Source organism: Patagioenas fasciata, chromosome Z, assembly GCF_037038585.1.
Source record: "Patagioenas fasciata isolate bPatFas1 chromosome Z, bPatFas1.hap1, whole genome shotgun sequence".
NCBI classification, from domain to species: Eukaryota; Metazoa; Chordata; class Aves; order Columbiformes; family Columbidae; genus Patagioenas; species Patagioenas fasciata.
In genome coordinates, this window is record NC_092560.1 from 82,697,714 (window position 1) to 82,841,048 (window position 143,335).

General features: G+C 42.5%; 5 protein-coding genes and 1 pseudogene across 18 annotated transcripts in view; 2 read left to right on the forward strand and 4 right to left on the reverse strand.

Moving 5' to 3' along the window:
- Positions 1 to 1,039: 1,039 nt before the first annotated feature.
- LOC136115438 (elongation factor 2-like) lies at positions 1,040 to 14,118 on the forward strand (annotated as a pseudogene).
- A 1,610-nt stretch (positions 14,119 to 15,728) lies between these two features.
- PIAS2 (protein inhibitor of activated STAT 2) lies at positions 15,729 to 46,350 on the reverse strand. 7 transcript variants are annotated; one of them, XR_011736364.1, is made up of 16 exons: positions 46,231 to 46,293; positions 38,820 to 38,889; positions 37,529 to 38,003; positions 35,180 to 35,264; positions 34,498 to 34,548; positions 34,281 to 34,371; positions 29,784 to 29,918; positions 26,297 to 26,402; positions 25,795 to 25,868; positions 24,946 to 25,106; positions 24,228 to 24,361; positions 23,651 to 23,822; positions 21,355 to 21,494; positions 20,822 to 20,881; positions 19,476 to 19,513; positions 17,671 to 17,752 (listed from the first exon to the last, which is right to left on the reverse strand). XR_011736364.1 is itself a non-coding variant. In XM_071801845.1 (15 exons), exons 2-15 carry the CDS (start codon positions 38,859 to 38,861, stop codon positions 17,573 to 17,575), a joined length of 1,887 nt encoding a protein of 628 aa, XP_071657946.1. In that variant the 5' UTR covers positions 38,862 to 38,889; positions 46,231 to 46,294; the 3' UTR covers positions 15,729 to 17,572. The 7 variants fall into 7 exon arrangements, 5 of the variants coding, with proteins under 5 accessions (XP_071657946.1, XP_065716301.1, XP_071657947.1 ...); XR_011736363.1 differs by lacking the exon at positions 20,822 to 20,881 and adding an exon at positions 19,832 to 19,993 and having other exon boundaries at positions 17,700 to 17,752; XM_071801845.1 differs by lacking the exon at positions 20,822 to 20,881 and having other exon boundaries at positions 15,729 to 17,755; positions 46,231 to 46,294.
- A 4,402-nt stretch (positions 46,351 to 50,752) lies between these two features.
- Positions 50,753 to 82,920, forward strand: KATNAL2 (katanin catalytic subunit A1 like 2). 2 transcript variants are annotated; one of them, XM_065860423.2, is made up of 16 exons: positions 50,753 to 50,911; positions 59,486 to 59,556; positions 59,972 to 60,138; positions 63,035 to 63,077; positions 63,477 to 63,600; positions 64,385 to 64,480; positions 64,714 to 64,812; positions 65,453 to 65,530; positions 67,623 to 67,721; positions 68,251 to 68,314; positions 69,264 to 69,382; positions 71,469 to 71,560; positions 73,376 to 73,486; positions 80,529 to 80,691; positions 82,083 to 82,185; positions 82,503 to 82,920. In XM_065860423.2, the coding sequence occupies exons 1-16, from the start codon at positions 50,861 to 50,863 to the stop codon at positions 82,640 to 82,642; spliced, it is 1,620 nt and encodes a 539-aa protein (XP_065716495.1). In that variant the 5' UTR covers positions 50,753 to 50,860; the 3' UTR covers positions 82,643 to 82,920. The 2 variants fall into 2 exon arrangements, with proteins under 2 accessions (XP_065716495.1, XP_071658846.1); XM_071802745.1 differs by lacking the exon at positions 67,623 to 67,721.
- A 788-nt stretch (positions 82,921 to 83,708) lies between these two features.
- Positions 83,709 to 98,946, reverse strand: HDHD2 (haloacid dehalogenase like hydrolase domain containing 2). Of its 7 annotated transcripts, none has more exons than XM_065860424.2 (7): positions 98,805 to 98,946; positions 95,497 to 95,598; positions 93,440 to 93,648; positions 90,003 to 90,087; positions 86,045 to 86,261; positions 85,847 to 85,910; positions 83,709 to 84,620 (listed from the first exon to the last, which is right to left on the reverse strand). In XM_065860424.2, the coding sequence occupies exons 1-7, from the start codon at positions 98,876 to 98,878 to the stop codon at positions 84,517 to 84,519; spliced, it is 855 nt and encodes a 284-aa protein (XP_065716496.1). In that variant the 5' UTR covers positions 98,879 to 98,946; the 3' UTR covers positions 83,709 to 84,516. The 7 variants fall into 7 exon arrangements, with proteins under 7 accessions (XP_065716496.1, XP_065716498.1, XP_065716504.1 ...); XM_065860426.2 differs by having other exon boundaries at positions 95,497 to 95,602; positions 98,805 to 98,889; XM_065860432.2 differs by lacking the exon at positions 98,805 to 98,946 and adding an exon at positions 98,583 to 98,791.
- Positions 98,947 to 101,412: 2,466 nt separating this feature from the next.
- On the reverse strand, positions 101,413 to 105,974 carry IER3IP1 (immediate early response 3 interacting protein 1). The gene is made up of 3 exons (XM_065860433.2): positions 105,819 to 105,974; positions 104,228 to 104,329; positions 101,413 to 103,458 (listed from the first exon to the last, which is right to left on the reverse strand). Exons 1-3 carry the CDS (start codon positions 105,907 to 105,909, stop codon positions 103,403 to 103,405), a joined length of 249 nt encoding a protein of 82 aa, XP_065716505.1. The 5' UTR covers positions 105,910 to 105,974; the 3' UTR covers positions 101,413 to 103,402.
- A 17,765-nt stretch (positions 105,975 to 123,739) lies between these two features.
- Positions 123,740 to 143,335, reverse strand: part of SKOR2 (SKI family transcriptional corepressor 2) — a 26,818-nt gene continuing 7,222 nt past the window's right edge. The window contains exons 4-8 of the mRNA XM_065861381.2: positions 139,748 to 139,813; positions 139,265 to 139,363; positions 134,411 to 134,478; positions 125,759 to 125,823; positions 123,740 to 123,822 (exon numbers count right to left, since the gene is read on the reverse strand). Of these exons, the coding sequence (XP_065717453.1) occupies positions 125,761 to 125,823; positions 134,411 to 134,478; positions 139,265 to 139,363; positions 139,748 to 139,813 (296 nt within the window). The 3' untranslated portion in view covers positions 123,740 to 123,822; positions 125,759 to 125,760. The remainder of the gene's footprint in view (positions 123,823 to 125,758; positions 125,824 to 134,410; positions 134,479 to 139,264; positions 139,364 to 139,747; positions 139,814 to 143,335) is intronic.

Below are 143,335 nucleotides of genomic sequence, written 5' to 3' on the forward strand. Positions count from 1 at the left end.
CCTAAAATGTTACTTTTTGGTAGTTAAGTATTTAAGGGGGGTTTTAGCTGAGCTGGACCACCGGTTTCTAGAGCTGGTATATTGGCTACAAAAGGAGAAGACCCAGCCTCTTCTCAAAACCATGAAGGGTGGCTCACCTGAAAGTGGAGAGCAGGTGTGGGACGAAGACCTGGAGAGGAGAAGGATGTGTGTGGAAGTTCTGATGGGAGCTGCAGTTTGAAGCTATGTGTGTGAACCCCCCTGGAACATTTGGCAGGGATGAGCTGTTCTGTCTCCGCAGGTGGGTTCTTTTTTGGGGCAGTTGACATTTTGTGAGACAAAATCTGAGCCATATTTTAAGTTATGCCTCCACTCTTCGCTCTTATGAAAACCTGCCAAAAATGTGAACAACTATTTGTAATACTAAGCTACAAGGTCTGATCAACTTGTTTTCTTCTTTAGATTGTGGATTTAATCTCAAATTGGATGGTAAGAAGACACTTCTTCCCGGAAAGGGCTGTTGGGCATTGGAACAGGCTGCCCAGGGCAGTGATGGAGTCACCATCCCTGGAGGGGTGAAACAGACACAGAGATGAGATTCTTAGGGACATGGGTTAGTGGTAGACTTGACAGTGTTAGGTTAATGCTTGGACTCAATGATTTTAAAGGTCTTTTCCATGATTCTGAATAGTAAAAGTTTAAAAATTCTTATAGACTTTGGTATACTTTCAAAGGAAACAATAGCTCTCCTCTCCTCTCCTCTCCTCTCCTCTCCTCTCCTCTCCTCTCCTCTCCTCTCCTCTCCTCTCCTCTCCTCTCCTCTCCTCTCCTCTCCTCTCCTCTCCTCTCCTCTCCTCTCCTCTCCTCTCCGCTCCCCTCTCCCCTCCCCTCCCCTCCCCTCCCCTCCCCTCCCCTCCCCTCCCCTCCCCTCCCCTCCCCTCCCCTCCCCTCCTCTCCCCTCCCCTTCATCTCTTTCCTTCTCCCTCTTCCTCCCCCTCTCCTTCTCCCTCCTTTCCTCTTCTCATCAACTCCCCTCCCCTCCTCCCTTTTTTCCTCCCCCATCCAGGTGAATTTCACCGTAGACCAGATCCAAGCAATCATGAACAAGAAGCCAAATATTAGGAATATGTCTGAGATTGCCCATATCCATCACGGCAAATCAATCATGACAGACTCCTTGGTGAGTAAAGTGGGTATCATTGCTTCAGCCAGAGCAGGAGAAGCATGATTCACAGACACACAGAAAGATGAGCAAGAAAGATGTATCACAATCAAGCCTACATAAGAATTTGTTTGTATTACAGAATCATAGAATGTCCCAAGTTGGAAGGGACCCACAAGGATCACCAAGTCCAACTCCTGTCCCTGCACAGGACATCCCACAGCTCACACTGTGTGTCTGAGGATGTTGTCCAGTTTCTTCTTGAACACTGTCAGGCTTGAGGCCACAACACCTCCCTGGGGAGCCTGTTCCAGTGTCCAGCACCCTCTGGGTGAAGAACCTTCCCCTAGTGTCCAACCTGACACTCCCCTGGCACATCTTCCTGCCATTCCCTCAGGTTCTGCCATTGGTCACTAAAGAGAAGAGTTCAGCCCTACCCCTCCTCCTCCCCTTGTGATGATGCTGTAACCATGATGAGGTCTTCTCTCAGTCTCCTCTTCTCCAGGCTGAACAAACCCAGTTACTTTAGCTGTTCCTCGTATGACTTCCCCTCAAAACCCTTCACTAACTTTGTAACCCTCTCTTGTATCTTTCTTTTTCTTTCTTTTCAGTCTGAGGACAGAAAACTGGTCTGCTCAAAGCCTGGCATCTTGTCAGATCTTTTTTAAGTTGACATGTGAATCAAGCTGTGCATTGCAGAACAGAAGTTCACAGTCTTCAGAGTGCAATCTGGGAAATATTGGAGTAGACATTTTAAGTGATCTCAAGCAACCATTCTTACCTGCTTCTTATATGGAGAAAGGTGCTTTCAGAAAGATTCTTAGTAGTAACATTTTTTTTCTATTGAATTGTTTACAGACTAATACCCTGTTCCTGCAAGCCATTGTGATAAGCTGTGTCTTGTTATTATTTCCTCTGCCCTTGATGTGTGCAACTGTATGGTAAAAAGTTGTGATTCAGAGCATGACTCTACACGTGTCTGATGGTGGTATTACGCTGTGACCACTATCTTCAGATGCTTATTTTTGAATGAGAATAAAAATTAATTATACTCAAAGCAGCATTTTAGATCCTAAGAATTTCAGAAATTGAAATATTGAAGTCTTCTTGTGTTTTTTCCTGTAAGTACACTGAGAAATATTTGCACTTTAACACAGCAGGGGTAGGTTCCTGACCAATGCAAGTTTTAAAATCAGTGAATTATAAAACATTATTAAATTAATGTAAATAATTGCTTTCTCTTACAGGGCAACTTCTATGTATTATGAACTCTCCAACAACAACTTGAACGTCATCAAATAGTGTAGGGTTGGTTCAGGTTTTCTTATTAACTTAATTGACTTCCCTGGACGTGTTGAATTCTCCTCTGAAGTTACAGGAGCTCTTTGTGCCCTTGTCATGGTTGACAGTGTTTCAGGTAAGCACACTCTTCTAATTATTATAGAAAGACCTCAGTGTATTTTATTTTCTTCCTCTTAAGAAAAAAAATAAAAATAAAAATCATGAATGACAGAAGAAGCTTCTTTCTCTGAAATTTTAACTTCTAATGGTATGAATTGTGATTTGCAATCTTAGCCTATTGCCTTTGCTGTATCTTAGAGGATTAGATCTGCTTTGTATCCAGCTTGTGTGTTAAAGGGAGAGTAACTGAGGAAATAAAATACATCTTTCAGTAAAATCCCAGAGAGTGGAGCCGCCTGTCATTTTTCTCCTTCAGTTAGAAAATGGAGCTATACGTATAACTGAGTAATAATGACAGTTTCAGGGAGAACCACCAAATTCACAGTTTTAATTTCCCAGTCACCACCGTACAAAGTAGATTAGAGATCTTGCCCATGTATAAAATGCATGTTTTAATTATGCCTATATTTCTAGGGACTTTGTGTACAGACAGGGATTGTTCTGCAGCTATCTGTTGCCAAAGGTGTCAAACCATTCCTGACAAAATGGATCGTGCTTTGCTGGAATTGCAACAACAGCCTGAGAAACTTTACAGATGTTTCAGCATATTGTGGAAAATGTCAATGTCATGGTTTCCACTTATGGAGAGAGTGAAACTGGACCAATGGGTAATATTACCATAAGGGACATTTTAAAACTTTGCTGTGGCTGAAATCCTGTTTTGGAGAATACCAGCCTTGATATGAAACAATTGCTTGCATTTATTACAGAATCATAGAATTGATTAGGGGTTGAATGGGACCTCTGGAGATCATCCAGTCCAACCCACCTGCTCAAGCAGGGTCACCAGAGCAGATCACACAGGATCGTGTCCAGGGGGGTTTGAATGTCTCCAGAGAAGGAGACTCCACAACCTCTCTGGGCAGCCTGGGCCAGGCTCTGCCACCTCAAAGGAAAGAAGTTTCTCCTCATATTCAGATGGAACCTCCTGTGTTTCAGTCTGTGCCTGTTGCCCCTCATCCTGCCATTGGGCACCACTGAACAGAGTCTGGTCCATGCTCTTGACATCTACCCTGGAGATATTTATCAACACTGATAAGATCCCTCTCAGCTTCTGTTCTGCAGCTGAACAGCCCCAGCTCTCTCAATCTCTCCTCATTAGAAAGATGCTCCTCCACTGGACTCTTTCCAGTAATTTCTTGTCTTTCTCAAACTGAGGACCCCAGAACTGGACACAGAACTGCAGATGTGGCCTCACCAGGGCAGAGCAGAGGGGCAGGAACAACCTCCCTCCACCTGCTGGTCACACTTTTCCTAATGCACCCCAGGGACCATTGGCCTCCTTGGCCACAAAGGCACATTCATGGCTCATGGTCACCCTGTTGTCCACAGAACTCGCAGGTCCTTCTCTGCAGAGCCGCTTTCCAGCAGGTTGATCCATCACCTATACTGGTACCTGGGGTTGTTCCTCCCCAGCTGCAGGGCCCTCCACTTGCCCTTGTTGAACTTCATCAGGCTCTTCTCTGCCCAGCCCTCCAGCCTGTCCATGTCTCTGGATGGCAGCACAGCCTCTGGTGTGTCAGCCCGTCTTCCCAGATCTCTGGGCAACCTGGAGGAGCTGTTTTTCATTCCCATTCCACCCGCACTTTTTCATAATTTTGGGGATTTTATTTCACATCAACCAACTGGGGAGTGAAAGCAACTAGGAGAGGGGAGAAAATTCACAAAGGAGATCACCCTGTAAGTGATACTTTCTTACTAACAAAACGTGTAACCTCAAGCCAGTTGCTCAGTGTCATTCAAACATCAAATGTCAGACGTTTGCCTAGGCCAAACTGCTGAAGGGAATCTATGGTTTAAAATTTAAGGCAAAGGACCAGAAGATTAGCTTTCTGTGCCTGGCTTTGTTGATTTGGTTTAGTTTGCTCTTGTCTGATCTGAAGGTGTAGGTCTCTGTTATTCTAGCAGTAATTATATCATAATATGCTGGATATCTCTGGAAGGATGGTTTGAAACTAGCAAGACAAATAGTATTTCCTATATTGCAGCTGAGAAGTATAAAATTTAAAAAAAAAAAATCAACTGAGCATCTTTTCTGGTGGTCCCGCTGTTAGAGTAAAGAATCACCAGAACTCAACTGCTTCAGATATTCTTTTTTCCCCCAAATATCTGCAAGATGGACCTTCTCACCAAAGTTTTCAAACCTGGTTCCTTTTTTTTTCAAATGTGATTGTAATAGATCAGCTTGTTCTATGGCTAAGATTGCAGCATAATCTAGTTTCTGGAACAAAGGACTCTTGCCTAGGAGTGGGTTCTAATTCTTCAGTTCAACAAATCTCAGCAATTCTTAAGCCAGACCAGGTTTTTCATATGCAGGGATGGGAGCTGGACTCTATGGTCCTTGTGGGTTCCTTCCAACTCAAGACATTCTGTGATTCTATCAGTGTGGCAGGAATGAGCTGCCTGTATTTTAATTTCCAGAGAAAGTTCCCTGACAATTCAGTTAATATTCTTTACAAAGTCATAATCCGCCAAATCCTACTAAGCACTTTACAAATAATTTTCTGAAGTTTTTATTTTAGCCTTTGTTTTAAATAGTTTCACCATGTGTGACAAAGAAAGGCCCTCACTTCCAAGTAGTATTCAATAGACCCATTTTAGGCGTCTATTATAGGGGTTCATTTTAGGGGTTTGTTATATGTTCCAGAAAATATTTGGCATCTTCACTATTGCTACCTATTGATACATTTCAAATCAGCGTTTTGTGAAATGCATTAACTTTTCTTTCCTCTCTTAACTTTTCGTCATACAGGTATGCTTCATGTGCCTTCTACGGTGAATTCTGATAACCTGCTACATAAGAGCAGTGAGAGAAGATTCATTGTCAGAATTTCAGAACGTAAATGTTTTTATCAAACTGCATAAGTAAATTTAATACACGATACAAGATGATGGACTCAATCCAGACTTTTGATACCAGTGAGTATTTCAGTGAATGTAATGAACATTAAATTCTTTCTCATAAATGATGGAGTTAGTTTCATATTAGATATATACACAACTTGCTGTTAACTGAATGCTTTATACATGAGTGAAAGCTTAATATATAATTTTTCTGACACCTTATAATAAATTAACCTGCCTTGACTGATTTAGCTCATAGGGTACTCAAAGATTTATCTTGTATGTTATTTAAACTATTTTAGCAAGGCCCCCGGAAAAGCCTAAAAATGCACGTTGAAGTTAGTGTATTTAAGTGTAGTAAAAAACCTGAAAACCCTAAACAAACAAAAAACCATCCTTTGCCTCCCCAAACATGTAACAGTTATTGCTACATTCAAATAAGGATTGGCCACTCTTCTGCTATTTCAATCTCTGCTTAAATGTGACAGTTTACAAAGTTTTCTTTTAAAAATAAGTAAGTGGAAATTTGCAGGAAAATTGAAGACTCCTCAAGTTCCAACTGGATGAGTAAGAATAAATATCTCCTTCAGATATTTTGACACAGCAACTGGAAAATTCAGCAAATCAGCCACTAGCCCAGATGGAAAGAAGTTGCCAAGGACATTTTGCCATGTAGTTCTGGATCCTATCTTTAAGATAAAGCAATATTTTGTTTTGATTTGGTTGCAGGGGCATAAGGAGAGACTTCTAGTTTAGCAGTTAGCCCTTAGGAAAGCCATCCCTCTCATAAAGTAGGTCCATATTTTCTGCAGAGACTAGAAAAATTCTGCAGCGTAAGAACAATGTGGAAAAGGCGAGACAGAAGTAAAACAGTGAACAGTCTGTTCACTGAAATAACATATTCTGTTAATCGTTAGCTTAAAGATTTGTGTGAAACCTCTTCTGACAGGAGTTTGAAATTTCCTTTGGAGTAAGAAACATTTGACAGAACTTATGAATCTTGATTTATGTGATCCTTGTGAATAGTTTCTCAAACAACAGCCTACAACAGAGAAACCAGGGGGTTTTCAGACATTCGACGTGTTTAAGACAAACGGTAAGCAGAACTTGTCTATTACATACTTGTTTCAGATCTTTAATGCCTTTATGAATTTGAAGAAGGAAGAGGTAGCCAAACTCATAGAGAAACTCCATACCAAACTAGACATTGAAGATGGAGATAAAGACGGCAAAACCCCTTCTTAAGGTAACTTGGCCTTTCTCCTTCATTACAATTTCTTGCCCTTGAGCTGTGTAACGAGAACAGTCTTTAAGGTCTTTCTAAAATCTGCAGAAACTCACCTTAACTGTCTTTTCATAAGGTGGTCAGTTAATTTGTGTGTCGGGAGTGTCACGATTTGAAATAAAGTGCTTGGTGATGTATTGCACTGAATTTGCTAGAGAGATAACAGGACTTAAGTGTGTTGCACATACAGAAGACATACTTGTTTGATTTAACAAAAGGCAAAAAAATTTTATTTCATACATTATAAAAACCACCAATACCCTCTTCTTGAGATGTAAAAGCAATGTGAATACAAAATGTGTGGTGTATACTGTGGCTGTGTAATCAGGAACACAGTTTCTGATTGGCTGTCACAAATTCCTATATATACCAGAACACTGCTAGATTCCAGTGAACATTTTGAAACATGATGTCTGAAAGCACACGATCATTTTCTGTGTAGCTCTGAATGTCCAGAACAAAGGCTTTCAAGACACTGCCCATTTCCTGTAGTAACTCATGTTCTCCTCAGGTACATTAAAACCCACATAAAAAGGAGGCCCAGGATTACAAGTAGGAGCACCCTGCTTTATGAGGAGAAGCCACAGTTCATTGGATGGCATTTGACTGACATGTGGAAATGATCAGCTTTGTACTTTGGAATTATTTTGTCTTTGATCTACTTGACAGAAATCAGACCCAGTTGCCATGAGACAGTTGGTAAAGAATCAAGCCAAGTGTGATTATCCAAATCTCGCAACAGACACAACAAGCTTTATATGAAGGCGCAACCCTTTCCTGATGGCCTGGCAGAGAATGTAGACAAAGGGGAGGTCAGTGTGTTATCTGGCAGAGAAATACGAGTGGGATGTGTCTGAGGTTCACAAGATTTGGTGCTTTGGATCTGGTGGTCCAAATATCAGTTGACATCACAAAAGGTGTCCACTATCTTAATGAAACTACAGTTGGTGTTGTTTCTGGTTTCCAGTGGGCTACAAAAGAGGTAGGTGTAGCTCTGTATGTTGTATCTTGCTTTACTGAAATGTGTCTGAGCTCTGTAGTTCTTATTCATGTGAAATCTTCAAAAACTGTTGATAACTGATAAGAACAGGATAGTGGGCTAGTTGGAAGTTGTCCCCACTGAAGAATATATGTCACTCAACCTATGTAATGAATATATGGTTGCCTGTGGGCATTTTAATATTCCTTCTCAAATCATAGAATTACACATTGGTTTGGAAGGGAAGAGACCTTCCAGCTCCCCCAGTGCCACCCCTGCCATGAGCAGGGACATCTTCACCAGCTCAGGTTGCTCAGAGCCCCGTCCAGCCTGGCCTGGGATGTCTCCAGGGATGGTTCAGCCACCACCTCTCTGGCCAACCTGGGCCAGGCTCTCACCACCCTCAGTGTAAATAAAAAATTTCTTCCTTGTGTCCAGCCTGAATCTCCCCTCCATTAGTTTACAATGCTTCTGGAAGTCTTTTCTATGTGTATAGTGTGCACTGCCTTGGTCTGAATATAACTGTTCAGCATCACCGACTTAAATTAGGCCAGAATCCTGCTAAGTGAAGGTTCATATCACAGAATGCCAGAATGTCAGGGGTTGGAAGGGACGTGGAAAGCTCATCCAGTGCAATCCCCCCATGGAGCAGGAACACCCAGCTGAGGTTCCACAGGAAGGTGTCCAGGCGGGTTTGAATGTCTGCAGAGAAGGAGACTCCACAACCTCCCTGGGCAGCCTGGGCCAGGCTCTGACACCCTCACTGGGAAGAAGTTTCTTCTCAAATATAAGTGGAGTCTCCTGTGTTCCAGTTTGTACCCATTGCCCCTTGTCCTATCATTGTTTGTCACCGAGAAGAGCCTGGCTCCATCCTCCTGACACTCACCCTTTAGATATCTGTAAACATGAATGAGATCACCCCTCAGTCTCCTCTCCTCCAAGCTCCAGAGCCCCAGCTCCCTCAGCCTTTCCTCACACAGGAAATGCTCCACTCCCTTCAGCATCTTGGTGGCTGCGCTGGACTCTCTCCAGCACTTCCCTGTCCTTCTGGAACTGAGGGGCCACAACTGGACACAAGATTCCAGCTGTGGTCTCCCCAGGGCAGAGCAGAGGGGCAGGAGAACCTCTCTGACCTACTGACCACCCCCTTCTAACCCACCCCAGGTACCATTGGCTTCCTGGCCACAAGGGCCCAGTGCTGGCTCATGCTCACCCTGCTGTCCCCAGGACCCCCAGGTCCCTTTCCTCTGCACTGCTCTCCAACAGCTCGTACCCCAACTTACACTGGAACCTGGGGTTGTTCCTGCCCACATTCAAGACTCTACACTTGCCCTTGTTCTATTTCATTAAATTTTCTCCGCCCAACTCTCCAGCCTTTTCAGGTCTCTGGATGGCAGCACAGCCTCCGGTGTGTCAGCCACCCTTCCCAGTATTATCTCCAAAACTTCTGGGTAGTATCACAATTTTGGTTTTCCGCTTTTAACACTACGGGGCATCTTGTGTGAGACCATGAGAAGTGTTTGTTTTGATATCCGTGATGTCACGCTACAGGCTGACAGTGTTCACTGGGGTAGTGAGCAAGTCATTACTACTGCGAGGAGAGTTCTGGATGCCTCTGTTTCTTACGGCACAACCCAGGTTTATGGAGCTGTCTATCTGGTAGAAATACAGGTATGCAACAGGGTATTATATTTGAGATCACAGAATCATTTAGGTTGGAAAAGATCTTTAAGATCATCAGATCCAACCAGAAACCTGGCATGGCCAACAACAGAGTCGCAACCAGTCTTTTAATCATGTTTCCACATTCTCTTCCGAGAAACCATCATAGTTCTGTTCTATATCCTTTACATCAGGGATGCGAAGACTTTGTGTGAGGACAGCTTTTCATGCCAAAGATAGAAAAAGGTTAAATGGAAACAGCAAAATGGTGGTGGGGAGGTGAATTGCCAGTACTCTGGGGAAAGTTTTGAAAAGTTTTCTTTTTCCTCTCTTTCTGTCACTGTAAACATTCAGGAGAAGCAGAAATGCATATCCTAAATAACCAGAAAGACTAGCAAGGAAATTTCAGGGGTTTTAATAAGCAATTTTTGGGCTATTTAAACATTAACTTCTGTCCTTTGAATAACTGATTTTTCTTGGTAAAAGAAATTATTCCGTGAAAGAACCTGGAAAATATATTCCATGCTAGAAGAATTTATTGGTCACTAAGTACAGCCATTCAGATATCCATTTGTCTTAACTGTCTTAAAAGCAATTGGAAGATTTAAAACCTGCTTTAAAAATAATTCCAGACTTCTACAGTGCGGGGTGGTGGGCAGGGAATCTGCCAGGTCAGTTGCTTAAAAAGGCTTTAGCCCTGAGGGCTGAGGAAGATAAATGCAAGTAAGGATGAAACAGGAAGGTGGAGAATTTTTTCACCTCAGTGAGCTGGTGAGATGTATTGTGACAAAGCAGGAGGGATCTGCAGCCTTAAGTAGTGTGTTTCTAAGCAAATGTGGTTTTTTAAGTACAGTTTTTATCTGAGTGCTTCTCAGCCATGTTGTAAGTTCTAAGATGGCGAGACCCTGTTTGTATAAAATTTTCATCCTGTAGTGAATGCATTTCGTAGAGTCACAGGATCATGTTGTTTAGAAGAGACCTCAATATCTTAGATTCCAACCATTAACCCATCCCTGGCACTAAAGCATGTTCCTGAGAACCTCATCTCTATTTCAACCCCTCCAGGGATGGTGACTCCAGCACTGCCCTGGGCAGCCTGTTCCAATGCCCCACAGCCCTTTGGGGAAGAAATTGTTCCCCACATCCAACCTCAACCTCCCCTGGCGCAACTTGAGGCCGTTTCTTTGTGTCCCTGTGTCCCCTCAGCTCCCGTTCTCCATCTGAACCCCCCAGGTCCCTCAGCCGCTCCCATCACACTTGTGCTCCAGTCCCTTCCCCAGCTCCGTTCCCTTCTCTCCACTCGCTCCAGCACCTCAAGGCCTTTCTTGGCGTGAGGGGCCCAGAACTGCGCCCAAGATTGGCGGTTTGGCCTCCCCAGGTCCCAGCACAGGTTCGGTCACTGCCCTGGGCCTGCTGGCCACACCAGTGCTGGTCCCAGCCAGGATGCTGGTGGCCTCTGGGCCACCTGGGCACACTCTGGCTCATGTTCGGCCACTGTCACCAACACCCCCAGGTCCTTTTCCACCAGGCACTTTCCAGCCGCTCTTCACTGACACTGCAGCGTTCATGGGGTTGTTTGTGATCCATGTACAGGACCTGGCACTTGGCCTTGTGGAACCTCATCTTTATTCTGAAGCACTAGAGGACTCTGCTTTCTTGTGCCCAAAGGCTGCTGAAGGTAATTCACTGAGCATATGCCCTTTCGCCTGACCTGTGTATGTAAACTGGAATCCAGTCCAGTCAGAAAATACAGTAATTGGAGAGGTCACCGTCGTGTGAGGTACACAGGGCAGGCAGAGCTTCTGAAAGATGTCTTGCACGTGAAAGTGAAGCCACTTGTCACACATGAGGAGCCATCATGGGAAAAACATCAAGAGACCTGTATAGAGGGATAGTCTAACCCTGCTGGTGGTGTTTTCATCACTGGTGATCTCCTTCTTTTTTTGTAACTCGATTTTTTTTTTATACTTGTGTCCAGAACAAGTGGTTGGTGGGTTCTGTGATGTGCTGAAGATGAAAAGGCGATGCATTTTTGAAGAATCCCAGTCGGCCAGAACTCTAGTGTTTGTGGTCAAGGCATAGCTACCCTGTAAATGAGCCGTTTGGTAAGACAACTGGTTTTTTTTTGTTTGTTTTCAACATGCAATTAAAAAAAGACCACTGCAGGATGAAAAGATTTGGGAATTCCCATTTTATTTGGTCCAAGTTTCTTCCTGTTGCCTCTTCGCTTCTTCAGTTCAGAACAAATAGCTTACTCCTCCTTTTTCTGGCAGCTTACTCCATTGTGCTCCGATGCCAGCAGAGGGTGCCAAAAATATGTGTTGCATCTTCTGCACATTAAGACTTTTCCGTGTACACCAGATTCAGTTTCCATCATTTTAAATCAAGGTCTTCCTTTGAAACAAGCTTAGATGAAAGAATTGGTCTTCAGCAGCAGCAAGCTGGAAAATTTGACACCGATTTGGATCTTTAAGAGGAGGAAGAGTGCGAATCTGAGGAGGTTAAATGGCATTAAACCCTCTTGCCAATCTTAAAACTACGTTTAAAATAATATGCTCCCCCTGAAACTTCATCTTTTCAGTGGGGTACAGAGCCCTTTCTCAGGTACTATGGTTTGTTTGCGTGTCCCATTTCCCTCCTCTCAGTTTGAAAATGCACTTCAAGGGTTTTCTGTGACATTGTGACAGAAAGTTTACCGGTTTCATGGGATGTGCTTGAAACTCCTCACATGGTAAAACTGTAAGAAATGTAATGTTTTATTTTGGAAGGGGCTTCTTTGCCAAAGTGGATTAATTTGGTAACTGCTATAATAATCAGTGATGAAATAAGAGATACTTAACTTTCGAAGTCTAAACTGGCAACTTCTTAAAAGAACAATTTACACATGTGTTTGCGTGGATGGGTTTTGAGTATTTTGGGTTTTTTTTTCCCTTTTTCCAAGTTTCCACAGGGCTTGAAACAATTTTATAAAGAGACACATTTTCCAAACATGGAAAAACAAAAAGTGTAAGCTTAGACTTGGTAGCATGTGTAATACACTGGGATGTCAGCATCAACTTAAACAGCAGTTTAACATCTATATTCTGCAGAACTCTCCCTGTGGTTCCTTAACAAAACTGCTGTTGAATCTTCCTAAAACAGTGATCAAAAGCTACAGGGAAACATCTCTGTTCCTATAAACTAGAGGTTAGAAGCAGTTCTATGGTGGCAGAGTCTCAGTTCACAGGCAGCAGCTCTTCAGGGGACTGAATACTTAGGAGGGGATGGCACTGCTATGAAGATGAGCAAATGGTGAAGGAAAGACCTATATATATCCAGTTGAATGTAAAGCTTCTGTATCATCAGACGAAATATCAACAACCTGAACAATGGAATCCGAGTGCACCCTCAGTAAGTTTGCAGATGACACCAAGTTGGGGGGGAGTGTTGATCTGCTGGAAGGTGGGAAGGCCATACAGAGGGATCTGGACTGGCTGGATCGATGGGCTGAGGCCAGTTGTCTGAGGTTCAACAAGGCCAAGTGCCAGGTCCTGCACTTGGGTCACAAACAACCCCATGAATGCTACAGGCTCGGGCAAGAGCGGGCATTGGAACAGGCTGCCCAGGGCAGTGCTGGAGTCACCATCCCTGGAGGGGTTGGACAGACACACAGATGAGGTTCTTGGGGACATGGGGCAGTGGTGGACCTGGCAGTGGTAGAAAGCGGTTGAACTCGATGATCTTAAAGGTCTTTTCCAACCTAAACGATTCTATGATTCTAAATGTCACATTAGCCCAGAATATTGTTTTTGACAGCAGCTGAAAGTGAGTGCTTAAGGAAGAGAAAGAACAGAGCAAGCTGGTGTAATCTTTTTTTTTTTTTTTACAACCACTTTCAGGGGCTTCCTGGGCAGAAGTGGTTTCTAGATTAATTTAGTCTCACTGGATTTCTTTATGGCATTTCTCAGTCTCCCTCTCAAACATCAGCATCCAGAGAACTGGCCAGGACTTCCACAGATCAAAATGTGGGAAGAACGGCCTCTCTTTGTGTCTCCTGTCTGCCTCCTGATAGCTCCAAATGGTTCTTCCTTCTATCAGAAATGAGCACAGGCACATTTTGATCTTAATCCACTGTGTCACTTTAATTTTTCGCCCTCCCCACTACACAGCTGCTCTTTCCTGAAGAATCCCGGCTTGCCAAGCAAGTTTCTTTGCATGGAAGCCAGTTCAGAGTTCTGGTCATCTGTGTCCCCCTTCTCTGAACCTTTTCTCCTTTTATAATAAAACAACCACAACTGCACACGGTATCCAAAATGCAAGATTTCACTGGACATAATGTTTGGTTTTTCTGTTCCTAACAGGTACTGAAACTTGACTTCTCTTTTTGACTGCTGCTGAACACTGAACACTTTTGTAACTTATTTAAAACAACTCTAAGATCTCAAACTGAGTTGTAACGAGCAGTTTAGGTCCTGTTACATATGAAACATAATTTTCCCCTTATCCTTTTCTAAGTTAAATTTTGTTTGGCATTTTATTGCCAGTTTACTTGGTCACACCAGATCTTTCTGCAGTTCTTTGGAGACTTGAGGTCCAGCACTGGCGGCCAGACTTTTCCACAGTGTGTCTTTGACCACCAGCAGACTTTTGCCCAGGGATCCTCACAACACAAATTCTCATCCTTGGCAAGTTGTGGCCAAAACGCATAAGCGTAAAGACTTGAAGGAGCGAATTCCACCCCTGGATAACTTCCTAGATAAGTTATAATCACTTCTGTTTCATGCTGTGGGATACACTGCCCAGTTTTGTCCTCATACGCATTCCTCAAAAAACGAGGAAGGAAATGAAAAGCTTTTAGAGTGCTACATTGAATACACACACAGTGTTAACATGTTGCGATGGCCGTGTGATCACCTACTAAAAAAGAAAAATAACACTAATTTGACTTATGGGATCGTTCTTGCCTGTATCTTGTCTGTGGTCACTGATGTCTGTGCCAAAAATATACATTAAAAAAATTGGTTATTTAGGACTCTAATGATGGTTTTTAGCTTGCCTAATTCACAACTTTCTTTTAACCTAGGAAGCAGCTCTCTTTGTTGTTGCAGAAATTCTTGTTGAACCGGTCAGGTTTTGTCTTCTCAGGTAGAAGACGCATTCTTTCATTTCCAAACTCGAATCCTCCACGCTCTTGAAGACCGAAGGCTTGCAGTTACAGGTAAGCTTTCTACCTTAAGGCAGATATAGGAAATCACAACTAATTTTGGAAATGCTGCTGGACAGGTGCAGAACCTCACAGGGCTTCTATTATATTGTTGTCTACATGGATTGTTTCAGACAGCTTTAGATGAGCTGGAAGTATGAAAATTAGAAAACATGCTTTAGGTGTAGCCTTTTTGTAATTAATATTGTATATTAGCAGCTAGGTCTCTTCAGGAAGGTCGCTTATCTTCTACAAAATATGAAAAACAATGTAGCTAACAACTGGTTGGACAAAAAGGGCTGGTTCTCTGTGCCATAGAGGGACTGTGGATTAATCTAATGAGCTTCACTTTCCTTCTGCAGTTGGTTTGAAGGTACCTTTGATAGAGTCCACTCAGAGTAGTAACCAGATACCTCCATAGCGGGAACAAAGAGGTAAGAAGTCATCTAACCCTTCAAGATTTTTCTCATGTTAGAAGTTCTTAAATAGATATTCTGATGCTTTTTAGAACTTGAAGAAAAAATAAACCAAAACCTCATCTGGATACAATGCTGGAGTGGTATAGGCCTCGATTAAGTTACAACCCCAGCCCCTCCACCCATCACTGATTAAGTAAACTCATTGCTGTCTTGTGGAATAAGGCGGATGGAATGGGTGACGTGACTATACACATCTTCCACAAACTCAAATACCAAGAGAGCGAATTAAAGGATTTATGTATTACAAAAGCTTAGTAATTACCTATTGTGTGCACATCAGCATCGCAGGACAATGGCATTGTGCACCTAAGCAGTTCCCTCACACCCCAGCCTGACAATCTGGCTCTCTCCTAGATGGATTAAGGCTCAAACACCTTCAGTTTGCATTTGACATTGGTGTCACGGGTCTTGAAGAGTTAAAGCTAAATACAGATGCAAAACTCCTGCCTAAAACATCTGGAGAACTTTTCAGGGCTGAGGTAGGGTTGTAACTACTAACAGGGCACAGTAGTTAACAAAATTATAGCCATATTTTATCATACGATGAACGGTTTAGATCTATGACATGTCCTAAAAATGACTCTCACCCTTTTCTGACGTATGTGAGATATTTAATCCCTTCAGCCAGTTCAGCAACAGCCCAAGTCACAGTTCAGGTAGGCGTTAAGAATATAAACAGCATCTTCAGCAACATATACCAGTTTTCCACACTTTATTCTGAATTACTCTGGAACAACTTCTCCACACTCTTATCATTCAAGTCACTGTGCAACCGTGATGCAGAAACCACTGATACACCACAGGCCATTAGGAAGAAAAAGCTTCAGGAGTAGCATGGCTTTATTGGAAATAAATCATGCTAAAAACTGATCCTTAACAGGTACAAAAAAATTCAACAGATAAGGAAAACAGAAGAAAGATGGGATGCAATATTAAGACCAACATGTGAACTGAAGACCGGCGTGAAAGATTATACAAAAAAGGCAATGAGGAATAATAACGCAGCATTAAAGGTGGGACTACAGCGCAGACAAGTTACAATACATCCTGCTTCAGTATTTCTTGTCCAGGTACTTGGTTCAAATACCATAACAGTAATGGAAGGCAAAAAGCACCAGACATGACTAAAGAAGTAAGAAAAAAGCAACACAAAATCAGGAAAAAGTGAAAGCTGTTCATTAGGGAAGGAATAATCTCAAATACAGTTACTCAACAGAAACACAACACTTGGGAAAACTGCTATGTCAAGATATGTAGACAATACCGTTATTCCAGCCCTATGGAAATCACAGAATGGTAGGTTCCATGGTCTGTAACCTCTTCCACACCCAGTACTGCTGAGGTTTTCCTTGGAGGCGCGTGGGGAGACACTGCACACACGTAGCAAAGCAGCAGGTTCCTCAGAGGAGTAAACCTGGAGGGATTTACTCCCATCGGATTACAAAATCCATAATTAATAGGCCACATAATGTGGGACAAAGCATCTTTAAGCCCTAAACACAATTCCAGTCAGGTGGGACCTCTGCAGCTACAGCTTTTGTCTTCCAAAAAGCTGAGCATCCCCTGCGGTATTCCTGAGCGGAACACAGCAGTTATCAAAGTGACAGAAAATAAACCTGCACTGGACAAAGTAATTCCTTCTTTGTGTCCTTACAGCTGCCACAGAAATCCAGCTCTTCACCTGCTCATCTGGTGGAGGCACCAAGAACATCATAACCTAAATTTGAGTTTAAAGGCTTTTTTTCCCCCCTTATCACCTCAAAGTTACCAAAGCCAGAAACTCAACTGTGCATAGTTTGGATTTTTCGGGAGATGTCCTAATTCTGACACAACAGCACAGCGATGGTGTGATGCAGAGGTTGCATAGATAATTTGTCCCTTCCCCAGCCTGAAGAACATTAAGAAGAAGAAGTCACAGCTTAGGATGTTGTTGCATTTATGAAAAAATATTAAATCAGGATTTTAAAAAAAAATATCCCCATTTAGAGAGCGCTCTCCTACATCCCCTAGTAAAGGAGAAATGGAGAACAAGAGACATCCAACAAAAGTCATGGCCATTTCACAAAGTTCCATTGTCTTAAGTGACGTTTATTACAAGCCTCAGTGAAAATAGTAAAAATTCACTGATGCATACACTTTGCACTTTTGCCCAGGTTGTTGGTGTTCTAGAGTGGTTAAGTGCCTCTTTTTATTTTAGAAAAGGTTTTTTTTTTTACATTATTGCTGTGTTTTACAACAAAATTTAAAACACATTTGTGGAATCCATCCAGCAATAAAAAGGTCAGTTTCCCCAGAACAAGCCAAAAGCATAAAAGCACGTTCTGAATGGGACTTTTCTATACCAGCTATTTAATGAGGAAAGTAATAATAGAACAATCTATAACTTCTGTTCCTAACGCAGATGAATTTAATCCGTTTTCCAGAAGGCAAATCCTCTCAATAAATACCAAAACAACTTCCAGGATGCCCAAGTTCCAGAGAGGGGAGGCGGCAGCTCTGCACAATTTCTCCTGGAGTCCCCAAAAAACTGCCCCGTGTTTCAGTCCAGTGAGATGATGTCGGGAGCGCTGCCGCCGCTGGTGATCACCCCGGGCTCGCTCCTGCCCGAGGAGCTAACGTGCGTGCTGCTCTCGTGGTGACTGGTCGAGGTGATGATGCTGCCAGGCGTGCTGCTTGTTAAGGTTGAGGTGAGACTATCCAAAAACATAGGAGGACAGTACTGCTTGAAACAAACAATGAAGAATGAAGAGACTAACTGCACAAGGGAAATGTATGCTCTGAAGATACATCTTCCCTACGACAAGCGCGGAACACGTTAACTAGCAGAACCTCGTTAAGGCATGCACGGCAAGAACCAGAGTTCTGCAAGCCAGCAAGAGACAAGCAGAGGTGGTAGCCACAAGCCCTTCTCCCACATCCTCCCACCTTTTCTTATTTTTTCTTACTAAATGGTTAGCTTGAGCATTTACTAACACATTAAGAAACACTCTAATGACCACAAAAAAAAAATCACCAAACACCCATAGTGTTTGGAAAACGTTCACTACCCACAGGCACAACTGCATATTCCAGGCTCCTTTCACCATCAAAATGCAGCAAAAAAGCATTCTGCTACCTCGACAGAGGTTAAAATCACTTCATCCCCTCAAATGGCAGCTCTGTACTAATCAACATTTTCATAGTATACACCCGCAATTATACGTGCAGGTCTCTAAACATTTTAGCAATGATAAACGAGCCCTGATCAAGTCTGATTAAGGAAAATGACTCAGTTGATTTCAATTTCCTGAAGTGGAAGACAAGCCTTCTCAAAGCAAAGCTCAACATTTTACACATTTAGAAACAGAACAAGGTTGCCAGGTGTCGAAGAGGATGATCTAAGACACCCCCATGCACACACACACGTGTTCAACACACTTGACTTTCTCTTACCCTGTGGATTCCAAGCTTGGGCTTATGTTTGGAACTGAGCCTGAACTGTTTGAACTGTCCAAAGTGGACATTTCGCAGCAGCACACCTGCTTCCAGCCTCCCACATCAACAAACTTCTGTTATTCCCACTTTGGCAGTTCAGATCTCAAGGTCAGGCACAGAGTATTGCAAGATGCAGTAAGTGGAAAGAAAAGGAGGAAGTTCATCCTTTGCTTTTAAGGCACCAGAAAGTCGACTCCTATTACTGTTGTCTTCTAGTGACAGAGAGATGAAACAGAGGGTCTGCTTCAGATCCTCTTGTCTTAATTAGGGAGCCAATATTCCCCCACACTTCAAGGTTGTAGTCTTGTCTGTGTAAGAATCTAGTTATTGTAAGAATTTTCTCCCTAGTTCTGTAAAGTTTAAGCTTCCAGAGAAGGCAAAAACACCACCTAGTTACTTCTGACCTACAGAATTTCATGTTACTGTGCGACCTCACCTAGGGGGATTGGACTAGATGATCTTTTGAGGTCCCTTCCAATCCCAAACATACTGTGATAATCCAAAGCCGATGTGGTCTAGGTGTTACATGGGATTTATTACGGAAGTGTTCAGCCATGTGCCAATCAAATTAATGGAGATTTATTTTTTTAGAATAATCTCCTGCTAATATGAAAACCAACAGCAATCAGTGAGTAATACAGAGCTTACCCTGGCCTACAGATACACAGTACAAAACCAAGACTGAAGTTCACAAAGGGTGTATTCAACTTAGTGCTGTGCAAGTATCCACTTTGGAAAGGCAAAAACTATCAATAAAGAGTGAGTTTCCATGCCTGGATTTATCGTAATGAGGCTAAACTGAATCCTCCCTTAATGCATCTTCATCACCACCTCTTGTTGGGAAATGGATTTTGCCAGTCTGTGGCTGGGTCTAACTGCAAACATGATACAGATGACGACAGCACTCGAGCAGTATGTCACAAAAACCAGACTTGGAAATTAAACCCCAGAGAAGTTCAGACACATACCTGTGAATCGACTGGGATTAGCGAAAGAAAATCCAGACCTAGAAAGGAAAGAAGGATAATAAATTCATGAGTCTTCATCACAATGTAAGGAACTTTTCTTTGGTGGTTGTAGAACAGATTTTGCAATTGTTACACAAGTTTCTAAATGGAATATACCACGGTGACACCACTCTCAACGACTACTTCAGGCAGCAGCAACACGAGTTATCTAGTACAAGTGGCTCTTTTTAAGAATGAGAATGACATAATGATGTATTATTCACTGGATATTGCAGGGTGGTTCAATGTGGTTGCTTAGATGAAGGTTGCTGTTTAGAGCTGTTGGTTCATAATGCGAGTTTCACTGTGTATTGTACCTGACTTGGCCAAACTGGGACATGAAGAGTGTCATCACATTAAAGATGCTGGAATGAAGTAAAGTCACAACATGCACAAGTCCAAAAACAAGCAGCAGGTCTCTTCCTCCACCCACGGGCAGCCAATAAGGAAACATTTCTAATATCATCCCCGTTTTGTGTCTAGACAAATAAAAGGAATGAAGAAGAGGAAACTACAAGTAGTTGAATGTGTATCCTCTAAGAGCAGCAACAACTAGTGTCTGTCTTATACACCATTAGTGTGTAAGCATTTAGGGCAAGACGTTTAAAATTCAGAAACCAATGAGAAATCACAGCCTTTTTTGTTTTGTTTCTAAATATTGGCCTTGTGTTTGCTATGTCAACAGAAAGAAATGATAAATTTACTCCCTCCCTTCTCCCCTCACCTCCAAATTTGTTCTGGCCAGTGGCATCTCTCCTCCTTTTCTCCATTTACAGAAAAATTTTGAAGGAGATTTAAGAATTGTAGAATACCAGGTTGGAAGGGACCACAAGGATCATCTGGTCCAACCTTTACTTGGCAAAAGCAAGCTCAACTGCTTTTACAGAACTGACAGCTTCTTTTGTTCTTGCACATTTATAGGACTTCATGGACGAAACAGTTCTAGTCATCCATTCTTTCAGGTTACTCTCCAATTTGGGAAGACAATCGATTTTTTGAATGAGAAATGGAGGGAGGGAGCAGTAAGAGAACCAAAATGGACAGAGAAATAAAGGGAATGATATCCAGCCCATTGCCAAACTGGTGCTGAAAGAAGAGGAAAAAACCCAGAGATGTTGCAGGGGAGAAATGAAGACAGGCAATGGAGCGGGGGAGAGGGAAGTACAGGAGGCCAGCGTGACACCTGTCACCACAAGTCACCATCTCCTGGGCTCTGGGTTCGTTACAGCCGGCAAAGAGAACCCCAGAGTCCCTATATACAGCGTTCTTTTCAAGGAGCCAGGGTAGAAAACAATCAGTATCCCCACCTTTTTGTCTGATATTTAGCAGCAGTGTTGAAGAATACATCATAGGCATTTAGGGTATGTCTAGGTAAAGAAAGTCAATAGAGGTCAGCTTACATATTGTAGCTCACCTTAACCTTTTTCATAAATTCTAGACAGAGCACCACTAGAATCAGGCAGCAGAACATCTCTACATCTAGGGCTGGGATGAGTCAGCGCCATCGCGTTTGCAGAACTTAAATAAAGCAGCTGCTCTCCCTCGTGTCTACAACACGTAACAACCGGACGTTCACACAAAGTCTAACTCATTATAGCGAGAAGTGTTTCTGGCTGCTGTTCCAAAAATGCCAATTTGTACCCCAGAAGCAATGTTTTTCACATCACCATCTGAAACAGGAAGGACAGCCTGTGCTGGACTTGTCTAGACATCACATCAGTACAATACTGCACATAGTCTTGTTCTATTAAATAAAAAGTTGATCAATTCTCCAATTTTTACCCACCCCACCAAATTAATACGGCTGTTAGAATACAGACAGAAAATAGCCACTACCTACCTGGCAAGTCCGATGAAATACTGGATATTGGTGGGTGATGGAATGGTACTGGGTAGTCCGTTAATGAAGGAGGAATAGCAGCAGCATCGACCGTTGTCACGCTGGGCACTCTGACGGTGGATGGCTGATACATGAGAACCCTGTTTCAAACAGCACGGGAAGTTACTAACAACCTGGCCGTTAGTTACCGACAAGAAATCACACACCGCTGTGTGCTCCAAGTCGCAAGGTCTCTACGTTACAACACAACTATGGCATGGCTACTCACTGCTCACTCTTTCTTAACAGTCTTCTTAATACATGACCATACCTTGGCACTCAGTAGTCACTGTGACGTAAGAGCAAGTTGACATTAAAACAAAGTACAGTGCTGGAGTCATTTATACCAGTCTGCCATCCAGAGACAGAAATGGATCTGTGGAGCGCCCCTAGAGGGATGTGCAGAGAGCCAGAGCCAGGAGGAGAGCGTTTGTTTCATTTTCTCTGTGTTTCCTCGGTGTTAACCTGTGACACCAAGGGCATGACTGTTATTCAGCCCCAGGAGCGCAGATTACACACGTGGGAGTTGAATATCAAAGCCTTTACTCACAGCCTGAGCTTGAGCTACGTTCAGCTCTCTAGGACCACACAACCAGTTAAAACCCTCCTGCATCCCCACTTTCTGCCTGATGACTTCACAGCACTGTTAAATACGACACTGCAAGCGTTCGGGCACCAGCCACGTGCATAAAAACACTTTCTAAAACTCCAAAGCAGGTGGAAATAACCAGAGTCCTGCATCCCACCATCCAGCCGTGTTACCCACTCACATGTTCCCACACTGCTGCACTGGTGCATTTATGCTACTTCTGATTTTTAGAAGCTGGGATTTCAGACCTTCCCTTCTCAAGCACCTCTTACATTTCAACCTACGTTGCTTCTGCCTATGAGAAGACATGGGTTTGCCAAAACTAGCATTCAGGCAAGATTGTTTACAGGAGATAAGCTATTCCTCCAAAAGCCTGGCCTTGACTTGGATTTAAAGAATGAAAACATGCCATTTCCATATCCAAACAGTAAGGAAAACTCATTGGTCGCAGATACACAAGAAAACTCACTTCTTCTATGATTATGGTTGCAGATAGCCACTCGGACAAAACAGAAGCATGGCAGGAAGGCTTGGTGCCTTCTGAAACTTTATTAAGAGATGTACTATTTTTTCCCTTATAAAAATAAGAAACAAAGTCTCCTGCAGAAGGACTCCTCCACAGCCCTCACAACAAACAACAGCATTTCAGTATCACCACTGTAAGTTGTTGAAGACAACCAACTATTTGCTCCCCAAATGCCACACTTTCCTGTGGACTAGAGACACTACACCTGCTCATTACTTTAAGAGCTGATGAAACAGAAGGAGGTTGTTTTAATTCTTATTGTTTTAGCACAAGACATAAGGCACTACACTGAGAGACACAGACACAGGCCTCATGCATGCAGCAACATTAACGAAAAGCTGACACTTGGAATCTCCTCGTGGAGCAGTGACTGCTGGTGAGGTTCACCAGTGTCCCTTCCCTGCAGGTCTCCTGCGCCCTCCAGACCGAAAGCAAGAGCTTTCTGGAAGCCACAAAGAGTAACTGCAGCTGAGTTGCATGGATTGGGACAGACAGAAGGCAGCACAACAGCAGAGCAGCTGGTCAAACCCGCCACTGAAGTCAGACAAGACTACAAAGATGGAGCAGTTGACAGCGGATTTAGGAAATTGTTGGTTGTGCTAATTAAGGTGCAGAACTGACCAGTAACCACAGTGTCCAAGACATTCCAGAGTTTAACATAAAGATGGAAGAAAAGTTCATCTTGATTCAAAACAGCATAGCATCTCCCTTCAAGGACTGACAGGATGGATGAAACACACAACGCAGCCTAATTTCCTGGGCATCAGAGCAGATTAGATAAAGGCTGTAATAGTGAAAGGAAGCCTTTCAGGTGACGCTAACTTATCAAGAATGCATAAAGCTCGTCCACTTGGCATCATCTAGAAGAATCCCATCCATTATCAGCTTCATCTTCTATGGAAAAATATCCCTGCAAAAACAGCAACTGCGAGCACAAGTCTTTTGTGAGATGTAAAACTATTTAATATTGTTTTGCCTGTAGAAAGGTACTGGATCAATACATCCTTCTGCAAGGAGAGGCCTAGAAATTCTCCTCTGGAAGTGGGGAGTTGGATCCCAAAGAGAGATGACAAGTCCCTTCATCTACACATGAGTTAATCTGCGACATTACAGAATAAAAACCAACTTTAAAATTGACAAACCCTTTGGTTGGGCTTCCTTGTGTTTCGGACATAAATATGCACTTCCTTTTGGTAGGAGGATCTTCCTCTTCATCAGAAGAGCTTTCTATAGTCAAGTCAATAACGTCAACTTTCTTCTTGTTTATCTCACTGGCCACCGTCACAGAACAGGGTTTGCTAACAACACTGGAACCTAAGCAAGAAAATAAAATATCAGTTTTTCTAATGCCAGCAGCCTTTAAAAGTTTCTATTTGCAACAGAACCAATATCTCAAATCCTGGTTTAAGCTCATCTTCCCGGCCACTGCAGAGAATGTTATGGCCCAGGAACAGTTCTATTAGTATTCTGTCTCATGTTGAGATTATTAAAGCATAAGCTTTAATCTTCGTTTATCTGTTTAAGGACCTAAAACAAGACCAGCCGTTCATTTAGTTATCTGTATTAAAATAAGCAAATACAAAATCCACAAAGTCACACTTTTAGTTGAGAAATATCAACCCCACTGAACAAACATCAGTATCTACACACATCATCCCAGCGATAACTAAGTCTCCAAGACTTGTTGTTGGTTTGCAATCACCACCCAGACGTACATACTTTCTATTTTGGTGCACTGTGGACTTGAGACTTTCACAGCTTCTTTCTTTGGCCTCATGGGGCACCAGGAACCATCTTCTTGGAATTTGATCTCATCGACATCTGAACATTCATTAAGGATTTCCATAAAGAGCCTGAAAAATAAAAGCAGTTTCCAATTTTGATTCCAGGCTTTTGCCAAGTGAAAAGGAGACACAGCTGAAAAGCTGATTATGGTCACCTTCGACCCATAGCCTGTACTGTCACCCTAATTAGTCTCACCTAAACGTCTGCAGTTACAGCCTTTGCGGACACCCAGACATCAAAACCCAGGAGAGTATCCCAACCTACCTATGCAATTCATAATTTCCATACAGACATAGAAATCATTGTCTTTGGAATCAAGTTTCACCCTGTTTCTAAGTTTAAGTTTAAATGTTAAAGTTAATTGCTTCAGAGACAGGGTCATGTAAAAGGGAGCCCTACCCCTAGATGCCACGTTTGGGCTCCTCCAGAGGAAATACGCTGAGGCTCAAGAGCTTGATGATGCAATTAGAAGATAAACTTATGTACTTCATTACATGGGATCAGAAACTAGCAGAGCCAAATACTTGCAGTCTAAAATATTTTGACAAAGAAAATAGCACGAAATGGCTAAACCTCAAGTCACAAAAGCAGCTATCGAGTACATCATGAGAAGTTTTCATTAATTCTGTACTCTGCAAACCCAGTCTCTTACCCATCTAATATTAGGCTCTCATAAGCTGCCTTTTTGTCACAGACAGGGCAGATCCACGTAGGCTTCTTTTCATTCATTTGAAGATAAAGAGCAGCATCAAAACACTGCAGGTGTGTGCAAGTCACAGCCCGGCATGGGATTGTCAGTCTCATTTTCCCCAGCTGCAGGAGATGAATTTAAAGAGTGTGAGAACAGAGGAGAACAAAGCAGGCCTGGATGGCTAACAATTAAATCATAGGTAAAGTAACTGTCTCTTCTCACAGCAGAAGTGCCCAGTGCTAAGGTCACTGGAGGCAAATCCACCCAATCCAAGCACATATGGTGCACTCAAAGGAACAACAAAACCATCCCCAAAGTCTGCACCGAGTTGAAAACAGTCAGAAACATTTCTAATGGATGTGCAGCAATGTTATTTCTAAGATTTTGCAGCCGCTTTATCATTCTCTTTCAGCCAAATATTTCAAGGGATTTTGCAAGTTCCAACTACATTAGACTCAAAATGGCATTAGACCCATTTTAACATCCAACTTAAACCAGTCGCAAACACAAGGCCAGTTTCTACCCGGGAAGAGAAACCCCAAGGCAGCATTACCTTGTTACAAGGCAATCCTTTTTTTTTTCTTTTCTTTTTTTTTGTTGTTGTTGTTATAGCAATAGATGAGGAGATTGAGTTTTATTTATCACCATGCCCTTTAATTATTTTGTCACCCTGCCCAATTATTTTATATTAATGAATTGGTATAAACCAGAAACCAGTGAAGCTCATAAAGCAGCACCTTTGAAAAGCAGCCCAACTGCATCACAGATGAATACACAAATCTGTACATTATTATTTCCTGCCATACTTACAGGACACATCAGAGAAACCCGCAGACTGGTTGTGGCAATCTCACTATCAGGATCTGCAGTTAGTTTTTCTTTAACTATTAAAATAAATTAAGAAGTTAGACACTATTATTTAAAATGCTAATCTTGACTTGACTGTTTCCAGTCACCTAAAAAAAAGCCAATTAAGCATCTAGTAAACTAGTTCATAGCAATATAAAACAATAGTTTTGTTTTTCTATAAGTGACTGGCAAGCACTGTTCATCACAAGGTTGTTTGATATGCAGCAGATGCACCAACAGCCACAGCGGTTAGTGGAGCAAACTCAACCCAACATGTGAAGAGATAAATAAAACAATCATCAGAGAGTGAGGCATGATGGCTCAGCAACAGCAAAGAGAACCTTGGATACTCATGGCCTTTCTCTTCAAAATGCTGCAAATTCCCTAAATATTACCAGTTCTAGTTTTAAAGAGCCACCAACCACCCTGAACAAGTACAGAGATGCAAATTAACTTGACTTACTTAGTGCTCTGGAATGGTCGGGGTTTCTGATACCTTTCATTTTTAACCTCTGCAAAAGCATAGCTGAAGTGAGCTGACGAACAAGATACACAGACATAGAGTAATTCTACAAAAAAAAAGGATTAAAGATTAAATATTAGTTTCGTACTGTACTTCAACTATGATAACATATGACTATTTACACTTTATAGCATACAGTAAAAACAAAAATGTTGATTTTTTTACTTAAGAGTTATGAAAATAATTGGCAGATGACTTCATCACTGTGAAATATCTCAATATTCTGCCAGAATTCTTAAGTACAGTTGTTCTACTGCAATTGTGATTTAACTACGAAGAAAAACTCCACAACCAAGAAACAGTCTGGGTTCTTTTCTTGGAAAGATGATTTAGAGTGATGACACACCTCCTCATACATGAAGTCTTTAAGAACTTATCACATTTGTCTCCTAAATCCTTCCCTGTTTTTTCAGGGTCAATCTGTTAGCCTTTAAGCCAAGCCTTGTTACACCATATCTACTCCTCCAAAGGGGCCCACATTTCCCAGCATTTACTATTCTTCCCTAATTCACACCACTTGTTAGCTGCTTTTCCTCAGCCTTCACCCTCTTTTCAAGGTCACTAATGAAGAAAAAATTCTGGAAGTCACAGAATCCCAGGCTGGTTGGGCTTGGAAGGGGCCTCTGGAGATCATCCAGTCCAACCCACCTGCTCAAGCAGGGTCACCAGAGCAGATCACACAGGATCCTGTCCAGGTGGGTTTGAATGTCTCAGAGAAGGAGACTCCACAACCTCTCTGGGCAGCCTGGGCCAGGCTCTGGCACCTCAAAGGAAAGAAGTTTCTCCTCATATTCAGATGGAACCTCCTGTGTTCCAATCTGTGCCCGTTGCCCCTCATCCTGTCGTTGGGCACCAATGAACAGAGTCTGGTCCATGCTCCTGACACCCACCCTGCAGATATTTATCAGCATTGATAAGATCCCCCTCAGCTTCTCTTCTCCAGCTGAACAGCCCCAGCTCTCTCAGTCTCTTCTCATCAGAAAGATGCTCCAGACTCCTCAGCATCTTTGTATCTCCACACTGGACTCTTTCCAGTAATTCCTTGTCCTTCTTAAACTGGGGAGCCCAGAACTGGACACAGAACTGAAGATGTGGCCTCACCAAGGCAGAGCAGAGGGGGAGAAACCTCCCTCCACCTGCTGGTCACACTTCTCCTAATGCACCCAGGTAAAATTGACCTCCTTGTCCACAAGGGCACATTGGTGGCTCATGGTCACCTTGCTGTCCACCAGAACTCCCAGGTCCTTCTCTGCAGAGCTGCTTTCCAGCAGGTCAACCCCAACCTGTACTGGTGCCTGGGGTTGTTCCTCCCCAGCTGCAGCACCCTACACTTGCCCTTGTTGAACTTCATCAGGTTCTTCTCTGCCCAGCCCTCCAGCTTGTGCAGGTCTTGCTGGATGGCGGCACAGCCTCTGGTGTGCCAGCCCGTCCTCCCAGTTTGGTATCATCAGCAAAACTGCTGAGGGTGCACTCGGTCTCTTCATCCAGGTCATTGATGAACAGGTTGAACAGGACTGGACCAAATATTGACCCCTGGGGAACCCCACTAACTACAGGCCTCCAAACAGACTCTGCACCACTGACCACAACCCTCTGAGCTCTGCCATCCAGCCAGTTCTCAATCCATCTCACCATGCCACTACTGCAGAATAATAATGATTTCATCTGTACAACAAATACAACCTGTAGTCTCTTTATTCCCACTCCCTGCCTGTCACCTTCATATGGTTTCTATACTGTCTGGGTATTACACAAGAATTTTGAACATCTACTGCCCTGCTCCTCCTTTAAGACCAACAGGAGATCAGAGAACTTTACCTCTTGTGGAAAAGTGGGACAACCTCCAATTTATCAGCTTCCATGAGACTATGTTTGGCAGATACAAGGTGGGGGGGAAAAAAGCCAAGGTCAAGCAGGAGAGGCTGAGACCACACACAGCCCTGCAGCTATTTCAAGATTCTTGTGCTTTATGGTCGGGAAGCAACTGCTTAGATCTTGCCCTCCACCTCTGCTTTAGAAAAAACTCCTGTCAGCACTACCCTTTATTTTCTGAAGAGGAGCTTTTTCCCCAATACCTTTTCTAAAAATTTTAGCATATAAAAGCTTATACTGGAGTCTCACTTGGAAACATGCGGTGTCTCTGATCCAGAGATTTTGATTTTGAAGAAAAATATACGAGGTAAGCTACTTTGATAATTGAATTCAGAAAGATTTGCACAACTAGTGATAGAAAAACAACTAGTTCTTGACTTCCCAACAGCTGAAAAGGCTGCTGCAATAGCTTTTTAGACCTAGGAAGAATTCAGAAGTTCTTCAGTAAATCCATAGGGGGATTTCTAAACAGCCACACATTTTAAAGGCTAATTCCATTTAAACTGTGACTAAACTTGGCACCAGAAAGCAACAGGTACCACATTTCAGTCACCACCCCCTTTATCTCCTGCCACGTGAAGCCTAGCATGCAGCTTTCCACGAAGTGGAAGCTCTCCATCCTTCCCCACATCAAGTCAGTTCTCCCTCAAGTCACCCAAGTTTCCAGGAATACTCTTTCATTTGTAAGAAAAAAACCACACTGCTCAGATATCCTACAATACAAACAAATGCACCACACAAGTCTGGTCCAGCCAAGAGTGGCTCAGTTTGACCAAGCCCAGGAAGAGCTGACACCAGCAGCGTGACACCTCCCCAGTAAAGCCTTCCCAGCAACTTGCCATCTAAGAGCTTTCCAAGCTGGAAATTCCACCTCCATTTTGATTTATTTACAAGTGAAGTTTTAAAACAATTCAGGGAGGCCATTTTCATGTAAAAAAGGAATATCAAAGGAATAAAGATGGAAATATCCATTAACCAGTTCTTCCTCTGAAATAAAAATTCCTTCTGTAAAATGGTTTGTTATTAGTTAGAAAAGACAAAAATCTCAAAACAAATGCCTGTCTACACCCCCATGGCCTTGGCACATCTGGTCAACTTAAAGAGCCTTTTCCAAAGGACAGTTACAATAGATACTGAGAAATGCACCTTCAAAGATATGGTGCCATAATTTCATATTACCACAGCATCAGGCTTCAAGCAAGAACTGAGGTTTTCCTTTTGTTGTTTTGTCACATTTGGGCTGCTTTGTACTATTTACACCACAAAGATTTTTGTTATTTCTGGCATACTTGAGCCAACCCCTAACAGCAGGCTTTCTAATGTGAATTCTCCAAGGAAGTCTTTGCCATCTGTGTACAAATCTTCTATATATTACTGTAAACTATCTCAACTCCAGAGCAAACTTTGTTTTCTGGCACTGATAATAAGCTCAACCACCTCATACTGAACACTTGCTGGAACATGCCTCACCAGCAGCATCAGGCAGCAGGGGAGAAGGAATGCTAGATTATGTTATTTGAATGACTTTCTGCATCCTACAGAAATTACACTTTACCTTTCCAATTTCAGAAGCCCAGGAAATGGAAATCTGGTTTGGCACTGCTGACGACAACCTAACTAGAGACGTTATATTCAAGGGGCGCCCAGGTCGCTTCTGTTCAATTCCATTTTTTGGCGGTGGAGCGTATCCCTATGGGAAGAAAGAACAAGGAAAGTGTTAACAACTCTCTCTGCTGTATTCTGAAATCTGCTGAACAGACTTGTTAGTTTTAAACAGACCTGTAGGACGCAGGTAAACCCAGAGGCTCTCTAGGCTAGAGACTAAATTCAACACTTACTCTGAGAAATATCAGTCTTTGACAGTTTAATACCACAGGTCAACCACAAATTTAAAGCATTTTTTGTTTTAAAATGGTTTTACCCAAGTTCTGAAAATGTAAAGGAGACAACAGTTTCGGTCCAGATAAGTTCACTGGAAGAATAAAAAGCCAACATTAATACTTTTCCTCCCTGATCCCACTGAAAGAGTGGAACACTGCAAGAACACAGTAAGTAATGAAAAGTTAATTCTGTATTTCACACCCAGAAAATACTTTGTTGATGCTATTTAAGAAACATTAAAGTCTTTGAACAAGAGCTCCACATCTCCTTGGTGTCTGCTTTGCCTCACACCAACTACACCAGCCCCATCAGCATCAGGTTCTCCTCTGTGCTTTGCTAGAGCCCCTGAAGAGCAGCTGTACATGAAGTATCAGCTGTGTTTAAGAGCTAACAGGCTTTGCTGTTGTCTGCAGAAACAAAATAAACTAGATATTGCTTCTCAGCTTTGATGAAGACCTTCATAACCTGGACTGCTTCTCTGTAGTTTCATTTTCTCTATGATGTTTGTAAACTGAATCAGGAGGCATCCCATCCCCTTTTTCCTTCTAGGCAAGCACATACTCTCCAACACATCGTGAGCAGAAAGTATGTGCACTATGAGAGGGAGCACATGAACTAATTGCAGCTTATTCCTCTTGCCCTGCATCTGCCACAAGGAAAGCAAGCCAGTCTAACAGAAACTCTGAAAAGCCTCATTTTTCAGCTCACACAAACAACCTGCAGTCCACTCACCTCAAAAACTCACCCTGCACCAGAAGGATGACACTAAGAGATCACAGCCCTATGTCTTGCACAGAACCAAGTGGCAGATCTAATTTAGTTCAAGACAGTGTTGTTCCATACAAGAAGCTCTCCCAGAAAGGATATGCTGAAAACCCACACACACATATTGTTTTACACACACATTCACAGCCTAGTGCTTGGAAAAAAAAAAAAGTTACTTTGAAAGATGCTGAGTCTGAAAATAAAAAACATCAATAAAGAGCCTCTTCCACTCACCAATCAAGTATACCAGAGGATAATAACGGCCTTTAAGCCAAGGAGGACTCGATAGTTGTCACGTCACTCCCTAGGTTTCCAAAGCAGCTCTGTGCCCCGTCCACACATTTCACCTGACAACCAAGCCCTGGCTGTGCCTTGCCAACGCCCTTCGTTAATTTCAGACTCGCAGTGACAGAAAAGGGACTCAGAGTTTCTACCAGCAGGTCTGCTGGGCCAGAGCATCAAGCAATTGCTGAAGAATTGTTTCTAAAATGGTTCTAACCCCAGATGATGAGTGACACCAGGCACCTTACCACATGTGCTCTGCCACAGACCATACAAGGCAGCAGGCACAGAATTTTAACAGAATTAACATTCTGCCATTTGTTTAATCAGACATAATAGCTGCAGCCATTTTTAGAGCATATTTCCCAATTACTCTGCTGCATTAGGCTTTTCTCCACTATGGTGAATTTACAATGAGCTTATGTCAACAAACTCACATTCCCTGCAATATTGAGGAGTATTTCCACACCTACCATACCAGCCACAATAACCCTGCTGGTCTCCAACCTAAAATGAAGCCACCTTGCTTTCAAGAGAGCAAGGATTCTAGTTCTCTTACATTTCCTAACTTTTACTTCTGTTTTTACAGACTGCAGTGCACATGCTTCATTTCAGTCAAGTTTTTGATGTTTTCTTCCATGGAGCAATAATCTTGCTATCAGATTCAATCTTGTACTCCTAGAACACTTTAGAATCTTCCTTTCCTAGCCTTCCAGGAGTTAAGTAAAGAGCATTGTGCTTGCCTATCACAACAGCACTGTTTAGTTAGGCTGCCAATTCTAGTGGTTATTTGGGTCTCCAAGTCTTCCATGCTTCTTGCAAGAAGCATGTCAGTAAAAAACAGGTGGAATCTGCTCGAGCAAGAAGAAAACTACCAACAGAAAGAGCGATTGCTCTTTTACGTGGCTATTTCCAGCCTGCTCTGACATATTTGGTTTTGCCCTCGGACACAGACCCACAGTGGTCTGCAGAGATCCCCCAGGAAGAAAAACAAATTACCTTTTTGGACTTTTTCATTTTGTCTTTCCTACAAGAGAAGTCAAGAGAAGAAACACCTGCTGTAGTGCATTACATATAAAATCCTTGTTACTAGACCAGACACCAACATGCGGGTATCTACATTTATTCCTTTTTAAGTCAGAAGCCACACTAGAAGAGGAGGACGCAGTTGCAGAAATAAAACAAAACACCACGTTAGCATGAGTTGCCACAACCTGAAGCAGTACTGGCACGCTGGCGGCACTTCCCTTAAGTTTTTGGTAAGGATTGCAGTCAAGGAGATGACCAAGAATAATTTACAGACCTCTGCAGAGGCATGAACTGCTATACCAATGAAATACAAGACAGTACTCACTCAAGAGTTATACAAATTGGCAATAAAGGCTGGCATCACGGATTAATTACCTAACACTATCAAGCTGGGCAACAGTGGTCTTTGAGGAAAATAAGTTATCTTATGTTTCCTGCAAGAGAAAGGAACCACGAGAGGGATACGGACAGTGACCAAATCAACAACAAAAATATTTGCAGGAGACCTCAGACTGAACTATATTTGTCATTCAGCTCATACTGAAGTAGGAGAGGAACAGAAGTTGCCAAGGCAATAATCATTTATTCATTTTCTCACCTAAAGTTTCTGTTGAACAGATTAAAGAGTCATGATGTGCAGGAAGAACCTACAGGGTTTAGACCTAAAACAAAGCAAGAATCCAAGACTACAAAACACTTTTGCTACAGCTGTGACACATTACACACAAAATGGAGAGCATACCACAGCGTAGCAGGGCATAAATTATATTACCCCGTTTTCCCAAAAATAAGCCCTAGCATGACTTTTCAAGATTTTGAGGATGCTATAAATATAAGCCCTACTCTGAAAATGAGCCCTAGCCACAGTTCATTAAAAAAGTCAACTTAAATAGTGTCCAGGAAGCTATACATGTAAAAAGTAACAATTTTTGCTCCAAAAGATGCTATAAGACCCTGTCTCATTTTCGGGGAAACAGGGTAGCAAGACTGTGAACCAGCAGACATTGATGTCCACAGGTAGCACCAGACCCAGTTCTTTTTGGTGGGTTGCTTAAAGGAAAAACTGCAGAAGAAAGGAGAGAATCCTGCAGGTTTATCACGGAGAATATAACTGGCATTTGCAGAAACCACTGACCAGAAAACACATGAAAAAAATCCTCTTACACACTGAAGACAGAGAGAACAGTGATGCAATGGTTAAAGAAGTAGGGGGAAGAGAAGCTAGAGAGTCTCATTTGAGCTGAGCAGAGGTAAACAAAAAGCAGTGATTGTCACATATGGCAAGAGGAGGGGTACAGGACAACACATCTGACACTCCAAGAATGTGACAAACATTCTTAAAGAGAGATTTCACACCTCATCTCCCCACACAGTGTTTTTCTAAATCCACTGCTGAAAAAACCCTCTGTACTACTACATTTTTCATCTTCTATACATTTCAGAACGGGTTGCATAAGCGTTTCTCTCTGTTCTGTTGTACAAAGATGCCCATGTCAGAGGTTTTTCAAGGATGAGTGGTTTTGTATTCTGTACATATTCAAACCTAGAGGTGACCCTGCCTACATACTGATTTTTACACCAGACACCAGTAGCTGTACAGCTCCCAACAGTATTCTGTTCCTGTATCAGCAAATGCTGGGAACCCCAGAATGCCTGTTCCTCTACAAACTTGCACACAAGAAGGTGACGCCATCCCCTCCTAACAGGAAGGAACTCAAGCCAACACACAAATATAAATAGCCCAAACAACGAGGGCTACTACCAATCCAGTCAAATAAATGCAGTTTGAAAACCCATGAGGAGGATTCCTCATGCAGACACTGGTTTGGTTTTGACATATTTTGTTAACTACAACAGATGAGGTTTCCTACAGCTGGTTAAAACACATTTAATCCATGCAGTTGCTGTAACATAATTAATAGCAGTAATAGTTATATCACACAGCAAATGTACAAACCATACGCTTAAGATTAATAACTGGAGAAACTTGAGTAATAATAAGCAACTTGATTATTCTAGAAAGTTAACATTACAAAAAAAAAAAAAACACAGCACAAGTCAGGAGGAAACCACAAATATGTTTAAACAAGCTTACCGGCAATGGAAACAGCTTCCCATTTACTTTAATACACAAACTATTAGGGTAATTGTCTTCTTGAGGGCAGCTTGTCTCCGCTAGGCACAACCTATATTCCCAAAAAGAGAAAGCATAATTTTTGAAGTGTCATTGCATTCATACGTTTCCACAAACATCTAGGTTTTGTTACATTAGCCAATTAAGAAGTTATAAGAGAACACCGTGAAAAAAGTACCTTAGCTGAACCTGGACTGTGTAATCTCTCCTGCCTCCGGGCAAGAAGTCCCTGTGACAAAGGGGAAAAAAAAAAAGAAAAAAAGATAAAAACTCACTTAGCAGATTTCATATTCCAGTCATAATCAGAAAGAACTCGCGTATATGCCCCAACATCACTAAACTTTGCTCTTGTTTTTCTTTTATTGAGCTATGAACAAGTCTTATGAGCAACACTTCTGTTTAGCTACTTAAGCAGGACTAAGATCATCATACTCAAGAGTTTATAGTATCAACAAGGTATGATGTTGCCAGAGAGGAAAATCCCGACGAATTCTCTTGGCTTACGCTATAGGTCTTGCAACAACATGAACACTGAGACAAAAAAAAAAATAAAAGCAGCCTTCCATTCCTGCAGCCAGGAAACACACAGGGGAAAGAAAAAGCTTACTACCTCTCTGAACAGCCACAATTATTTGGAACTAAGCAATTGTTAACTCTTTAGTGGTGCAGGATTTACCCTAACTGCACGTAATTTCTGTGCACAGTCGTTCCTGAAGAAAAAGAGAAATTCAGCATAATTTTGGTGAGGATTATCACCCCACATCTGTTAGTTTATGGAAAGCATAAAGTGAACCAAAAAGTCCACACTTTATCCTGCAATTTTGCAAAAGTTTACCTACATTATGCCACACTCTCCTTACCTGGAAATACAGATTTCTCTGACCTGCTGAGGTGTTAAAGCAAAGATAAAAAACTTCTCTTGGAACCTCTGAATACTGCTCTGTACTAAAAAAAGAAGAGACATGAAAGAGGATTAACCATGGTGATTAAAGTCATCAATCAAAACAAGATCTGCAATTGAATTTTGTCTGGAACAAGGTATAAGTCACTGAATTTACTCAAATTGTGCTTGAACTGCATGTAACTGTCAACAGGAAAGCAGTGGAACAAATAATTCATGCAACTATATTCAAATGGCTTAGTATCACATTACACTTCAGTACTAAAGAAGCTTGGCAAGCCATGTTATAATCAAAAACACACACAACAAAATACAACACTCGATATCTGGGGAAAAGGGTACCACAGTGAAGACGTTTAGAACTATTTTAAGGTACAACAAGAAGAGAACGTGCACCAGAACTTATTTATGGAAAGCTGGAAAATTACTCAACTCAGAAACAGGTAAAGGTAACTAAGCATTTGGGGAGGAAAGGAAGAACCACAAGCCCTAATGCCAGAGAAGCCATCTAGACTTCACATCTGTGAATTAACCTGTGCCAGCATTTGGAAAAAAAAAAAAGAATTCAAAAGAATACAACTTTCATATCAGAATCCTATTTGTTTGTCAGTGATAGGAAGAAGTAATCGTTTAGTATTAAGGGTTCATAGTATGTACATGTTACTTTTCAACTTTCTTCTAACTTGAGAAGTTAGAAATCTTGACCTGAAATAAAGGTAGATTGGCCTTGTCCAATAGTTTAAAGTAACCAGCAAGGACAAATGCAAACACGGCACTAAAACTAAATATAATCTAAGCCAGGCAAATTTGGAAGACCTAGACTGTCCTGCACATTGTGACATTCAGAGATTACGATCTCTATGCCCAGAAGACACAAAAGGAGTCACAAACACGAAACAGAATCCAGGTGGAGCAGACAGACTCGCCAAGTTCCTCAAACAGTTCAAAACAACTACATTGTGCATATACGTGTGCACACACAGAGCATGGACAGCATTTTATATATATTTTATACTAGCCTACAGACTTCAATGGAGAGAGGAATTTAAACACAGCTCTAACTATAACATGGTGACACCCCTAAGGAAGCATTTTCCTTTCAGGAAAAAGAAAAGGATCATTTCCAAAACTGAGGAAAACAGCTGCTAGGGAAATTGCAAACATATGAGCACCACCTCTACATATCATTGACCAGGAACAAACGGTGTCACAACACAAACAGAAGGGACAACAGGCACTGTAAATAATGCTTGTTAGTAAAGTTTGCTGCTTTAGGCAGTCAAGGATGACCAACCATCAGTATACACCTTACTGAGGTACAATTCACAGCCTAAAACACTATTATCAGTTAAGAAACTAAAATGTTTAAGAGGATGCAAAGAGCTTGCAAAATGCTGTGGTACTTCTAAACAGTATTACTAAATAGTTCAGAAACATTTCCTATCATGCAGAGTAAGACAGGTTTAATTTCAAGACAGAAAACAACGTATTTCCAAATAATTAAATGTGTTAAGAGTGAGGAATTTGAGTACACTAAACTGGGATTTCAGATTATTTGGAAAACAAAGACCCACTCTATATTTTAAAAAACAGTATGGCAATAATCAGTAGGCTGAGAAATCTTCGCTAAACTAAGACCAACACCGAACTTGGTTTCACAAAGTATCTACTTCAGTGCCAGACAACAGAACCTGCAGAACTGTTGCAGTGAGAGAAGTGTAAACTAACAAGCCAGTGAACTTGTTCTCTTCACATTGTTGCACCTTGTTCATTGTTCACCCTGAAATCCTTTACCTGTGTCCCCCCTCATTTGAGACTTCAGGTCCAAATCTTTCAGCCAAAAATAACTTCAAGGGAGGTTCAAACTCTATATTAGAAGACATTTCTTTACCAAGAGGATGGCCAAACACTGGAACAGTTTTCCTAGGGAGGTGGTCGATGTCCTGAGCCTTGTCAGTGCTTAAGATGCATTTGGATAATGCACTTAACTATTATTCTTTAAATTTTGGTCAGCCCTGAGGTGGTCAGGCCAATCAATCATTGTATTTACCTTCAAACTGAACGACTCTATTATTCAATATTCAAAAGACAAAGATCTTTAATCACTTAATATTTGCAGCAGAGAACAGTATTTTCTGAAATGTGGCTTGGCACTTCTGGGGACAAGCAGCAGAGAGGGCAAAGGTAGCAATGAGAAGGGAAGGGAGCTTCCACTTTTCCTCAGCTGCAAAAATTTAATTAAGTCTAGAAATCACAAGCAACACCTATTTCATGAATTACACAACCCACAAGGCTATTAAACACTTACCTAGACTTGTAGGTTTTATGAGCACGTCAAGCACATCGTAAAAAGGGAGGCTCTTCAGCTGAACATCGGGATGAACGGGTGGAATCGGAGGAGATGGCTGCTGCATCTCAAAGTGGGGCTTAGTGTCTTGGAGGAGCACAGAACTGACAGGCGAGGAAGGAGATTGAGGGGTGACCGAAGTGGAAGGGAGTGGGTGAATGCCAGCAACAGCCAGGTCAGGCTCAACAGGAGAGGAGCTACTGTCCAAATTGAAAACCGGGGATTTTATAGCCGACAAGTCCGAGAGTCCTTCAATCGTCCTTGGGTACCGACGCCTATAGAGTTCTCGGATTTTTATCTGAACTGCTGGGCTGCAGCCGCTCTTCAGTAAGTGCAGTGCCCTCATCAGGAGGTCATGTTTCCGCCCGCTTTTATTACGGCCAGCAAACCCCAACAACACTTGTAGTTCAGAAACACGAAAACTTGATACCATATTCTAGAGAGAAAAAGAGAGATAAGCACAGGTGAACTAACAGCATCTCTTTCTGCAGGGAATGGAGAAGCACCTGAGCTTTCATCACTCCATGAAGTGTCTCAAAAAGATGGACCCAATCTGGAATCACTAATATTTGAAATTTGGTCCATGTTTTTGAAACACCCTGTAGTTTCACACCTGTCATCCTGGATACTCACATACGGAACAGGCTGCCCAGGGCAGTGGTGGAGTCACCATCCCTGGAGGAGTTTAAAAGGCATTTAGATGAGGCTCTTAGGGATATGGTTTAGTGTCAGAATTAGGTTACCATTGGACTCGATCATCCTGAGCATCTCTTCCAACTGAAATGATTCTATGATTCATATTCTTACCCAACACAACAGTATAGTTAGTTTAAAGAGAATAAACAAAGTGTCCAGGATGAAGGTTGAGTTTGGTGGTGTTATTGATTTCAAAGACTTCTGATTGTTTTCCCCACTTAAAAAAAACCAATGCAACCCATGCAGTGCCATCTTAAATTCACAGCCAGAAGCATAAGCTTTATCACAAAATCTGTCTCATTTCATTAAACAAAAAGTCAGATGAATCAGTCTTACCACCTTCCTTTCAACACATTTTAAGAAATAAAATAAGCAACTGTTAAAGTTCTATGTAGTTTATTCTGAAACAGCCTTTAGTTTATGCAGCGTGTTAAATGCACATGTGAACAAAGACAGGCACATCATGTTTCACTCCTGAAAGGACAGCACAGCAAGACAGACACTTTTTAAAAACGCTACGTTATATCGTTCCAACAAACTGTTTAACCAACTTAACTGATTCTGCCAGAATGTCACTGTTGTGTTCTTTCTGTATCATGTTCTGGTACTGTGTGACACAGAGATCTCTTTAAAGGAAATAATAGTATTTACTTAGTTATCACGGTTGTGGATGACTGAGGATTGAACTTTGAAGTTCATAAACAGAAAAATTCTCATTAAAAAAAATAAATTAAACAATAAACGCTATGCAAGAGCAAGCGATCTTCGCCCCATATTATGACAAACAAGTAACTTAACACAGGTGCATCATTTCATATTTTTGTAAGAAAGCTCTCTTTTCAGATATAAAATTGTCCAGAATTCTTCTAGGCAATTTCCTTCCTATTTCTGTGAGACTATTTCACTGTAACCAGGAGGTTAAGTTGCAAAGATGAAAGAACATCTGACTTTAATCTGTACTACTGTACCGTACCCACTTCAGACTCAAGGACCAGCATATGGAGGACCTGACAGAAGGTATGAAGTAGTAGACATCTGGGATCATAAAAAATATTTTAAGAACAAAAGCGTATTGTTGCCTTTTAAATAGTAGCCCAAAACACAGCATTGATTTCAGAAGAGATACAACTCAAAATGCCATGTTTTGGGTTTACCTTACCTAATCCTTACTATGCAGTTGAAGAGTGTAGATCCATGTATTCCAACATAGATCTGAGCTCAGCTGAAGTTTTAACACAACTATGCTACAACCACATACTCAGCCACCAAAAAAACCCAAAAAGGTCTGAATGACTCCTGTGTCGCCAGCTGCTTGCTCCCCAGTCTCTCCTTAGTGTTGAGAAAATTGTTTTTACAGTGAGACAGATCAGGGAATTGAGCCAGATGAAAACTGAACTCCTGCAAGCAGCCAGGACCCGCCTTTTTGAAGGCCACACTATTTGCACATCTCAAAACAACCAACAAAGATACCACGGTTGTACTCTCATCACACCCCCCTCCTTCCTCATTGTGTAGGGGATGAGGGTATCCCATTGCAGACACTGAAATACAATATTTTCAGACAGCCAGTTTGAGTACAGCAAGGTAGCTATCAGGAAGCTACATCAGCACACTTCCAACTGGGATTCCCCCAAAACCCCGTTGATAAATGCACCACAGACGTAATTGCCAGTGAAAGGAGAGACCAACAGCAGATGTCACTCTAATTTTATCCTGGAAACTTCTCTGAACAGCAAAATAATATAAGAAAAGAGGAGATGAAGACAGAAGTACACCCAGTTTGCAAGCTGCTGAAGGTTTGTTTCCACCTGTCCTTCCCCTGCTACATTTCCTTACTCGCACAGTCAAAACAGGTGAAGAAAAAGTGTTTCAGTATTCATAAAAAGTAGCTTGAAGTACTGTAACAGCTTTATAGTCATGGCACATAAAAGAGAAATTGTGTTAGCTGTAAAAGATAATACTGATATTCAAGGATTTACTGAGAACTTCATGTTACGTGCTTCCATAGATAGTTGCATAAGCTTGATAGCAACGTCAGCATGATTATGGATTCCATAATCAGAACGCAAATGAATAAAATAATCCTTTACATTGAGATTAACAAAACAGCATGTATTGCAAAATACTGTCTATTATCCTGCCTGCTGCCTTCTGTGCATTCCTGCAAGTTAATCAAGGTGAAATGTGCAGTCAATCGCCTCAAAACAGCTCACATTTTATGTGGAAATTCCACAAACTAGCATTTTGTTGCAAGATGGATTTTGTTTTATTAGAAGACACAGGCTGGCTTCAATACCATGGTCAGCAAGATCTGAAATTGTCACCTTCATTAAAAATGCTTGGGAGTATAAAAAAACCAAACACATAGTTTCGTCCATCAACACAAAAATCTTACTTTTGCAAGACTTCTTTCAAAGGCATATGTAAGTTTTACTGGTAGTAATTAAACAATGGCTTTTGCAACATTTTTTCCCCTAAAGCAAATTCTACATTCTCTTTAAGGCAACAACCACCACATGCATGCAAATGCATTGAGTCTGATCTACACATTTTTGCTTATTGCTCCATTTACAGATATATCAAAGTGGACACTTGTAATTAACAAGGTTTTATGAAGCATGAGATATGCTTAAGAGCATTTATAATTACGGTGGAAGACATATTACTTTTAACAGACTGTACCAAGTTGGGCGTTGGACTAGATGAGCTTTGAAGGTCCCTTCCAACCCAATCTATTCCAGGATTCTAAGTTATTTTCTTTCAGGGTTCCAGAAAAACTGTAGAAGACTGTAGCCTAGCTATTAACATGCTTTTCACATCACTGCATTAAGACATTCAAGTTGTGTCATGTAAATACCATCACTTTCCTCTTCAGAGAAGTTCTTTAGAGCAGCACAACCTAATATAAAGTTTTTTTAACACAGAAGACCAAAGCCATCTTATTTTTACTGTTTGTCCAGGAATACAGGGACTAGTTGGACAGACCTTTAAGGAAGGAAATCAGACTGGATAATGCAAGTACTTCTATATTTCAGAAGCTTTTTTCCCTCTGAAATTCATACTTGAAGGTCATAAGAAGTTTCACAGGGTTTTCTTGTTTCTTACTGTTAAACTATAGCAACCGTGATTCATAAGCAGAAGTATTGTTCTAAAGCATTAAGCTGTAGGTGTATCTGGAATGGCATTCATTTCACAGGGATCATGATGTTAAGGAGTCCAGGAAATGCTGACACGCTGCTAAAATTAAGGGCAAAGTAAGCGATCAAACACTTCTCTCAAACAAAAGCTACGTGCATAATCTCCCTGCCAAAGCTACCTGCAATTTTAAAAGTCATTGTACTTTATACATGTAAATATGAAGACAGCAAGAATGCATGTTAAATTCTTGACGTATGTCTACAATAATTACCAATAACTGTAGCTTCTAGGGCAACTACAACTTTCACAATAAATTTGCATGCCTACTGATTTGTAACTGGCTAGAAATGTGTAATATTGGTAAGAGAGAGCAACTTGTGCCTTGGGATAGTTGAAGACCTCTATGCTGACTCTAAATACAAAAGTATTCTGGAAATTGACAGAAGCAGATAAAAAACCACAAGTCCTGGGAAAGAATGAAGAGGTCACAAGTTAAACCTGTGTAAGTCGTCCAAAACAGTAAGAGCAACTCTGAAGAACACAATGGTTGGTGCAAACAGCATGACGATCAGGTCCTCACTATTATGGGTATTTTTCTTAGGACTAACTCTAGTCTGGCTCCTAACTTGTGCACTAGTCTTTGAAGCTGCATGCACTTAATATAACAGCGAAAATCCTAAATCAAGTACTTACATTCTTTTCACTTAAGATGCTCAAAACAAAGCTTGACTCCTTTCATTGCTGCCTCACTTCAGTACCATAAACTACATTATCTCCTTCCTCTCTCCTGTCACTGTACCTCAGCGTAATCATTGTTAATTATTCTAGAAGTGTGTAAAAAAGTCACTATGTGCCTACTGAAAACAGGGGAATTACATACAGATACAAGATAACCTTTGATAAAATACTGTTAATGACCTATAATAATATACTGTTATCTTATTTAATACACTCAACGTTAACTGCAACCTAAAGATCACTACATCACCAACAGGAATGTTTCAATATCTATTCTGACCATCTTTTAAAGTTTATCCCAGATTAACACGTAGAATTTGATTTCTACATCAAACCCCCAAAGTGTCTGGTATATACAATACAATGTTATTAACACAGCTAAAATAAAACAGAGTACAACAGAGTGCTTGGCAATGAGCTAGAAGAGGACACAGGTCGATAGCTCTGTGTTTTCTTCTTAGCTAACAATTCAGCAGCAAGCACCACTTCACCTGGTAAAATGGCAAACACTGTACATTCAAACTGGAAAAATAAAGCAAGAGGAGTGAAAAGACACTGAATCTACTACGAACAAGAGATCAAATACATATAAGAACAAGATTTCAATTTCTACATTTGAATATGGTATCCAAACCATGTTGCTCTTCACATTTAAATGTGTGAAGTGAGTTCAGAATTTGTTGGGAGCCGGAATCATTTTCTCACAGACAGCTCTCAGAAGGAGCTGTAGTTCCCCACTCCTGGGCCAATTCTGTTCAAACTGGTGTTCAAATTCCATCTCTGGCCTCCACACCAGATTGCTGACTCCTGTTCCATGTCCATCTACATCTGTGAGACCCCTCTGACATTCACTGGGCTGCTCAGGAGTGAGGATTATGGACAAAGGTGTGAGCGTGCTTAAAAACACATCTATAAACAGTGGGTCTGGAAACTGTGACTCAAAATATGCAAGAAACATACAGTTGTGCTCACCACATCTTCTTGGCAACTCCCTAGTACTTCAGAAACTGGTACCCTACAGAATTCAAACAACACTGTTAATTAATTAAGGGTTAATCTGAAGGTCTGGAATAGTAAACCTTATACTTGAAATTTTGATCAATATCTTGAAATGTACTGACTATGGCTACAGTTGCTTCCAAATCCCTTAATAAAAGTGAATATTTCCAGAAGGAATGGCCTAACAGCCTGTTCCTTTGAGTTTGTTTTCTTTCACTACAGTCTCTGTTATAATCCTTCGGTCACAGCTCCCCAGAATTTTCAGTCTGAAGATGCAGAGAGGATGGCAGGGATGGTACTAACAAATACTAAAACGACCATTTGTCCTGAGAGTATAAAAATGCTGGCCCTCCATGTTTCCTTCAACAACAGGATTTAAGAGAGAATTCTGGCCTCCTGCCTTCAGTCAGTCCTTAAGAATTTACTGAAATACATCCAACTCTCCAAATCACCCTGTTGGCCTTTTGTAAGGCAGGTAGAGATCACATACTACAGGAAACGGCAACCAACAAGACAGCAGCAAACAATACTGCCACAAAAATGTCCCATACATTAATCTATGAAACAGCAACTTAAGATCACTCCTAAAGATGAATTAATGAAATCTGTTGCTGGAAGGAGGTGTCTCTTCTTTGGCCAAAAGCAGGAAGAATTGGTTGTCCGAAGAAAAAACTAAACCTGCAAGCCAAGTGCCTGGTATTCAAGCAGACACATTCAAATGCACCCTCTTAAAAAAAACCCAAACGGCAGTAAAGGCCTTGAAGACACAAGGCAGTCTGCTATATTAAAAAGAAAAAAATAATCTAGAGCTTTCCCAAAATGGATCAATAATTACTATCATCTGGAAATTGAACACTTAGAGAAGCTCCAGGCTAAGAGATTCATTTCACAGGCACTCTAGTTTACAAATAAGATCAATGGGAACATCACTTCTCAGACTAGTATTTTTTTTAACTACTGATATCTATTATTTTGAGTGACAAAAGGGCACAGTAGTAGTTGGCCTGAAACCCAGTTCCCTTTTCCCTCCATATTTCTGTGTTACTTTTGGCAAGAAACTCAGATGTGTATATAATTTCAAAGGTATTTAGGTACCCAACTCCCAGACAGAGTCTCCCAATACTTATGCATATCTAGGCAAGTGATTGTGGTGCTTTGGAAAATGCAGATCACAGCTCCAGTTCAAGCCTGGAGGAGCTACACAAAGAAGAGTTATCTCTGCTACAAACTTTACACTGAGGGTTTAGCCACCTACATTGCTACACCCTTCAAAAGACAAAGAGGGATGAAAATCAGTCAGGACACTAAACAAAAAAACACGTAAACACAAATTTAACTTAGGAAAAACTAACCCAACCCTTCTTAAAGCTAAGACTGAGATAGAGCACTGTTGTCCTCAAGTGAAACAATTATTTCTGTGAGGTTTTTATAACCGAGCTCCTCAGCTACACTCCATCTCCTTCAACCCAAGCCCTGTTAAGTGCTAAAAGAAGCTTCAGCATAGGAAATTCTCTGGAGATTGCAGCATATTACCCACTGCTGGTGTATGGGGATACAGCAGAAGATTTGGTGAGGAGGTTGGTTAAAAGTAAATACGCTCAAGTGACTTGCACCTGTCTGTAGAAAAAGCACATACATCACACTAATTGTTTTACTGACCTTGTGTGCTTGATGAGTAGAACCTCTGCGTTAAGACAACACAGCCCTATGAGAAACTCTAGGCACCTTATCACCATGTCTCAGATTCCTGCTTTGTTGTGAGAAAGAGTGAGAGGCTGCGCCTGCCTGAAGCCTTGAAATACAGGCAAGCTCAGCAGGCCCAGTGATTTTCCAGCAGGGCTGAACTTGACCAGAGCCTGTGTCCCCACTTGTGTCACCTCTGCCTGGGAGCTTAGGTGTGGCTTTGGAGATCCCCCAGTAGAGAGGTAACTAAAATAAAACTCGCTCTTTGCAATGCATCCGTGGCCTCTGGCTCTTCTTGCGATGTGCCTGCCTATGTGTACACAGTTGGTAAGACTACAGCCAGTTCAATCACCAGACCTCTCTCTGCACTAAAGGCTAACTCACACTGGTTCCTATTTAACCGGCTTTTATTCCCTCTGTAGGAAAGTCTAGGTCAGAAGGGGGAAGTCAGTGTTTGCAGTGTTCCCTCGGCGGCACTTCTGCAGGTGAGGATATTGCAGAAAAGGCAACATTAGAATCAAAGAATCATTTTGGTTGGAAGAGACCCTCAGGATCATTGAGTCCAAACATAACCCAACACTATCACTAAGCCACGTCCCTGAGAACCTCATTTTAACGCCTTTTAAACACCTCCAGGAATGGTGACTCCTTCTGAGCAAACATACTCACAGATTGATCAAGAAACATAAGGAAAAACCAGAAACAATGTAGTCAGCTCTTTGTGTACACACCTTCAAATATGAAAGGCCACCCCCACACACACACAAAAAAAAAGCTATTGCAGAAAAGTCCACAAGAGCAATATAAAAGACATTCAAACGATGACAAAAAAGCTCTGTAAAGAAATACTGGATTTCACGCTTCGCGGGCACAGTTTTCCCGGTTAATGAATTTTCAAAGAGTCAATAAGCATTAGTATTTAAAAAAAAAAAAAAAATCGGTTAATTATTCAGCATTCTCCCTTCAGTTTGCAGTCAGGGCACGGCGGCTCTGGGCCCTGCCGAGGCGCCATGCGAGGCGCCCAACCCCCGAAAAGGCTTTTAAAATGTCGGGGTTGGGAGGGAAGAGGATCCCCCCGACAGCACAACGCGGGCCCCACCCGCCCAGGTGACAGGGCCGGTTCCCCTCAGCCACATCCCGCCGCCCACGCTTCCTCCGAAAGAGGCCTCGGTGCTTTCTGGCCGTTACGAGCGAAAGAAGCTGCCGGTTGACACTCGCCCGCACACACACAAACACCGAGGGGTGCGGCGGCGGCTCCTGTGAGGAAAGGCCGGGGGAAGAGCGGGGCGGGGGGCATCGCTTTTCCACACACACCACCCCCTACCCCCCGCACCGTGAGAACGGCCGGCCAACATCTTGCCCCGCATCTCCCCCCGCTCCGCCGCCTCCCTCTCTTCTCCCCTCCTCACCCGCAGCTCCTCGAAATCCGCCATTTTCTACCCGCTACCGCCGCCGTCACCGGGCGCCGCCGCCACCATCGTGCACCCTGCGCGCGCCCCCGCCACGTGACGAGGGAGGGCGGGGCCTCCGCGTCCCGCCGGGGAACCGTGAGGTAAAAAAGGGGGAATCGTGAGGTAAAAGGGGAAAAGCGGGGGGGGAAATCGTGAGGTAAAAGGGGGAAAAGCGGAGGGGGGGAGAAAGCGTGAGGTAGAAGGGGGAAAAGCGGGGGGGCGGGGGTTGGAATCGTGAGGTAAAAGGGGAAAAGCGCGGTGGGGGAAAAGCTTGAGGTAAAAAGAAGTTGTGAGGGGAATTGTAGGATGCCCCTGCATCTTTCCCTGCATCTGTTTATAGCGATTTTTTAAAGCAGTGTTTTTGCTGTGAAGAAAACGGTATAAGACCAAAAAAAAGTATAAGACAAAATCATAAGGTAAAAGAAGGAGTAATCATGAGGTAAAACCATTTTTTTTTCAGTACACACACACAAAAAGAACAGTAAATAACGCAGTCTTGCCATCAGTAGTGTATTCACTCAAAAAGTTGGGCTTGCGCTGTGATTTTTATAACCTGGTTTCATCCATCTCATCAAAAACATCCCTGTAATTTGTGTTATAATGATGATGTGACATGTTTTATTAATAAAAAATGAAGCGAAAAATGTCACTAAGCTTCAAAACACAATAATGCGTTTCCCGCTCTATGGGAAACGTTGAGGCATTTACAGAAAAATAAACATCGTGGTGCAGCTGAGAATATTATTTTCAAAAGCAGCCAGAGATCATTATCTAGTCACAATAATTACTTAGTCACAATATTCCTTTTTATTGGCAACTGGGCTGTTAAACCAAACAACCAATTTATTGCAATAAAAAAAAATGCAAAGACTAAGCCAGCAAACAGGCCAGCAGCCAAATTGACTCAAACAAGAAGTTGGAGAGGGACACTGGAACAAAAAAGAAAAATGCCTGAAATGCAAAACATATTTGGCCATATTCACCAAAATCAGTTTTTTGTATGATTGACCGATTCAGAGTGGTAACTACAAGTATTTCAGAACAAACTCTGAGCTCCTTAATGGGCCAAGATATGGCCCACATTGGCAGCAAGCTCTGCCAGAAGGGAATCCAACACAATTTTGGGAACAAATAGTTGAACTTTGAGAGAGGATACTGACACCCACAAACACACTGGCTGCGGTCTCGCAATATCACGACAGGATCTGGACACAGAGGAACTCAACAATTAGGATTATTAGCAGTATTTTCGCAACAGCCTTTTGAGGCAGGCTTTCCTTTTTATTTACTATCAGCTAGTCCAAGATAGACTCAGTTCTGCTGAAGTTTTCAACTATAACCACATATAGCTGGTATTTCTCTGCATAAACTGGTTCTGTGCTTGCCCTTACAGTAGCAATTTCCTTGAAGATTTAAACGTAAGGACTTTATTACATTTCAAACCCCTTTTATTAGTCAAAACCAGGGATTCACAGCTGAATAAATCACGCTGTCTGCCGCACCACTGCACAAGTTCAGCTCTCAAGCCCATCAAACATTTCTTTTTCTTTGCAGTTCAACACCAGACTAAAGGGACGAGCTGCGGGTTGGGATCTCTTCGATCATAAAAGCCCACACCAGATCAAAGCCTTCTCTCTTCTTTCAGCACACCCTTACATGTTTCTTCTTTCAAATACACCAGGAAACTCGTCAATGTTCCAACTCACATCAGCACTGAGCTTTTCTTTCTCTTTATTCTCATGTGTACTCACCTCTCACTCCATAACCACATCTTTCAACCTTCCCATTCATCTCATCCCCAGTATCCACTGGGATAAGAGCAAACAGATTATAGTTTGTGTTTTAACACCTCACATGCATAAGATAATGAGAGTTAACGTAGTAGCTTATTCCTAACTTTTGGCTTGAAGAAAAGAGTTCCTCAGAGCTCTTTTCTTCATTGTATTTTGTTTTCCCCCAGCTTTCCTTCACAGGTTTTCTCCTACTCATTGCTGATGCCATAATCTTGGAAAAAAAAAAACAAGTACTCCACAATTGTGGCCCTCCTTAAGCTTTTTTTCTAGGTCCCTACTCCACAAAAACTTAGGACACAGGCCTAATTTCTCCCCCTCTGTTATCTCCACACCAAGGTTTTTCTCACATCTCTCTTCTGGCTTTTCCAGTAACTAGAACCAGTCTCCTCACATATGCATCAGCTCCGGACTTGCACTCCCCAGATACCCAGCTTACCAAAGCTCCAATCTTTCCAATGTTTCCCTTTCCACCAAACTTTTCAGAAACCTACCTCAAGTGTCAGACATTCTTCCAGCTTCTGAGACTCCTGCTGCTTCTTCTTGTTCCTCCATTTCCAATATTTCTTCCTTCCCCTCCTCTTTTTCCTCTTACAACCCCCTGCTGCAGCTCCTAAATTATTTCCCACACTGTCACCTTGAGTCCTTTCTGATTTTGCAATACAAGCTTTAAAATTCTGTGCAGCACCAGCCATCAGAGACACAACTTACCCATCTCCAAGACAGTCACTTCATACTCTGATCTTATAAGATATCACTGCAGCAGCTGCTGGTTTGTCGGTTTGTTTTTCCCAATAGGCTCTAATTAAGGTAAGAAGGGAGCCTGCAGGTGCTAAGCATCCTGCCCCTAAATGGAGTTAGGCTTGTTAGGAAAAAAAATACACCTGGGCTTCATCCTTCTCTAGTAATCTTCCTAGGACTATGTACAGTATGTCCATACAAGCCCTGACTCTTTCCACACTGTTACCTACTGAAATAGGGACATTTGATCATCGAAATAAACTCTCCCTGCTTCCCATGTACACACTGAAGAGAGTTTAAAAAAAACCAAAAACCAAAAACCCAGAGCATCCTACAGCTGTTCCCAGCACTGCAGCAATTACACTCCTCAGCATTATACCTCAACAAACTCCTCCTGTGCTGCTTAACCAGCTGAATATGAATCACAAGCACTGACAAGACTGAGACGATGGGATTGACAGTAGATTTTGTATGTATATGTGCAGTGTTTAAAGGAAATAAATTTATGAGGCTTCTCAATAATCTTTCCTATCCCTTAGCCATTTATTTTTTAATGTAACACTAGAGAAAGTGAATGGCAAAAATGTAAAGGGGTGGTGCTCAATGTACGGAGGCTCGCAGGCCCCCTTAGTTGCTCTGCTGCCTGTAAAAATGTGGGCTTTGACTAGTAGATACTCTCAGATGAATACTTCATCTATTTATTGGAAAGAAATCAGTTGTGTAGGTGTTTTGTATCTGCACTTTCTATGCAGCTAATTGACAAAATAGTGCTTAGATGGGAAATAATCTGTTATGTCAAGATATACAGTGAAGTTATATTAACTAAAGTAATATAGACAAAAGGTAGATTAGAAATCTGATTTGTTCTTTATTTTTCTAAACAGTTTTTATGATTAAATACATGTTAATTAGTTCGACTTGCCTATCGTAGCATACGATGTTCCTCCCCCTCTGCTCTGCCCTGGTGAGGCCACATCTGCAGTTCTGTGTCCAGTTCTGGGCTCCCCAGTTTAAGAAGGACAAAGAATTACTGGAGAGAGTCCAGCAGAAGGACACAAAGATGCTGAGGGGTCTGGAGCTGCTTTCTGATGAGGAGACACTGACAGAGCTTGGGCTGTTCAGCTGCAGAACAGAAGCTGAGAAGGATCTTATCAATGTGATAAATATCTCCAGGGTTGGTGTCAAGAGGATGGACCAGACTCTGTTCAGTGGTGCCCAATGGCAGGATGAGGGGCAACGGGCACAGACTGAAACACAGGAGGTTCCATCTGAACATGAGGAGAAACTTCTTTCCTTTGAGGTGCCAGAGCCTGGCCCAGGCTGCCCAGAGGGGTTGTGGAGTCTCCTTCTCTGAGACATTGAAACCCGCCTGGACAGGATCCTGTGTGATCTGCTCTGGTGACCCTGCTTGAGCAGGTGGGTTGGACTGGATGATACAGAGACCCCTTCAACCCCAACCAGCCTGTGATTCTGTGACTTTAACGAGGGCTTTCAGGTGCTCTGAAGAGGGCCCTTCTCACAGCCCTGCAGTCCCTCAGCACCAGTACACTGACAACCTCCATCTTAAGGCCCACCGCCATCCTTGATGCAACAAACAGATCCCACTCTGCTTCTCCCCGGGCACACTTCGCCTGTGAGGTGAACTGGACATGTTTTACAGTGGGCTGCGCTGAGCTCGGCTGGTTTGGTCCGCCTAGACCGCTCCCTCGGCTCGGCACACCGTCACTCGCCTCACAGTCCGCCAAACCGCTGTGCCCCAATGCTTAGGAGAGCCTAGAGGCGATTGGCCGGCCGTACTGCCAGCCCCGCCTCCTTCCCCACCGTTATTGGCCGGTCTTTTAACGACCACCTCCTAGTTCACTTATGATTGGGCAGTTCTTTGAGCAATCCTTCACCCTCCGGCGTCTCGATTGGCTGCGTGAGGAAGGTGGGGCGGGGCTATCCCTCACGGCACCCGCTGGCTTCCGCGGGCTGCGGGGCCAAGCGCTGCCGGGAGCTCGCTGTGACCTTTCCCCGCGGGTTGTGCCCGCCGGCGGCCGGGCCCGCTGCCCGCCCCGATGGAGCTGTCCTGCGAAACGCTGAGGACCGCCCACCAGGCGAGGGAGGCGGTAAGAAAGCGGCAGGCCGCGCGTCCCCGTTGCTATGGAAATTGCGGAGGGGGCGGGCAGTTTTGCGCATGCGCGGGAGAGCAGCACGCAGGCGCCGTGGGTGTTGCCATGGCGACCAAGATGGGTGTGTGGGGAAAGGGGAGCGCTGGGCCTGGAGGCGCCGGGGCTCATCGTCGGGACGGCGGTCCGAGTTCTGCTTAAGGATGGGGGCTTCGCACAGCCCCTCCTTCTCGCTTCCCTTCCCTTGGCAGGAGGGAATGGCTCCTTGTCCTGCCCACTCCTCAGCGAACGGACCCCGCCGACTCCGGCTCTCCTCAGCCCTAGTCCGTTGCGTGGTCATGGGCAGGAGCCAATACAGCAAAAAAACAGAGAAAGTCCGTATTCATTCCTCCCGTAGCTCCCTTTTCCGTCAGCCAGGGCCTCCATCCCACGGACCAGTCGATCTCCAGGAAACTCAGAACTTTGCTAAATTTCTTAACCTGTTCTTTTGCTTCCACCTGCTGGTCAGATTCAAGTGGAATAAAATAGGCGGCAGGACTGCTGAAATCCCTCCCCAGAAATGTGTTAGATGCTCCTTATGCATCCAAAACTGACTATCCTCGCTGTACATGACAGGATTGCTCACAGAACGGCAGTTTTAGGAGGGGTTCTGAGACTGAGCTTTAGGTCATGTCAGCCTCTTAGATCACAGAATCACAGCATGTCAGGGATCAGAAGGGCCCTGGAAAGCTCATCTGGTGCAATCCCCCCATGGAGCAGGAACACCCAGCTGAGGTTCCACAGGAAGGTGTCCAGGCGGGTTTGAATGTCTGCAGAGAAGGAGACTCCACAACCTCCCTGGGCAGCCTGGGCCAGGCTCTGACACCCTCACCATGAACAAGTTTCTTCTCAAATTTAAGTGGAACCTTTTGTGTTCCAGTTTGTACCCATTACCCCTTGTCCTACCATTGGTTGTCACTGAGAAGAGCCTGGCTCCATCCTCCTGACACTCACCCTTTATCTATCTGTAAACATGAATGAGTCACCCCTCAGTCTCCTCTTGTCCAGCTCCAGAGCCCCAGCTCCCTCAGCCTTTCCTCACACGGGAGATGCTCCACTCCCTTCAGCATCTTGGTGGCTGCGCTGGACTCTCTGCAGCAGTTCCCTGTCCTTCTGGAACTGAGGGGCCACAACTGGACACAATATTCCAGGTGTGGTCTCCCCAGGGCAGAGCAGAGGGGCAGGAGAACATCTCTGACCCACTGACCACCCCCTTCTAACCCACCCCAGGTACCATTGGCCTTCCTGGCCACAAGGGCCCAGTGCTGGCTCATGGTCACCCTGCTGTCCCCAGGACTCCCAGGTCCCTTTCCCCTACACTGGTCTCTAATAGGTCATTCCCCAACTTATACTGGAACCTGGGGTTGTTCCTGACCAGATTCAAGACTCTGCGCTTGCCCTTGTTATATTTCATTACATTTTTCCCCGCTCAGCTCTCCAGCCTGTCCAGGTCTCTGATGGCAGCACAACTTCCAGTATCACCACTCCTCCCAGCTTGGTGTCATCAGCAAACTTGCTGACACTCACTCTATTCCCTCATCCAAGTCATTGATGAATATATTGAATAGCACTGATCCCAGTACTGACCCTTGATGGACTCCACTAGGTGCAGGCCTCCAACTGGACTCTGCCCCATTGACCACGACTCTCTGGCTTCTTCCCTCCAGCCAGTTTACACTCCATCTCACTAGATGAGTAGGTTTTATATTTACCCAAGGATAGGAGCCCCCAGCACAGTCTCCAAGCTCTGAAGCAGATTCAGCTCCCAGCCACTGAGAACGGTGTGTTACTGAAACAGTGTTAATGTGCAGAAGGGAGATGGGAGAAAAAGGGATGGAATGTATAACCTCACCAATAGGGATTTTGGTGGCCCTGATCTCAGGGATGGTTTTGACTACTAAAAGCAGAAACATTTGTGGGAATAGCACCTGAAGCTCAAGAACTCTTTCTCCTGAGCTGTGTCGGTTTGCTTTGTAATCTGATTTCTCCACAGCCTTTTGGCAGGATGGACATGAAGATCAGATTTTATATTTGGGGTACAAAGTAGAAGGACATGTTCGTATTCCCCACAGGGGCAGAAGTTTGGAACCTGCTTTGTTTAAGCCAGCCAGTGATTAAGGAACAACCTGAAGCTGCCAAGAGGATTTTTTTTAATTCTTGCTCTAAACTTCTTGGGTTCAGTGAAGTGAGCCCAGAAGTTTAATTTCCGTTTTCTGAATTCCAGTATTCCGATGCAGTATTGAAAAGTTACACTGCTACATCTCCACTATGTAGCACTAAATAATTACTGTAATTCCTGGTTGCCCAGCTTTGTCCTTGTCTTTATCGCATTTTTCCATTAATCTGTTCTGTAGAGTGGAGGTTATTATTTTCTACCAGTTTTGGGAAAAATAAATTCCTGTATGCATTACAATACTGTGGCTGTTTGCAACTACAAGTGCAGTCTTACAATAAAATAAATTTGTTTTGTGAGGCATTTCACTGTTTTTAATTGTTAAATATTTTCTTTGTTCTTTAAATCACTCTTGAAAAGCAATATTATTGTAATCTGCAGTTGAACTTTGCAAATCCATGTGAATGAGAAAGGGAATTAATTACTCTTAATTAATTTGTAAATTTAGCATCCTTAAATTTTGTTGTTTAATAATTCACCATACTTTGTGTCGATTCATTTTTATGTACTCGTATCACGTATAACTTCAAATCAGTGAAGCGTTGGCAGTGTAAACCCCGGTTTCAGCAATTTTCCTGTTAAAAGAGGGAGAAAATAGTGGTCTGTGAGTGGCTTTTAGCATTGGAGAATTAATTAATGAAAGATAACATGTAACTATTGCAGTCTGGAGATAAATCAAGTCTCACTTTTCGGTACACCACACCCGAATTGTAAAATGCCTTTGGGTTTTAAATGTAACACTTCTCGAATACTTCCTAGTGTTACTACTAGGACAGCCATTAATTTCTGCGGTGAACTTGCTGTATGTCTGTAATTATGAAAACTATTTGTGTTCCTTCTTGAGAAACTTCGCCAACTCTTTTGTTCGCAGCAGGCTTGTATAATTTGGAAGAGAGAAGAGAGTAAAGCAGCGCCTTTTCTTTGTGCTGGGAAATTCTATTCAATGGCAGCCAAGTTATACATTGTTTAAAAGTCACCATTTCCATTCTCTGCTTGTGTTTCTCAAAAAAAAAAATAATACTGTCGGCAAGCCAGTAATTGAACAGCAGCCTTATAAAAAGCCTGGCAAGGCTGCAAGTATTCTATGCAAGAGGGAAAACTGTGGGGATGTTGACTGGAAGAAAACAGGGAAAGTCCATCACGTCTCAGCTACTCTTTCTGTCCTTTGACATGATCTTGGGGAACCTCAGAGAAGGAAGGTGTCCTGGAATCCCAAGGCAAAATAGAGGGAAGGGACACTGCCTGTGTATTACGATAAGATCTTTCCTTGTGTGATTCCAGAGCTACCCGCTTGCCTCCTCCCTGAATTCCTGTTCTCAGGTCCCTCTGACCTCATTTTATCGAGCGCCTCAGTTGGACGCACAAGGGCACAGTGTTATGACAACATAGTTAATATTTCCAAGCTTCCCACACCATGACTTTGTCACTTTTTTCTTATTGAATATATCCATGTGGAAATATAGGGTCAAATAATCATGAAACATTATGGGGTTAAATTCAAGGCCGGGCTGGACGGGGCTCTGAGCAACCTGATATGGGTGAAGATGATCCTGCTCATGGCAGGGGTGGCACGGGGTGGGCTTTGGATGTCCCTTCAACCCAAACTATTGTTTGATTCTATGATTCTAAATTACTCTTTCAGTAGGTCCATTAATTTGATGGAATTACACAAGAGACTAGGTTGATTTATAATGTAAATGCATTTTAGTAAAAGGTACGGAAATGACTGAACGAACAATTGCATTTAAAGATGCATGACTCTAATAGAGTTTAATTTTAAATGGCTGCAAAGAAAGGAATACTTACCACTCTTCCGTGAAGCTAGAAACAAATAAAATACACTGTAAGTGTTGGAGCTAATTAGTTAAGTGCTCAACTATTTAGTTTTTAAAACAAGATCACGCTTAAGTGCCTTAAGCTTTTATTAATTGTATGCACCCCAAAATCCCCTATAGTAATTGCAAATTTAATTACATACGTTTTTTGTTCTTTTAAGAATGGAAGCTTATTAAACTTTAAGCACTTAAACATCTATTGAAATACCAGTGGCTATAAACAACATGCAATTCTAAATACTAATTAAACGGGAAGGCTAAATCACTATAAAGCTAAACTGAATTTTAAGTAACTTTGCACTCCTAAGTACTCCTTTTTTTTCACGCTGTATAAGATTTACCATTTCCTCTCTAAGCACAGCAGAAGTCCTGGGCAGTGTTAGTGTCTGTCTGCATGATGCCAGGTGTGTCTGGACATATTTGCAGTGAGGGTTGGTCCCTAGGGAATAAACCTGAGTTCAGCAAACGAGACCAGAGTGGGCAGAGAGCGGTTTAAGTGGACGGTTAAAGCTGCTGGTGGCACCAACACGTGCAGCGGTTCATCTATAATACCTCTTGGAAAGGGTATGTGGTAGAGACAGTCTGGTGAAAGGCAGGGAGATGTGGTTTTGTGGAGTTCATTAAGAAAGCAATGATCCGTGCTTCCCCAGTTCACAAGATTTATGATTTGGTAAGTTACATCTTGAAATGTCCTTAATTTTTCTTTCTTTCATGCAAACGTCACAGAACTGGGACTAGAGCTGTTGATATCTCTGTTTAGTTTTTCACATCCAATGTAATGCAGGTCTTTGTTAGCCAATCAACTGAGTTAATTTTCTTTGGACAGATGTCTGACTTCTCAAAATTGAATGTTGCTGTTTGCATTCTTATTAACAGAAGATAAAGGCAGAATGAACCTCTCAGTCTAAACCATCTTCAATGATCCTCGTGGTCCCTTCTAACCTGATATTCTATGATACTGTGATTCTAAGTGGGGCTCTTTTTTAGTGTGAAGATTCACTTTTTCTTCTTCTTGGTCAACACAAGAAAAACATTACTATGTTAAGGTTGAAGTGTGTTGCTCTTGTAATACTGAGACTTAGACTGTGCTGCCCAAAGCAAGTCTCTACCTAAAAGAGTGTTTGAGATGTTGCCCATCACTATGTCACTGTTTATACTAGAATTTAAAATGCCTCTAGGAATAGCAGAAGGATTAGCAGCAGCAGAAGGCACACAGGAACACAAATTATTTTCAAGGAAAGCTCCAGGCATGGATGTAAGCCCTGCCAGTCCATCAGGCAGATGCAATTCCTCTCATCAGAGTATTACTGTAAATGCTCAAACATGAAACACTTGATGTGTTTGACTTCTGTGGCATCCATTGTGTTTTTATCCTGTGTTTAAATATTCAGAGGTAGATGTGTTTTTGCCTTTTGATATGTGGGCAAAATCAATAGTTCATTATTCTCAGCATTAAACAGCAGGAGCGGTTGTGTTTAGAAGAATGTACAGGTGGGACTGTCAGCAAGTGATGACTTCACCTTCTTTATTGCACCTCCAACCCTGTTTTGGAAGATTCCAGTCATCTGGAGAAATGGCAAAAGGCCCATTATTCAAAATCTGTTTTCCAAAAACCAGCACCTCAAAATAATAAGAAGGAAAAGATCCTTTCATCCCAGGGTGTCAGTGATTTCTCTTTGCTCATAACCATTCTCAGAATTGGTTCATATCTTGTTGCAGCAGCTCTAAGGAGCTGATCTACTTATTTCAAGAGTTACTGATCCACCAAGCATTTACACAGCACTCTTGCTCCCTAAAATGGTTTCAAAAAATAATCTTTGGCCACCAATCTTCAGCAAATAGTATTGCAGCTTCCTTATGGACTTGGAAACTGCATAATTTTATCTTGGCTGCGTAATTTTATCAGAGAATCATTTTGAATTGGAAAAGACCTTTAAGATCACAGAGTCCACTGTTAATCTAACTCTATAAAGTCCACCACTACCCCATGTCCCTGAGAACCTCATCTCTGTGTCTGTTCAACCCCTCCAGGGATGGTGACTCCAGCACTGCCCTGGGCAGCCTGTTCCAATGCCCCACAGCCCTTTGGGGAAGAAATTGTGCCCCACATCCAACCTCAACCTCCCCTGGCGCAACTTGAGGCCGTTTCTTTGTGTCCCTGTGTCCCCTCAGCTCCTGTTCTCCAGCTGAACCCCCCAGGTCCCTCAGCCGCTCCCATCACACTTGTGCTCCAGCCCCTTCCCCAGCTCTGTTCCCTTCTCTCCACTTGCTCCAGCACCTCAAGGCCTTTCTTGTCATGACATTGGGTGACTTCTAAAAAGTAGTAAAGGCTCCTAGTGGCATATGGGTTCTTCCCTTTTCCAGAGATGCTTTGATTCCCTTTCTATGGAAAACCAGAATGAAGATTCTTTTTGCTAACATGTGAAATAAAAGTATACTTCCACCACGCAGGACAGGTTGTTATAAATAAAAGCAACCCCCAGCCTTTTCCTAGTTGTGTCACTAGATGGCCCCACATCTGAAGCAAACATCCCAGAAAATATCTGCTGCACTGGAGATCTTCTGCCTGCCCTACCTGCTACTTTTTAGAGACTGGCAAACACCTGGGAGGTGTTAGTTTGAAAATAGCACAGTCAGATATTGTTTTATCTTAAGTATCAGTGCTGTATGATACGTACTGCTATGTACAGAGCAGAGGGAGCAGATCAGCCTAATTTAGTAAATGAAAAGAACGCTTAAGAGGTACATTGGTTTTACAGTGCATTGCTCCACCCCAAAACACATTTGCTTGTAGGAATTAGTGGTTCTCCACTATCCGCAGTTTGCTATAGTGATACTTTGTGTTGGATATTAGGAACAATTTCTTCCCCAAAGGGCTGTGGGGCATTGGAACAGGCTGCCCAGGGCAGTGCTGGAGTCACCATCCCTGGAGGGGTTGGACAGACACAGAGATGAGGTTCTTAGTGACATGGGGCAGTGCCAGGGGTGGATTAACAGTTGTACTCAATGATCTTGAGGGTCTTTTCCAACCAGAATGATTCTATGATTCCTTCCAAGAAAGGATAGGGTAATTCTCTTTCTATATGGATCTTCCTTATATGCATCTTGTGGGATTTAAAAACTTATGCCTTGGTCAGTAGTAAGTTTTTAGCTTCTTTGTGTGCCGGGCACTGGCAAAGAGCAACAGAAGTCATTGCTACAGATGCTGGGGCTCCGTTTCCGGTGTGATGGGGCCAAAAATTTGTGTGTTTGTCTCCTGCAGGTCCCTAACACTTGGGCTGGGCTTTGTCTTGGGGACAGATGCAGGCAGTGGTTGATCAGCATACCACAGAGGAAAACTGGGGGTAAAAGTGGGAGTCTGTAAATGCATCACTGTGCAACCTAATCAGGAATATATGCAAGCTATGCAACAGAAGCAACAGAAGCTGCTGCTTTTTCCCCATCCTCTGAATAAGTACTGGTCTTTTGTGCTCACGCTGGATCCTCATAAATAATGCCAAATGTCAGCATTCTGAAAGAGAAAGCACCTAATTTATTTGCCTAAATGTGCCTTTGGCCATACCTGCTTTTCCTGTGATTCCAGCTTCACATCCCAATGAGGCAGACCAGAGTCAACATGCTGATTTGTAGAGCTTTCCTGGTAACTACTTCTGTTACAATCCTAAAATCTCAGGGTTTTCCTGCAAGCACTCAGTATTTATGGCACATTTTATCAAACTAGGACTTTGTTCCAGTATCTTACGAAATTTCTGTTTCCACTGTCCTTTTTGCTATACTTGATGTTGCACTTTATGTTCCCCCCCGCGGTGTAGCTTTGCTGAAGGGTGGCAAAGATATTTTATGCTGCCTTGTGAATGACTTTGGGTTCTCCAACGTGTGTGAAGAAATCCATGGGGCTGAGTCTATACTGAAATTTCTGCATGTCAGGACCTGACTTTGGTCACTTCTGTGTTAAAATTGGGCAAGTCTAGTGTTGTCCCAAAAGACTAATTCTTCAAGTACTCTGTATTTCACTTGTGTTTATATATCTCAGTCCATGAACTGGGAGGTGCCAACACTGTACAGCTGGGCTTTGTAGTGTAGTTATGCAGATCTCAGACCTTTTTTCCATCCCCTCTTCTCCAAGCGCTCTGAAAACGGGTTTCTAGGTTCTGGAGCACAAGATTTTCTGGTGCAGCTCCTGGAGATGCTGGACATGAGGTTTGCAAGAGTCCTACCCTGATATTTTCATCATCCTGAGTATGTTGGAGATCTGTAACCATAGTAAGGGAAAGTAAGTTATTTTTTCAACCTCAAAGTAATCTGTTCTTCTCTAGGAAAAGGTTTCTACCCATCCAGTAGCCCTGATAATGTGTAAGAAAAATTACATTGAAAACCACTTTACTTCTGTTTATTAACAGTGAGTTGTTTTACAGTTCTTACATGCTGTTGTCTTAATTTGTTTGTTTCCACAGGCTACATTTAGATGCTGTTTACAGCAATAAAGAGAATATTACATTTGATCTAGAGTTCTGTCTTAATTCACAGGATGAGATGCGAACAGAAGCTCGTCGAAAAAATCTCCTCATTCTAATTTTGCACTATTTGATGGATGAAGGGTATGTTTTTTAAATAATAGTGCTCTACATTTGTGGGTTTGTGTGTGTCTGACCTCCCATAATGTGTCCTTCTGTCCTCTGCTGGGTGGATGGACAGCATGGCCCTTTGGTTTGATGTCAGAAAGAGGTAAATTACTGTTATATATCCTATAATATTATATTTTATGTATATTTACTGTGCTAAATTGTTTCAATTCCTGATCAAAAAATGTCCTGTTGAATTTAAAAATACTTTAGAACCATCAGTAAAGGGCTTTTAGATAGAGTTTATGCTTTTATAATAGTGATAAATGGACTTGTGGACAGGTTAAAAATACTTTTTACTTACTAATGCTGGTGTTTACTTTTTCTCTCAAAAATTAGTATGAGATAATGACACTATGTTTTTTGATCTTTGTTTTTTTGAAATTACTAGGTATGTGGATGCTGCAAATGCCTTGGAACAAGAGACGAAATTAAGTTTACGTGGCTTTGAAGTTTGTGACAACATTGATCTTGAGACAATTTTGATGGAATATGAAAGCTATTACTTTGTAAAATTTCAAAAGTATCCTAAAATTACCAAGAAGGTCCTGGACACTGGTATGTGGCTTTTGTTTCTCAAAGCTTGTAATGTATATTTGCCTGATATATTCACTGCACTTCTTGTGTTTGTCAGCGTTTGATGTTTGAACTCTTACAGTTACAGAGCTATAGTTCTAGCATACAGGACGTAAAAACTGATATATGGGGCTTTGAGCCTTTCTGCTCTTCCTTCTCTCTTTATGTAGATGTAGAAGAAGATGATATTTTTCTGTCTTTGAAAAACTACTTTGATATTGGAAAATGCCATATAAGCCCAAAGTATTATAATACATATAAGATATTAACAAATAATATGTTTATTTGCTCCAAAGAACTAAAAGTCTGATGTATGAAGAAATGATACAAAATAAGAAAAATCAGAATATGTGCATTCTGTTTTGGCCATGAGGTCCTGAATGATTTTATACTTGAGTACAAAATGTAACTTATAGAAGCCATAAGAACAACTGTATAAGAATCAGTTGTGAAGAGCTTGAAGGGTATAGAAAACACCAACCTCTCTATCTGTCTCGTAAGAAAAATATGTTAATCAAAGAAGGGAATGATTAGCCAGGGAACATCTCTGGGCAGTTGTCATTGTTTCGTATGGCTGCCAGCAACTTTGAAATCACAGGTAAATTAAACATTATATCAATATAATAAAATTACCTGTGTAGATGAAATGATTTTGAAAGGTATTAAAGCTACTAGTAGAAGGACAGTACTAGCTGCATTATCTGCATGGCAGAGAGATTTATGGCTAGAACCATAACCTTGCAGGACAAAACCCAAGGGATTTGTTATGAGTCAAGAAGGAAAAAGTATTACTATTAAAAGTTTACTATTAAAAAAAAAATCCCAAAAATCTACTCATAGACACAAGTTCTCAGTACCATTTTTTGGTCAGTCAAGCTACTCAGACATGGGGTATTGTGTCATACCCAAGCCCAGAATTGTCTCCATCCTGTCAGGAAGGTATTGTGCTTTTTCCTTCAAGCCTGACCACCCTCCTTCCTGCACGTATCTCCGGTGCAGAAGTCCAGTTTGGGGTTGACCGGCTGGAAAGCGGCTCTACAGAGAAGGACCTGGGAGTTCTGGTGAACAACAGGGTGACCATGAGCCACCAATGTGCCCTTGTGGCCAAGAAGGCCAGTGGTCCCTGGGGTGCATTAGGAGAAGTGTGACCAGCAGGTGGAGGGAGGTTGTTCCTCCCCCTCTGCTCTGCCCTGGTGAGGCCACATCTGCAGTTCTGTGTCCAGTTCTGGGATCCCCAGTTCAAGAAGGACAAGGAATTACTGGAGGGAGTCCAGTGTGGAGATACAAAGATGCTGAGGGGTCTGGAGCATCTTTCCAATGAGGAGAGACTGAGAGAGCTGGGGCTGTTCAGCTGGAGAAGAGAAGCTGAGAAGGGATCTTATCAACGTGATAAATATCTGCAGGGTGGGTGTCAAGAGGATGGACCAGACTCTGTTCAGTGGTGCCCAATGACAGGATGAGGGGCCATGGGCACAGACTGAAACACAGGAGGTTCCATCTGAATATGAGGAGAAACTTCTTTCCTTTGAGGTGCCAGAGCCTGGCCCAGGCTGCCCAGAAAGGTGGTGGAGTCTCCTTCTCTGAGACATTCAAACCCCCCTGGACACGATCCTGTGTGATCTGCTCTGGTGACCCTGCTTGAGCAGGTGGGTTGGACTGGATGATCTCCAGAGGCCCCTTCCAACCCCAACCAGTCTGTGATCCTCTGATTCTGTCATTAAATCGTGTCTGTGCTCAGGTCATGGTATATGCAGGCCAAAGAAAACCGTTACTGTGGTGCTCGTTCCTACAAACTTATTTGTAATACTCTCATCAAGTCCTACAGAACCCACTCATTTCCATGCCGAGTTGCAGTTTTCAGGGTTTTAGATGTCCCTGTGGGATTACAAGTTCACTCATGGGCTCTGCTGCCTCCAAGTACACAGTGTTCCCCCGCTTTCTCAGTGAAACAGCTTTTTGGGAAGGAATATTTTATGTAAATGTATGAGAATCTGCGTGTAAGAGCATTTCCCAAAGAACACTGATGTATTTTGGAACAACTACCCTGCTTCCCCGAAAATAAGACTGGGTCTTATATTAATTTTTGCTCCAAAACTTATTACTTTTTTACATGTATAGCTGCCTGGAAACTATTTAAATTGACTTTTACTGAACTATAACTAGGGCTTATTTTTGGATTAGGGCTTATATTTCGAGCATTCACAAGAAACGTGAAAAATCATGGTAAGGCTTGTTTTTGTGGTAGGTCGTGTTTTCAGAGAAACGTGCTACTGTGGTACAAACCCTGAGCTTTATGAGTTCACATCTGGGCTTTGTGAGTTCGGCATTTTGTGAAAAAAGTGCTTTTCTTTGACAGAAATTGTTTCAAATTATGTAAGTGCAAAAAATAACATAGTTTGGTAACCACAATTGTGGTGTGACATTTTGTCTGTCTTGGTATGTTGAACATGATAAAACTATTATTAATAAGAGTGAAGTGAATTCTTATTTCCCAGTTCAGCAATGAAAAGATTATTGGCATTAAATAAGCATCCTGTGCAATTTATTAAATTAGTTTATTGTGCTTGATCTAATTTCTGGTAGTGTCCATTTTACTGTGAGAACGATACTGGTTTTAAAATGTAAGCCAAGAAACCAAAGACTGAATGAGCCTTAAATTTAACAAGCACGAAGCCAAACTACTCTCTCCAATATCCATTTGTTTTCAGAAGGTTTTTGCAAGCTTGCATGTCTTCTAATCATTTTGTTCCTGCTTATACATTGTTATTTCGAAGGTCATTAATGTGTGCTCAAATGTATGTTTGAAGGGGAAGAAAAATCAAGTTGCTATTTTAAAAATTTTTAATTAATTTCCATTTTAATATTAATTTTGCCACAGTGGAAAACAAACGACAGCTGAGAACTGGAGGAAGACCAAGAAGGTAAGAGAAATGTGCAGGTTTTCTTTTTTTATGGGCAGAAAAATTTCCTCTAAAAGCAATATACCATGTGTTTAAAATAATATTTGGATACCATAGAAATACTAAAGCCTAGAGTCATGCTGCTGACTGTGTGGTGTGTTTTTCTGTATCTTTTAGAGGAAAGTAAAGACTTATTTCCCAAAGGGAGATGCAAACAATTTACAAAGTTTATAAGGCGGTGTGTTTGAAAGCAGTAAGCACTGAATCCTGCTGTGATTGAAACTGGTACTTTAACTCCAGTGGCAACAAAGTTACCTCAAAAGTGCTTTATTTGAAAACTCTGCCTTTTAATCTTTTGGTATTTTGAAGGCAAAAAGTTGTGGAAGCCTTTCAGTACATCTATTTTTTTATTAATTCCAGGGCAGCAAGCTCTTCTCAGAATCTCCCAAGGCTCAAACATCAGACAGTGCAACGACCATCGTCCAAAACTTCACCTGGGACTACAACAGAATTTAAATCATCCACCAAGGAGAGCCCCAAACAGGTTTAAACATGTTTTACCTTGGCAGCGTTACAGTTGAAATTATTGTGTTTTTTTATTTTGAGAGGCTATAGGCAGCAACAAAATGCAACTCGCACAATTAGTAATTGTGTAACTATTAGTTAGTAACTATTACAAAATTAGTAATTGTGTAACTAATGGGTTCTACTAATTTTGTAGTTTGAGGGTGCGAAACTTCAGGAGAATATACTTCATGGCTGTGAGTTGGGGAGCAAGTCACAGGCAAAAATTAGAGGAAAAGGTGTCATATAATCCAGCGTATACAGAAAGCAACCAGTTTTCCCATTAACACTGGTAGATTTATCCTTTAGTGCCAGAAAGTCAGACAAACAAACCGAGTAGAAAGTCTGGTGTCAGTTGTAAGCATATTCACAGTGCATAAGGTGTTTGAGATTGGGAGAGTCATTTGGCACTGTATTTTTCAGTTTTGCGAGTCTCATTTTGGTAAGATGGCTGTGAAAACGGCTTTATTACCACCCCTTACAGAGGTGGGAGCAGGAACAGCAGGTTGGTGAGCAAGCACTGTGTTATAGCTTTTGAGGAACTGTGTGAAGGAAAGTCTCTCTTCTTTTTTAAGTCCTTGTCCATATTCCTGCCTAGGGTGGATCTCATTTCTGACCAGTTCTCTCACTCTTTAAAAATAATTAGCTTTTCCTTGAAATGATACAGTTCATCTGGGTGTGTATGAAGAGGTGGGATGATATGGAATTATATCCGCAACTCATTTACTTGGCAATACATGTGTTTTAATCTTTTTTTTCTTTAGAATAATGACAGTGTGGTTACTCTGGAGCAATCTGACTTCGGCTTAAGCATCTCGGCAATCAACAAATCTGGAGGAGACAGCGCTCACCCAAGAAAGGTTGGTAAAAACTTGGTATCTGATTTATGATATGAATGTATATGTAGAAAAAAATACATGGAATTTTTTCACAAATACCAAATGCGAGCTTTTTGTGTCTATTTTTGTATAAAATGTTCCTGTGTAATCAGCTGAAGGGTCAATTTTATGACTTGGGCAGTAATTCTTTGCATAGGAAGCTCTGCTTGCATTACATAGCATTTCAAACTAAAGGTTATTATTTTCTCTTTTAGGGCCAAGTAATCGACTACCATGGGATAATTCAGGATGCTCTCAAAGTATCATCTAATGGAATAGCCTTGAACAGCCTTAATTATGATCCAGATCCATCGGTAAGTGCTTCTGTTCTTATTTCCATCCAGTGAAAAGGAACATTGGTTTTACATAACCAGGAACAAAATAAAATACCGCAAGAATCTTGCCTTTGTTCCCAACTTAGATTTCTGAGTGACATATTTCCTTCTTCAATAGACAGTCGTACTCTATATTGGTCTAATTTGTTTACAGGTGTTTTTGAACAGGAAAGCAGGCAACAAATACAAATTATACCTTATGATTCACATAAAAAAAATAAATTGCAGAAACCCACAGAACTTCTGAGGGTAAATTCTGCTTCCTTTGAATTCCATATACTATTTAGCCTTCACCTCAGCTGAGACAAGAACAGAGTTGTGACATTTGAAGAGACTTTCAAACCAGAAAATATGACAACACGGTGACCGACAGTTATATTTTTCACTCCTCTTAATCTATGTTTAGGACTACTTATGCAAAGAGAGACCTGCTCATTTCAATATTAGTTCAGGATTGGATTCTGTTAGATGAAGAGTTATCGCAAAAACTTATTTAGTATTTTTATAGCTCTATAAGTTTATATTATTATGGTGTACCAGCTTTTTTTGGAACTATTTCATAGTTCATCTGTTTAAAAATCATCGAAGCCTGACAAGAATTTATGTTTGTCTTTTTTAGGAACGATTATTGAAACCCCTTAGTGCTTTTGTTGGCATGACTGGTGAGATGAGAGAACTTGCAACTGTTGTAAGCAAAGTAAGATTGGATCTCTGTTTCAGTTGTATGGAGATCTTGGTTCTCTTTGTCATCTGAGAATGCTGTTTGTTTCTTTTTACTATCGCTGATGCGGCTTATTCTTGAATGTACAAGCTATTTTTCCTATCATGCAACTCCCAGCCAGTCATTTCTTTACATGTAATGATGTTTCTTTCCACTACACAATGGGAGGAAGTAATTAAGACCATTCCTTTCTAAGAGGGAATATGTAATCTAATCATCCTGTACCCACGAGACTGACATAGCTTTTCCTTTTGTTCTTTTTGCTACAGAAAATGTACAGTGATTCACTGAAAAGAGAAATTTAAATATATTAGTCAACACCAACTGTTATCTAACTGTGATAAAATAGTGGGGAAAACTTCAATTCAACTTTGTGGGTGCAGTTCCATTCAAGGCATGTAAGCAGGTAAATGCTTCACATGCATCATCTTCCAAACGTACTTATCCAAAAAGCTTCATAGTATCACAATATTTGATCCTGTTTTGACTCTTTCTAGATATATATTCTAGTACCAGAAATGGTATCAACCGTTGCTTTCACATACTCAAAATCAACTTGTTTAAAAAGCCTGGAAGGCTTGCTGATTGCTTTTTCTAGCTATATATGTCCCAAATTCTTGATCAGCAAATTTGCATTTGCGGTTTAGAACTGAAGTCTTAAGAAATTTTCAACCTTAAAGTAAGAAAATTCTCATTCATTTCAATTCCTGCCTGGTTTTTAATATCTGATAAACCTTTAAAATAGTATTGTTCTTGCTGCTACTTTAGCAAAAAGCAATAAGGTTGCTTTAGCCTTCTTTGTGGTATGTTTTTTTTTTTTAAATGTGCTAGTATTTTCCTAGTTGCTATGGTAATCAACACTGTGTAAATCAATACAAATAAATAGCATGTGGTATCTATTTCACAACACAATCTAATTTAATTTGGAAACAGTTATGGAAGTCTCTACTTAGTATCATAAAACTGATTCATCTTAATTTGCTGTTAATAGAAAGGGAAAGTGGAACCTACTCTATATAAATAATTTTTCTAATTGTAAGAAATCAGATTTTCCCGTCAGATATAAGCACATAATTTTTCTTCAGTCTCTGGGGACTGCCTGTTTTCAATGGAGAGCAGGATTTATCCCAAGTATTTCTACTGAGGATATGATATTTTCTGCAGAACAATTAGTCACTGGAACACAAAGCCACAAAATATTACTAAGGCAAATGGAAAGTTTCACGGAAGATTTGCGAAGTCTGATGGATTAAATGAAATTAATTCAGTGAGTGCTTCAGGGCATAGACTAATTACCGACTATCTTTTGATAGATGCTTAAGGGAAAATTTTCCTCCTGTTACGGAGCTTCTCACACCTTTTCTCGCAGCACGTAAAATCTTGCATATTGTGGGGTAAATAGCAATTTCTTACAGTTACCTATAACAGAAGTAATAACATAAGTAATAGCTGCAGCCATAAAGTTACTGACTACCAAGCTTAAAACAAACAAAAGTATTTTCGCAGTGCACATGATTGAACTGTGGAACTCATTACTACAGATTAAGCATGCTCAAAAACAGGTAAAAGAATGAATGTCAAAGGGTGTTTGAACTCAAAGATACAGTTTTAATTTTCAGAATTTTTTAGTTGCAGATTTTCAGAACGTGGATGTAAATATGAACTAACATGTCACTCCTATTGCTTATGTATTTTTTAAACATCCAATACTTCCCAGCATCAGAGATAAAATATTAAGCTGGGTGAAGCTTCATATCATGATAGCTCTTCACATGTTAATTAGTTACTAAAACCAACTAACTGAAAACTGATCTGAAAAACAGATTTACTCAGCATATACGTTTGGCAGCATATATGCTCATAGGGAAACTAAGGAGCAATCCTGTAGAAATGATTGCTGTACATGCTTTCCTCTTGTGAGCTGCCTAGTATGTAGGGTTAAATAATACAGTTTTTATCCTTTAATGCCACTATTCCTTTTTCACTGAGTTGATTTACTTTGCCAGAGGTGGTAACCTTCGTATGGAAGAACTTAAGATCTGCTAACAGGCTGCAATTTATGTTGCAGGACATTTATCTCCATAATCCAAACGTGAAGTGGGATGATATTATTGGGCTGGATGCAGCTAAAAGGCTGGTCAAGGAAGCAGTTGTTTACCCCATAAGGGTAAGGCACTAGAAAGTTTTGAGAAAAACACTGTTGGGCTCATTAGTATTTTCCTTGTGATTACAGAGGTGTTTTAAGTTCTCGCTATTTCTTTGCTTTTGTAGGCAGTTCATGTTAGAACTATTCCAGTTCCTGTTTCATCTGACAATTCCATACACATTCTCCTATAGGAAAATGGCCTTTCAGTATTAAAATTATAGGTTTGGGGTCCTATTTTTTGGCACCTTTGGCAATGTAAGAGGTGCTGGATTTGGCCTATTTTAATTCAATGGAAAATGACTTACAGGAGAGAATATCAAACCAGTTGCATTTGAAGAATGCACTTGATTTCAAATACTGTATTGACAGTATTCCTCTCGGTAATCAGATCATATCTATTATATAGTTTTGGAGGGTTTTTCCCTCCTCTCTTCAAATCTCTTAGGTTTCCTGAATGCGTTGAGAGCAGTGAGGCTAGGGGTTAGAATTTCTTGTATTTTGTTATACGTGATACATTTTTAATACCTGAATTACTTTTCGTCTTCCGTAGTACCCCCAGCTGTTTACAGGAATTCTGTCTCCTTGGAAAGGATTATTACTCTATGGACCACCAGGTATGAAGAGCTTTATACCATGTCCATTTGTTCATCACTACTTTTTTGTCCCGCGGATGAATTATTAATGCTAATTAGATCAAATGTGTTAATACAGAACATGTTCTGTAAAGTTAAATAAAAGGAGGCAATGGTGGATGATTAAATCTGTCTCTTACACTCAAACCTGTCCATTTGACTTTTTCACAACCCTTTACTATTTCTACACCTGAATCTTCCAAAAAAACAATGTACTTATACTAACCATTCAGAGGAGTGAGAACTCACACTGCTGTTTTCACTCATCTTGGGCCAGATAAATCAAATGTGACTTGACCTGATCTTACAAAATGTGAATAAGTGTGTCATGGACTCCATTTTTTCCTGCGATTGTTTAAACTTACTTGCCACAGAAGGCATCTGACCATTTCAGCATGTAGCACTTTGGAATCTGGGGAGTGCCTTTGGAGTTCTGCATTACCTGAGTTTCTCCAGACAATCCTGGAAGTGCCATAAAATGATCCGAGGCTGGAACAGCTCTGCTGGGAGGAGAGGCTGAGAGAGCTGGGGTGTTCAGCTGGAGAAGAGAAGCTCCGGGGAGACCTTATTGCACCTTTCCGGACTTAAAAGGGGCCTGTGAGAAAGATGGGGACAGATTTTTGAGCAGGGCCTGTTGTGATAGGACAAGGGGTGATGGTTTTAAACTGAAGGAGAGGCCCAGACTGTTCTATGATGCTATGATTTTTTCTATTTTAGTGTTTTTATCTGACCGATAATAGGATGAAGGGTATTATTCCATAGATGAGGTTCTTAGGGACATAGTTTAGAGGTGGACTTGGCAGTGTTGGGTTAACAGTTGGACCTGATGATTTTGAAGACCTCTTCCAACCAAAACGATTCTATGATTCTATTCGAACATTTGCATTGTGTTTCTCTAGAGGCTGAATTTCTTCAGTGCTTTTGTTTGTAGGTACTGGAAAAACTTTGCTGGCTAAGGCTGTTGCCACAGAGTGCAATACAACGTTTTTCAACATATCAGCATCCACCATAGTCAGCAAATGGAGAGGTGATTCAGAAAAACTTGTCCGGGTAAGAATTACTTTCTAATTCATTATACTTTAGCAAACGTCGGCTTCCCACTTCAAGAAATGCAGTTTACCACAGAACTGGAAAGTGAATATTCCTCTGATGCTCATAATCTTTCCCATCTTGGACAAAACACGTGACACTGTTCATATCTAGTTCTTAAAATGGGAATAACATCACTTCTGCAGAATACTCGCAGTGGATTCTCATTGTGGAATTCTAGTTCTGTAATGTAAGAAGAAATAGCTATCCTGAAGGCAGCAAAGATTTTTGAGTTGCTGAATAAGAGACAGGCAAGCAGCGTTCGCAACTATAATACAACAGTGTTTGCTTAGTGACCCCTTCAAAGCGCTTCACGTCTCTTCCTCAAGGGTTGGGTTCCAGGCTCCCTAGAAAATGTTGTTTAGATTTCTAAATTCACTACTATTCTTAGTCTTCAGGGCACAGCATTGAAAAAAAATTCCATTGACACACACACGTAATGTTGTTTTAAGGAAAGTAGTTTAATGGCAAATGGGTAAATGTATTTTTGCATATAGACCAGTAACTAGCATGTGTGGTTCAGCTGTGGTACAAAAAAAATCGGGGATTCAGGTGTAGTGTCCTTGCCCCAAGATGCCTACCATAATCTCTCTGTAAAGTCCCCTATTTCAGTGTAAGAAATTCACAAGCTCTTAATTTTCCTTTACATTCATCTCTTAGGCTACACTTCAATAGATACAGAGCTCTTGAAAATGAATAATCGTAACAGATTGCACTCGGCAAATGGCATTACAGGCGTTGTTAATCTCTCTTGAAATTTAGGCAATATCTGCAATGTAATTATTCTTCCCGTGTCCTTTGTCCTTTAAAATGGCACATTTTTCTTCTGACATTCACCTCCTGTGTTATTGATCCTCTTGACGTCTGTTTCAGTAGCTTCCTAGAAGTTTCCCTTCTGGCAGGTGTAGGGATGGGACACTCTGGTTTTTGACACCAAAAGGTTTTTTGTGAACATGCTGCAACATTTGCAATGATATTGAATTTGTGGCAATTCCGCCCCCAGTTGAGTTTTTGGCAGGATCCAGAAATGAACTAGAAGATTGTGGATTGGGACAGCTCTAAGCGTTGTGTGAATTTATATCTTAAAATGATGTGAGGTTGATGCCGTTTTCTGAAGTTGTGTGAAGTGTATGTGGATTTTGTGGTCATTTGGAGACAGGTCCACTCATCCTGTTTTCCTCAGTTCTCAGCTGTATTAGTGTGATTTTATATTTTAAATTTGTAGTAAAATTGTAGACTGGTCATGGACTACTTGTGACTCTGGGCAAATAATTTAAACCACCTGCTCCATATCCAAAGTGTGGAAAATAATATATATATTTTAATTTTTTTTAAGACTTCAGATTTAGTAGTCCTGGATTAATATAAATTGTTAGTGATATTTATTTATAAACTCAGAGGACACTTCACTGAAGGAGAACTGACAATATCTTTTTACTGCTAATATAAGTCTCTCCTTGTTTACAGAAAAACAAATTAAACGTCTTTTGTGTCAGCTTAATATTCCATTTTTTTAATCTTGATTGTTCAGGCAGTTTGTTTTCACCACAAAAAAAACCCAAAACAAAACAACAAAATAACTGCTTTATTTTTATCAAGAGAATCAGTCCATTTTCTTTCAACTGTAGTTCAGACGACTTTTGATTTTTATTTTCTCAAATCCTTATTTAAAAAAGCTACAAATGGAGCAACAACAAAAGGCGGATGTTTAATCCCCAGGTTCCCAGAATCCTCTGATGGATCATTGTCTTCTATCCCATTATTCGCAGGGTATTCTGATAGGATTTAGCCAGGAAGATTTACATACAAAGACAGGATTACAAGCCTGTGTTCTTTATATCTCCTTTGCAAACCTTTCAGAATTTGAGAGGATTCAGGGACCCTCAGCCTACCCAGAGCTTTTTCCCAGCAAATATCCCTTGTTTCATCCTAAAAGTTTAGAACCTGGCTACAGTTATTTATCTTCTGTGCCAGTGGCCCTTAGTGCCTTTTTGCGTTAATTTTCTTGTTAATCTTTTCTGTCATGTTTACTGTTCTCTCTAAACAGGTGTTATTTGAGCTTGCCCGGTACCATGCTCCTTCCACAGTTTTCTTGGACGAGCTGGAGTCAGTAATGAGTCAAAGAGGCACTATTTCTGGGTAAATTATGGCTTTAGGAGAATATTTATCCCCCTTTTACAGCATCTTTTCGATAGTATGTGTGTGTTTAGGTGCTGACCAATGTTTAATCCTACATTGTACCTGTTAGAAACTAACCTTAGCTAAACTAAAGCCTGAGGCTACACATAAACTTCAATAGGAGCCTGATTGCACCCCTGAAGGACTCATCTTACAGATTTTTATTGACATTATAATTACTTTGAGTGATAACGGCAATTTTCGTGACTGTTTATTAAGCCGTTTTTATTTTGTTCTGTTGTCAGCTTTAGGAGCCTCACAGTGTGTTATTGTCAGAATGCTTATCAGCTCTGAAAAAGTTTATTTTTGGGAGTGTTGTATACGCTGTGGGGATTTAAAAAGAGAGATGTGGTGTTTTTTTCATTCATAGATGAAATTAATAGAGAAGGAAGTGTGAAAGTCAGGTTTTGTGAAGATTAGCAAGGCTGTGAGAAGGAGACAGGTGCAAGAGTGTATAACCAGTAGTGCTGTACTTTGAAATAAGTGGAAATAAAGGCAGTGAGGAGGAGACAACAGATTGTAAGAGGTGAGAATCAGCTGATTTTGGGACACTTAGGACAGACGTAGGCATAGCAAGGTAAGATTGAGTGTACACCGTGGTGTGATATTTCCATTAATGGGACAAATTTTGGTGGCATTGTCCAGACTTACAGATACAGGAATGAGAGGGTGTTATTATTGCCATCCATGGTGTAGATGGTTTATAGTTAAAAACAGATTTAAAAGGTTAGGGAGGAGGAAGAAGCAGGACAAATATAAAAATATTATTATAACCATTAGGAGCCCATCTCAGTGGATTTTGTGTACGGTAAATTATATGTTCACAAAGGCATATAAATACAATATGCCATATAGTAAAGATACAACTTGTAATACTTGTCAGTTACTTGCTAGAAATTACAGGCCAAATTTTGCCTTCAGATGTATTTTTAAAAGCTCTCGTTAACGTCACTGTATTATATATTTTAATAAGGTTTTCTCTCCAAGATTATGTAGTTATTTTTACACTTCCTTATTAAATATTGACATAGCACCAATCTGGGGATGCCTTCGCAAAAATAAGCCATTAAACTCTTACCATTGAAGGCCCTGATGTTTTCTCTGGGTTCGATCCAGAAGTTTCCAAGAACTCCACATCTGGAACCACGAATTCAAAGTGGTTTCCTACAAAATTGGTTAGCTGGAGCAGGGCCAGAATTCTCAGCGCTTTGCTTAAATTCCCCTCCTCTTTTTGAGGAAGGATCCTTTTCTAGGTGGTCTCTGCCCCATTTTTAAATTTGTTTCAACACAGCAGATTTTTCTGTTTGCTTTTGTTAAGACATTTTTCAAAATATTGAATTCAGTAGTAGGTTTATCTTCATGTGCCCTTAACATTCACTCACAGAAAAATGCCATTAGTTGCCCTGAATAAGTAAGTGAGTTAGTTATTTAATGGCAGCTATCACATTATAAAATTTCTCTTATATAGATACATCAATCAAAGCCTTATCTGTTTTCCAGTAAACATCAATGTTGCGTGGAGAAAAAAATAAATCTAAATATTTTCTTTGGATTCAGTAATAGTGAATTCTCCTCACTTTAATGCACTGAAGAGTCCATTTAAGTAATCATTAGAAAGCTTGATTTTAATGCTTAGATGTTAGCTAATGGAGCTTAATCATGCTTTGAACTGGGGCAAAACTGTGACAAGGGCTCAGTTGCTGTGAATGACACTGTATAAATAAAGATGATTACTTTAATGCACTGAGCAAATAATATTTCTCTGAATCTTGGTAGTGGTGAACACGAAGGAAGTCGGCGGATGAAAACAGAATTACTGGTGCAGATGGATGGCTTGGCCCGATCTGATGATCTTGTATTTGTTTTAGCAGCTTCCAATCTGCCATGGTAAGAGATCCAGAGAGTACATTTTGAATACATTTGCATGAGCTTCTAAGCACGGATAAAGATTTTATTTAGACTTTTGCAGGAAAAAAAAAAAAAAAAAAAACCTTGATATTTGGTTAAAGCATTTAAAGATTAATTTGGAGCTTTTACTTTGAAACTCTACAATTCTTGCTATTTGTGCCACATGAGAATAATCCATAATCAAGTCAACATATGCTGGTGCTACCAGCTGCTAATATTTAAAATGGAGTATTTGACTTTATAGGCAAGTTATTTACTATGTTTAAGCTAAGAAGGGTTTCAGCCTGGAACTGTAAGGTGCTTAAAACATCTAGTGCTTAGAAGGATACTCCATAAATAGGAATGTTGGATTTTATTGGTATCAAATGTGACTTTTAAAAGTTGACAGACAAAATTCTTCAGTTTCTTTAACATAATTTAGAATAGAAGACTAAACAGTTTAAGACCAAAAGCAGGGCATTTTATCGTGTTGGTTCTCAAACCGGGAAGGATGTGTTTTGAGAACAAGACAGACGGGAGAGGATCAGGTAGGGAGGTAACGTGTAGTGTAACAACACAACTATTATTTTTAGTATTTTTAACAGTCTGATTTGTAGCTCACTAAACATTTTCAAGAGCAGGAGCCAACACCTGTATGAGAAACTGAAGCACATTGGTGATAGGCTTGTTTTTGAAGTCCGTTTTCATAGATCTGAAATTAGTCTGTGGATTTCTGCCTGTCCTGAGATTCCCTCTGTCCCTGGGCTACCAATCCATGAAATCTCCAGTGGAAGAACATCCAGAGGGACCTCGACAGCCTGAAGGAATGATCCCACAGGAATCTCCATGAAAGCTTGAGTGTGGGTGATCAAACACTGGTTGCTCTCCATCCCAGGAGATGCTCAAAACCTTGCTGGATGTGGCCTTGAGCAACCCACTCTGGCTGACCCTGAGTTGAGCAGGGGGTTGGACTAAATGATCTCCAAGAGATGCTTTCCAACCTCAGCCATTCTGAGATGATGTAAATCAAGGCACAAGTGATGTAAATCTAGGTATCGTGAAAGCGATTGGAAGTATTTCTCTCTTCTGAATGCAAGAAAGCCCAAGGGGTCTTCCAAGTCAGGCATAGGGACACAGTTGCTTCATAAAAACAGGCAGTGTGTTACCCTTCAGTATCCCTCATTAAAATTAGATAAATTAAAACAAATACCTGAGAAGCCACTTGAGAATTACTCAGTCCTTCTCTGATGTAAAAGCTGGAGTTTCTGCCCATCGCAGGAAGAGATCCAGTCCTCCTCCTACAAACCCGTCTTTCCCTCTACATTTTCTTTCCTAATGCAAAACCTTATGTTTCCCATACAGTCGAGGAAGGATCCTTCTGGAAGCCACCAGGCAGACACCTTACCTGCTGAAATTCAAGTGCCAAAGAGGCAACGTACTCAGAGGCTTCCATCTGCCTCTCTCAGTGGCCTGCCCAGGGCTTTCAGGCTCTTTAGCGAGGAGAATGGCTGCATGGGCACCTAAAATTTATGTAGAAATTAGATGTACAAGTTAGACTGGTTCCTACCCTGGTCCAACAGTGGGAGCACAATACGTCGCTGGCTTTTATAGACGTAATAGCAGAACCTGTGTGTAGATTTGGGGGATTTATGCCTTGGACAAACTCATGAATTTAAATCAGGACAAAATCCACCCCATTTTCTCTTAGTGTGTCTACATGAAAGGAACTGAACAGAATTTGATTTAATTATGTTGCAGCGGAGTGAGAAAATGCTGAAAAATAAATAGCTACTGTGTGTGTGAATAGTTAAGTTTGAAAGAGAATTAATACATTAATAATACATTTGTCTCTTCATGGTCCGTTAGTAATACACTATAAATGTTTATGTTTATTGTAGCATCGTTGCTCTTTTAGAAAGAGAAATTCTGAGCGGTGCATTGCACCTTTTCATGGTATCTTAAATTCTCCTCTGAGTAGCTAAGCTTCACATGCAATGCTGCAGCATGGCAGCAGTAAAAAGGATCAGATGTCTTTAGAGGATCCGTGTCTTCCTACACTGGTTTAAAAGGTAAAACTGGGTATGTGAAACCCACCGAGGAAGAGCTGGCAACTGGTCTGAAGGTCACTGCGAGGCTGGTGATCTTGGAGAAGTGTTAAGGTAAGCAAGAGGCTGATCTTGCTTCTGGGGAAAGAGATTCCTGCACCTTCTGTGTTAACGTGTGTCTGCCCAATGCAATCAATAAACTGGAAAGTCACACAAAAATTACAGAATACAGTTTTGAGCATCTTACACATTTGATTTTTGGATCATTTTGCAATGATGGAGTGCTAATTTCTGCAAAATCACTTCTTGGAAACATCAAAAGTGACACAGCTTTTGTAAGGTAGATCCAGAATGACAAGATTTCTGTTCTGGGGGAACTGCTCCCACAGAAAGCTAGCGATCTGTGTCGGTACGAGGGTGTCAGCTGAGCCATTGTGAGACGCCACCTCCCGCTTTTGAAAGTTTTATACCCAAAAGCTTAAAATTTCCTTTCGGACGTTCTCAGCATTGCTCAAAGGCAGGTTGTTTTTTGTCCTCTCTTAAGCAAATCCAACCTATGACTGTAATGACTAGGTTGTCTGGTAGAAATGTGCCTACCACAGAGAATGTGGTTATAAATGTGGCTCAGTGGGTGCTTGGAAAGGTCTTTGAGGGGGATGAGAAGCTCCTGAAAGCTTATGAGCATATTACCATGAGCATATTACCATGAGCATATTACCAAGCTGAGTAGTACAGGTGACAGACCTGAGGGACGGGATGCCATCCAGAGGGACCTGGACAAGCTCGAGAAGTGGGACCATGTGAACCTCATGAGGTTCAACAAGGCCAAGTGCAAGGTCCTGCACCTGAGTCTGTTTGACCCCTGCTATCAGCAGAGGCTGGGGGTGAAGGGATGGAGAGCAGCCCCCAGGAGAAGGACTTGGGGTTGCTGGGGGATGAGAGATGGGACATGAGCCGGCAGTGTGTGCCTGCAGCCCAGAAACCAATTGTGTCTTGGGCTGCGTCACCAGGAGCGTGGGCAGCAGGTCAGGAGGTGACTCTGCCCCTCTGCCCCACTCTGGTGAGACCCCCCTGCAGTGCTGGTCCAGCTCTGGGTCCTCAGCACAGGACACACATGGACCTGCTGGAGAGGGGCCAGAGGAGCCACAGGAATGATCCGAGGCTGGAACAGCTCTGCTGGGAGGACAGGCTGAGAGAGCTGGGGTGTTCAGCTGGAGAAGAGAAGCTCCAGGGAGACCTTATTGCTCCTTTCCGGACTTCAAAGGGGCCTGTGAGAAAGATGGGGACAGACTTTTGAGCAGGGCCTGTTGTGCTAGGACAAGGGGTGATGGTTTTAAACTAAAGGAGGGAGATTCAGGCTGGACATGAGGAAGAAATTGTTGTCCCTGAGGGTGGTGAGAGCCTGGCCCAGGTTGGGCAGAGAGGTGGTGGATGAACCATCCCTGGAGACATCCCAGGCCAGGCTGGACGGGGCTCTGAGCAACCTGAGCTGGTGAAGATGTCCCTGTCATGGCAGGGGGGGCACTGGGGGAGCTGGGAAGGTCCCTTCCAACCCAAATCATCCTGCGATTCTATGAAAAAGCCAAGTACTACCATCTGAGTTTGTGGATTCAGAGCACAGGCCCTTTGTTCTTGCAAACATTTGGTATTAAGCTGGATTTCAAGAGATTTGTTGAACTTGGGTATTTATTGATCATGAAAAAAAATTAGTACCAAGCTGCTTTTAGATGAATGAAAAGAAGCCTAAACAAAGCTCTTTACGCTGTCCTAAGCTGTGCTGCAGCTATTGATCTTCTTCAGCCAGTGCTTGCTGCCCAGCTTCACTTCTCACTTTTTATCAGCAAGGTGCTTTCTATTGACAAATTACTCGTTGAAATGATTCAATGTAATTAAATAAAATCAAGGCCTCATTAGTGAAGAAATAAAGTGATCCTTAAACACATAGTGAATGTTTCGGAACAGCTGAGGGACCTGGGGGGTTCAGCTGGAGAACAGGAGCTGAGGGGAGACAGGGACACAAAGAAACGGCCTCAAGTTGCACCAGGGGAGGTTGAGGTTGGATGTGGGGAACAATTTCTTCCCCAAAGGGCTGTGGGGCATTGGAACAGGCTGCCCAGGGCAGTGCTGGAGTCACCATCCCTGGAGGGGTTGAACAGACACAGAGATGAGGTCCTCAGGGACATGGGGCAGTGACATGTTATGTTAATGGCTGGAATTGATGATCTTGATGGTCTTTTCCAAACAAAATGATCTATGATTCTATTAGTACATTTAATTCACTTCCATTGCAGTGCTGCATTCTTCTCCCTCCCCAGCCTCCGGGTGGGTGAAGCTTTGGTGCAGGCTGAAATACTATTCCCTTCTGGCCAAACCGAGTCCTGTTAGAACCTTGAACACATGGAGAAGATGAGTTCAAGAGGTGGGTTGTTAAATCCAAATCAGGCCTGGGATTACCCTGTAGCGAGCCTTTCCTTCTCCCTCAGCAGTGCATGGTGTGTACGGTGGAGGAGACCGACCCAGGACAACAGAGGAAGCCCAAACAGGACCAGGAGAAGATGTAGAGTTAGAACAAGTCCTCAGGTTGTGGGTTCTGCCCAGAGGGATGGAAGGTGGGAAGGATGAGAAGCTCGCTTGTTCTTGGTGCCCTTTCCTCCAGAGCACTGCGGTGACAATCGCATTAGGCCAGGATTAATTACAGACCAGTCAGCCCTTGTTACTGTTTCTGGGTTCACCTCTGCTGATGTCTCTTAGTTTCTGCCTAAAACACATTTTTTACCCTTCTTCCTTCTGGAAATGAAAATCGGTGTCTTGTTTCGGTTCGTGAAATTTGGGAGTGATAACATGGTGTGATGCCTTGAGATGTCAACCTGGAGGAGCTCCAAAAAGTCACTCTTTTATATAGCTCCTGTACAGCTTTGGGTATCTTTTAATGAACATTTCATAATACTTTTATTGGCTATTATTTCAGAGGATATTTTCATTGGTTCAGTGCTTATTATTCCGTTCTGTTTAATGTCACTTAACCTCGCATTTGGTCACTAACAAAACAATTTAGCAAGCAACCTAAACACTTAAGATAACAAAAATATCATGTCTTTATTTTCCTCTTTAGCCAACAAGCAGGGTCACTATAACCTTTCTGGATAAACAGAGCAACTTCTGTTTATCAGTGGAATTATTTACAGAACACGGAGCTCTTGAACCTGTAATCTTGGGGGACACACCAACTATTTCCAGCCAAACCAAACCATTTCGAGGACAAGCTGAGCTGAAAAATACATTTGGGTGGAAAGCAGGGACTTGAGTTGTTCTTTGTCTGGTCTGGTTGGGATTCTGTGTGAGAGGCATTGTGCTGAATGCTGTATGGCATCTTAAACAGCCTAAAAATATCAATAATATCAATATACCAACAGCCACCGATTAGCAAACTCTGGTGTTTTCTTCTGAGGCCTTGATTGGAAGTATTGGGATGGATCCGAGTGAATTCCTGTTGTCCTCTGAGTTCCTATCAATCTGGTTTTCTCCTCTTTGCTTTCATTTGCTCAGCACACGTGGAACAAGCTCTTGCAAACCAAGAGGTTCCTTTCTGGGGAGAGGGGACAATTCTGCTCCTGCTGAGCTCTGTGGAAAACCTAGGCAGGCACCTTGATGGGGATTTGAGAGCCCATTTTTGGGTTTCTTTATCATGTGCTATACCGGTAGAAAACATTTGCTGTTAGAAAACAAGGACAAGTCACCAAAGGTGACAGAAATAAGCTGTATTGGTGCTACAATGCATTTCGAGCTCCCTGTAAATTAAAGAGGAACTTCATGCAAGAAGCGTTGCTTGAATGTTGACTTTGCTGGCGAGAAGGTTTCACCCAGTGAATTGGGAAAGGTAGAGGCAGGTTTATTAATGCTTAAATTATGATCTGGCTCAGCCAACAAAGGTGGAGATGATGCTTAGGGCTTGAGTTGACATGAGTTTCCCCTTGATAAGAGTTTCTCAGCATGTTTGAGGACAGAATGATATTTTAAACTGAAACAAGAAGCCTGTGACTGAATGGACCCAGTAGAGAAAGACTGATAAAGCACTGAGAAGGATAATAGCACAGAGCAGCTCCTGGAAGGCACCGGAGACTTATGAGCGAGTAAATACTTAGTAGTAGATGTTTATTATTGAAAATTGTAATAATCACTGGGGTAGCTGTAGACTGTTCCCATTACACAAGTGACAAGGGATGAACTGGAGTAGGAATTGGCATTTAGTCATTTGGTTGTGTTAGCGTTGATGAAAACAACCGAAAAGCACTTGGCAAAAGATTAAAATGACCTGTTCAGAGTCTGAGAGGAGCTGGTGTGCCCAGTCTTTTATATTTTACTCTCTTCTCTTCTTTTTTGCTTATTTTCTCTTCTAGCAGACACCTTTCTCAGTGTTGATGTTGCCAGCATCACGTTATTTGGTTCATTGACACATTTATCCAACCCGCCCATCCTTCACATGATCCTTTTTATAAGGATATTTTCCTTTGTGGCTGTATTATTTATAATCTGTATTGCAGGAGCAGCCTCAGATCGACGTCTTGTTCTGCCATAAACATGACCCTCACAAGACCTTCAGTCTGTATTTCATATCTAATAATCATCCCTTACAAAGTAGCAATTAATTAGTGCTCACACTGCCCCAGACAGACAATTTGTAGTATCTCCTTCATTGCGAAGGGAGAAAAGGAGAGGTTATTGCTGATGAGACATGCTGGAGATGGGTACCAGAGCCAAGGAAGATAACTACAACTTCTGATTGTTGTCGTGAAGCCTCATTGTCACAAGCCAATATATCACAAACATGCTGAACAGGAATACACTGGATAATTAATCCATTTTTCTTTTTTCAAAACTAGGTTGAGACAATTACACGTGGGATTGAAAAATATCAGTCCCCGCATCAAGGCGTTTGCTGTCAACACCGTGTCTCAAAGAGACACGCTGAGATGATTCCTCTCCTCCTTCACTTGCAGGGAGTTGGATTCTGCCATGCTGCGGAGGCTGGAGAAGAGGATTTTGGTTGATCTCCCAAGTAAAGAGGCACGACGGGTGATGATCCAGCACTGGCTGCCCCCTGTGAGCAACAGCGGAGGAGTGGAGCTGAAAACGGACCTGGACTACAGCTTGCTGGGCCAGGTGGGACAGCACGGCAGCGGGGACGATGCCCACTCACTGCTCGAGGTGTTTCTGGGTGGGAACGGTACGGAAGAGTGACAGCCAGGTGGCCAAAAAGGCCACCTGCATACTGGCTGGTGGCAGCACTGGTGTGGCCAGCAGGCCCAGGGCAGTGACCGAACCTGTGCTGGGACCTGGGGAGGCCAAACCGCCAATCCTGGGGGCAGTTTTGGGCCCCTCACACCAAGAAAGGCCTTGAGGTGCTGGAGCGAGTGGAGAGAAGGGAACGGAGCTGGGGAAGGGGCTGGAGCACAAGTGTGATGGGAGCGGCTGAGGGAGCTGGGGGGTTCAGCTGGAGAACAGGAGCTAAGGGGAGACAGGGACACAAAGAAACGGCCTCAAGTTGCACCAGGGGAGGTTGAGGTTGGATGTGGGGAACAATTTCTTCCCCAAAGGGCTGTGGGGCATTGGAACAGGCTGCCCAGGGCAGTGCTGGAGTCACCATCCCTGGAGGGGTTGGAAATACACACAGATGAGGTTCTCAGGGACATGGGGCAGTGCCAGGGGTGGGCAAATGGTTGGACTTGATGATCTTGAGGATCTCTTCCAACCAAAATGATTCTACATCACCAATAGCAGCTGGGGGAAGGACCTCGGCTCAGCTGGAACCTCCAGCCAAAGGGAGACACGGAGCCGAGTGTTTCCCAGGCACGTACCTGTCCATGGAAATCACACGGTTCTGCTTAAAAATGGAGTCTCCTGCTCCTCTCTGCTGGGCCAACTTTTCAGCCTTAAATACAGGGAGACTTCCAGCAACATTCTATTTCATCCCTCTTCTCACCAAGCTGGGAGCACTTCCAATTCATCAGGGTAATGAACAGTTAATTGTGTAGGGAAGGTTTGTCACAGCTCCACTGCTGCAGGAGAAAGGAGCATTTAGACAGCGAACAGATGCATTAGATATCAGGTTTTCTTCCTTTAGCCCTTTGTCACATCCTAAATTCTTCAAAAATCTCTTACAGCTTAGCTTACCCAGTTGACCCTTTTTACGTCTGTCCACAGAGACAATTCTGCTCAGTTTTCATTTCATAAACGTTAATAAGAAAACATAGTTATTTTATTCACAGAAAAGCTGGGAACAGTGGTAAAAAGGCAGGTTTTACTTGACCTACAGAAAATTGCCCTATAGAAAGAAAACACCCAGTATTTCCCTTGCTGCTACAAAGTCCTGTGCGCATTTACAAGAACAGGCAACATAATGTTGAGTGGAGGGTGCACATAAAATTATATATGTGTTTATGCATACACATTTATTTCAGGCAGGAATAGACTTTACAATTATTATATATAAATATATTTGCTTCTAAACGCCCCATTTGTAAGCCTGTGGTCTCATTCTGATCCGGTTGCAGGAAACAGACGGGTACTCCGGCTCCGATATAAAACTCGTGTGCAAGGAAGCGGCCATGAGACCAGTGAGGAAAGTTTTCGATGCTCTTGAAAATCACCGGCCAGGTACCGAGTAGAAAATCCCATCTGGGAAATGCCGATGTGCTGCTGTAACTCCAGAAATCCTAACGTTAACCCCAGCAGGTGGAGCTCTGTTCTCTGCTTAGAAAAGTTTGAAGCCGCATTTCTACAACATTTGCTTAAGTGGATGTTTCTGACAATAGGGTTTTTTTTAAAAGCTGTCAGTATCTGTGCTCAAATAGAACGTTTTCTCGATCTCACGAGGTTTATTCCGTTGTTTTCATATGTGAAGTGCTGCATTAGGCAGGGACATCAATGCGTTTTGGAAATAATAACTATTTGATAAATTATCTTCTCTTTAGGTAACAGTAACTTACCCGTGATCCAATTAGACACGATCACAACAGCGGATTTCCTGGATGTGATTGCCCACACCAAGCCGTCTGCAAAGAACCTCAGCCAGAAGTACGCGGCTTGGCAGAGAGAATTTGAGTCAGTTTGAAATGAAGGGGGAAAAAGATCAAAAACTTCCAATACTTTCGCTGCCCAAAATGGCATCACCTCATCTCCAAAGCATCCAACGGTGATGGGGAAGGAAGCGCCGTTGTTTCCAGGCAAGAAAACGTCAAGGGGAAATCTTTCAGAAGGCAGATGGGGAGTGGTGCCTTATTTTTTATTTGCCATTTTAAAAATACATTCTTCGTAGAAATAATGTAACGGCAGTTGCCAGGTAATGAAAACTCTAGCCTTAATTTTATGTATAAAGACTTTAAAGATCAATTGCTTGTCAGTTGTTTTTTTATGACGGTTGTTTACAGATCTGGCGTAGAACTGGAGCAGAAAACTTAAGAACGGTTAGATAATTAGTGTCATTCTGCCTTTCTTTAATGAAATCTGGCTGCTTTCAGTGAAATTCAGGAGCTTAGCAGTGCTCTGTAAACTCAGTTAAGTTTGTCATCATTTTCAGCTGCGATCCAAGCCTTGATGTACCAAATGTTTTGCTTTCCAGGCAGTTTGGGGTATTTCCGAAGTGGAAAAGGCAAAGAATTAGAGGGACTTTGTGATTTTGTAGAAAATCAGCTTATATTACAGATCTCTCGCCTCCCGAAGCTGACTCTGACTATGGGCCAAAGCAGAAGCCAACGCAGGTTCAGAATTGTTGACATCAACACCGCATGCGTGAATTTATTCAAAACCGTAGGTTACAATTTGCAAGGGCACACAAATAGTATCTAAAACCAGCTTTTTGTTCCTGGGAGGGTTATAGTTTCTTGTGTTTCTATTGCTGAGTCTACTCTGTCCACACTTTCTGTCTCGGAGGGAGATTAAATCTGGTTTTAGGTGACCACCCACCACGTGAGGCTGCAGACAGATCCTCCCATTCCTCCACCACGATGATTTTTCTTAACAAGAACGAGCACGGTTCATTAACACAAAACTATATTTTCAATAAGGTTAATACTCCAGTAATGTATAATTACAAACTAATAATTTAACACTCAGGAGCACTGTAAAACAACTGTAAAGGACTTTGATTATTACACTTTGCAAATGGACCAGAAAAGCTATTTACCATCATTATGAATTTGGTTTATTTTGGGCGGATTTAGTGCACAGGAAAAGCGCGGCGTACTACAGAATTAAATTTCATTTTACAGCTCTATTAACCAACTGTGTAAAAAACTGAATCTGTCCCCATGGCTTGTCAAGGATTTTTCCCTTAACATTAAAAAGAAACAAAACAACCCAACAATAGTGAAATTGCACAACTGTAGCATTAATAGGACTCTGCTGAGGTCTAATTTCAAAAATTCACAGTCTCTAAAGCATTTAATACCAGATTTTCGTTTCTGTACCATTCTTTTTAATAACAGCGTCTAATTAAAACATCTGTATAATGCTGACAGTTTTAATTTTATGTGAAATTTGAAAAACAAAACCCAGGATCTGTTCTAATGAGAGGAAAGACATCAACAGTAGTTATTATTAAACAGCGGTGATATTTTAATTTAAAAGTCACTTCTAAATGTGCGTAATCTCTAAATTAGAGCAGACGCATGCTTGGTGAAATCACTACAGGCTGACTATGGCTCTGTTACTCTTTGAGGTTTATTTATTTGAGTATTTCCAGTGTGATCTTTTTTCAGTTTAGCTTATTCAGTAGCAGAAGTTGACACTTTCCAGACAGAGCTTTTCATCAGTTATTTCTTGAAAATAAACGGAATTCTCCTCTGTCCTGTCACGGCTTGAGCGGAAGGAGCCCACGTCCAGGTTTCCAACGTAAGACATGCATTCATACTGTGATGTTAATTTTTGAAGCAACAGTAATGGAAATTAAGCAAAATGGATGTTTGTTCAAACTGACTATTCCCTTTCTCAAAGCAGATGCTCTAGGATATGTTCCACTGCCTCTGGGAAGTTCTCACAGGTTAAGTAAGGAGCTGGATTGATTTTGCCTTCATCTGCCGGTCGATATTTACCTGTAAGAGATTAACAAAAACGTAGAGTTATTCAGCTCCACTGAGTATCCTTCTTTTTCCACAAAAATTGTAGCCTCCTGAGATCGGTAACAACCAGACACAGGAGGAACATCCATCTGAGGTTCTCCAGCAACAAACATCTCAAAATTCTTCCCTAAACAAACACTGAGCCTTACAGAAGATTCCTCAGGGGCAGCTCCGGGTCAAAATTAAGTGTTATTTATACACTGGTTTCTCTGTACTCTACTGGCACTACTCTTTCAGTGACTATTCAGATTTTTGCATTGTAGGTTTTTGAAAAAATAACATTATCGTCTTCCCTTCTGGCTTTTATGAGGAAGAGCACGATGACTTGCTTTCAACATAACAGACTGTGGCACGAGCAGTCCCTGGCACCATCAATAATGTTGGTAACACTTGTCAGTCCTTTATGGTTCCACTTCTGTCTGAAGCAAAATGACTTTTATAATTACCAGTGTAATTAGTAGGGAATGTCAGCAGAGTTCCTGAATGATCAGAGGTTACATCGCGATGACTGATTTTGGCAATCTAAGATGTCACAATAACAGTTCTCTCTGTTCTTTGATTGGTGCTCGGGATCTTCGAGTCATTCAAGCAAAAAAATCACACCTACAAGATCATCTATTACTTTATTATGTTATTTACATCCTACTCTCAGTTTGGGGTGTGTGCTCTAGTCCCATTGTTGAAACTTTAAATATAACAACCTATCCTACTTCAATTAAGCTTGCCAGCCTGCCAAGCTGCAGCTGAGGAACTATATCTACTGAATTCACCCCAAAATAAACAGGGTGATGGACGTGGGGTGTCGAGCAACCCCATGGTGTAACAGACAACAGGAATGTCAAACCTCTACAAGGCACCAGGGCTTGGAATGCACCTTTGCCTTGGGCAAGGTAGAATCATAGAATCACTGAATTGTTTTGATTGGAAATGACCCTCAAGATCATTGAGTCCAACCATTAACCCAACACTATCACTACCCCACGTCCCTGAGCAGCTCATGTCTATGTATTTCCAACCCCTCCAGGGATGGTGACTCCAGCACTGCCCTGGGCAGCCTGTTCCAATGCCCCACAGCCCTTTGGGGAAGAAATTGTTCCCCAGATCCAACCTCAACCTCCCCTGGCGCAACTTGGGGCCCTTTCCTCTTGCCACTGACTGTGCCACTGTCTCCTGGAACAACCGATCCATCGAGCACTCACCAGTCCTGACCAAGATCCCACGCATCCCCGCGTTCTGCGCGCCGCCAACATCATCCCTGCAGTCCTGGGACAGAACAGATTAGCTCGTTAGTGCTCACAGACATTATTTGTTAACAAGTTGGGGTTTTTTGTGACATTCTCTGCTTCGCACATCACTAACCAGCCACATAAAAGCAGCTACAAGGAGCCCCCACGTACATCACCGATCATGACGGCCTCCTCTGGAGCACAGCCAGTCCCCCGCAAAGCTTCCAGGAAAAAGGTTTTCTCCGGCTTCCCCACCACCATCGCTTTGGTGTCCGTCGCATATTCCAGCCCGGTGACAAAAGGTCCAGGTCCCAGAGCCAAGCCATCTTTTTTCTTGAAATATCTGGCTTTATGTATAGCTATAAGAGGAGCCCCATCCAAAATTAATCTAAAGAAGAAAGCACAAAAATTGTATTAAACAAATGCTATTCACAGCTGAAGGCATCAACCTGCTTTCATTTAAGGTGATGACAAAACTCCCACTGACTTTTATGAAGCTCTAAATCACAATGCAAGCTAGCATTTGGTGACTTAAATAAAGCTCCTTCCTTTTCCCCAGAAACAGCTAATAAAACAAATCCTCCAAATAAAGAATTTATTATCTTCAGGATTTTAACAGGTAACTATTTTTAAATCCTGTCCATACCTCTCATGCAATTCCATCTCACCAAGTAGCCTCAGTTTTCACCCATTTGATTTCCCCACACAAATATTCTAAAATTAATTAAATGAACCACAGTCAGTGGCCGTAGGTTTGATGGCCTGGCCTGGCCTGGACTGAAAACACAGCAGCTTCTGTCAGGAAATCTGCAGTTTTTGGGGCTGTTGGTACCAACAACTGCATGTTTCCAGCACAGATGGGTGTTCACATGAATCCCAGGGAGAAGGTGAATCATTTTACCTTAAATTTATATTTTAACATTGGAGAAATTACAGTAAGCTACACAAAAAAACATAAAGATATTAGGTACGTTCCCACCAAATTCTTCAGCTGACAGCGCTAAGCCTCGTGGAAACAAAGCTGGATTTGGGCTCCTTGCTGCTGGGAACCAGACATCCCAAGTGGAAGAGGGTTCAAAGCAACAAGTCAGCAGATTATTTTCCTCTTAACCACACCTGATTTATGAATTCTTTAAGAAAAAAAAAAAAAACAACCTTTCAGGAAATAAAATAAAATTTACTAAAAACTAAAAGAAACTACAAAAAAAACCAATCTTGTTTTGACTCTTCAGTGATTTTCTGCTGCGGCTCCGTTCAAAGAGACTGCCTGAGGAGAATTTTGTGTTCCTTGGAGGATGTCTGCTCCTTTTCACATGCCTGTGGAGCAGCCTGGGCACTCTGAGCAATACAGAAATGATAATATTTCACTTAATTATCAAAAAACACTTCTGTTGAATCAATGCATTCCAAAGCAAGCTCAAGAAGAGAGCTGGCATGTGTGTCTGTGAGCAGCCAGATATGTTCACGATGGGAGGATGCCTCCAGGATACAGAAAAACTTAATTTGACAGCGGCGCCACAACCGCTCGCGTGCAGCAGTTTGCAGGAAACATCTCGCTTGAGAGAACTATTTTAAACGTGGCATCAAAATCCCATGTATAAAGAAAAGAGATTTAGTCTCAGTCATTGCAAAGGGTGCCTAGAGAACAGCCTTACCATGCGTATGTCATTTGGGGACTAACATTGAGCTGGATTTACCTAACCTCATGCTGGATATCAACCAAATAGTTGCCTACCAGGTAATTAGTCTTCACAGTCAATGGAGAGGAAAAAGCTCTTCTAGAGCACAGTTCAGCTGCCTTACTTTAAGCACCACTGGGGAATCACAGGCTGGTTGGGGTTGAAGGGACCTCTGGAGATCATCCAGTCCAACCCACCTGCTCAAGCAGGGTCACCAGAGCAGATCACACAGGATCCTGTCCAGGCAGGTTTGAATGTCTCAGAGAAGGAGACTCCACAACCTCTCTGGGCAGCCTGGGCCAGGCTCTGGCACCTCAAAGGAAAGAAGTTTCTCCTCATATTCAGATGGAACCTCCTGTGTTTCAGTCTGTGCCCATCACCCCTCACCCTGTCGTTGGGCACCACTGAACAGAGTCTGAAAAAATGAATGATGCCTTACAAACACCTCTTCTCTCCCTCAGGAGACCAGGTCACTGGCTCAGATACAGACATTGGCACTGTAGATACCTGCATTTAATCAGATTTGCCTTAGAAGTTTTGCTATGAGCAACGTAAATCACCAGTGACTTACAGGACAGGGGATGAGGACATGGCATAAGGCTCGAGAAGAGTATGTGGCCAGTAGTCAATATTTCCATTAGACCAAATAAAAATGACACCAGCTGAACAGTTTACCCTCAATAAAGGACTGGGGGAGAAACCCAGAACAAGTCAGTGGGACATTAAAGATCAGACAGAGCCCACTCAGTGATGTAAGCACTGGAATACATGATGAAATTAGAATACATGTGAAATTAGAATCCACTCATGACTGCGCTGTAAAACTCGCTGTAAAAATCAATGCCACTGGCAGCATACACTAATGAGGCTGCCAGAGAATGAGTTTGGGTCAATACATGTTCTTATGATGAGGAACTGGCATGTAGATAAGGACAGCATTGGCTTCCTGCGCCAAGGAGCCTCCATAAGATGCTGGCGAGCAGTAACTGATACTCCCTCTATGGATTTAGTGGTTGTAAAGACAGATTGAGGTGCTTGAGATGAGGTTTTTTCAAACTTCAAGGTGAAAAATGGTGTGGCGGGCATCATCCCAGGGGAAGGAGTAGAAAAGACTCATTGCATGTATTGTAGCACAGCCCGGAGTTAACCAGTGTTACCTGATGTCCTCTCACGTTTAAATCATTGAAGCTAAAGGGTTTTTTGAGCTAAAATTGAGAGTACTCTGTTGAGCAGATCTGAGAACTAGAAAAAAAGGATGCATGGTAACGCACCTCATAGAATCATGGAATAGTTTGTGTTGAAGGGAGCTTCAGAGTTCCCCCAGTGCCCCCCCTGCCATGAGCAGGGACATCTTCACCAGCTCAGGTTGCTCAGAGCCCCGTCCAGCCTGGCCTGGGATGTCTCCAGGGATGCTTCAGCCACCACCTCTCTGGCCAACCGGGGCCAGGCTCTCACCACCCTCAGGGACAACAATTCCTTCCTCATGTCCAGCCTGAATCTCCCTCCTTTAGTTTAAAACCATCACCCCTTGTCCTATCACAACAGGCCCTGCTCAAAAGTCTGTCCCCATCTTTCTCACAGGCCCCTTTTAAGTCCAGAAAGGTGCAATAAGGTCTCCCCAGAGCTTCTCTTCTCCAGCTGAACACCCCAACTCTCTCATCCTGTCCTCCCAGCAGAGTTGTTCCAGCCTCGGATCATTCCTGTGGCTCCTCTGGCCCCTCTCCAGCAGGTCCATGTTTGTCCTGTGCTGAGGACCCAGAGCTGGACCAGCACTGCAGGGGGGTCTCACCAGAGCAGGGCAGACGGGCAGAGTCACCTCCTGACCTGCTGCCCACGCTCCCGGTGATGCAGCCCAAGACACAATTGGTTTCTGGGTGCAACTGCACATTGCTGGCTCATGTCCCATCTCCCATTCTCCAGCACGCACAAGTCCCTCTCCACAGGGCTGTTCTCACACACTATTGCAGCCTGGCTCGTGAACAGTCACAGATAAATTTTATGATTTACCCTTTAATCAACACAAAAAACAAAGAGCTTTACAAATAAGACGGACCAGATTTGATCCACAAGTTCACCAAGCCCAGCATATTGTGCTGGTCACTCCCAAACACAAGATGCTTCAGAAGATAATGCCAGACATCCTGCCTGAGGTGGATAAGGAACAATCTGTCCTAAATACTGGATTTCCTTCCCTACAATACTTTATATCTGATAGCTAGGGTATGAATATAGAAGCTGTCTCTTGAAAACATCCAAACATCCTTGGTTTTGTGTATTTCTTGAAGCACTGCTAACTTTTTCAGGGCAATGACACCCACAACTCCACTTCTACAGTTTATTTATAGATGCAAGCTATGAAAACCAGGGCCAGACTGCTTGAAGTTCAGGGTTGAAGCCCAAAACCCACGAAGCCAGCAGAAAACAGACCCAGCCACGAGGATCTGACTTACTGAAACGCTTTGTTCATCATCTCGTAGTGGAAGTGCTCAGGAGCCAGCCCTACCACCACTGCGTTGGGGTCATCAGTGGCTATCCCTGGAAAACCAAAACATGACTCTCAACAAAGAGAATTTTATTCATACTTAGCAACAGACACTCAACTAGTGCAATGAATGACTTTAAAACAAAAAAATAGCATTTTGCAACACAGATACATCACATAGTTTGACATCTTTAGACCTAAGGTCTTAAAAGGTCTTTAGGTCTGTGGAAAAGGTGTTGATCTATCCAGACTCTGCCGTCCTTTGTGACGAACACAACTCTGCAGTTGGATTGTCTTAACAGCGACTGTTCAACAGTGATTCTCTCCTTGCTTCCACAGAAATGCGGCAGACCATATAAAACATTTTTTAAATTTTTTGTTATCTGAGAATTTCTTTCTCCATACATTCATCTGTTTTGTAAGACGGTAGAGCAGGAAGGTTAGTGAATTCCATCCAGTTTTTCTATTCCCTCTAGTCACAGCAAACTCCACTTAGGGTATAAACCCTGACTTGTTCTACATATCAGTCTAGTTATGATGTACTGCAGCATGACCTACAAGTTGTTACACTAAATAAGTTTTGTCTCTTCTGGAAGGTCTTTCTTTTAATGTGGATTAGTCCCCTTGAGAAGAGCTTGAGCCTCTCTTGTCCTGGACTTCTCTGGAGGAGCACAACTGATTTTACATGGTGGTGCCACCTCTAATCAGAACCAGCAATGGAAGCAGAGAAGCATCTACAGGGGAAACAGGAATAGTGGGAAGTTTTATTTAGGACAGGTCAAGCATCAGCTGCACGTGCACTTGCTGGGGTTCTTGTTCCACATTCACACAGCACATACTCTGCACCTTTACTGGGATAACTAGAGCTGGCTTTCCAGAGAGTGTCTGATGTCTCTTGCTGTATGTCCTTCAGACAGCAAAACGTACACTCAAGTGACACCAATGTGGATTTGTGACACCACCTAAAAGCATCTGGGTCCTTTGACAAAAAATAGATTACGTTCATCCATCTGTGACCAACTTTATAGAGAGATTAGCCAAGAATAGCTCAATAGCAGCCACTAACAGGAATTTAAAACATTATCCATCGTACTTCAATGTTTTGAGAGCAGCAAACAGCTTGCAGCAAAACGAAACAAAACAATCCATCCCAGATCCAAGCAACATGGATAGTGACGCTAACGTGCTCTGCCAACAGCTCTGTCTTTGACATCTTTTACAAAATTAGCAATAACTACTGTAAAACCAATAGAAATATCCCAAATACACAGAGGTTAAACTGATTTAACCACCTTCGGTGACATAGCTGCTGCCTCCGCTGTTTCCGACCCAAGAAAGGCTGTCTGACAGCACAAATACAGAGTATTGCTGGGGGCATACTTCTCTGGGTACGATGTCAGGTGGAACAGATTATCAGGTTTTGTTGCTCTCAGAGCCCACAGAGGCTTTTCTCCTGAACACTTATCTTTCTGAAGATTACTGACTAGATTACGGCACTAAAATTTAACAGGAAATGTCTAGAACGTCTTAGAACCTACGTAAATTACACAGCCATAAGGATTTTAGTTCATAGGCAAGCGTCAGGGAACGCTTTTTAAGCCATACACAGTTTTGCTGCCTTAATTTTTCTTTAAAGCCTGACAATACACAATTTTAAACTCTGAGTATGTTAAAAATGTGGGTATCTTCACTACTCTTAAAACAATGATGTGGTTAAGTCAAGACTAACTGTCTCAGCTTCAGGCATCTGCCAGAAGTGTACAAGTTAGAATATAACATTTTCTACTCCCTTTATTGTTGAGGGAGAGAAATGGGAACATCCGACAGTAAAGCAAGTTTTAAACAGGTCTTTAGAGATGAAAATCTAGAGAAGTTTGGGCGATTAACCTTCTGTCACCAATAAAGGTATCAAAGTGTTAATCATGTAATTATTAACACGTGGAGTGAGACCTAAATGCTCAATATAACATAAGCAACAATAACGACCTGGAGATTTTACATTTGATAATAAACTATTAAGAGAGAAATAACTTCCTGTGTGTACCTCCACACTGGCTTTTCAGCTCCATATGAGCAAAACCTCTGTACAATAGCTGAGGGAAACTGGATTTATAGCTATAAAACAAATCAGCACTGGTAGGTGCGATAAATCTCCAGTGATCTAGTGATAAGCATCTCTTTTTTTTACACTAGAAATTAATAAAAAGTATTGAGTTTTACCCAAATTCCTGACTATTTGAAGGCTTTGGCTGCTGTTTCCACTAATCCTCAAGAAGTGATGACTTCAGACTGTTTAATGTTCATTTATAGCTCCGTGTAGTATCAATTAAAAGATACAGGGGGCAGAGTAATATGAAGATATCATTGCCGGGCCATCTTAACAAGGCGCAGGTACAAGAACCAGACTGTAGAGGTGCTGCCAGTTTTGAAGAGAATGTATAGCTGCTGTCAATTAAAAAGGATAAACGTTAATTTCTGTCCAAAATGCTAGTTACTGAGCCAGGAATTTGTAAGACAGATGAACTTTGCTCATTATAATCTCATTATAATGGCAAAACACACCTCAATCTCAAAGGATACCCACCTCCAGCCTACCTTCATGCATGCATAGTGAGGTTTTTACCTTAAAAACTGAAAAAAGAACTTCTAAACCAGTCCATAACAAAGGTTTGTATGACTAGAGCCACTCAAGCTCCACCTAAACGTAGAAAATAGTATAAAATACCCTAACAATTGAGAAAGAGTGGGGGGAAGACACCATCACTGAGAAGCCAAGGGAACAGTATAATGGGACTTTCAGGACCAGTCAGTAGGCTGAGCCTGTTTTCTTGGGTAAGATTTGTACACCTGGTTAGACCAAGTTTAGACTTCAAGCTTGTATTTGTAATCACATTAATAGCGCTACATAGTCATCTTAGAATTTATATATATCTGATACTAATATTTATTTCTTCCAACTAACATCTTATTTCAACTAAAGTGTATTTTTGCAACTAAAGTGTTTTTTTGCAGGCAGTGAATTTATCAACGGCATCTAAAAGAAGTTGCACTGGTTGCTTTAATAAACCTCCTTATTTGTGGATCTAGCTGTGAGAATGCCTCATTGAATGCGCCCAGACCTATAGTACATATCACACTATTTGTGAGTCTGTGCAGAGCGTAGATTCAATGAACACAACTGGCCTGCAATATTTGTGAATCTAATTGTGCAAATTCAACATTAGTGTGCTCACACCTATAGTATACATAATACTACTAGGGAATCTGTGCAACAAGCCGGCCGTTGAGCACGATTAGACTTACAGTGCCTACATGAGGTTATTTGCGTCACGAGTTCAACCCAGCTGCCTTGCACGGGGTTTAACTTCTGTTAAATTAATCATCTTAACGCAACAACCGCCTCACCTGTGAAATCAGGCAGGGCTTTATCGTCCACCAAGAGGAGAGGCCGCACCTGCTTTTGCTCCAGCAGATTTCTGGCCGCCGTCAGAGAGGTGAAAATCTCATTTTCCGTGATGTCAAACCCCAGTTTCCTCAGCCGTTCCAGCAGGTCTCTCTTGCACTCCTTCGTTGTGTTCGTCACAAACCGAATGGTGACCGGAGCGCTGCGCAGCCTGATGGACGAAGAGCAAAAGGAAATTGGCCACAGAATCCTGTATGTCCTTTTGGGACTGAAAAAGGACAAGACCAAGCTTCCCCTGCTTTGCTTTGACCAGGAAAAGCCTGGAGATTCCAATTTCTACCATCACAGTAGCAACAACTAGCTGGAAAAGCCTTTTAATTCAAACTGGATAATAAAGAAACCAGCCCCGTGTCCTGGATCAAAGCAGCCTGAAAAAAAATAAAAAAATAAAAGAACCCTGTTGTTAAATTAATATATTGAACTCCACATTCTGGGTGAATTTCACAGCAGCTGTGGCTCACCTGGAGATGCAGGATTCTCCAGAAGCCCACATTACCTGCGTGGTGATTTCTTTTGTCAGTTTCTGCAGCCATTTCTCCCTTTACTGAGGAACACCAACATCACGCAAAAACACATTATTGCCCTACACTGACAGTACAAGCTACCAAACAATCAAATAATTTTAAGCAACAATTTCAACGGCGCTCCCTTTAATTATTCCCCCACCATCACTTCGGTTTTGTTGCTATAGTGACAAACACCAGCTTCACTGCTGCATGGAGAACGTCAGGATAAAGTTGGTCAACACTGGAGACGTGCTTGCACCTGCCACTTCTTTCTCCTGTTTGTCACACACATTGACCCTTCACAAGGATAAGCTATTAAAAAGTCTCTGGTTTGCTAATAAATTAATTTTGTTTCCTATGGACCTCGCTATTGAGAAATAACCCTAAAAACAGAATCTATCAGTTTGTTCCCTAAGGTGCAGCCAATCAGTTCAGCATCTCTTTAGGAAGGACAATGACATGGACCAGCAGAAAAGAGCATTGAGAAAATACTTTTTTCTTCAAACATCTAAGCAAAAACATGGATTTTTAAGAACGCTGACTCTCAACTGGCACGAGTTCTCCCTGCAGCATCAAACCCCCTTGCAATTGTACATCTTTAAGAGATTATTATTTCCATGGAATTAGTTGTGAAAACAAATGCAGAGTTTCCTAATCCTGCTGTGAATTTTCCTCTGAGCTACAGGCCAGCTTTATAAAAATCTGAGCAATACAACTCCAGTAAAAGCATCTCATCCTTAATTCAGCCTCACCCTTGATTAATTCTTACTGGCCCAGCATCTCAAGGTGTCCTCTCTCCCTCATCATGATAGCAGATATCATTTTGCAGTTTTCCTCATCCATTGCAACATGTCTTCTCCACAAAAACAGTGTCAAGACCACAGTACAAAGACCCCTGGGGTTGCATATCCTATTTTGCCACTGACTCGGACAGACTAAGTCATTTTACTGCATCTCAGTTTATTTAGGCACCTTTTCATGAGAACAGAATGAGGTACCTAACTGTCCTCTTTATTAATGTGTTGAAATTCCCACAAAAGATGGGCTGTATTATTAAATGTTTCTCAAAATTAAAAAACGACCAAGACCACTTACCTAGCAGAAAGAATATTTAAAAATAATAAAGCAAAGCCTTGGCTGAAAAAACAAATGAAATGAGAACTCTGCAGAGGACACCTTGCTCACCGGCCCAGGCTGTTCTCTCTGAAACACTCTGAATATTATCTTTTTCTGCCTAGAAAAGGCTTAGAAAAGACCCAGAGAGCAACTCCGTAAAGCTGCGGGGGTTCAGGTGATACGTGGCAACTTTTTGCTATCTTTGCTGATTTCTTTTGGTAATAAGAGGTGTAAATAAAAGCAGAATTTGGCTGCGTATTTGCTTACCCACGATGGCATAAAAAGGCAGAAGCTTCAGGCCCGTTTACTTAAACAAGTATCTTTGTGCAAATGGCGCTGACATAACATATCGGAGGGAATAGAAGAAAGTCACTTGCCTTTTGAGAGCTTCCTGCGCGCCTGGCACAGCCGAGTCTTCAACGTGGAGCGTGCCGCTGAGATCCACCAGCACGGCTTTCAGCGCGCGCCGAGCTGCCATCCTTCCTTCCCCGGGGAAAAGGCAAATAAATGAAACAACGACAAACCGGTTAGCAGACAATGGATAATAAAAATAAGGAACTCAGTTAAGCGCCTCATTTGTGCCAAGCCCGGTATTACTCAGAACATTACTCGCAGTATTAAATGGGCCCCTTTAGACGGAGAAATAAAAGGCGGCGTTTAAAAAAAATACATAATTGATGGGGTGGTATTTTCCCAAAGACTCTATATATGGAAATCAGGTGCTATTTGTTTTTTAAGTGCCTTTATTTGTGCACGTCAAAAAAAAGTCTCTAAACAAGCAAGGCTGTTGGGAAGAGGATCATTAGGTCTGGTATTGCCGGCTCAAGGCCTCAGCAAGCACATTTTGTCAAGTCCCATCGACACCAACGGCATCGTTCAAGTAAAAATAAATACAATACGACTAAGTGGTGATACAGAGCTCTGACTATAAAACTCTAAACGCTCTGCAAAAGTGGGTAGCGTTAATTTTATTTTTGTAAGCGAGATCTACGGTGATCCAGCCCACAATGCAATCCAGGTGTTCTAACTCTTAAATTATTCGGTGGTTGAGTGCCTGTGGATTTAGCCTGAAAGCTGTCAGGGTTCGAGAATATTCAGCACACCAAAGGGTTACTCTCTCACAAAGACGACAGCTAAAGACTTTTTTCTAGAGCAAACTTCGGTGTCACACAAGACTCAGCCCAAAACAGAAGCCAGCACTCAAAGCGTAAAGGCACTGGGGAAGAAAACAGTGAGGTCATGTTCAAGTCACCTGGCTAAAAAGTTGTCTCAGAAACTTGTCCTTCTCCTTATATGTGCTGCAAGCGCTGTATTTTGCTCTGCAAGCAAGTTTGCTGAGCTATTTCTTCGCAAATGTCCAATCCCTCCTGTTTGTTAGACAATAACACCGGCAATCTGTCATCACTAGCAAGTCATCATGATTTTATATTGAGCTATTTTGGTTAAAGACAGGACACATAACGTGTGTACTTTTAAAAAGCACACAGACTAGTCAGCACAAGGCTTAGAACCCACCTTAATAAATTTAATTTTCTATCAGGACAGTTTTATCTTTGCAGACAGTTTTAACAACGATCATTTGAACTTGATGTCTCAGGTGCAAGATATACTTGCAGAAAACTTTCATTATTCCTGCTGCTTCCCTGTAATAAGCAAAAACAAAACTTTTAAAAGTTGGTTTTATAGTATGCCTGTTGCTACACAGACCAGGTTAAAAGTCTACGAAAAAGAACTCCTAAGGGACTGTCATCAATTGAGAAGAGGGCACCAGGTTTCTAAGACACCTTCTCTGGGGAAAATACTTAGTGCAGAAAAAAAGGCTGAACAGAATGGAATTTGCATGACTCTACATCATCTCCATGACAAAAAAAAAATGCTCTCTTCCCTCAGGCACTTCCAACTCCAGCATGGGGAATTTTTGAGTGCTCAGAGAGATTAAAAAGAGGACTGAATAAGGTGCTATTATAGAAATTCTCTAGCCAAAGACATGACTGCAGAACAACTGCACCCTGCCTGCATGGATAACACAGCTAAGGACATGGACAGAATACCCTACTTTAGCAAAAATTGAATTTTTATTTAATTCTTCTTTTACCCTATATCTGTTGGTTCTCCAGTTTGCAGTGTATTTAATTGGGTAGCATGGAAGGTATTCGCAGAGCCAGTTTCCAGCACAGCTGATTTTAAGTATAAAGCTCATGGCCTAACAAGAAAGTCCTAAAAACCTTCGGTTTTCACAATTGCAGCCCAGTGCATCAGAGGAATCTCACCTTTGTGCTGGCATTACAGCCACAGCAAGTGAATTAAGCCATATGATACCTCAGGCTGGTCAGGCTATGAGGGACAGAATCACAGGCTGGTTGGGGTTGGAAGGGACCTCTGGAGATCATCCAGTCCAACCCACCTGCTCAAGCAGGGTCACCAGAGCAGATCACACAGGATCCTCTCCAAGTGGGTTTGAATGTCTCCAGAGAAGGAGACTCCACAACCTCTCTGGGCAGCCTGGGCCAGGCTCCGGCACCTCAAAGGAAAGGAGTTTCTCCTCATATTCAGATGGAACCTCCTGTGTTTCAGTCTGTGCCCATTGCCCCTCACCTGTTGTTGGGCATCACTGAACAGAGTCTGGTCCATTCTCTTGACACCCATCCTGGAGGTATTTATAAATATAGATAAGATCCCTCTCAGCTTCTTCAGGCTGAACAGCCCCAGCTCTCTCAGTCTCTCACAGAATCCCAGAATGTCAGGGGTTGAAGGGCCCTGGAAAGCTCATCCAGTGCAATCCCCCCATGGAGCAGGAACACCCAGCTGAGGTTCCACAGGAAGGTGTCCAGGCGGGTTTGAATGTCTGCAGAGAAGGAGACTCCACAACCTCCCTGGGCAGCCTGAGCCAGGCTCTGACACCCTCACTGAGAAGAAGTTTATTCTCATATTTAAGTGGAACATCCTGCATTTCAGTTTGTACCCATTGCCCCTTGTCCTACCATTGGTTGTCTCCTTATGAGAAAAATGCTCCAGACCCCTCAGCATCTTTGTGTCCCTGTCCTGGACTCTCTCCAGTAATTCCTTGTCCTCCTGAAACTGGGGAGCCCAGAACTGGACACAGAACTGCAGATGTGGCCTCACCAGGGCAGAGCAGAGGGGGAGGAACAACCTCCCTCCACCTGCTGGTCACACTTCTCCTGATGCACCCCAGGGACCATTGGCCTCCTTGGCCACAAGGACACATTGCTGGCTCATGGTCACCCTGTTGCCCACAGGACTCCCACAGAGCTGCTTTCCAGGTGAGGCTGCGCTGAGGTGACGGGGCTGCAGCTCCACGGCCGCCCCCACAGCCCCCCACGGAGCCCACACGGCCTCCCCGGTCCGGCCACTGGCCCTGAGGAGCCGGGGCAGCGACTGACAACCCGCTCCACATCCCGTTCCCACACCACAGCGGGCATGAGGCTCCAACTCCCTTCCCTACCCCAGCCACGGAGATGGTACCGCCTCTTTCCGCCACCTTACGAAGAGCAGATGGGCTGGGCCATTCTTCGGAGATGGAGCTTCCGAACTCGATGGGCTCCCCTTTCCCCTAAAGCGTATGGTTCCGCCCGCCCGTTCGCGCCCGAAGAAGGCGGGCGGGCCCACTCGGGGGAGAAGGGGGAGCAGAGTGGCGGCGGCGCCCCCCCCCGCCCCAGAGACTAACCTGGCTCCAGCCGCCCCGCCGCCGCCCGTGCGGACTGCCCGCCGCAGGGCCCTCGCGGAGCCGGGGCTGCCCATCAGAGCGCCGGTACCCGGCGTACCGGCACGGCAGCCGCAGCCGCCGCCAGGCGCGGCACGGGGAGCTCAGCCCGCAGAAGCCGCTGTCCCCGCCTGGGCTCCGGAAGCCGCCGACAGGCAGCGCGGCGGGCAGCCCGCGGAGGGGATGAGGTGCAAAGGGAGCGCGGCGCCTCAGAGGGGAAGGCGGGAACTGGTGGGAGTTTGAATCCGGGATGTGCCGGGAACGCGGGTGTGCAGCTCGGGAACCGCCGGGAACGCGGGTATGCGGCTCGGGAACCTCCGGGAACGCGGGAGGGATGGAGGTGACTGCCCGTCTGCCCCGCTCTGGTGAGACCCCCCTGCAGTGCTGGTCCAGCTCTGGGTCCTCAGCACAGGACACACATAGACCTGCTGGAGAGGGGCCAGAGGAGCCACAGGAATGATCCGAGGCTGGAACAACTCTGCTGGGAGGACAGGCTGAGAGAGCTGGGGGGTTCAGCTGAAGAACAGAAGCTCTGGGGAGACCTTATTGCATATTTCGGTGCTTAAAAGGGGCCTGCGAGAAAGATGGGGACAGACTTTTGAGCAGGGCCTGTTGTGATAGGACAAGGGGTGATGGTTTTAAACTAAAGGAGGGGCCCAAACTGTTCTATAATGCTATGATTTTTTCTATTTTAGTGTTTTTGTCCGACTGATAATAGGATGAAGAGAATTATTCCATAGATGAGGTTCTTAGGGAAATTGTTTAGAGGTGGACTTGGCAATGTTGGGTTAGTGATTGGACCTGATGATTTTGAAGATCTCTTACAACCAAAATGATTCTATCACTTTTTAGATAAAAAACAGTTGGTATCTGAGCTGATTTCCTGCCAGAACGAAAAAGGAAGACGGGGACAAACTATTGAGCAGGGCCTGTTGTGATAGGACAAGGGGTGATGGTTTTAAACTAAAGGAGGGAGATTCAAGCTAGATGTGGGGAAGGAATTGTTGTCCCTGAGGGTGGTGAGAGCCTGGGTCAGGTTGGGCAGAGAGGTGGTGGCTGAACCATCCCTGGAGACATCCCAGGCCAGGCTGGACGGGGCTCTGAGCAACCTGAGCTGGTGAAGATGTCCCTGCTCATGGCAGGGGGGGCACTGGGGGAGCTGGGAAGGTCCCTCCATCCCAAACTGTTCTATGATTCTATGACTGTGCAAACATGGAAACCAGACTTGATTGTGAAGCTGAGGGGACACATCAGGGTCCTTTCTCCTCTGACATCAACCATATTCCCAATCAAAATATTGCTTCTGACACCATTTTCCATGGTCAGATGGAGACATGTTTGCACATCCATGGTGACAAGGACCAACTCCTCTGCCAGTGGACAGACCAGGATAAGCAGAGACTTCCAATCCCCAACAAAGTCTGTTTGTTTTCTTGCTGCCCCATTCCCCTTGTTGCTTGGCTTTTGACATCCAGCTCCCTTCAACCCAAACCATTCTCTGGTCTCTATCAGCTCCTGTGCACTTCCCACCACTGCCCAGCAAGGTGTTTGTGGACATTTTTGAAGACCAGCTTCCTGCAGCTGCTCTGTGGGTAACAGGTAACTGTAAAGACTACGGCAGCAGCAATCCCCAGCCTGTGGAGACCACTCGCTGTGAGGGCAATGGCACACTCCATGCTCATCTGCAGGAGAGGCAACATCCAGAAAGCATAGGTAGATGCAATTGCATTTCAAGCTGTTGCAGTCAGGATTTCATAAGAAAGGAGGGCACATCAATTAATTACATACAATATACATTCACAGTTTTATATTGTGATCGTACATAACAAAATCCAAGGTATATTTGATAGTAGAGTTTTAAATTCATAACATTGCAACCTAACATGAGATTTCAAAGAAAATCAATCTACTTAAATTTTCCCTTCACCTGTCCCCATGCCCTTCAAAACAAAACCTTTAACAGTACAGGTGTACAGAACTGGTCCCTCTTTTTTGTCTGTATTTGCACTAAAGACTCTCTGAACCTTCCCACAAGCTTCACTTTCACCACACAGTCTTAGTCCTTATTCTGATATGTGAAATGTTCTGGTTATTGTCATTTCTGTCCCAGGTACAAGTGACAAAGCTCCTCATGGTTTGAAGTGACCACTGGAGCACAGGCTGCATGTAGCAGGTAGAATTTTTCTTTTTATTAGTATTTTTTAGTCACTGCAGAACAGCTCAAAGCCACAGGAGGAGGCAGCGGCAGCGCAGTTACTCCCTCACAGTTTCTCTCTGCTCTCCCTTCTCAGCCTGTTTTGCGGCTGCCCTTTTGCCCTCTTCCCTGCTCATTACCTGGGAGACCTGATCTTCAGCCCCTGCCCCACTTTAAATCACTATTTTCAATCTGCCAGGTAAAACACGCCCCAGTTTTGCCTCAAATACAGGATTCCTGCTGCAGAGAACCACTGCTCTTTTTTACCGCACGTGCCTAATTGATTTTAAAACAATCTCCCCACGTGCTTTAAGCCACACTTTGAAACTTCAGCCTTTCGGAAAGGACAGGGGGATGGGGGAAATAACTTTTTACCCATTTTTAAAGCTGCTGGCTTTTATTTTAGGAAGAACCAGGGTTTTAACAGTCAATATGTATCAAAAGGAAATTATATGCTAGCTGTGCTTCAAGTAGTTTGGTACTCCCAATGCATCAGCAATAGAAACATCCTCTTTTTACACAAATTTTACAAAACTCCCTGTGTACCTTCTGTGTTTTATCCGTTCCACATACGTACTGTCAGCTTGCCATGAAAAATAAACATATGAAAATATCTGATCCAGACTGTACCCTTGTCACCTCTGAATTACACAAAATTATAAGGAATCTTTTATAATAGGTTTACATACTTAAGAATTTAAAGCCTACCATGATTCTATTCTGCCTCTGGCCAGTGTTACTTACTGTTGCTCATTAGCTTGGCTACATAAAGCAAAATACAACTTTGTAGCAAACAAAAGACGCCAGAGGGATGAGAGGAAAAAAAAGTATTTCATGTGAAAACAGCAATGCTGGCTATCTGGAACAGGATGGTGCTGAGATTTGCAATACTCCCACTATAGACAGAAATAGAGCAAGTTATGAAAGAAGTGCTTTAACTTAGAAATTAAAAATTTATTTACAAGTTTTCACTAAAGAAAAAAAACGAAAACACCAGCAAACTCTCCTCCTGGATATACTCTACTCTGCAAAACACTGCAATTGAAGAGCATTAGATTCATTTACACATTTTACAGATTTATCTTTGTATACAACCGCGCATGCTTCAGTCATCAAGGCGCCAGAAGAAGGGATAATAAACTGTTTTAAATTAATGAAACTGCCACGCTTCCTCTGGCTTTCCCCACTTTAAAAAGAAGCTAAAACACTTTAGCAGAGGAACAGACAGAAGACTCCTAACTTTTCTAAAACAGTGCCCGAGAATCAGCTTTCTTTAGCTGAGACTTGTTAGAAGACATTGGACGTAACCCAGCAGTCCTAATTGAGACAAGACTGCAATTAGCAATAATCTCTGCGACAGAACTGCAAAATCACACCCCCAGTTTCCATTTCAGCAAATTGTTCATTTACCAAAGGAAGATGGAGGGCAGGGGGAAGAAGCACCAATAGAAGAGGCTGAAAATTCGCTGTTTTTTGACAATTGCATTTGGAAAGGGCACATTATCCCCCTCCTATGTTTCTCAAGAAGATCAGACTACAAATGATTCCCCACTTCAAACACACTAATCACCACGTGGGACTTTAACACACATTTTAAAAGCTATAATAATTCTTGACAGAACAGTAACAAATGCTATATCTCTAATATTGCCTGCTAGTCTAAATTAACAACAGCGTTGCCCAGCTTTACATACAGCTTTTTTAGATTTTTGCATAGCAATTGCATCTATTTTCAACTTACTTAACCATCAGCATGGAACATTCTTGATTTGAAGAGTTTTATCAAAGACACCAGAGAAAAATCCTGTTCTCAAACCAGGAAAATTCACCTTCCAATGTGAACTGAATTAAGACTTTAGCCATCTAGTTTTATCCCCCTCAGTATCACAACTGTACTTCAATAATTTATAACATCTTCAACGCCTGATCTGTATTCATTATGTAGTACTCTGGTAGTAACTGAAACCAGAACCACTTGTTTTTTCTTCATTTAATAATAAAGCAGGAAGTGGACTGAAGGAAATTCATCCCTGAGTAATGAGACATTTAAAAAAAACACATCCTATCGACAATCAGCGCAATATCTTAACGACACATAATTAACAGTCAACACTATTTTAACAGGCAGCAACAGAACTGGTCGTAGTCCGGAATATTTGCAGCGTTGTTGCATTGATCCTGTTATCTTGTTTAATGAAACTGCAAGTGAACATTAGGAAATGGGATAAATAGAAATAGTGTCTTTATTATTTTTTAAGTTGAATGTCAAATTGACAGCTAAACCGTGCTGGATTCCAGAGAACCCTGAGCAGTGATGGTCAGCAACTGGCTTCTTTGGGTGTCCAAAAAGATTCCGCAACAGGTATTTTCAACCAAACAAAAGGAGGAGAACGATCGTAACCGAGTTTAATGCTATTAATGGCACTGTAGAAAAAAAAAAAGAGTAATTGTGAAAATTTGCTTCTGCACATCACAAAGTGAGAAAATTTCTTATTATCTTTGGAGAATGACTTTTAAGGAGCAAAATCAATCAACATTTTAAAAATACACTGAATTTTCCTAGGGAAAAATCAGGATTAATGGACAGAGACAGGATCAAAGCCTAGGACACGAAAAATGAGGAAGGAGTAGCATATATATATTTTATATGGCCCATCACGTTATAACTTTGACCCAAAAAATCCATTCTCCAAATAAGAAAAAAAACCACCAACACCTTGAACCCCATTTCTGTCCTTGGGCTTGCTGTGATTTAGAAGAAATGTATCGGTTTTAACTCGGGCAAGACAGATAAAATGTGTTACTTCCTCTTTACCATCACCTATAAAATAAATTTTTGGTGGGCTTTACAGTGGAAAACTTAGTAATTTACAAACAACTTTTTTTTTCCCCATCCTTTGAGGCACATAAACCTGTCTTACCTTTAAGAACTGCAGGAATTACATTTCCGTCACCAGGTACTTCACATAAAATTGAATTTAATCGAATTGAAGCAAATTACACACTCTGATTGATCACCACACTTTCCCCCCATCCAGTGCCAAAACTCCAAGGAAAGACCAGACACAGCAGTGGCCCAATGAGCCAGCGTCAGGGAACATTTTACTTCATCAAAAGGTTAATTAAAGGAACTTTAGCAAGACTTTATCAAAATTACAGCCAATAACGTTTCAGTGAAAGACCGTCACCTTACCTCTCATAACAGTTCGTACAGATCGAATAAGGTTCGTTAGCTGTGCTTTAATTCCCGGTTCCTCTCCGAATCCTCCAATCCCTTGATCGCTCCCCCAGCCAACTGTGTCACATAAAAACAGCCAGAAATGTTAGGAAAAAACACCCCAAAAAAAGTTATCACCGATATTAATGAGCAATCTAGCTTGATTTAGGCTATCACTAACATTAGAAAAACAAACTACAAACCAATTTGTTTCAAGATGGGATTTTAAAACAATATGCTGAATACTTTTAATGAACGCAACAGCAACGACAGATCAATGTCTCTTTAAAGGAAAACCTAAACTTTTTAATACACTGGGTGCTGGAGAAACAAATGAGTTTATTTGGGCTTAAAAAGAAACCACACACAGCAGACTAAAAACAAACTAATAATCTGTTCATAGTCCTTTACCAGAAGATAAACCAGCAAATAATTGTTGGGTATGAAGTGACACTTTGGCACTGGTCAGAGATTCCAAATTAGGATGATTTTTGTTAAGTGCTATTAAAAAAATAATAATAAATTGGGAACTTTTCAGAGGGTGACAGAAGTAGTGAAGGTTTACCAAGCCCTTAAGGGGACAGTCGGACCAGGGGTAGGAGCAGCCGTCAATATTTGAAGCTGCACAGTGCAACCTGCAGGTTTCTTTTCTCCAGAGGCAACTTTTGAGTGATTTTGTTTCCCACTTTCTCATCTCCTTCATTCTGGCAGTAAGCGAGTCCTCTCCCTCAGCAGCCACCGCTTCCCACTGGGATGAGCCTGGAATCATTCCTAAACCTCACCTGGGATCAACAACTGGCTTAACCCACCCTTGTCAGTCCCCGCATCGCCTTTTTCATCCAGCTGCTCATCAGGAAAGCAAAAGAAAACCCCAAAATCAAGCAGATATTCCCTGGTGAATCCCAGTGCAGCAGACAAGGAAGGGATAATTATCTGCATTCCTGCCGAAAACCCAAGCGCAGCCTGACTTGGAGAAATCAGGAAATTGGGAAACCTTGGATTTTTTTTTCTCCCCGGGGGCTTTGCAGATATTTATGTCGGTGGCTTTTCTGTGTTTTGTTTTCTTCTAAAGGGCGAGGATGCCCAACCTTGGGGATCTTTCTTCAGAATTGTGTGAGCTTGCAAAGCCTGAGAAGCTCTATCTCATTAAAAAAAAAATAAATAAAGGCAGGACAAGATGAAGGAAACCACCTCATGCTACGGCAACAAACTGACAACGGCACAAATGGAGATAAAATAGCAGAAACGCGCAGAAAATAAGAAAATTATAGGGGGAAAAAAAAACGAAAGCGATAACGCAACGACAGGAGCAAAATCCACCCACCCGGGCAGGAAACTCGAGTTTAAAAACAAAACCCCACAGCAGCTCCTCAACCCCGGCTCCCACCCGCCCCGGGCGGCCTCCCCGTGCCCGCCGAGCCGCCTCCGAGCATCCCCGGGCCCGCGGGGAGCCGGCGGCTCCTCCCCTCACAAGGCCCCGCCGGGCCGGTGTGTGTGTGGAGGCGGGAGACGCGTCGCGGCGGCCGGGCCTGGCCCCGGGTTTCCCCCCCCGGCTCCCCGGTCTCACCGTGCCGCAGGAAGCGCTCTTCGTGCAACACGGCCATGGCGTTGACGATGAGGAGCGAGGCCTGGAGCAGCGAGTACAGCGTGAACGCCATGGCCGCGCCGCCGGGGCGGGAACCGGCGGCCGAGCGGGACGTGGCGGGGGCGGGGGTTCTGAATGGGGCGGGGTTTGTGAATGGGGTGGGGGTTCTGAATGGGGCGGACGTTGTGAAGGGGCGGGGTTTGCGAAGGGGGCGTGGCCTGAGGGTCCGCGCTGGCGTGGCTGAGTTGCCGCTATGACGGTGTGTTGCGCTCGGTTTTTGGGGTTCGGGGGCGCCCGTGGGCGCTTAGCGAGCGTGTTTCTGTTCCAGCGCGGGCTCAGCTGAGAAGGAAAGAGCGACCTGAGCTTTCTCCACCGGTAATTTTAATTTCGCGTCTTCCAAATAATTGGAGGCTGGCTGGGAAACATCGTCCCACTCAGGGGCTGGAATGTGCCCGCTCATGGACATCACTTGTTCATGATCTAATATCAGAATCAGTCAAAAGCATAAACCACTGTATATGCAAAAATACGTTATTTTTTAATATTTAATTTTATGGACGAAAAATTTCCCCCCCTACTGCCTCTGTATTTTTTCAATACATAGATTCACAGGATGGAAGGGACCTTCCCAGCTCCCCCAGTGCCACCCCTGCCATGAGCAGGGACATCTTCACCAGCTCAGGTTGCTCAGAGCCCCGTCCAGCCTGGCCTGGGATGTCTCCAGGGATGGTTCAGCCACCACCTCTCTGCCCAACCTGGGCCAGGCTCTCACCACCCTCAGGGACAACAATTCCTTCCTCATGTCCAGCCTGAATCTCCCTCCTTTAGTTTAAAACCATCACCCCTTGTTCTGTTGCAACAGACCCTGCTCAAAGGTCTGTCCCCATCTTTTTTGTTCTGGACAGAAATAGGTTCAGATCCCAACTGTTTTTATCCAAAACATGATGACTGCAGAAGTCGAGATTCTTAGAAGATTCCAAAAGAAAACAATTATATTTTATATTGGATTGATAGGGGCCTCTGGGCACTTCTGCAGTCAAATAGCAAAAATAATAATAACTGGAGCTCAGGGATACTGTATAGTTATTGATGCATAAATATATTTTTCTTTCCCTTGCATCTTTCAGTCCAATTGGCTGAAGGGGGTGATTTGCATAATCACTCTGATTTTATTTCTCAGTAATCATACAATACGCAAACCCCTTAACTCCGGATGGTTGATAGCTTTTATTACTCAATCAGGGTACAACAATTTGCATAATCACTGCACTTTGATGGTTATTAAACCCATTTGTCGTGAAAGAACTGATAACTTTGTCCTTAATGCGGTGGACTGGGGAGACCTCACCTTGATTCTTTGACCTGCCACAGACTTCTGATACAATCTGGGTAAATTATTCACCCTTTGTCAATATTATATCTCCACGCTTCAGCTCTGGGTTAAGATCCACTCACCCGCAAGCGTGAGATGATCTGAAAATTCAGTGATTAATTAAACATGGGGACCGTATGATCAATAAGCAGACACCATGCAAATTAGCCACAAAGAAGTCCACACCTCAGCTGCCTCTTGTCTTCAGTTTTCCTTTCTAAAACTTTAGTGTAGTCAATAATGTAGTATTATGCATCTAAGTAATCATTACTAATAAAATACATTACTTTTTAACAGCTGGAACTGGAAGCAAGAGAAAGCATCCCATCAGCAGAGCCACAGCATATTTTGTTACTGAGTTATCCCCCACATTACTAGTATTAAGTAAGGGGGATAAAGGACAAAAATCACACATATTTATCAGAGTTTTGTCATCTGGACAAAAGTATTTGTCATTTCAGTCTCAAAAATAAATGTACTCTCAATTTAGGGAAGTGAGAAAAATGTCACTTCCAGTGAAACTGATATTATTCAACCATACACTGAAGGGTTTTGTTATATGAAAGCTCAAAATATTTCCAAATATTGGCTCTGATTCTGCAAACACTTATGTGTATGATTAACTTCATGTGTGTCAGCAGTTAGCGGCACTGCTCGAGTGCACTGGCACTTGTGAACACACTCAAGAATTCCAACATAACTCCTTTATTTCTCGCTTATATTTTTAATTTGTATATAACTACAAACCTAAAAACTATCCATTTAGCATTTAAAAACTGAGCCATTTCTAGGGGCCCTCAAAGTTTCCAAAAAGGTGGGGTTTTTTTAATAATTCAAACCATCTTTTTTTCCTGTGTCTATAAATAATATGAAAGTCTGATCTTGATTTTACCAAACTCCACACACACAGAGAAAGTCAATATAGGGCTGAAAAGATTTAATCCCAAAGGTTGTCACTGTTTTTTAAGAAGTTGTGAGTGCTGGCACAAAATGGTCAGACAAATGGAGCTGCTTTTTGTTCTTGGACATAATTTAGGGCATTATGGCAGTAATTCTATAATTAAATACAGATAAATATGAGGGGTCACTAAGAGGCACATATAATAACCACCATAATTTCCTGGGCTACCTCCTTATGGCATCCAACCTATGAATAAATATAACCTCAGTGAAGAGTTAATGTTTAGAATTATGGCACTGAAAAAAAAATGAGGTGTTTAAAATAAGTATACAAGTTATGGCTTAGTATTTTTACCCATAATTAAGATGTATTTCCAAAGAGCAACTGCTATCAAGCTCATATCAACTCGACGTGATTTTCCCCTTCGTAAAATCCATCATGGCAACTTAACAACCACACGAGTCTTATCTCTGAATCATCGTCTTACGTGGTTGAAGGGAAAGCCAGATAAAGTTGCTTGCATTAGAAGGAAAGCTTTTATATTTTTTTTAATTCATTAAGGTGTTACATTTCAGGGCAGTAAATCCCTGTGGTGTCATCTGCAGAGTGCAGTCCATCACCATAAAGGAGAGTTTTAAACCACCTTACAGGTATCAAAGGATTAAACTTCAGGCTGGTGAAGACCTTGGCATTTTTTATTCTCAGTTTAACGCTCGGTATCGTCAGGTGGAGCACAGCTCCTTGGGTCTAATTATCCTCTACAGTTAACGAGACTCGAGCTCGTTGCATCAAAGTTTTCAGGATTGTGTTGGTTTATTCCTGGTCAGCAAATACCAGGTCAAATGAAAATTTCTCACAAATCCAATCTCCGCATCCTTTGCTTCACTTGCCACGATCTTCTGAGTTTATTTTTCTGAACTGGCTTTGACAATTTCCTCCTTTAGATATTTTACATATCCAGACATACACACACCAGTAAGAATATTTTTGGGACACAAAAAAGCCTGGAAATCAGCCCAACCAACCCCAAGCTGGAAGTGAAGAAGTGAATTTTGTTGGTGGCAACTCTTGACTTCTGTCCTTGCCAGTGGAAAGTCCCATAATGGGAACATGGCATCAGTCTGTTCTCGGTACTACTTGCCAAGTAGTTGCTAATTAACGCCTGTGTCTAGACGAGTTTTGCCAGTGGGCCGAGTCATACCTCATGAGCAATAAGCAAACTTTAAATATTCACCCTCGAGGTCCAGAAGGCGATTTGCTACTTCATGGTTTTACCTCAATGGGGCTCTGAACGGACACAAAGCATTGTGTGATGTGGAACAGGACGTTGAATCAAGGAGTTGAGTCCTACCAAGTACCAGCCTCTACCACGAGCAATTCAATGACCTGAAAAATTCTGATAATGTGAAAAATGTAGGTTCTGTGGCTCACTTAGGTGCTATAAATAAATCCCATAGCTACGCTTCGCAGTTAAGCTAAAGCCTTTGTCATCCTTTAGCGATCACACCCATTGCGCTATGAAACTACTGCAAAGGTTCATGACGCTTCGTACAGATGTAACACGTCTCTTGTGAGCACAGATCGAGTGTGTAAGTGATTTAACGTCCAGCTGTTCGCTTTAACCACCAAAGCTGGGAATGCAATAAGGTTTTGTACATTTGAGAGAGTATGTATCTGGTTCTTACCCTTCAGCAGCTATATGTAGAAAATACACTTATCTTGTCCATGACTCAATGTGCTGCACAGTATCATCTCCACCCTTGCATATTTGGAAATAGCCATCCCCTTCAAAAACACAGCCTGACAGCCTTCCTAACATTGGTACCTGGAAAAGACATTCATATAGCTTCATACAGAGATACTGAGGAACAAATGAAAAAATAAACACAAACACCTGAATTTACACCTAAGTTTATTCATGCCATCTCCTAAGTTTATTGTGCTTGGCTCTGGGACAGCCTTGAAATGCCATTTGTTGTCCAGCGCATGCACACACACACATGCTGCTGTTCATTTTGCTTTATCAGTAGTACGGTATTACATTACATTACATTATATTGTACTATGATTATTGGCATCTTCACCCCAGTCAACCTTTGCGTTGTTTTTGTGCCACAATACACCAGTCCAGAATGAAAGCCCATTATGCTCGCTACCATATAGATATTTTTCAGGGATTTTCCAGGAAAACAGTGGATGTCAAAAGCCGAGCAACAAGGGGAATGGGGCAGCAAGAAAACAAACAGACTTTGTTGGGGATTGGAAGTCTGCTTATCCTGGTCTGTCCACTGGCAGAGGAGTTGGTCCTTGTCACCATGGATGTGCAAACATGTCTCCATCTGACCATGGAAAATGGTGTCAGAAGCAATATTTTGATTGGGAATATGGGTGATGTCAGAGGAGAAAGGACCCTGATGTGTCCCCTCAGCTTCACAATCAGGTCTGGTTTCCATGTCTGCACAGTCATAGAATCATAGAACAGTTTGGGATGGAGGGACCTTCCCAGCTCCCCCAGTGCCCCCCCTGCCATGACAGGGACATCTTCACCAGCTCAGGTTGCTCAGAGCCCCGTCCAGCCTGGCCTGGGATGTCTCCAGGGATGGTTCAGCCACCACCTCTCTGCCCAACCTGGGCCAGGCTCTCACCACCCTCAGGGACAACAATTTCTTCCTCATGTCCAGCCTGAATCTCCCTCCTTTAGCTTAAAACCATCACTCCTTGTCCTGTTGCAACAGGCCCTGCTCAAAGGTCTGTCCCCATCTTTCTTACAGGCCCCTTTTAAGCACTGAAAGCCAGTCACTGATGCCAACACTTCCAACCCGTTGGTGACTGTTAAGTGCCTTAATGATCCTGCAGATACTTCGAGTGCTCTGCAATGTGTGAGCACAAAGAGGAACGGAACACGCCAGACCCCATTTTGGAAGAATACCCATTGCCCAAAGGGCTTTTCTACTTATTCCTTCAGCGTTCCATCTAGTTATATGGAAAATGTGCAGGAGGTAGGTCAAGAAATTTGGGTGAAGTCACTTGGTTTGTTCAGTCTGGAGAAGAGGACACTAAGAGGAGAGCTCATGGTGGCTCCAGCTTCCTCACAAGGGGAGCAGGAGGGGCAGGGCTGAGCTCTTCTCTTTAGTGACCAACGACAGAACCTGAGGGAATGGCAGGAAGATGTGCCAGGGAGGTTCAGCTGGACATGAGGAAAAGGTTCTTCACCCAGAGGTGCTGGACACTGGAACAGGCTCCCCAGGGAGGTGTCACGGCCTCAAGCCAAGAGTGTTCAAGAAGAGACTGGACAACGTCCTCAGACACACGGTGTGAGCTGTGAGCTGTCCTGTGCAGGGACAGGAGTTGGACTCCATGATCCTAGTGGGTGCCTTCCAACTCAGGACATTCTGTGATTCTAGTTGATAAGATAAATGGAAAATTACATACCAATTATATACCCCACAGTTCTTGCAGGGTTTGTAGAAGCAGTTGGCAAAGGGCGTGAAGTTGGACTAGGCTGGGCAGAGCCAGGGAGGACAAGCCTAACCCTCTGTGTGCCAGACCTGAGACTAACCTGTCTCCTGGAACTGCCACCTGAGCAGGGAGCCTTAGCAAGAGGCAGAGGTCACCGGTGCTGGGAGAGTTGCAGCACTCAGTTTAAAGATTAATACATGGTATCTTCCTTCAGGTTGTAAAAGTGGGCTGATTAAAAAAAAAAAAAAAGAAAAAAAAAATCACAGAAATTGCAATAAGTCTGATAACGTTCGCAAAGCCACAGTCGTACAGTCAGTAGGAAACCATGTACAAAAGATTCAGTCTCAGCATAATGTGTGGGATTCAGGTCTGAGTCAGGGATTGGGAAATCTTCATCGAAATTGCTAGAAATTATCCCCTGCATTTTTTTTTCCCTTCATGGAGATAAGGTGCATAAAGCTATGCCTTTTCTCCACTTCCAGAAAAAAAAAAATCCAATTTTCCTGCATTTTCTAATACTGGTGCGGTAGAGGTTCACAGTCCAAAGCTACGGTGGAGGGAATGAAGAGGGGAATGTCAGTCCCTCAGCTCGCCCCAAGTCCTTCGTCCACTTTTCTCTGCAGAAGAAAGACATGGCCCATCACTGCTCTGGTGCTGAATCGGGGGGCGTTATCGAGAAAGCAAAGGAGAAGAACGGCAACTCGAAAATGGAAATCGTCTCTTCAGAGATGGACAAGTCTGGGGATCCAGTGCCCTTGTCAGGAACGTAACTTATACACACCGGGCCAGTCAAATCCACCGTTGAAATTTTATCGGAGCTGTTGCTCGTCACCGTGATGTTTTCCACCAGCACAGGTGTGCTGAGATCTTTGGAGGAATGGTTTGATGTGCAGCGCCTGGCGCAACAGCAGTGGAGCAAAACAAATCATTAAGTGTTAGATAAACACGAAGAGCTGCTTGTATTTTGAACCTGATCTAATTAAAACAGGATACAACTAATGGCAATACAGAACTGATAGCCAAGATAGAGCTAATTTAATTAATTATGGAAGTGACCTTTTCCTCTCCCCCTAATCTTCTGCCCTTTAGCATAAAACTCGCCCTATGGCCCCATCACCCTCTTCCACTTGGCCAGCTGCATTCAAACTAGAGCTGAACAAATTATTTGTTTGAAGAAATTTCTCAAAATATATTTTTTACTTTTTCATTATAGAAATAAACATCGCAAGGATTGTCCCTCTTCTTGTGACTTCAGATTGCTCTTGGAAAAAAAGAACATGGTGGCAGTATTTAGAAAGGAAGGGATCTCTTAATTTTCCTCAATAAAATTTCAATACATGTAAATATGAATTTCACTAAAATCTGGGGACGGGGAGAAGAATTTGGTTCAGATATAAAAAACGCCAAATGTCATTGCCCTAAAGAGCAATGGAGCTGGGGAAGGGGCTGGAGCACAAGTGTGATGGGAGTGGCTGAGGGACCTGGGGGTTCAGCTGGAGAACAGGAGCTGAGGGGAAACAGGGACACAAAGAAACGGCCTCAAGTTGCGCCAGGGGAGGTTGAGGTTGGATGTGGGGAACAATTTCTTCCCCAAAGGGCTGTGGGGCATTGGAACAGGCTGCCCAGGGCAGTGCTGGAGTCACCATCCCTGGAGGGGTTGAAAATACACAGAGATGAGGTTCTCAGGGACATGGGGCAGTGCCAGGGGTGGGTTAATGGTTGGACTTGATGATCTTGAGGGTCTCTTCCAAGCAAATTGGTTCTAGGAGTCTAAACTGGCAGTACCCAAGCACCCAGCGTAGCAATTCTCCAACCATCGTTAACAAACTCTCCTGCTGGCTGATGGAGAAGGAACCTCCATAAAGGAGGACCCCAAGAGGCACCAGGATTTGGGCAGTTCTCCCCATGGGCTCCCTGGTCGCACTTGGCTCCTGGAGGAATTGATTGCTGCCCACATTTCCTTGGTAACCCCGTGTCTTTTCCTACTGCGTGACCACTCACTTCCGTAGAACGATGATTGCGATGCCGATGGCAACCAACAGTAAGAGGCTTCCACTCAGAGACACCATGATAATGTCATATGTAGATGCTGATGAACCTTGAAGAAATCACAGGTGGGTTTTGCCAACAAAGAGCTTTAAGAAACATAACCTTTTGTGAAATTAGCCCAGGTTGTTACAAGCTGCAAATATTCATTGTCCTGCTGCAAATGGGTTGGACGGAGAGAGGTGACCTGGTCTGGAAAACGACTTCTTCTTCACAAATCTCACAGCCCAGTGAATTAACTCGTGGGTATTTACCTATCAAAGTACAAAGCAAAACTGCTCTGCAAGGCTGAAACCCAGCCCTAAGGATCTCAGGGTGGAAAAGACCACAAAATTGTTCCACATATTATCTGCCTATTCACAATAAAGCCATAGCAGGATCCCAAATCTTACTGCCTCTCTAGCCAGCACTTTCCATCCGCTTCCACCTTTATCAATCTCAGTTTCTATTCTTTTTGCCTCTTGGATTTAATTCCAAACTTAATGGGGTGAAATTTGGCTTGTGTCCCCTACCTACCCCTGCCTCTGCTCCTTTCTTCTGCTGCAGCAGCTCCTGTTATTTCCACCATTCTCCCCTCCCTAAAACCCCAACAGAAATTGGTCTAACATGGCTAATTCGTTCCTTTTGAGCACATTCAACGCTCTGTTTCTGCTGCTCTGACACGCTCGATAACAGTGGTGTTTCCTGGCACCTCTCAGAAGGGTCACCACACAAATACACACTGCAAAACTTATTTAAAATGCTAAAAAAAAACAGGAAAGGAAAGCACCTCCTTCCTTGGAAACCACCGTGTTGTGCAAATCTCCACCAGTGCAGACCATCCTGAAAACAAAAAAAAAAGAAGCCAGTAGTCATTCAGATGTCAGTTTAATGAAAATCAGCACATTTATTTCAGATCCATTTTATGACATCTGAACACTTCACCATCTCTAATGTGAATGATCTTCACAGCTTCCCTGTGAGATAGATTCTGCTGTTGTTCTTTTACAGACTGGAGGATCAAAGCCAGATGGGACAGATCCAAACAAAAGCAGAATTTAATCCTCCGTCATAAAGCTGAATGTTCCTCTTAAGGCAATGAACTTCCCCAGGTGCCTTGAGTTTGACCTGGTGTTTGTCTACGGCATCTAATCTGGGCATGGACAAGGCCCAAGTTTCTCAAGCCCAGGTTATACCTACATTTTACTGTCCCCAGAAACTGAGTGCTTAATTCCATTAAAAAAATCTGAGCTGTCACATAAAGAAGCAAGTAGGAAAGAGCAAAAAGCGAACGGAAAGATAGTGGGGATGGAAAATACAGTTTCTTGCTTTGTGGCAAAGAACAACGTTCCTTTTCCGCAGCAATATTGTTACCAAAACCCTCATTTGAGCACTAATTTTCTCAAAATGGTGGGTTAAACTTTCTTCCCAGTGAGTGTGTGAGGCAGGGATGGATCATTAACCCACTGCCGAGATAGGGAAACTGAGGCAAACAATTTGTCTTACTTCAGTCAGAGAGTCCATGGCGTCGCTGGGAATTTCAAGCAGATCTCCTGCCTCTTAGTTTTATTCCTTTACATGGTAATATTCCTCTTGTAGAAGCTTCAAACTATGATACACCTTATTATTGGAAGGTATAATGGATAAAAAGCAAGTGCTCAAGTCAGGTTCATGTGTCACCTCATACTAATAACTTCCACAAAAGCACAGACACACACACATATTTCCAGTTTGAATGTGTGATATGCAGATTTCTGATCATTACTTTCTTCTCTTCTAACTCCTTTTCTGGAATATAAATGAAATGGGGAATCACAGTGTGTATCCTGATGACATCCAGTTGATAAACACAAGAATAAATTGTCTACCAGTATGTTCCCAGGTATAAAAATGAGCTTGTGTCTGAAGTCTTAGACATTGCACTTTAAATTCTACTCTCTTCGCATCAGTAAGCTTAGCTTTAAATGGAATTACTGTGGAAAATCTGTGTAGCCACAGGTTGCATAAGAAAAAAGCGAGTGACTGAAGAAAATACAACCCCATAGGAATAAAAAAGCCAAGCCTCTTTTTCTGACATGAGTAAGATGTCCTAAGGAGCACCTCGGTCTCTTGAAAAAGAAAATAACCCATGGTAATCTAAATCTAGAGCAGAATAAGATTACAAATTTCTGGATTACCTTGTGACTGCTCGAGATCCTTCCGTCAGCATCACACTGTTAGGAACTTGAGTGAAAGCAAAGCTGGGCTCAAGGGTTTCAGACTAAGTGCTGACTTCCCTTGCCTCTGCTGATCGCTTTCTTCTCACCGTGCTTTATATTAGGGCAGAATAATCTCTTCCGTTTATAGCCAATCAATAAAATGTGGAGGTGGATCAAGGAGAGGCTTTACTCACCATCCTTTTGTTAAGCGAGTCCTTTCTGGTAGAGCAGGAGACGCAGCTGGACTCCGCCTAGAAGAGTTCCAGGGCTTCTGCTGGTCATTGGACACGCTATGATTGCATGAAGTCCTCAGAAACACCATCCCTGAAGTTTGCACCCAGAAGTCATTGCAGAAATGTCCCAGGAACTGTGCCTTTGAGTCTTCTCCAGCAGGCTGGGTGGAGAGGACAGGAACTCCCCCAGCTGAGATGGCTTCTGGCCAAGAGGTGATTAAGGGACCACAGTAAGTCTGAGCCCAGTCCTTGTTTTTCGGGTCTTAGCACCAAAATGAATGAGGTATTAATTTAAGGAGCTGTTGTTGAGCTGCTAATTGGTGGCAGCCAGTTTAGGGTTGAGTTTTAGATGTGCTTCACTTTGGCTTTTCTTGCAGCCTGGCTTAGTTGTTCCTCACACACCGTGGGCAGGGGGATATCGTCAATCCTTTTCGCCCACCTCTTCTCGTGCCTCTGTTGGTGAAGTCACATCTCTGCAGATCTGCACCTCACTTTGCTCTGCAAAAGCCCCTGGTCCTTATTGGCACACTGGGGCTGAGTTGGCACCGACTTATCTCATGAAAAAAATGTGATTACCTGTGCTTTGTGATCAGAGAAGGAGTGGTGCTCCAGGGTGGAGCCTCCTTTTTTGTTAAGAAGTTCACACAGAATAACATTAACACACTCCAGATTGGCAAGTGTTTCAAAACCAACAATAGAGGTTGACGCATTTTTCTGTTGTGCCTTGATAAGTAGCTGCAAAACAATTCAAGCTCCTCTTCCCTCACTGCTGATATTGAACAGGACCAAGGCACCTCTCCAAATTCCCGGGAGATTGTTTGGCAGGGTTTCAGGTGTCCACAGTCCACACCACTGCGCACATTTTGATAATGACCATGGCTGTGAATTTTCTTCTATGGAGTAAGCAAACAGCAAATTAACTACATTTAATAGATTTTACGGAGAGGTGAACAGGAGAGCAGGCCTGTAGATATATGTAGGTTTGTTTTTGGTTAGGCCACACACCAATTTTTCCATTCTGTACCACCCATAGAGGAAAACACTCAGTACACTCCTCTGGGGCATCATTGGCCTTTTATTTGGCTTTAAGCCAGAGCAAGCATGATGTTAAAAACCGTTTCCATGTTGTATATGCCTCAAAAAAACTTCCTGAGAAGGAAAGACTTGATATTTGGGCTTTCCAGTGCTTTCCTTCTTTATCAAACTAACAGAAAACTCAACCCAAAACCTTAAATTGCTTTGTGACTCATGACTCTGAGTTTGATTCAAAGCTCACCGAACTCAAAGGGAATCTCTTTACTGACTTGTCTGGCACTCAGACCATGGTCTGTGGGGAAAAGATACTCAATAAAAAGCAGACCTCATTCTTGCAAGCCACTGAACATCTCCTGAAGGGTACTTAAAGACACACATTGCGTGTGAAGATGTGGTGGAAGTGTCTGAGACGCGTTCTTCTCCACTAACATCTCTTACGAATGGAAATTCCCTTTTATTGAACCTTCAGAGACATTTAGGAAAAAAACAATGGGATGCTTTGAATATTCCCAATGGGGATATATAACATTTTAATTTATTTTATTTTTTTCCCTTTTTTATCCCGGTATCTGCCTGATTCCAAACTGGAGAAGCTTGAGATGACAGAATGAGGAGCTGCGGTGGAGGAGGCAGCTCTTTCCTGCAGGAATGTGTTATCTCACTGGGACTGGGTGCAGTCCAGCACTGCAAATGGCCAACGCGGATAAAACCAACCCGGTGAGGCCAGGGCAACCAGCCAAGTGTGGACATGGCCGCAGAGAGGGTTAGTTTCATTTATGAAACATTTCGTATCAGTGTATGCATCAAGGATAATCATACTATAGTGAAAACAAAAACAAAAAAACAGCCTCTCAAACAAGCACTAAATAATCCAAGCCGGTTGATTTGGAAGGGACCTTAAAGATCATCTAGTTCCAACCTCCCTGCCGTGCTCATCCGGGCATAAACTCCATGGAAAAACTCCTTAGATGTAAAAAAAAAAGCTGCAGAAGATGATAGGAAACTAGTGAGACATCCTACAAGAGCTCTCCCAACAGTTTTGCTTAGCAGAGTGATTCTACTTTGAAAGCTCAGGGGGTTAAAGTGGTTGTCCAAAAGGGTCAGAGCGAATGCTAGGCTTTGTTTTTGTTAATTCCTTGCTGATAAAACCCAAAAAATACAGGTTTGCTGAGAAGGTGCTATTATTTGTACACTACAAAATTCATACAAAGCTTTAGGTACAACTGCCTTAAAGTTTGACACAAAAGTTATGAAAAGGGAGGAATAAATTTTGAGGAAACATGAACTTTAATCCCTCGCAGAAGACAAAATTCAAAGGAACAGCCGAGTGTTGATCAGCTTTACAAAAAACACACAGAAATTTGATTTACTATTCACTAGCTTGGCCTTATCTTGCTTGCCATACCCAGTTCAGGCAAAACTTCCAAGTCTTTACAGTAGCACCTTTGTCAGTTCAGGTAGAGATAACTTTTCATAATAATCAAGGTATCGATTCGTCAAGTACAATCGATAGCAGGAGCTGCAGGTGCTCAGATATGCCGTCGGCATCAAATATCTTGTTCGTGATTCACTGGATTTCACCTGCCATTTCAGAACCAGGTCAACAAAAGGTAAAAAAGGTCTTCGAGGGAGATGGTTTGAAGGCACCAAAAATATGGTCCTGCAAGAAGGTTTGTTCCTGTGATTTCATAGAATTGTAGAATCACTTCGGTTGGAAGAGACCCTCAGGATCATTGAATCCAACCATAACCTAACTCTAGCACTAAACCATGTCCCTAAGAACCTCGTCTAAATGCCTTCTAAACCCCTCCAGAGATGGTGACTCCACCACTGCCCTGGGCAGCCTGTTCCAGTGCCCCACAGCCCTTTGGGGAAGAACTTTTTCCTAATATCCACTCTAAAACCTCCCCTGGTGCGACTTGAGGCCATTTCCTCTTGTCCTATCACGTGTTCCTTGGGAAAAGAAACCAACACCCTCCATGCTACAACCTCCTTTCAGGCAGTTGTAGACAATGATAAGATCTCCCCTCAGCTCCTGTTCTCCAGCTGAACCCCCCAGTTCCCGCAACTGCTCCCATCACACTTGTTCTCCAGGCCCCTCACCAGCTTTGTTGCCTCCTCCGTGCTCTCTCCAGGACCTCAATGGCCTTCTTATGATGGAGGGGCCCAAAATGCAACACAGGATTCAAGGTGCAGCCTCATCAGTACTGAGTACAGTGGCACAATCACTGCCCTGGGCCTGCTGGCCACACTGTTCCTAATACAAACTGGTGACCTCTTGGCCACCTGGGCACATGCTGGCTCATGTTCAGCCGCTGCCACCAACACTCCCAGGTCCCTTTCTGCCAAGTACTTTCCAGCCACTCTTCCCCGAGCCTGTAGCGTTCCTGGGGTTGTCGTGATCCAAGTGCAGGACCAGGCACTTGGCCTTGTTGAACCTCAGACTATCGGCCTTAGCCCATTGATCCAGACAGTCCAGATCCCTCTGCAGAATCTTACCACCCTCAAGCAGATCAACACTCCCACCCAACAGGGTGTCATCTGCAAACTTAGCGAGGGTGCACTCGATCCCCTCATCCAGATCATTGATAAAGAGATTAAACAGAACTGGCCCCAATACCGATCTCTGGGAACACCACTTGTGACCAACCAACAACTGGATATGGCTCCGTTCACCACAACTCTTTGGGCCCAGCCATCCAGCCAGTTCTTTATCCATCGCAGATACACCACCCAGGCCATGTGCTGCAGGTTCTTCGGGAGAATCCTGTGGGATACAGTGTCAAAGGCCTTATTTGAGTAAAGACAAGCACATACCTTCCTGCTTTTGCTTGGTGCACTTCTTCACTGACATAAATACCCATGCTGAAGTATCTCAGAAGCAAACGAGATAATCACAAATCCTGTAGAAGCACCACCATGTGTGAAGGACAGAGCTCCGAGTGGTTTGGAGAGGTGAGCAATACAAGGAAACCCAACTCTGCGGAAATAAAAAGAACTAATGAGATTTCTGTATCGATTTATTGCTCCAGTAAAATTCAAATCACAGCCTGTGCTGTGGGGTTTGCCATTCTCAGGGGATTTTGATGGAAGAAAAGCTTAAACTAAGACATGTAACACAGCTATTGTTTTGCCTTTCTTGTGGTAACAGCTGTGGAATTAATACTTGATCAACCTTGCGGCTTTCTTGAAGGTGTTGGCAGGCTGCACATCGTATGTATGAAAAGCTGAATGTTTATTTTCCACTCTAACATGACATTAATTTTATATTATGGACAGCAGCAATACGGGCAGCCCTACCCCAACAAATTAACAGTGGCTGGGACCATTCGCACACCCCAACACCTGGACCATTTAGCTCAGGCTGGCCACATCCAAACTGCCATCGGGAAAGGCCAAGTGGTTGGGTTGATGGGTCATTCGTGCCAGGAGCTCCTCCCCGGGACATCGGTGGGCTCAAACACAACCCTGCCAGGGCGAAGGATGGAGAAGATCAGTATAGACACAGCCTTGGGGTGTCACATACAACCATATCAGCTACTGGGTGAATCTTCCAGTATCTTTTTTTTTTTTAAATTGTCTTTATAGAAGAATTTTGGTTGGAAAAGACCCTCAAGATCATCAAGTCCAACCGTTAACCCAACCCTAGCACTACCCCATGTCCCTGAGAACCTCATCTGTGTGTATTTCCAACCCCTCCAGGGATGGTGACTCCAGCACTGCCCTGGGCAGCCTGTTCCAATGCCCCACAGCCCTTTGGGGAAGAAATTGTTCCCCACATCCAACCTCAACCTCCCCTGGTGCAACTTGGGGCTGTTTCCTTTTGCCCTGTTGCTTGTTCCACTGCGAAATGCTGGTGGAAATGTTGAGGGTTGAGTCTGTGGAACACGAGTGTTTAATGGGGCCCTCATTACTTTAACATGCACAAACTTTGGCACAAAATGAAAGCAAATGAAAAGCAACCGGTGATAAGACATTTCCTTAGAAGCAGATTTGCATAGGAGGTGACTGCTCTGTGTTGGTTTTCCAGGATCATGTTCTTGAGCTTTATCATCACGAGGGATGATTTTTTAACTCAAAACAATTCATTCATGCTCAATCCTGAGACTTATGTCCCATTTTAACATTTGTGGTTGGGATCTGTAGATCAGTTACAAACCAAACAAGTGGCATTTCCATCTCCTGACGGGGAGTTTAACATAAATAACAAAGTGCAAATTGGACATTTCCAGTTTGAATGTTCAATTTGAAACGCATTTGTTGCATCATTTGTGTGAACTATGCATTTAATACACAGTTTCACAACTTCAACAACATACAGCCGCACTACTTACATGCAGTGGGAAGTCACCAGGGAACGTGATGGTCTGAATGCTGCTGAGCAGGGAGTGAAAACCAAACAAATCTGCTGTAGATCCTTTGTGTCTGCTCCAGGACCTCAACAGGATGGTTCTCAAAGGGTGAGGAACGATGGATTGCTCTGAGTGCCCGACCACATCCAGGAGCTCTGGCACTCAGAAACCATTAGAGAAGTGATTTCGCCTTGAGCAACAGGATTATTTTATGTCTGGGCAAAAGTTTTGATCTGTAGCGGTAAGACATTTTACCACCACGCTACAGTTGAGTTCATTAATCACAGAAAACATCATGTCACTCTACACTATAATCTAGATAGTATCCTGAATACGCAGCTGATTATCCATCTCAAAGAAAAGGATGTAGGTGATCAGTACACAAAGGCTACAAAGCTAGGGACCGCTTCTGTAGGAGGGATGACTTTGACCCTTCAACCTGGAAATAAAGCAACCAAAAAGTCTCAATAGATGCCTGTGAAATCACACCTGGCACGGAGAAGGTGGACAAGGATTGCCAGGAGTCAACTGGCAGCTGGTCTCATCCAGTACAAAAAGCTCAGGGCATAAAATGAGGATAATGGGCTCCAAACATCAAAAGCTTGTGGGTTTGTTTTTTTTTCCTCATAACCCGTATTTAAGCTGTGGAGCTTATTGCCATAGGATGCTGGGTTTTAAAAATTCCCTGGACAAACTCAGGGAAACAAAAATCCATTGAGTGTTATGAAAAACAAGACATCACGTCTAGATCAGAAAACCCACAAGCCGTAAATCATTAGATGGCAGAATAATATTCTGGGAACACTACCTCTACCTGCTTGTGTGCTTTCACGAAGTATCTGATTTCACCTGCTATGGGGAACAGGGTGTTGGCACAGATGAACATTTGGTTTGATCTGGTCCAGCTTTTCTGGCACTTTGCATTGGTTATTTTTTTTCCTATGCTACAAAAACCATGATGCTGCTGGTTCGGTGAATCTTGTATCTGAGTCTTGCCGACTCACCTACTACAGGAGCAAACAAATGCAGGGAAGGGCACGAAAACAGGCTGTGGTTCTCCCTCCAGATCCGTCGGGTTGCACCATGGAACTGTAAAACCAGTTGGTTTTATCTCCCAGGGATTTGCTGGGAACGAGGGGAATATTGAAAGAGCAACTCTGCCACATCCCAAAACGCTTTCAGATGCTGGTGTGGACAATCTTCTCCACAGTCCTGCCCTCAGGGATGACACCATCCATGGGATTGGGACCTTCTGCATGACAACAAGTTTCCCTCAGGAAAGCCCTGGCAATGGGAGTGTTGCAAACCAGCAGGAAAAGACCTAGAAAAATAGGGCTGCGGACTTCAAAAACTAACTGGTTTTGGCGTAAATCTCCTTTTATTTCTGTGGAAGGAGAGTTAAATCAAATCTACAAAGCACGTCCTGAAGTGCCAACAAATCTACTTCCGAACCTGTTCCGAATAACCAGAGGTAGAGGATTTCTGCCACTTAATACTTCAACACATTATTTGTGAATTAAAATATTCCTAAAAAGATATTCTTGGGGATACATTTCCCGGTCCTTTAGTGGAGTAAGCGTAGTATTAAATTACAGGGAAGCTCAACTATTATCTCATAGTTTTCTTTTTTTTTTTTTTTTTTTATTATAGACTTTTTATCCACATGAATGATAAAGAAACTACAACAGAGTTAAATACCTTTTTTTTGATACCAGTGATTATATTCTTAATTACACTCAATATTAAATTGTAAAATATTTCCAGAGGAGTACAATCTTAATTCATACAGCAGGCAAAATACCAGAGGAGGAAAGGGCATGAGGGAGAGGGGTGTGAGAATTTCCAGTCTGCTTTTTAAAAAGCACTGTGTATGGCTAATGCTGCTCTATGTGTCCATCTGTCCATCCATCCTTCCATCCATCCATCCAAAGGTGGTTCTGGCCCATCCGGTAAAACGCACGTTTCTTTCCATAAAACAATCGCTATTCAAAAGCAACAGGTGACTGGCAGATGTTGTCAAGCGTTTGTTGCGTTAAAAGTATCGTCAGTTCCTTTCACAGCTTATCTGTACGATTCACCAAAAGCATTTTCTCTATCAAGTTCAACAGTCCTTCTAAAAACACAAAGACTTAAACTTTGGTACCAACAAAAAAAGATCCAGGACAGGCATATTTTTTTTAATTTTTGTTGCTGTTGTTTTGTTTAAACTAATAAATAAATGGCTGCTACATTCTATTTTACATGGTTGTCCATGATGCTTTGAGGTCACTTGTCCTCGGGTTCCGAAGAACCTGATTTGTTTTGTTCTTTAAATCCCCAAACACTTCCATTTTTTCAGTCTATATACAAGTCAGTTTCCTGACTGGTGAGTTATAACTTATAAAGCAACAGCTGCAAGACATCCTGTGCCTCTAGGAATAAAAAGAAATTAAAAAAAGAGAGAGAAAGAGAGAAAGTGTTACTACCACAAAGCCCAAGTTTGAGATTTCTTTACTCACAGAATTACATAATTTATTTACAATCCTTGAAAAGGAGATACGCGTAAGTCACCCATTCCAGAAGCATCCTCTGAGATTTTGCTAGTCAGTAGCCGCAGAGATACTAAATAAATGTGGATAAAGAGTTAAATGCGGAAATAGTCACATCGAAGTGCAAAATAAGCACAACTAAACCATAAGACCCGCAATGGAAAGGAACACAAAGCCCAACAAGGGCAGCAAAGGATTACGGAGAAACACAGAGCATTAAATCGAGCGGTTGCTCCGCAAACACGCAGAGCCTTCGCCCCCGTGGTGTGTCGCGTGTGTATGTACGTGCACACACATTCCTTCTCGAGGCAACTCTTCTCCGCTTGGAACATCAAGAATCTGAAATTGCTTCTGGACAATATTGTTGTGATTCTCTGCTTGACTGATTTAGCTTAGCAGTTAAGTAACAACTAATCTTTCAAAAGCACCAGGGCCTACTTAGAGAAATCCCCGTTGTCTGCAGGGATGGCGTGCCGCTGGAAACAGAAATCAGCGTGAGAAACGCATCCATCCTTCACGCTCTCGGCAAGCAAGCAGGAGAGGCGCGTAGCTGCGACACCAGCACCTTCGTCGTAGGGTTTGTCAGCTGCTGAAAACCTGATGCTGGGAACAAACAGCGCCGTCCGTCTGATGCTGCCATCCTCAGGCAGACTTTTCGTTGTAAATCAGAGCTTAAGACAAGGCGCTCGGGGCAGGACCCGCTGCGTCTCATCTCGGGGAGGAGTACTGTTTTATTCAGGGTATTAATATCACTGAATTTATTTTAAATCAGCGCTCAGATTAATCTAGACTCAACTGGCAAATGCTGGCAGTCAGGAAGGAAGTACGCACAAGAGAAATAATAAAAAAGCTGACCAACTTGATGCTTAGATTAATCTCCTTATCTCAGTAGGCAGAGCTCAAGGCCACAGATACTGGTTATCTCGTTACTCCTAATGCTTTTATATTTAAGTATCTGCTTCGTCTGTAACTCAGGCAAACCTCCATCTGATCTATACTATCAAAACCTTCTCAAACGCCCCAGACGTTCTCTTGAATACCTCTACTTTGTACATTACTGAGGTCTCTACGTATTAATAACTCTTTTTTTTCCTAATCCCACCTCAGGGATTTTTTCAGTGAATCCGCAAACCAGATTTTGTGGTGTAACAGCAGGGTTACTGGTTTTTGCATCTCTGTCCCCAAGCCCTAATCTTCTTGTTTCACCAGGAAGAAGAAAAAAGATAATATCATTTAAATGTTAAGGCTTTAGCACCCAAAACTGGAATCTCCCAGGACACTGATGGTGGAGACGGTGCTTATTCTAACTGAGCGCTTCTGAAAAACACTCCTGAAAAACACAGTGTTTGGTTTAGGAAGATCCTGCACATGGGCAATGGGGTAATCGGCATCCACAGGAGAAAATTATAGAGGACAATGTTGGTGTAGTTCTGTAATGCTCCCAAATTACACTCCTCTTTCCTGGAGCTGAAGAAGCTCTGTTATGGGCAGAAAAACCCAATTCCTACCTGCCCGTGTGTGAATTTTTACTGCAGCGTGAATGCCAACGTATTTCCCTCCTCGCCACCACTTTGAGTGCTCAGGCGATTGGGGCTGGATTCACCCAGTGGCACGTCCTACCCCATTAAGCCTCGTAATTCATGTGACTTGTCACTTATCAGCTTTATACCGTATCACAACACCTCCGCAAACAGACCTTTTAGACCAGAATCAGTAACATTACGCAACAGGATGATTCTCTTAATTCTTGCGACGCCTGCGAAGGAAAACATGACAGACAGACAGAATAAAATAGCCTTTTTTTTTTCCTCAAGCTCACCTTTAGCTTTTGCTGAGGTGTGCACCGAGCTTTTCTTTCCTGATCAAGCTTGCTGCATAGGGAATCTGCAATGACACAGAAACAAAGCCATCGCTTTATGCCAACGTTTGGCTAACAACATAGATTTGATAGATCTGGTCTTAAGGGTCTCTTCCAACCAATATGACTCTATGATATCCGAGCTGCAATGCCTGTAAATGAAAGTTTTTGTTTGCCTCCTTGTATCATTTTAGAAAACGATGCCTTAAAGGATTGAATTCTTTATAAAACTGCAAGGAAGTTGAAGCAGAAATAAAATTAAAATGGTCCAAATTAAAACAACAGATCTTAAAATCTAATGTAAAAGATGTCTTCCAACGTTTGCTTAGATCAGTTGTTGGCAAAAATCAAGTCGCCAGCCATTCTGCCACCCATGAGATGACAAAAATCAGCTGTCTGTAACAAAGCAGGCAACACACGCCAATCTCTGCGCAGCCGAAATGCAGCGGGGTGGGAGTACGAGACTTCATACATTTATATCCCCATAATTAGGAAGTTCATAATAGTTATCTCTGACTTGCACCGATCTGAAGAAAGCCACTGAAGTGGAACAAATAATTAAAGAAAAAACAGAGAACATAGGCATATTAGGGAACATCGTTATATTTAGAAACAAAGTACGATGATGTGCTCACAGGCTACTGGGAATACAGCATGGGGCTGCTCTTTTTTTCAGTGGTGGGCCTTTAGAATGCAACAAAACTAATTTGCTCTGAGATTTCTCCATAGCTGGGAATCGAAGTGACTGCAAATTCACTGTTCTTCGATGCTGCCTTTTGGAAGAAGTCAGGTTGGGATCATTAAATCTATGTCCCTACACTCCCAGGTGCTGCTGCACACTGAGGTGACCTGCTTCTGCTGCCAGGCACTCCAGAATAATTCCCAAAAAATGACAAATACGCTACTGCAAGCTGACGAATAGGCTGGGCTCAAGTCAGGAGCAAAGCCTTAAGCTGCACAAACAGCAACAGGAACAGACAGGCAAATGCAGAGAGTTCAAGTGACATGCTCTTCATACAACAACATACTAGAAGGATGTGAATTTACATCCATATCCACTGACTATACATCTAACACATGTGCATCCCTGTTTTGGTTTTAATTATGTTATATCCACAGTTTGTTACTGCTTTTGTGTGCGTTGTGCTCAGTGTGTCTCTGGGCTGGTGTGAAGTGCAGTATCTGCAGTGTCACCTCCAACCCTGCTCTTCTGAATAAGGAAAGAGCAGGGCAGGCTCAGGATCAGAGACCTTATAGCAAAGAAACTGTTTACCTGATCACCCGTTTGCACAGTTTAGATTCGAGAAGGAGCTACAAACAAACTGCCTGAATAGGCACATTTCAGCTGGGACCCGTGATGCTTCACCAAGTTTTTCTCCTTCCTCCCTCCCACTCACAACAGGCAACATCGGTTTGCGTGGCCGACAATTATATAGGACATCTCCCAAGCCGTACTGACCTAGATAATACAACGGGGTACATTCTGTCAGAAATTAACTGTTCTTAATCCACTTCTCCGCTATATTTGGCACATCGGCAACTTTTCAATGTGTGTTGGTTTATCCATTCTCCTGGTAATAAATGACACTGGGAGAGGTGGGTTTCCAAGAGGGAAATGACTACTTTCTTCATGAGTTAAATCGCCTACAATGTCATCTTCTACTTTTGTCGCTGGAAGAGCATTTGATAACTCCAGTGCTGCAGTAGAATAGTATTTAGCGCTCTTCATGACAATACAATCTCCTTTTGGACATCCACAGTGACTGCTGCAATGCACGACAGGATCAGCACGAATATCCAATGCGCAGCCCTTCCCAAAGTGCGCACACCCCTGCCAACAATAACACAACTGTGGATAGTTTGGTTTTAAGTAGCAAGAAAAGCAGGATGATCGTGAGCTAGCACTATGCCCCTGTGTGGCCAGGAAGGCCAATGGTACCTGGGGTGGGTTAGAAGGGGGTGGTCAGTAGGTCAGAGAGGTTCTCCTGCCCCTCTGCTCTGCCCTGGGGAGACCACACCTGGAATATTGTGTCCAGTTGTGGCCCCTCAGTTCCAGAAGGACAGGGAACTGCTGGAGAGAGTCCAGCGCAGCCACCAAGATGCTGAAGGGAGTGGAGCATCTCCCGGGTGAGGAAAGGCTGAGGGAGCTGGGGCTCTGGAGCTGGACAAGAGAACACTGAGGGGTGACCTCATTCATGTTTACAGGTATATAGAGGGGGAGTGTCAGGAGGATGGAGCCAGGCTCTTCTGGGTGACAACCAGTGATAGGACAAGGGGTAATGGGTACAAACTGGAACACAAAAGGTTCCACTTAAATTTGAGAAGAAACTTCTTCCTGGTGAGGGTGTCAGAGCCTGGCCCAGGCTGCCCAGGGAGGCTGTGGAGTCTCCTTCTCTGCAGACATTCAAACCCGCCTGGACCCCTTCCTGTGGAACCTCAGCTGGGTGTTCCTGCTCCATGGGGGGATTGCACTGGATGAGCTTTCCAGGTCCCTTCCAACCCCTGACATTCTGGGATTCTGTGAAATCTGTTTCTTATGACTAAGTCCACATTAACAGGAACAACGGGAGCAGATCTGTAGGGGACATGAGAAAGATCCAGTGCCCATACTGCATTTCTCTTGTTTTATTTTTCTTCAGATTGGTCCAGTCCCGGGTGCTGGTCACCTGTTAAAAAATCCAGTTTGTGAGCTCTGAGTCTGCTCCACAACAGCAACAAAACCACAGATAAGCAGACAGGATTGGGGATGAATTTCTAAAGCAAACGCGCTTGGACATCAAAAAATCTTCTGTACACCATCCTCTTTTGGAGACTTCACCTTCACATCTCATCTCTGGGTGGGGTACACAATGACACATCACCCTGACTTCTGTTGCTTGAAGAGGGAATCTTCAGTACCCCAGGTATCTAATGCATATCTAGAAGGTTTTAGTTAAACAGTTTTTATGTTCTGACACTGCGCTTGAGACCTCAGACAGAACCCTGTCTGGCCAAGACAACCCTTCCAAATGCAAAATATGTTTATGCAGGAAAGGGCTGAAACGCCACTGGAAAACTACAGTCTCTGCACACAAGGTGCTTCTGGATGGAATGACGGCTGGGATTAAGCAGAAGGAAAAGCCTATACTGAGCTTTTTACAGCTGGAAGAGTAATCCAAGTGCCAAAAGCGTGTTGTAAAGTATGAGTCTCCACTATTGCCCTGTGAAAGTACTTACAGGGCAGTGTACTTGTCTGTTTTTTAATAACTATTAATTCTAAAAGGCATTCCTTTTCTTTAACACTTCAATTTATTGGAGAAAGAGGCCCAGCTCCACCCCACTAACCCAAGGCATACCCAGATGCTTTGTCAAGACACAAGTTTTGCTCACCTGTCTTAAAAAAACAAATCAGACAGTGGCAAACAAAATTCTGCTGAAAAAAGCCCTTGTAAGCTCACTTTTCTGTACACAGCCAGGGATGTGTATGCTACCTTTGGCATCAAAAGGACGTATTCCCAATTCACTCCACTAAATCTGGAGAAGAACTCCACCAAGAACCAAATGAAGATAATGGAACACACAGAAATAGACCTGCAGCATCATCACAACCGCTAAAGCACAGCAGAAGAGTAAATATGAGCAAAGTAATGTAAATATGGGCAAAGTAATGAAATCTTCCTTGGAGTCGGCAAGACACAGTAAACGCAGAGTTCCAGAAATGCTCTTTTACCTGTTATTACCTAACTGACTGTCAGTGGACAGGCACTTGAGCACAAACTGCAGCTCCAGACATCCAAGAATGATTCCACTGAACAAATGTTTGCCTCTAACACTCTTGACAAGGTCAATCAATCTGGCTGGACCACTTTAAGCAGAGACCCAAACCAGAAATCCCAATAAAACACTACTGCTATTTCCTATTTCCACTTTTTGAATGGTGTGCAGTGACCAAGGACTTGGCATATAAAAATGCAGATATTCCTTGTTTGTGTAATGAATACCTTTGCTGCACAAAGCACCTGCTTTCCATATACAACCTAAAATAGGAATTAAACCTACTAGTGCTTTTCTTAATCACAGTAGGACCCAGAGAAACATGGTTTCATACCTCTAAAGATCTAACAACGTTATCACAAGGTAGGTGTTTTCTTCTTTTAAACACTCCTTGTGAATCTTTAAAGATGGGGATGAAAGACGATGCAGAGATGATAGAAATCAATTTTGCGGGTAGATAGCTCCTGATTCATTTCATGGTTGATTCAAAGCAGCTCTGAGAGTATAAGGCCATGGAACATCAGAGGAGTTTCAGCTGGATCCAGCTCTAAGCTCTGAACATCATAACTGTCAGCCCAAAATTAGGTTAGCAAGGAGAAAGTCAGTTCATGGGAGTACAAATAAATTAAAAAGAACCCAAACAAAACCAAAGCAACACATTCTACTTGGGCTGGAAAGACAATTCACATTTATAGCATATCTCAAAGACCTTCTGCCTTTTACTCCTTCGCAAAATGAAGGGGATTGATCACTATTCGATTTTAGTTACCTAAATAACAATGGCCGGGTGACAACCACCACCTTAGCTTTTCCTGATGGACAAGTTAAAACTGTGGTCAGTGCTTCCCAGGAACCTATAAAACAACTTGGAAAGGACCCCAGCAAAGAAATAAAGCAATCTAGCCTGTTCTCAGGAGCTTAATTTGCTGCTGGGTGCTCTTCTTCTCTGTGGCAATGGTTTAGAGGGCTTCACAAAAACATATAAGGATCAAAATCATCATGCTGGGAATGCCACTTCTGATCTTTTTCTCCCACCAGGCAGCTAGGAAGAAAGTTGATGTGTTTTAAATTTGATTCACTAACACAGGTGTGCAGAAGGCGATACCAGACAGGTATGGAGTGTCAAGCAAGAGGTGACTCAGTCCTGCGTTGGGCTGGCTGGGCTGTCCTGACAGGTTAATTCTGGTCACACTGGACAACAAATGACATCTCTAAAGGCAGGTGAGCTCTTTTGAGGCCGTACCACACGTGGCATTTTGGAATTTATCCCAACCTGCTGGGCAATGATTTCTTCTCAGCGGCCTTCTCTGTATAGCTCAATAACAGAAGCCAGATGGTCCATGCCTGAATCCATATGTAAAACTTGTATTTTACATATGACCTGCAAGTACACGCACCGTACTTCGCTGGTTTGGGAGAGAGAACTTTGAAAGAGCAAGAAGAGAAAAACGCATTCAGTGATTTAAGATCTATGTTCTCGTTCAATACGATGATGCCTTGGCTGAGAGCTTGGCAAGAACAGGTTGCGATACCTTCTGGTAGCGGCTTCGGATACTCTGACCAACTCCTTTCTCAACAGAAATTGCCAATGGCAACACAACATCCCACTGCTCCAGCTACGTACCGAGCCAGGTTATATCCAAAGACGGCAACATCCACCACAGAGGATGCAACAGGACCCACCCTCCATCCTCCCAATGATCTGAGCCTTACTCCTGACTTTTAGAAAGCCATAAAATATATAATTTTTTAAAGTCTGGAGCAGACAAAGCGTTAAAATAAATACCCATCGATTAAACAGGGATCTAACGGAGGTTTTCAATGCAGAACATTAAGGCTGTGGATGCAGTGATGGTCGAAAGCGGCAGAGGGCACCCAAAGCCCACGCCAGCCCCCCCGAGCTGCCACCCCTCTCGGACCGGCCGCCATCCACGGGTGGCGATTTGTCACCACTTTCTGCATCGCAGAGACACGATGTCACCCAATAAATGGGAAATATAAGCCTTACGATCAGTGTTTGGTACTGGCGGGGCATGAAACGCTACCTCCAAGCAGCCCTTTCTGTGTAACTGTCAGGGTACTGCGAGCGTTTGCGCTACAAAGTTTTCAGAAACAATTATATTTGGTTAAGTACTTCATGCTTAGGTTCAGCTTGTTGTATTCCAGACATTCCTGACTCATCAAACACGTCAGGGCAGTTTATCTGAAAGTCTGACTACTCGGTTTTGCAGCTTGAAGAAACCCAGGTCAGAGTGAGAGAAATCATCATTAGGGCAAAACTTTACTCTGGAAGTCTTCAGGAAGGACTAATTTAGGCCATATAATCCCTCAGCTATGAGAACAGCCAAAAAGAAACTGACTCTGTGCATTTATATTGTTTGTAATATTAAAAAAAAAAAAAAAAAAAAAACCACCAAAAAAGAAAAAGTAAGCAAGTCAAGTTCTGTGGCTTGTTATACCAGTAAATTTTGGGTTTAATCCTGCAAAGTTTTCCTACAATTTTATCCTACAAAGCTAATCCTACAAACCCTACATACACCTGTGAAGCTATAAGTAAAATTAAGATCTGTGTATGCACTAAACACTTCTGCTTTTCTCTCTGTACTTCTACGTTAACAAGAATATTAGGTGTGGGCAGGGCTGTTAAAGCAATGGTGTGGTGTCCCAGGTACATGCAAAACAAAACAACAAAAAAACACACACAAAAAAATGAGATTTGAACAAGTTTTGTTGTGTGTTCTGTGCCAAAAGCTTTCATTCACCCATGATATAAACCAAAAAGGCCAAAGGAGTTCTATCTTTAGGATATAAAATTCATTAAACTAAAATCTAGATACAACCAGACAAGATATATTCACATGAATGAATTAAGAAACTGCAAGGATTATCGCATTGGAAGTGCTGACTCCAGCTATTAATCACATCACCGGAGATTTCTGCACCCAGCTTAAACAAACATGCGTGTGATTTGCAGCAATCTCTCAATTTTTCATATGAAAACTTCCTTTTATTGGTCTCACTAATATACAACCTATCTCAATGATACTGGGAAGGATACCCAAACGGGAGCATCAAGACTTGTTGATGATTTGGCAATATTTCTATTAATAATAATTAAACTGACGCATCCGCAGTGAGTAAACAGGTCCTGAATTGTTGGTGTAGTATATTTAATGTCAAAACCAGTCTCTATAAGTACACTCAAGCAGCGCTGTTTAATGATTAAATGACTATTAGTCTTTCGGTAGCATCAGCAAGTGAAAAGGGTTTGAATTACACGATCGTATTGCTTTTCCTGCCCAAGAAAAAGCACTACGCTGAACCTTGTGATTTCTCCACTTCGTGTAAATATGAAAAACCACCATAGCTGGAGGTCTGGGACATCTAGTTTAAATAAAAAAACACTTCACAATAAGGCTACAAAGTGAATGGCAGAGATAATCCATTCTCTCCCTGGGAGGAGAGCTAGGTCCAAGTTCAGCTGACACAAGAAAGTGCTCAAGTGGACCTACAGAATTTGTGCTTAAATGTGATCCACAGCAGAAATCAGGTCACTTGCCTCAAGTCCAAAGCAGCAGGGGAAGTACTTTTCAGGATAGCATCCTAATTACAATCTTCTGTGACAATATAATTCACAGATTGAGCCAAACTCCTTGCCTGGCATCGAGAGGGAAAGAGGAACACGGTAACAACTGGACACGTTAAAGAAAAAGAGTGGAAACCAGCGGAAAAAAATCTCCAAAGATGTTCTGAACTTAAATTTCCTCTATAAACAACCTCCTTTGAGCGTCCTCCATCTCTCATTGAAACCTCTGAAGTCAGCAGCAACAGGGAACGGGAATGTTCGACAGCTCTAAAAATAAGGCTGCTCCTAAATGCCTCCAAACACAGGTGCACAAGCTTGACAAACCTGGCCTTCAGCTTTATTTTTATGTCCTGACCCATCCACTAGAAAATGACAGTATCAGGAGGTTTCTCCGCACCAGGATCTGTGACAAGCACCGGCAAAATTTAAATGCTTGAGCACAGGGGCTGATTCAGGTAAGTGGGAATATTTGGCAAGCCTGACTCAAAAAAACCCGGTTGAATATGAATATGAATATTAATATTCAACCCTGCTGAATAATGTCAGACTGATCACACAAAAAGCACCAGGAAAACAAGCATTAGCTGACAACCTGCCACCCGTTACGATGCCCTGCTCTTAAAATCACATTAAGCAGTATCTGAGTAAGAAACAGCTTCACATATTCCACCCTTTGCTTGCACTGCATTAAGTATGTCAAGTTTTCAAAACAGCGCAGTTCTATGCAATGATCTATAGTTGCACTCACACACACACGCAAAATCCCTCTTGATTTTAAAATAACAAGCAATGTGCGCATACACTGGACTGTGTTTTGGCAACTGGAGCCTTTACTGCTGAGTTAAGCACTTCTTCTAGTGGCTGAAATTTAAAATAAAGACACATCTTTACGTTTATTTTTCAGTGAGAAATGGGACTCGCACCAATTCCCTACCCAGGGCTGAAATGCAACTTGTACAAGGTAGAAACATCTAAATGCTTAAGGTTTACTGATTCAATGTTCACATTTTGCTCTGAAGAAGCACCTCTTGGTGTTGAGTCAACACATTTAGTTTAGTTGAAACACGAAGACCCATCTGGTTATTGTACGAATGTAAATCTCCAGGTAATTAGATTCTAAACCAGCTGAGAACCGCACGCTTATGTCTCGTAAAGTGTAAGGTTAATATGAGCTCGGTACATCTGCATGGCTCACAAAGGAAAAGTTCGAGGAGTGCATTTAAAAAACATAAAGCCACAGTTCATAACGTTTTTAGCAGAGAAGGCAAACTCACAATTTGTAGCTGCTGCACCATTTCTTCTCTGTATGCCAGTTCCCGCTTCATCTGATCTTGAAAATTATCTGTAAGAGGAGGGTAGATGCAGTAATTAAAACAGAGACCACACAGCAGAATTTATATAAATCAAATTAAATCAAACCAAATCACTACTGAGGAATTGTGAACCACTACAATTACAAGGCATGCCTGACGAAAATGTCTTCTCTAGTAGGAGACACTGTAGACAACAGAAAAACTGTGGAAAACTCGGATTCAGATGCTTCCCCAATTAGCAAATGTAGGCTGCTGAGTTTCTGCCATTAGCATTTGTTCTCACAATGATTTTCTCAATGGGCCAGACTCTGCGGTCACTAGTCGAACTTCTACCAAGACTGAAGAGCAAAAATATCTCTTCTTTTCTCTGGCATAAATCAGTTGACATCAATAGGGATGTCCAATATGTGAGAACAGAAAGCGTTCAAGGCTGCAGGGTTTGATTTGTAGTTTGTAACAGCGCTGATGTCTTTGAGCAAAACTCAGCCTAGAGCTCCATAAAGAACGACGTGGAACCCAGAAGGGAAAACGTCTTTGAAAAACAGACCCCAAAGAGCTAGGTTACAGCACAGGGAAGCTTTCCTGCTGTAGGGGCCCCTCCTTCCCTTATTTTCCTCCTCAGTAAGCATTTCAGACAAAACTTCGTTTGGTAGAAGATTAACTGCTGGTCTGTGTTCTGTAACATTGCTGTTGAAGGTTGAGAGAAAAGGCAGAAAAACATAAACAAAACTATTGACAAGAAGTAAATAACTTGGAGAGTTGCATGATGGAGACCTAGGTTCAATGATGGGCCATTAAATGGAAGAGGAAAGAAAACTCATCCCAACCAATGTGGTTTTGATCTGGGAGACTAAAGCTTGTCCTAAACCACGGGAGTATTGAGATGAATATCAATAAAAACTAGCACAGAGCACCTCAACACCCAGAGCTTGGAGAAGGGCACTCTAAGGCAGCTAAAAATGGTTTATTTACAACTAAATAATTAAAAGAATTAAATAATCATGCTGGTTGATGGAACACAAGACCAGGACTCAGGAATCCTGGGTTTAATATCTGCTCTACGTGTCTCCCCACGCCTCCTTTCATCACCACTAAAGCACAAATAACAGCGCTGCTTCATCTGCCAAGTGTGTTGAGAGGATTAATGGATTAAATGACTGTGGGATACTTTGACAGCACAGTAAGAGGAGTCACAGAGACCCCTCAATTGCAATGGAAAGATTTAAGCCCAGGTGAGAACAAGCGGCTCCTATTAATACTCATTGCGCTGCAGGGAGCTCACCCGCTCCCAAAAAAAGCTGCACGGCCTTGCCACGACTTCCCAATCCCCAAACCAAGGATGTATTGGATGTATTGGATGTATTATACCTCTATGTCTATGATTCTATGACCTCGATTGTGGGGAAAGGGAATGTATCCCCATCAACTGTGAGCATAGGAAAGGGCTAGAAGAAAATACAAGGAGGCAGAGCTCTGTCCTCCTCATTCACACAAGGATTTTCCCCTCTCCCAATGAGCAAAAATTGTTTAAAAGGCAAGGAGGGACTTTAGGATGAAAAGAAAATAGCAAAGTAAAAAAAAAAGAGTGAGAGCCTCAGTCAGGATGAAACTGTCCAGCTCATCTACATTAAAAAAAAGGATATAAATGACATTATCTTAAATGCCGACTCAACCAGGAAAATAAGCTGACAGAAACAAAGCAGGTTTGCAATTCCTCTCTTCCCAGCCCCACAAAAAAGGCGTGCAGCATAAAAGGGTGACCACCTCCCGTCCTGGTCACTAAAGGCTGATAAATCTGTGCTAGCTACTACTGAGATACTCCAGTTTCGCTCCTAGAACGCTACATAGACAAATTTTCCTTCTCTCCTCACCATTTTCCTCCTGACTGGCTCTTCACAGGCTCATCACCTCTTGGAACAAATAGCTCAGAAATCTGGCTCAGTCCTGCCCTGCAAATGTCCAAGCTCACAGTGGAAATGGGGTGTTAATGGTAAGGACGGTGTTTTTTCCAGCAGCGTTTATTTGAGTCTGAATGCTTACAGACAAAGCCATGAGCGATACCCAAGAGAAGAGATATTAATATTTAAATAGCTTTCTTAACACAAAATTAAATACTTGAACTATCCAGACTATGCCTCTGCCGTTTTATTACGATGTTGTTAAATGCAGACGGACAAAATACGTGCCAGCCGACACCAAAAGTACAAAACAGTGGAGGGTTCTAGGAGAATGTGGTGTCAGCTGTGCATAGGTGCTCATATTTCTGTCATGACAGCAAATTATTTGATTTTCTTCAAGTCATCTGATCGTTTATTTTCTTCAAGTGATCTCCGTGTTGAGGAAGGCAAAGGAAAACCTCATCTGCAGCTTTCAGGTGTAATAGCAACATAAAAAATAAAGGTGCAAGCAGCAGGAGACAAGGTCTGCTGGCTCATAAATTATCACAGGCCACATTTCAATGAGCTTGAAAATAAGATTGGTTCTCATTTAACAGTGATTTCCACGAGGAGAACGTAGAAACCCAACACCGTTTACACACAACACTGCATAGCGCTGCTGTGGGAGGTGGTTTGATGCTATAATATTAATGTGTAAAGCCCCAAATATGCTTGGTTCCACACGCAAGACCCCAAAAAAGATGGTTTTCAAGTTAACTCCAGGTGACTTGACAGGAGCATTTTCTAGAGCCATTTTATAGTGACTCGGGAAACCGGGCAAAACAAATATTTCCCACTACCTGAGCTAAAGCAGCAGCGAGAGCCTGGAACAGCCCCATCTCTTTTGCTGGAACACACGCTGCTCCAGAGGACAAATTGCACTTATATTGGATTTTACACTTACTTGCCTTACAAAGACCCTTTTTTATTGTTTTACTGTCTGCAGAGGAGGGTGGGGTTTTTTTTGGTAAATCTAAATCTGTAAATAGGTTTTACGGTCACTTGTATATATTGCTTATAGCACATTATCTGTTTTCTATTTTAATCCTGAAGAAAATTGACCACTACTTTGCGGTACACTGAAACCACATATTTTTCAAGCCGGCATACACAGTCGCCACTTCCTTGGTTGGCCCTGCATGTTCTTTTCTTTTATTTGAGATGTATTTCATGTGGTTTAATTGCAGTGTTTATTTACATGGCAATGACAGAGCATTAATTTTACCGTAGAAGAGCAAATGGATAAATGAGTGACCCGAATGGCAAAACTCCAAGATGCCATTTCACCAATACCACACATCAGTGTTTTGATCTACACAAATTATTTTAAAATTGCCTCACTTCCAAACCCAAGTAATGACTGGATTTATACTGAAGGATGAGGTTATCCTCCTGTGATTAATATCTCTATCACCTCAAACGGCTCTTCTCCTTTATTTATGAAGCTGTCTACATCTTTCGATATTTGGGCTAAAGATGGAGTCATTCTCCGAGTCATCACACTCCCTCGCTTCCCTGAACATACCCTATCTGATGCTATAGAAAGGGGAAAAAAGTATTTTCTTTATATAATAGGAAAATTCTGTCTGTGTTCCCACCTTTTCCTGCAATTCAGGGAGGTGCAACATTCCTCATCTTGCAGCAGTGGTTTTGGTTGACTTGCTTACTGGTAATACTGGATTTTATTGCTGGGGTTTTTATGTAGGAACTCAGGAGGACTAACAAAAGAGTTTCTAAATTCCTCAAAGAACTGTGATAAACCGGCATGAGGGCATTTTGCACTGAGTGTTGAACAAACATTTTAGTCGTGCAAGAGTTAAGAGAAGTTGGCAAACGGCAGAAGAACCTGACAATTAGACCGGGAAGGTTTTAATGTATCTGTCTAGGTTTACTGTGAGTGCTCTGTCCACATCCAGTCTCACAGGAAAACGAGGACAAAAATCGAGAGTTTTAAAAAGCAGCGTATTAAACAAACCTCATGTCATCCACATGAGGAAAATATTGAATGGAGATGCTGTCAGACCTCCTTTGGACTTCATGAGGAAGCAAAGATGGGTGCAAACACACTCTTTCTTGCATTTAATATTGAACTGCGGAGACTGTCAGGACAGGCAGCTACAGAATCGCGACAGGGAAGCCAGCACAACAGCTCTGATGGAGACCCCCCGAGCACCCCAGGTTTGCAAAACTACATTCACCGCATGCTGGAGAGCCCACCCTGTGTCTTCTGGCTTGTCCTGATGATTTATCCTGAAAGCGTATTTTCCCGTGTTGCTACCAGCGTAATTCAAAAGGTCTCAATCAATAGGTCTTTTTTCCATACCCTTGTGCATGCAGCTGAACTTTCTGGGAGCTTTATGAAACCCCTATGGATTGTCCATTTTGTTTTCTTTTATTTAACGCATGGCCAGCACGTCCCATCACCCCTCACTAGCACCCATCAGCCATGGTGAAAGGACCATCTCAAAGAGCCCATCTCAAGAGAAAAAATCCAAACAGGTCTTTCTACTTAAACACGGGACAAATCAATTCTCCAGCATCATCTAGAACCACCTAAAGAAGACTATGTCGTACCCTGTCTTCAAAAGCCTCCAAGAAGGTCCCCCAAGATGCCCCAGGCATGTTTCTGTCTACTTGCTGTATTCAATGTAATCAAAACCAGTAGAATATACACCAAAACAGACATCCTGCTTCAGATTTTCCCTACAAAAGATCTGCTTGGGGAGCCTGAAAAGCCACCAGAGAAGCTCCGTCAACCTCAGCAGAACCAAACCAAAGATTCTGGCAACACAACTGAGAACATATCTCTCCCATTTTAACCATCTGACAATGACCAACCACCCGCAGATAACACCAAAACCACAGAAATGTGTCTTACTGAAGACTGGGAAAGACGCGTTCCCTTTCAACACCTGGAATTCCTGTTCTAGTCTCCTCCGTAGGTCGATCTGTTCAAACAAAACCTTCTGGAGTTCTTCTAACAAAGGGAAAAGAAAAGTGGTTTTGTTAATCTGTATAAATAATTCTTGAAAGAACAGTTGCAGAGCAATTCATTACTATAAGACAAAATATTTTAGCAGTTATAAAAAAGTGTTGCATAGACCTACAATAGATTTTGTGCAGAAAGCCATGAATATAAATCAATGTAATATATTATTTTAAAGTATTATATTACAGTGTCATGTATTGATTGATATATATGCATTAATCTCAATTATATCCACCCAAAGGTCCATATATTATTCATATGTTACTTGACAAGCTTAAAATATGGTGCAGAACAAAAGTGCCCCCTATTATCCTTATATTCTATTAAAACAAAGAGCAGTTTTATAACGTAAGAGGCCCTTATTTATTTTACCTTTCCCCATGTTCTCCACATCCTTCTTCAGCGAATGAGGTGAATTGGTTTCTTGCGTGTGTTCACCTTAAAAAAGAGAAATAAATAAAGTTATTGATTTGCTTTTCAATCGTTATTGTCCTTACTATGCAACTGCTTCAGAGAACCTGGAGTGAAAAGGAAAAATAATATGCAGAAATCGTAGGATTGAGGTTTATCTACATATCTCTGCGCACGTACCACAAATGTTTGTAGGACTTTTATGTGCTGCTAGTGGAAAGTATTTACAGATATCACATCCTCCTGCAGACGAGAGCTGGCGTCTCCTTGATACGAAGGAGCGCTCCTCTTAAACCTCGCCCACCGAACTGATCCTGGCTTTTGCTCTAAACCCACTTGAAGATCAGAAGATAACTCCGTCTTATCTCCTCTCTTCACAATGCGAAGTCCACACCGTCTAGTTGGGTAGGACCCTCTTCCCAAATCCACAGGGAAAAACCCTTTTTTTGCACCAGCCTCTTTGCCTTCGTCAGCTCTTTTTTTATCAGCTCTACGGCACGAGCTTCTTTTAACTGGATATCATTTATATCCAGCTGAGATAAAATTGACATTAGTGGTATTTGCATCTAAAGGATACACCTCAGAGGTCAACCAATTCAGAGACTTCCGTCCTCCGCTGCTCATGTAATTTTTAATCATATAGTAGCAAAGAATTTTCTAGATAATAAAATTCAGCTGTTTCCTGCTACTTAGAATCGTAAAATCGTTTTGGTTGGAACAGACCCTTAAGATCATAGAGTCCAACCATAAACTAGCACTATACCTTTCTTTCAACCCTTTTCCTGTAAAAATAAAATAAAATTAAATTTAAAAAATCTTCACAAGGTGTTAAGTTCATGTGGATGACCATTTGACTGTGAACTTTCTGACAGAAGGTGCTATTTTCCTTATCCTCTGGAATCGTTGAATTTTCATCTGATTTCTATGAACAGCGTCTTAGAACAAAAAGCCAGGAAAAAAATGTTCTCGAAATAAAAAATACCACTACAGCTGAAATTAATGGGAAATTTTCTATTATTTGAAGTAGAAAAGTACTCTAAATAATTAAGAAAATATTTGGTAAATATCCAGTTATTGAACTAACTGGACTAATCTTCAGTTTAGTCCATCATTAACTTTACTGAGGAGTAATCACAAGAAAGAGATACATATAAAGCTACTCGTGTATTTAGGTATTTGGAAGAGAGAATCACGGAGGAAATAGCTTGATTTTTTTAAATAAAGAGCAGTAGCACTGAATAGGTCACTACACAACAGATACGATAGTAGCTACTTAAAAACTCCTAACGTCACCATGCATTTCGTAATAGCTCCTCAAAATAAACTAATTTTAAAGTGGAGTTGGAAAGTCTTGTTTCATATGCAGTCAGAAATCCTTTTGAAAAACATTTATTATATTTATTTTTAAACATTTATTATATTTATTTTTAAAGATCAATGCGTTCTTATATCCGGTAAACCTTGAGGTCCGAGTATATGAAACATATCCAATAGCTACACATTTCAGCATCCGCTGTCTCTTTGTTCCTTAAAAAAACCAACCGCTCATTGAGGCATATACATTTACACAACTGATAACCTGCTGCCAGCAATTGAATTTTAAAAATCCCTTTTTGTAACACAAAGTGGTTTTTTTTTTAAAAAAAAAAAACTTTTTTGTATGATATTTGATATCCACAAAGTATTTTCTGTAGTTAAGTTTCGGGCAGTGGTTTGAGGTGTTTCCATAATGTAAAATGGCATTTTTGTTCTAGTTAACGTAATTCTCTTTTAAACAGGATTGCTAACAAAAGAAGTATTTTGTTAGATTAATCAGGGTGCACAACATAAAAAAAAAAAAAAGGAATCTAAGTTTAGGAAGGGTATTTATTTAATTCTAAATAATCGTATATTTTTCCGATCAATTTCTCTCATTGAGGCGTTCTTTTCTGAATGTTTTATGTGTAATTTTGTGGGATAACAGACTCACAGAGAGAAGGTAAGTGGATTTTTCAAGGGGAAGGAACAAAAAGGAGAAGAGACTGGATCCTAGCACAGATCATAGCGCTTTCCCAGTTCGGTTGAGCTTTCAGGGCTGGGTGGTTTGAGGCTGCCGACTCGCTGGGAGTGAAAGAACTGCATCGAAATGAAAATAAGGGCATGTAGCATGAAGAACAACTTCTCCAGCAGCTGCAGCCTCCTTGCTGAGCTTCCAAAAAGGCTTAGAAAATTCCCCATCCTTGCACCTAAAATAAGAACAGGGTGGGAAAAGCGAAGGTATTTAAAGGCAAAACCCAGCACGTATGGTCCTAACTGCATTTTTAAACTGCTTTCTGATGCTCAAAGCCTCGACATTATTATTGTTAACGGTAATAATAATCAGATGGGTTTCACCTTTCCAGTCCCCCTGAAAATGATAATCAGGAGCCTGTGCTTCTCCGTTTTTCCGTACTTCCCAGAGGCCTCATCATGCCTTGTGTGCTACTCTACCTTAATTGAAAGGGAGGAGGTATTGAATATTTAACCAGCTTCCTTTCTCTTAAATGTTAATTAAAAGCTAAATAGGTGTTTAAAAACAAACAAACAGAAAGCCCAAAGAATTTTAATCAGCCTAAGAAAAAATCACTTCCCCTTCTAATAGCTGCGCCATAACTCTCTTGGGTCTTGTCTACACACAAACTTGTAGCGGCGTGTGAAATGGAAAGCTGTGCACTACGGACATCCAGGTTGTCTTTGAGAGAGATCTATTTCAGTTTATTCCCCCACAAAAAATCAAACTATACCTTCACCTGGCCAGCTGGGAAAAGGGGATGAAGTATTCATGGCCAGTTTGCATTAAAGCTTTTGATAGCTCAGTTCTTCCCGATCACTATGGGTGCACAGACATTTATTCTGGAATAAAACAAGGTGGGTTGTATTTTTGGTTTATACGAATGTTCTTGTTATCCAGAACGTGGACATCCACATGCAGAGGAAAGCAGAAATGATGACTGTGAGTAGACACACCTCAAATTACTGTATCAATATTCTGAAAACCAGCGATCCCTATTTGTACATTGACACAACCTCGCAGATGCCACCGTTTTATTAGTTCTACACCCACTGGAGCAGCTTGTATTATAATTCTTAATAAAAGAAATTAGCAGAGATATTTCTAAATGTACTCTCCCCAAAAGAAATGCACATTCACCCTCGTTGTACAAAACCAAACCAGACATAAGTCAGGTTACCTCTTCATGTTGGGCCACCCAGAGCAATTCCTCCTCGGGAAGCTCTCAAAGCGCCCATCAAACAGCAGTGAAAAATTCCCAGCCTGGCCCAGACAACTCAGCTCCATCAACGAGCGAACGGTGCACAGAGCTCTGGACCGAGAAAAGAAATCATCCCCCCTACTTCTCAGCCCTGTCCCTTGTCCTCAACTCATCCCCTACACAATTCTCACTGTGCCCGCGGTGCCAGACCCCAGCAACCGAAATCATCTGCCCGCCCATGTCTCAACATCGGGCCAGATTATTCCTGGATGGAATTTAATTGTCGCAAATCTGCAGCTCTGCAGCTCCTACCAGGTGA

What these genes read in the sequence shown, in the direction of transcription:
- PIAS2 (XM_071801845.1), bottom strand. Translation starts at nt 38,861, where the DNA reads ATGATACAGAAAGAACACAACAGTGACATTCTGGCAGAATCA. An exon ending in ACAGTGCACCAAAATAGAAA is followed by an intron (nt 23,823 to 24,227) that starts GTATGTACGTCT and finishes TTTCTTGCTTAG; the next exon opens with GTTCCAGTGTTGTTAGCAAA. An exon ending in TAATCCCAGTCGATTCACAG is followed by an intron (nt 17,756 to 19,475) that starts GTATGTGTCTGA and finishes GTTTGTTTCAAG; the next exon opens with CAGTACTGTCCTCCTATGTT.
- KATNAL2 (XM_065860423.2), top strand. Translation starts at nt 50,861, where the DNA reads ATGGAGCTGTCCTGCGAAACGCTGAGGACCGCCCACCAGGCGAGGGAG. An exon ending in GCAGCTTCCAATCTGCCATG is followed by an intron (nt 73,487 to 80,528) that starts GTAAGAGATCCA and finishes CTTCACTTGCAG; the next exon opens with GGAGTTGGATTCTGCCATGC. An exon ending in TCTTGAAAATCACCGGCCAG is followed by an intron (nt 82,186 to 82,502) that starts GTACCGAGTAGA and finishes TCTTCTCTTTAG; the next exon opens with GTAACAGTAACTTACCCGTG.
- HDHD2 (XM_065860424.2), bottom strand. Translation starts at nt 98,878, where the DNA reads ATGGGCAGCCCCGGCTCCGCGAGGGCCCTGCGGCGGGCAGTCCGCACG. An exon ending in ATGATGAACAAAGCGTTTCA is followed by an intron (nt 86,262 to 90,002) that starts GTAAGTCAGATC and finishes TTTCTTCTTTAG; the next exon opens with ATTAATTTTGGATGGGGCTC. An exon ending in TGGGATCTTGGTCAGGACTG is followed by an intron (nt 84,621 to 85,846) that starts GTGAGTGCTCGA and finishes AATCTCTTACAG; the next exon opens with GTAAATATCGACCGGCAGAT.
- IER3IP1 (XM_065860433.2), bottom strand. Translation starts at nt 105,909, where the DNA reads ATGGCGTTCACGCTGTACTCGCTGCTCCAGGCCTCGCTCCTCATCGTC. An exon ending in AGAGCGCTTCCTGCGGCACG is followed by an intron (nt 104,330 to 105,818) that starts GTGAGACCGGGG and finishes TATGTGACACAG; the next exon opens with TTGGCTGGGGGAGCGATCAA. An exon ending in TGTACGAACTGTTATGAGAG is followed by an intron (nt 103,459 to 104,227) that starts GTAAGGTGACGG and finishes TTTTTTCTACAG; the next exon opens with TGCCATTAATAGCATTAAAC.